Source organism: Odocoileus virginianus, chromosome 17 (genome assembly GCF_023699985.2).
Source record: "Odocoileus virginianus isolate 20LAN1187 ecotype Illinois chromosome 17, Ovbor_1.2, whole genome shotgun sequence".
Taxonomy (NCBI): domain Eukaryota; kingdom Metazoa; phylum Chordata; class Mammalia; order Artiodactyla; family Cervidae; genus Odocoileus; species Odocoileus virginianus.
The window spans coordinates 19,396,592-19,540,770 of record NC_069690.1 but is presented as its reverse complement, the minus strand read 5'-3'; the positions used below and the strand labels follow the sequence as shown (position 1 = coordinate 19,540,770).

Below are 144,179 nucleotides of genomic sequence, written 5' to 3'. Positions count from 1 at the left end.
GGAATAATAATTGTACCTACCCAGTATAGTTCAAAATACATATATATATATATATATATATATATATATATATATATATAAAATTAGTGTTTTCCTTTTCTTTTTATATTTCTTTTTATTTATTTCTTTGACTGTGCTGGGTCTTAGTTGTGGCACATGAGATGTTCAATCTTTGTTGAAGCATGTGGGATTAGTTCCCTGACCAAGGATTGAACCCAGGCCTCCTGCATTGGGAGTCTTAGCTTTTGGAGCACCAGGGAATTCCCCTACTCAGTAGAGTTATCATGAGGGCTAAAGAAAATAAATTGTGTTCAGAACTCTCCCTAGCATAGGCTAAGCACTCAATAGGTGCTTGTCTTATTAATAAATCATTATTAATTGTTATCAATTTATTAAGTTATTGATAAAAATAACTTAATTTCATTATTTTTGTTATCATTATTGTCATCCAATTTTGGGGGGAAATAGAAGAGAATTTCTTTCCCCCAAATGCCAGAGAAAATCTTCTTGCTTCTCATTGGCTCTAATTGGATCGTGTGCCCATGCCTGACCCGGAGCCAGGGGAGTGTCATACGCTGCACACACTGGGGGTTTAGGCCTGATAAACCTGTTCCATCCCTGGAGTGCAGAGTAGAGTCAATGTCACAAGAACCACATAGACTATGATTAGAGGGCAGGCTCGTTCCCAGCAAGAGGAAGAGAGAGGATGGATGCAAAAACAAGAGATGAGCAGCATCATAGTCTTGATGGTACAGTCTGGCCAGTGCTGTGATCAAGGTAAGTATTTGAGCTCACCTGAGGAGTTTCTGGGAAGAACTGAGGGGTTTTTTTTTTGTTTTTTTTTTTTTTTTGGTTTTGGTTTTGGTTTATTTTGGCACAGCTTGTGGAACCTCTGCTCCCCAGTTAGTGATTTGAATCCAGTCCACAGCAGTGAAAGTCCAGAATCCTAACCACTAGACCACCAGGGAACTCCCCAAGAACTGATTTCTTTTTATCTACTACCTAAGTTCCCTAATCCAAAAGGATTGTGGTAAAGTATACATAACAAAATTTACCACTTGAACCATTTAAAAATAGACAATTCAGGGCTTCCCTGGTGGCTCAGTGGTAAAGAATCCGCCTACCAGTGCAGGAGACATGGGTTCTATCCCTGATCCTGGAAGATCCCACATGCCTCGGAGTAACTAAGCCCATGCGCCCCTAGAGCCCGGGAACTGCACCTGCTGAGCCCACAGGTCACAACTACTGAAGCCCGTTCGACTAGAGCGTTTGCGCAACAACAAGAGAAGACACCACAATGAGGAGCCCGTGAACCTCGCCTACAGAGTAGCCCCTGCTCACCACAACTGGAGAAAATCCTGCACAGCAACAAAGACCCAGCAACAAAGACCCAGCACAGCCAAAAATAAATAAAGAAAATTAAAGAAAAAAATTTAAAATGTACAGTTCAGTGGCATTAAGTACTTTCACATCTCCAGAACTTTTTTCATCTTCTGAAACTGAAACTCTGTACCTATTAAACAGTAACCACCCCCCATCCTGCCCCTGCCTCCCTAAGTGCATGCATGCTAAGTTGCTTCAGTCATGTCCAATTCTTCATGACTCTATGGACTGTAGTCCACCAGGCTCCTCTGTCCATGGGATTCTCCAGGCAAGAATACTGGAATGGGTTGCCATGCCCTCCTTCAGGGGATCTTCCCAACCCAGGGATTGAACCTTTGTCTCTTAAGTCTCCTGCATTGACAGGTGGGTTCTTTACCAGTGGGGCCACCTCGGAAGCACCCTCTACTTCCCTAGCCTGTGGTAATCTATAGTCTACTTTCTGTCTCTATGAATTTGATGACCTTAGATACCTCCTATAAGTGGAATCAAATAGTATTTGTCTTTTTGTAACTGGCTTATTTTATTTAGCATTTCTTCAAATTTCATTCATATTGCAGTATGTGTCAGAATTTCATTCCTTTTTTTGGAATTCTCTGGCAGTCCAATGGTTAAGATCCCATGCTTTCATTGCTATGGGCCCAGAGTTCAATCCCTGGTCAGGGAACTAAGATCCCACAAACCTCACAGCTGGCTGAAAAAAATAATTTCATTCCTTTTGAAGGCTAAATAATATTCCATGTATGATGTAGGTATCACATTTCATTTAGGCATTCATATGTCAATGGACATTTGGGTTGTGTCCAGCTTTTGGCTAGTGGGAATAATGCTGCTATGAACATGATATACAAATATATGAGTCCTTGCTTTCAATTTTTTGAGTGTACAGGGGTTGAGCTTTCTAAGAACAAAATAAAAAGCCACTTTATTAACTAATTTTTTTCTCTCTTTTTGATAGGCTCTGTTAAATTCTCATAGGCTCATGCCACCTCTGGCTTGGACAAGTTCCACTCTGTTACCCAACCATATCCCCTTGTTATATGTGAATATAGAGGTTTGCCCATCACTGGAAGCAACAGTTTGTTTTAGAATTGGATAATGCACTGAGCTAGCCTTCCACTCAGATCAGACTCTTGGAATGATAAGAGGAGATTAGGATTGAGAAACTTTGCTTCCTGGGGAGGGAATATGCCAGTTATGAAAAGCCTACAGTTGTAAATTGTCTAATGGTGATTGCCTGTGAAACTTGTCAAGATTTCTGACAGCTCAGCTGAGAACCTAATTACCAGTTACAAAGAGAGACAGGAAAAACGTGTTGTCAGAGAGCTGCTGGTCAGAGAGAATGAGGTACAGTATCCTGGCCCCATCATCAGCCTCCTCCTTGCTTCACTAGAGGACGGCACATTAATACAACTGGCATCACACATGTTTGCTATCTGGAACAAAGGAACCATGTCAAACCACAGCCCTGTGTCAGCTGAGTCTTTGGTAATCACATACATTGAACAGTGGCATTTGACCTGACTGTACAAACACTTCCGGTATTCTCAGTGCCAAGGATAATATCAAACCATACTTAACTTTCCTCCTGGAATTTACAGACTTCAACCAATCCTCCTCCTCTCTTGAACTGAAGAGGAGCAGTGATCCTTTGTTCCAGAGAAGCTTAGAGACAGGTAATAACTTACCTAATCAGCAAGTTAGCATCTTATCTTCCAAGGAAAATAAATTAGTATCAACCATGCTACAGCAGCAACATGAGGAAACTGGCAGTCTTTGCCAAGAATCTCTAAACTGAGGGGAAGCAACATTATCGTATTCGCATGCTAGTTTTTACAAAGTCCTGGTCTTCTGGTCTTGCAAAAACACTCACACACACTTCCCACTTGCCTTTCTTTCTTCAGTTGCATCAGTAGCACCTGATTGTGGATACTAACTTTCTCAATGGAAAAAAAAAATTTTTTTTTCAGATACTTGAAAATCAGGGACCTGGTGTTTATTGCAACAGGAGATGAGAAGAAAGAGAAAGTTAATGTTTACTGGGCATATCTAATCTATGATGTTCCAGATACTATGCTTCTTAAATTAATTTATTTAATTGGCTGCATAGTTGTTGCATGAGGGATCTTCACTGTGTCATGCAAGATCATCTGTTGTAGCACATGGACTGTCTAGTTGTGGCATGTGGGCTCTCTAAATGTGGTGTGTGGACTTAGTTGGTCCACAGCATGTGGAATCTTGGTTCCCTGACCAAGGATCAAACCCATGTCTCCTGCACAGCGAGGTGGATTATTCACCCCTGGACCACCAGGACAGTCGCTAGGTACTGTATGTTAACTCTATCTAATTTAATCTATGAGTAAACTGACAACATAAATACTATTATACACATATAAAAGGCAGGAGAAGAACGGGATGACAGAGGATGAGATGGTTGGATGGCATCACCAACTCAATGGACATGAGTTTGAGCAAGTTCTGGGAGTTGGTGATAAACAAGGAAGCCTGGCGTGCTGCAATCTGTGGGGTTGCAGAGTCAGACATGACTGAGTGAATAAAGTGAACTGATACACATATTCCAATGCCATATCTGGAGCTCAGAGAGGTTAGGTAAATTGCCCAAGATGACCCAGCTAGTAAGTGACAGAGCAGATTTTTTTTTAACGTATTTATTTATTTCCTGGGACAGGGTTTAGAACCCACTTCTTTCTGGCTCCAAAGCCTGTACTCTTTGTAATGCATTATGCTGCTTCAACAGAAGAGGAGAAACTAAAGGAACTCCCAAGAGATAAACCTGATACATGCACTTCTAGTGCATTTGATTTTATTTTGCCTGTATGGATTACAATTGCCTGGTTAAACAGAAGACATTCAGCAAAATATTCCATCAGATTCAAAGATGCTGCAGAGAATAGAGAACTGGGAGGGGAAAGAAGTGGACGAGAAGAAACAAGGACCAGGAAGGGGAAATGTTTGGGAAATGTAATGGGGAGCAGGAGGTTGTTTTCAGAGGCCTCGCACCAAAACCCAAAGAACAGAGCAAAACTGACACTCCTTTTTTTTTTTTTTGCTTTTTTGCTTCATTCACCATTTATTTTCTCTTCTCCTATAAAAGGATTAGCAGGATGGGCTCAGTGGGAGAGGAGGCCCCTGTGGGATCCTGTTACCAGCCATCTGTGTTCTGTTCTTTACTTTTGAACAAGACGGCTCCAAAACTCTGAACCGGAGAGGGAGTTGGAGCTGCATACAGATCAGCAGAGCTTTTGCTAACAGCTCTGACGCCTGCGGGATGACTCAACCCTCTGTGCCTGGCAGAGTCAGCTGTGGTCCCCTGGAGCCTCCTACTCTCGGGAGAAAATCAGAGATGTGGGGAAGTGGCTTGGGGAAAAGATCCAGACCCTTCGTCTGGGGTAGGAATTCAGGCTGGAAGGACAGGTAGGGGCACCCTCATTTAAGAGTACCAACTGATGCGGGGGGAAGGAATAAAGGTGACCATGAAGAAAGCACCATCCTATATACACGTTAGCCACTCTGCAAAAGGAATATACTGTCTGGAGGATGGCAGTCAGCAAAAGCCATATGGCTGTGTCACCAGGAATTTAGCCCCAACACAAATTGCACTCACTTCCTGGGTAAATTTTACTCAGGTATAGGCATCTCCTGCTGTTCCCTCGCTTTTGTAAAAATTTTTAATTGTCTTTTATTTTTATTATTTAAAAATATTTTTATCAGAATATAGTTGCTTTACCATGTTGTGTTATTTTTTGCTGTACAGCGAAGTGAATCAGCTGTCTATATACATACATCCCCTCTATTTTGTATTTCCTCCCCATTTAGGTCACCACAGAGCACTGGATAAAGCTCCCTCACTTTCTGAGGAACTCAAAGACTCTTCCTGTTCTTCCACAACACCATTAATATTTAAGAGCATTCTCATCCTGAACAGTTGCTACTGTCAGACCTCTCCTCTGGTTACTCACTCAGATCTCTGAGATACAGGCAATCAGGAGGAGGTTACTTGTATACCTGGCCAGCAAGTATCTGGATTTACCCTGCACCACATACCCTGTTCCACTAGCACCCCCGAACAACCCCAGGCTTCCTCAAAGAGATTGCCTTTCCGTTGGTGCCTCACCACTCACCAATAAATAGCCCCTGAAGTTTGGCTTCCTGTTGTCATGGTAACTCAAACACAATGATTGAAGCTGCCAATATAGGCATCAGTCCCCGAATTCAGACTCCTTTAAAAACAATAGCATAATGTGGAATCACCACTCCATCCACCTTCTCCACCTCACCGAATACATACTTTAAATTGCTGATTTTATGGAGAGACTCAGTTCTTGGAACAGCTGAGAAACTGGCTGTTTTGCCCCAGACGAAAGGTTTCTAAATTCCAGGGACTTCTGTGGTGGTCCAGTGGTTAAGAATCTGAGGGCTGGGTCCCTGGTCAGGGAGCTAAGATCCATAAGCCTTGAGGCAAGAAGAATGGAATATAAAAAACAGAAACAATATTGTAACAAATTTGATAAAGACTTTTAAAATGGTTCACATTAAAAAAAAAATCTTTAAAAAATTCTAATGCAATTCTCTCTTTAGACACTAGCCTAGAAAGCTGACTATCTACAAAGTATCAACATCTCTATCACTCCATGGAATTTAAAAAATACATCTGTATGCATCCTTTACTTATACTTCATTTTTTTTTTTCTGTGCTGGTAGAAAGAATCCAGGTGTTTGGCATTTCAGGGCTAGAAGTGCTAGTTGGTTTCCCACAGAGGGGGAGGGGACTCCTGATGTCCTCATAAAATACACGTGAAAGTGCTTCATATCCTGTAGAAGAGTGTTCAAATATTCAGTTGTTTCTCTTTCTTTTTTATTTTTTAAATTATGAAAGCATGATAACACATTGACAGGAGCCTTGAAAAATACAAAACAATGTTACATATAGCTTCACTATATATTACAATTATTTTTTAAGTAAATAAATTAAGATTTTTAGTTGGAGTTTTAATGTCTAACTCTCAAAAATTAATACAATGGGTATACAGAAAAGTAGAAGGATATAGCAGACCTGAAAAGCACCATGAGCCACATCAACGTAATTAAGATTGAGACGATTTTCACATAACAGTAGGATACAAATTATATTTAAGTTCCCAGAGACTATAAACTAGGAGACACTGTACATCCAGGGACATAAAACAAGGTAAAACTATTTCCTGATCTAAAGATATTAAAAACATACAGTCTGTCCTCTTATCACTGTAGAATTGTGTTAGAAATCCATATCCAACGATATTTGAAAATAACCCAAATATTCAAGTGCAATGGGACATTTACAAAGAGAGGTCTTTGACTTGGCCATTGAAAACCTCAATAAAACTAGAAGACTGAAAAAACACAGAGGCTGAGTACAGAGAAGAAAATATTTAAGTGAGAAATTAATATCAGAGATACTTTAACACACCCCCGTATTTGTAACAGAGTAAAAATGAAAAGAGAATTTACCAGAATATTTTACATGCAGCTGAAGTTGCTCAATGCAACTAAATACAATGTGGAATCTTCAATAAGTTATGGAAACAAATAACAGATACTAGCATTAAATTTTGTGAAATTCTAATATTCTTTTTAACCACTATTCTCTGCCCACTCTTCCCCTTTAGTTCAAGGTCATATTGCCTAGGACTCTAGTGCCAAATGTCCTGGTTTGAATTCCTTCTCTACCCTTTACTTTGTACTTTTGGAAAGGTTTCTATGTGCCTCATTTTCCCCATCTGTAAAATGGGAAAGATAATAATACCCTGCTTAGGGGGCTTTCATGAGGCTTGCGTGCATGTGTGTTGAGCTGCTTCAGTTGTGTCCAATTCTTCGTGACCTGATAGACTGCAGCCCACCAGGCTCCTCTGTCCATGGGATTCTCCAGGCAAGAATACTGGAGTGGGTTCCCATGCCCTCCTCCAGGAGATCTTCCCAACAGAGGAATCGAACCCACACTGCAGGATTCTTTACCGCTAGTGCCACCTGGGAAGCCTTCATGAGGCTTACATAAATTTAAACATGTAAAGTACTTTGATTAGTCCCCTGTTTTATATATCAAGGATGCCTCTGGATAGAGTATGTAGCTGAGAAACACAGACAAGTTGCCCTATTCTCAAAGAGTTTAAAGGCTGATATCCACATGGTAGAAATAGAAAACCCAGTAATCACAGGTAATGTGACAAGTACTTCTCTGAATGAAGAGAGAGAACAGAGACAGCCAGAAATTCAGCCTTGAAGGATGCCTGGGTTTTCCTAAACAAAAATAGCTTATCTTAGCCTCCAACTAATAAAAATTAAAAAAAAATAATAATAAATTAAAAAAAAAAAGAGAGAGAGAAAAAAATAGCTTATCAATTAGGCACTCTGGGTCACTCCATTTAACTCAACAAGGTTATTTGAAAGATAGAAGTCACAAGAAAACCAGGAAAAGTAACAGTCCAGAAGAGCAAGAGAGCATCTTGGGTATTTTCATCCTGATGCTCAATCATTAGCATGACTTAGCTATTTTCCTGGCCTCCTTTCCAACTGGTTCCTTGGTCTCTGCTTTGTATTATGTTCTCTACCCTGTAGTTTCTATATCCCCACAGCTAGAGCTTGCCTTGATCCCTCATGACCCTGAATTTATCTCATGGCTTTTCTTTCTTTCTCTCTCTTTTATTTTTGGCCATGCCATGGGGCATGAGGGATCCTAGTTCCCCAACTAGGGACTGAACTCAAGCTCTCTGCATTGGAAGAGTGGATTCTCAGCCGCTGGACCACCAGGGAAGTCCCCTCTCATGACTTTTCTTTATATATGATTTTAGATCTTGTTCCTGTTATTAACAGCCACATTCTCTCCGTTTTCTAATTCATTCTTAGAGAGTAAGAGAGAATCTGATTGACCTCATCCTTTTTTGGTGTCAGGTATGTTGTAAGTTGCTGGCTAGGTTCTGGATTGTCCACCATTGCATCAGATGCCAATTCTGGTCCCGTCAGCTAAGGCACAAATACCTCCATGAACTGTGGCCACCTCGGGCTACCTCTTCAACAACAGCTGTAGCTAGTGAAGTTTCCCTTCGAAAGGAAATATGGATGTAGCAGTCATGATGCTCTGTTTAGAACAGAAAGAAGAAATAACATATACAAAGAGCATGGAAAAAGAGAAGTGCTATGTGTCCAGAGTTGACTCAACACATTTATTTACTGAGACATTGCTAAATGTCAGTCACTGTGCCGGGAGTGGATAACAAATGCCATGATAAATGGTATATAGGGTGTTAAGGGAACCCATTGTAGGGTCACCTGAACCAGACAGAAGAGTGTCAACAAAGCCTTCTTAGAGGAAGTAAACTTTACATCTGGACCAGAAAGAGGAACAGGAATAAAAAAGAGCATAGCATATTCCAAGATCTGAAAGTAGCTTAATGAGGCTGCCAGAAATGAGAGGGAATAATAAAGGATAGGCCGAGACTACCTCATTCAGGACCTAACAATTGTAAAGACCATTTCTGAACACAGAACTGAACCCTATGCTAAACCTTTTATATGTATGTATGGCTTGTTTAATTCTCCCACCAACCCTATCAGATGGGAATAATTATAGCTTATTTTTTTTTTTAGATGAGGAAATCAAGACTCAGTGAGATTTAGTAACTTTCTTATGATCACTTAACTAGCAAGTGCCCAAACTGCTAAATTGTACTCACTCTATGGATTATTGTTTTTATCTTAAGAGCTGCGGGAAGCCATCAAAGGGTTTTAGGCAAATTTGTGTTTCAGAAAGGTCGCTCTGGTTGCAGAGTACACAGTGTTTTACAGGGAATAAAGGGGGACATGGGAGACCCGTTGGGTTCCTATTGCAGGTAAAAGGCACTAGTAAAGTGGGCCAGGATGATAAAAGTGCCACGGATGTATTCATTCATTCATTCCTCTGTCCAAAACATATTTAATAAGCTCCTACTTTTAGTATGAGGATATAAAATTAAACAAGGATATAAAGTTAAACAAGGCAAATGAGGGTCTTGCCCTCATGGAGTTCATCTAAGGGATAGAATAGACGGGAATTAGTGGAGTTGAATGTGAGAGTGAGGGAGAAGAGGGAGTCTGGGCTGGTTTACTGGATTGTACTTGGCTCAAACACCCTCACCCTTTCTACCTCACCTCTCCCCCTAAGGTTGTGTATGTTCAGGTGGGGAGCAGGGGGCTAACTGATAAGTAAAGTAGTTAGGAGGCCCAAGGACAATTAGGAAAGAGTTTTGTATATCGTTCTCATCAGCTCAGACTTTACTCTGGAGACTTTAGGGAGCCAGTGAAAATGTGTAATCAGGGAAATGACTTAACCAGATACACATGTTACACGTTAGCAAGATCAAGATTTATCCTTTCTGAAACTAAATTCCTCCAAGGGTGTAGAGCCAGTTTAAGTCTTCTTTTCGTATTCTGCCCTCTAGTGGCAAGACGAAAATCAGCACGTTTCAGCTCTACAGGTTGACGACGAGCCGCCAGCTTTGGTTAGCCCAGAATGTCACAGCTCCCGAGCCTCTGAGCACGTTGTGTTGCTCAGTCTTCAGCAGAGACCACGCATTTATTCCAGAATTCCCCCAGTTCCATCGACACAGCCCTGTCTCCCATTATAGAAAACCCTCTTCTGAAAACTCTTCCCCAGCCTAGTTCCCGGTTGCTCCTCACCTCACTTCTACCCTCTTCCTCTCAACGCCCTTGCAATGCAGACCTGGCACTAGGCGGCCCTAAGGAGGTCATAAAAGCTAGCACTGCTGCCCTCAAGTGGGGACCTAGGGAAGTGCATGTTGCATTTCCCCTGGACCCTCTCCCTCTCTGAAAGTCATTATCTTTATTAACTCGGTATCTTATTGAGCCTTCTTTTCTTTTTGCCTCCGAGTTATAAACAGACAGTACTCTTTTCCACTCTAGGGCTCAGATTTAAGGAAGCAAAGTGGAGGAGGAAAAAGCAGGACCTCCTCCCCATGAATTCAGCATTTTCATCATCACCATCATCAGCAGGGAAAACAGCTTTTCAAAGGTTTGAGAGTAGAGAGTAGGGCAGATAGAGGATAGCCTCCTCAAAGACATCCCCTGCTTTCCTCGAGAATTATCCTTTTCTCAAAACTTAATCCTCGTCCTTTTACCCCAGAGTCTCCAGGCTTCTAAAACGGAGCTCTGATTATAACGAAAGAGTCACATCCAAGTGTATGGATCTTGAAAATAAATACTGGAATCACTTCTCAAAAATTTGGATTGATTTAAACACCCTCTGGCAACGTTCCTTTGGCCTCCTTGCCAATGCTAATGAACCTGGGCTGCGATCTCTTCCACTCCTTGACTCAGCACTTAGTGGCAAAGTGACCCTTTAAATCTCATCTTAGCAAAGACAGCTCCTCTACCTGCTAAGAGGGTGATTTTTTGTGAATTAAACAGTGATGCTGTTTTTTCTAATTTAGCACATACATGCCACCCACAGGCAATTTATTCCAGAATTTCTTTTAAAGCCAGAGGCTTTAAGATTTCGGACCGACAGATCCCTCCCCCATTCAAACCGTCTATTCACCCAGGAATTTGTGATGGAAATAGTCCTGCTGGCTAGAGTGGTGCAGCATACCAGTGCTGCTCAGAGCTGAGTGGCCGTTGCCATGGGGGCGAGAGTGTTTGTATAGAACTGTCTATACAAGGTGGTAGGCTTGAAGGCTGCTTAGGTTTGGAGGATTCTAGAACTGAGCCAGCTCCCTCATTTTACAGATGAGGAAATTGAGGCCCATGGAGTCAGTTCCACGATTCATTCAGGGTTCTAGGGCAAATTAGAAATAGAGTTGTGCTCTTTGCAATACTTTTTTTTAAGTGGGTTTTTTTTTTTTTATGATGTGGACTATTTTTTTAAAGTTTTTACTGCATTTGTGGGCTTCCCTCATAGCTCAGTTGGTAAAGAATCCGCCTGCAATGCAGGAGACCCCAGTTCGATTCCTGGGTCAGGAAGATCGGCTGGAGAAGAGATGACTACCCACTCCAGTATTCTTGGTCTTCCCTGGTGGCTCAGCTGGTAACGAATCTGCCCGCAATGTGGAAGACCTGGGTTCGATCCCTGGGTTGGGAAGATCCCCTGGAGAAGGGAAAGGCTACCCACTCCAGTATTCTGGCCTGGAGAATTCCATGGACCATACAGTCCATGGGGTTGCAAAGAGTTGTCAGGACTTTCACTTTCACTGCTTTTGTTACAATATTGCTTCTGTTTTGTTTTGTTTTTTTTTACTGCAAGGCATGTGGGATCCCAGTTCCCCAACCAGGGATCGAACCTGCGCCCCCCCCCCCATTGGGAGGTGAAGTCTGAACCACTGGACAATCAGGGAAGTCCCAACTCTTTGCAATATTACAACACCCCTTTCATGAGAACCCTCATGCTGGTTGAGTAGGTGCTCCTCCACCCATTTCCACTAATGTCACTGTGCTATTCCAGCACCACCAATTTCAGATACAAGTGCCAGGAAATAAAGGACTGGCAATGATGAATATGTAAATACCCTTGCATACGTTTGCATTAAATTACATATGCACACTTGTGGGTGACTGAGCTAACTAGGTATTTGTAGAGCTCTCTGATTCTTGGAATTCCTCAAATCTCAGTTTCCTCATGAGTGAAATTCAGAAAAGAAATAGTACCTATCTCAAAGGATTAAATGAGATTAGGTATTTAAAGTACTTAAGCACAGTAGCTGGCATAGATTAAGTATTGGAAATTAGATTGCTTCTATTGTGTCTTTCTATAATGGAATATGTCAGGGATTGCCTTTAAGGCACTGGGTTAAGCTTTAATTTTTTTCATTTAATTTTCACAATAACCCTTTGAAGTAGGTTGTTCCATTTTCTATGTAGCACTGATGAAAAAACTAGGCCTAGAGAGGTTGAGTAACTTGCAAAAAGTCACAGGGCTAGGAAGTGGCTGAATAAGAATCAAAGCCAGGTCTGTCTAACATTAATGCCCTCAATCCTAATAATTAGATTATTCTACGGTCTTCCCTGGTGGCTTAGTCGGTAAGGAATCTGCCCGCAACGCAGGAGACCCAGGTTTGATCCCTGGGTTGGGAAGATCCCCGGGAGAAGGAAATGGCAACCCACTCCTGTATCCTTGCCTGGAGAATCCCATGGACAGAGGAGCCTGGCGGACTACAGTCCACAGGGTTTCAGAAGAGTTGGACTCCACTTAGCGAGTAAACCACCACCACCACATCTACACAAAAGCAGAAAATCAACTGGTCCTTTCTAGTGTCTTTGACTTCGTTTCCTAGAACTCTAAATCTAGATACAGTAGATACATAATTACATGTGGAATGGGCTGCCTCATCCATATAAATACATTTTAATTAAACCCACTGAAACCATAAGCAAAGAACTTGTTTTCACTCCCCTTTAATTACAGCTGTTTAAGAGACCCTACTTAGCCATTTTGTATGAGGCAATTTCTCAATGACTGAATGCCATTTTATTCAATATTCTATTGTTTTAACAACTCCTAGTTTGGCCTGGTAAGACCTATGTTAAAAATATCAATCTAATTGAAATCGTGTCCCCAAATGCTTAAGATCCTACTTATGTAGTAGGCTGTCTATTCTTAAAGATCTCTTTGGGTGTAAGAGAGAGAAATTAAACATCTTTCTTTAATAGATATTCTCCTATTCTTATTAAAAATATCAGTTTTGGAATCTTCCAGAGTGCAACTCAAATTTCTCTTGTGGCCACATCACTCCGTTATTATCAGATCAATTCCAATCAGAGCTCAGCTGTCCCTGGCTGTTCCCTTTTCTTTCTCTCCCTTTTATCTCTCAGTGGTTTCACCCACTCCTCTACCTTCAACTATTCCTGCTAGATGGAGAACTACCACATCAATCTTATTCATTCAATAAATATTAACTTCTTGCTATGTTCTACAACTCGAATCTCACTGGTCCAGTCCAGTTGTTTGTGGAACATCTTCAACAGGATAATGTGAGGTATTTGACAGCCCTGTAAAAGTAGCTTTGGGTAAGAAATGCCTTGACTTTCCTGGATTCCAGTCTTGGCATCACTTCTCCCACCCTTCTTATCTTTACATTAGCTGTCCACGCTGACTCTACAAATCTTCTTATCTCAGTTCCACTTGGAGCTATGCTAAAAATAACGAATATATATCAACCCAAGTCAATAAGAACTACATCATCACCTTTTTCACCAAACCACTCTGTGCTCTTATTTCCTTCAGGATTTCATCTGATAGAGGCATTAGTCCTCCAAAAGTTTCTAGAGGCCTCCTGATTGCTCTGACACAATCCACTCCCCTTTAGTAGCTAATTTTTTAAAGATATTTACTTTATTTATCTATTTGGCTGTGCTGGGTCTTAGCCGTGGCACTCGGGATCTTCGTTCTTCATTATGGCATGCTGGATCTTTAGTTGTGGTGTGTGGGATCTAGTTGCCTGACCAGGGATTGAACTTGGGCCCTTGCCTTGGGAGCATGAAGTCTTAGCCACTGGACCACCAGGGAAGTCCCTTTAGTAACTAATGTTAAAACACAAATCCAGTCATATTATTCCCCTGTTTAAAACTAGTCTACAAATTCCCATAGCACTAAGAGTATAATTCAGATTCCTTACTAGGGCCTAGAAGAAACTCTGAATGATCTGTCCTCTACCCACCTATCTCCTTTCACTTCTTGCCACTCTCTCCTACTGTGCTCCAGTCCCACTGGCCTTCTTACAATCCCTGGAACAGGCAAAACTCTCTCTGGGCCTAGGCTTTAGCAAAAAGCTCTCTTCTGTCTGCTCTTGTCATGATCTGTTTCTCAGCCTTTGAGTCTTGGTCCAAGGCTCTTCCCCTTGTCCAAACTGGCCTTCATCCCTAACCATTCCTTTTCATGATATCATTTATTTCTTCATAACATTTATTTCAAATGTTATATATTTTTAGAATACACCTATTTGTTGTCTGCCTCCTCTTCTAGATTGGAGGCTCCATGACGGCAGGGATCAAGTCACTTAGTTCTTCAATGCATATGCTGCATTTAGCATACTGCCTGACACTAGCAAGTGTTCATAAATGGTGGCTGCTGTCTTTATTTATGAAATTAAAAGACACTTGTTCCTTTGAAGAAAAGCTATGATAAAACCTAAAAAGCATATTAAAAACCAGAGACATCACTTGGCCAACAAAGGTCTGTTTTGTCAAGCTATGGTTTTTCCAGTAGTCATTTACAGATGTGAGAGTTGGACAATGAAGAAGGCTGAGTGCCAAAGAATTGTTGCTTTTGAACTGTGGTGTTGGAGATGACTTCTGAGAATCCCTTGGACAGCAAGAGCAAACCACTCAATCCTAAAGGAAATCAACCCTGAATATTCATTCGAAGGACTGATGCTGAAGCTGAAGCTCCAATACTTTGGCCACCTGATGGAAGAGCCAACTCACTGGAAAAGACCTCAATGCTGGGAAAGATTGAGAGCAGGAGGAGAGGGGGTGACAGAGGATGAGATGGTTGGATGGCATCACTGACTCAATGGACATGAATTCGAGCAAACTCTGGGAGATAGTGAAGGGCAGGGAAGCCTGGTGCATTGCAGTCCATGGGGTTGCAAAGAATCAGACACAATTGAGCGACTGAACAACAATCTTTATTCCTAGTGAACTTCCTTTCCCATTCTGTAAAATGGCTATTTCAAAGCTTTCCCACTCTCTTTGAACTATGTCTTCTAACCTCTATCTCCTCAAAAATATAAATAGAAATTGACATCCTACTCTCATTTTCTATAATTTCCTTAAATGCCGTACATTTGAGTGACACTGAACCACTCAACATTCTATCACATTCCAGCCCATTGTTTACACCACTTCTCTGCCAGAAATACCCTCTCAACCCACTCCCATCCCTTGTTATCATCTTTTCCTTAAAACCCAAAGCAAATGGCATATTCCTGCTCCAAATTTTCCTAATAACCTACAATTAACTGCTCCCTTTTAAGCATTCTCAAAATGTTTCACAATATTTTTACATGAAAGTTTCCACTTTTTATCTGTGTTATCTGTGTGGGTCTCCTACCCTGGAAGGTGAATTCTTTAGGGAGGAAGTATTTGTTTTCTTCTTTTTTGAGCATAGCTCTTGATGCATAGTATGCAGCCAGTATATAGTAATCAAATTAATAAATCCAGGGACATCCCTGGCTGTCCAGTGGTTAAGAATCTCTGCTTTCAAAAAAAAAAAAAAAAGAATCTATGCTTTCACTGCAGGGGATCCAAGTTCGATCCCTGATCAGGGAACTAAGATTCCATATGCAGCGTGGCCAAAAAAATAAATGAATAAATAAATCCATAACAGAACATCTCTATAAGAAATTCAAAGCTTCTCCCAGAAACTACTAAGAGACCTGATAGCTGTGTTAATCACACCTCAAACACGTCTTTTCTTCAGAAGCCACCGAAATCCTCAAAGAAGCCTCTCTTTGGATTTTCTTCCTATATGGATAAACAAAAAAAATCCAGAAATAAAATGAAAATTGGGTGAAATCAGAGTTCTTTGGGTTGACCACTAGGGCTTTATGAAATTCGGTACTCATTACTTGGGAAAAATGTGAATTCTTCCTCTTTTTAACTGTCCTTAATAAAGAACAAGGCCTCTCCCCAAATATTCTGACTTAATTTGTCTAGCATATAGACATTAAAATTTTTTAAAAGAACCCTAGATGATCAAGGGCTTCCCAGTGGTTCAGAGGTAAAGAATCTGCTTGCCAATATGGGAGATGCAGGTTCAATCCCTGATCAGGAAGATCCCCTGGAGAAGGGGATGGCTACCCACTGCAGTATTCTTGCCTGGAGAATCCCATGGACAGAGGAACCTGGTGGGCTACAATCCATGGGGTCACAGAGAGTCAAACACAACTTAGCAACTGAACACACACACACACACACACACACACACACACACACACACACACACATTAGGAGTGCGGCCAGGATGGAGAACCAGTTCCTAGAATGGTGTTATGGCTTAATGTTGTGTCCCCCTCAAAATTCACGTGTTGAAGCCCTAACCTTGAACACGATAATATTTGAAAGTGTGATCTTGGGAAATAATTAGGGTAGATAAAGTTGTGAGGGTACAGCCTGCATGGTGGGATTGCTGTCTTTATAAGAAGAGGAAGAGACTGGAGTTTTCCCCTTAACGTACATGTAAGGATACAGTAAGAAGGGTATTATCTGCAAGCCAGGAAGAGAGCCCTCACCAAGAACCTAACCATGCTGACAGCCTGACCGTGGACTTCCCGCCCTCCAGAACTATGAGAAATCAGTATCTGTTGTTTAAGCCACCTAGTATACATACTTATAACAGCCCAAGCTGGCTAAGACAATTGATAATTCACTGGTCTTTCATACAGATATAGTCCTGAGCAACAAATAATCATTATCATACAAAGCACTTTGGAACACTGTCTGGCACACAGAAAATGCTCAATAGGGAGGGGGGATCGGGATGGGGAGCACATGTAAATCCATGGCTGATTCATGTCAATGTATGGCAAAAACCACTACAATATTGTAAAGTAATTATCCTCCAACTAATAAAAATAAATGAAACCCCCCCAAAAAATAAATAAATAAATAAATGAGAAAATGCTCAATAAATGTTTGCTGTTTGTATCAGAATTGTCATCACCAACAAGTAGGTAACTGGGGGTTTTTACATGAATACTTCCTTTAACTTTCAATGGCAACCCACTCCAGTATTCTTGCCTGGAAAATCCCATAGACGGAGGAACCTGGTAGGCTATAGTCCACAGGGTCGCAAAGAGTCGGACATGACTGAGAAACTTCACTTTCACTTTCACTTAACTTTCAATAATGAGTGAAAGGTGGAGTAGTTTTCTGATAAAGAGATTATGATTTAGGAGATTTAAGTGGTTTGAATAAGGTTTCAGAGTCAGGACTAAAATTATATCTTTAATTACACTAGGTTAATGGCTGGAGAAACACCTCTTTTTTAGATTTACCCAAAATAACAATTCCCAAGACTGCTATCACTATTTATACTTCCCGTTTTCTTGGCCATCATCCACTTTTGTTTTCCGGATTAAGTCCTCCAAGAAAGGTTTAAATAATACTCAGTATGAGCTAAAACCCAACACAAGTGGACAAAATTTTTGGACCTAAAAACCTAACAGTTTCACTTTGGAACAATTAACTTTATTTACAATTCAGGGCCTCCAGCTCTTAGGCTATCCTCCGGGCTTGAAGAGATCAGATTGGTAAAGATGGCCTTTTTCTAGAGGTTCATTTCTTATCTAGTAGCCATGCCCTTGTCCCTTGTTGATTTCTACAATTGTTCATTTCCTAAAAACTCAGAGGATAATGCCCGGAAATGAGTCCAGAGAGGTAAAAGGTGAAGAGAAGTGCTGTTGTTGACATTATCCCAATATCCCTAAGAACTCAGGTCAATCCAGGACAATTTTGTGCCCTGATTATTTCACTGAATCCAAAATTGGATATGGTTTTCAACAGTCTGACTTCCTTGAGGTGAGAGAAAAACCCAGAGATGGGCCAGATTCCTACCAGGAAGCCCCATATTTCACTTGGCTGATACTCTTTGCTAAAGAACCAAATCAAAGTCATCTCTTTTGTGACAGCATGATCACAGTTTCCTCTGTGGTCCCCGCTGGAACTACTGATACCTTTTTAGCATTTATCGTATTAGGATTGATTACCTATCACTTCTCTTTATCTTGCTATGAAAAAATAGAAGGATCTTATTTATTTCTTTTATCTGTCTAACAATAGCAATTACACAGTGGCAGATACATTGGAGATAATAAATGATATAGTCAAACAAACTGATGCACAAATGGATAGTAGGCTTTGGGGGTTTCATTTATGCCTGAAGTGATGACACAATTGCAGAAATTGTACTTTTGCATTATTTGGGCCTGTATCTGTGCCTCATGAGAGTTGATTAACTAGATGATAAATTTTATTTTGCTGTATTCATCTTGGTATCTTCCACAGTATTAGTTCTCAATAAATATATGTTGAGGATTGTTCTGCTCAGAAATTGAATAGAATTCATGTGTCTTAAATGGGACAAAGTCCATCAATAAACTTAATAAACATGTATTCGAGTCTTGCTATATGCAAAATATGACAGGAGATAGGATGTATAAAAGGTTGGGCCAGGATTAGTTTTATAAAGGATGCAAATCTGGAATTAGATTTTCTAAAATTGCAGGAAATTCCCTGGTGGTCAAGTGGTTAGGGTTTCATGCTCCCACTGCAGGAAGCCCTGGTTGATCCCCAGTTGGGGAACTAAAATCCTGAGAGCTGTGCTATACAGCCAAAGAATAAATAGATAAATAAAATCAACTGTAAATTTGAGATCATAAAATAACAGGGCACTTTAGATTATAGGAAGACTATCAAAAGCAGAGAGACAAGAATGAATATGGTCTATTTGAGAGGCATTAACTTTGTAGTCATGGGTTCTCACCAAAGAAGATATACAAATGGTTAACAAGTGCAGGAAAAGATACTCAACATTATTAGTCACTAGGGAAATGCCAATTAAAATCACAATGAGATACCACTAGGATGGTGATGATCAAAAAGACTGACAATGCCAAGTGTTGATGATGATGTGGAGAAATTGAAACCTTCCTATATCATTGGTGGAAATATAAAATGAATATAAAATGGTCACTTTGGAAAATAGTTTGAGTTTCTTAAAGTGTTCAACATAAACTTAGTCTATGAGTCAGAAATTTCTTTCTGAAGAACCCCCCATATATATGTCCACTCAGAAATTTGTACATGAATGTCCATAACAGCATTATTCATAGTAGCCTCAAAATGGAAATCACCTAAATGTACATCAGCTGGTGAATGGATACAAAACAAAACATGTTTTATCCATCTGACAGATACTGTTCAGCAATAAGGAGGAATGAAGTGGGACTTCCCTGATGATCCAGTGACTAAGATTCACGTTCCCAATGCCAGGGGCTGGGGTTCCATCACTGGTCAGAGAACGAGATCCCATATGCTGCAAATAAGACCCAGTGCAGCCAAATAGATAAGCAGGAAGGAATGAGTTACTGACATGCTATACAACATGGATGAACTTCAAAAACATCATGCTAAGTGAAAAAAACGCCAGACACAAAAGATTCCACTTAAATGCAATGTAGGATTCCATCTATATGAATTCTGTAAAAGGTAACTGTATAGAGAGAAAGCTGATAAGTAGTTTTCTGGAGCTAGGAGTGGGAGCAGGAATTGACTTCAAATGACCTCAGAGGAACTTTTGGGGGTGAGGGAAATATACCAAAACTAGATTGTGGTGATGGTCATAATTACAAATTTACTAAAAATCTTTGAATTGCATATTTACAATAGGTTAATTTTATGATATTTAAATTACATCTCAATAGAGCTGTGAAGGGGAAAAGGTTTAAATCTAATCCTAGCTAGCTATGAGACTTGGACAAGTTATTTGAGCTCATTGAACCCGCATTTTTTAATCTGTAAAATAGGAATGATAGTACTGTAGCTACCCAGTGAAGATTAAGGTCATTCAGTAAAGCACATAGCACACAGTAATTATTCAGTGAATATCAATGTTTGTTATTATTAGTGTTATCAGAAGATGGTGAGGAGCTCTGCTTGATAGGATGAGCACATGGCCCATAGAGGGAGCATGAGTACTGGGGTGCAGTAAGTCATGTAGGACTAGCTGATAGAGACCATGGTATTGGTACTTATTTTCAAAAGGTGCTCTATGTCTGTGTCTCCACTAGGGCCTTGCAAAATAGGTTCATCAGTACCATCTTTCTAGATTTCCATATATATGCATTAATATATAATATTTGTTTTTCCCTTTCTGGCTTACTTCACCCTGTATAGTAAGCTCTAGCTTCATCCTCCCAATTAGAACTGACTCAAATGCTTTCCTTTTTATGGCTTAGTAATATTCCATTGTATGTATATACCACAGTTTCTTTGTTCAACCGGGGCTCCATAACAACTGAGAGGGGTGGGTAAAAGGGAAGTTCAAGGGGGAAGGGATGTATATATACCTATGATTGATTCATGTTGATGTATGGCAGAAACTAACAGTATTGTAAAGCAATTATTCTTCAACTAAGACTAAATATATATATTTATAAATATATATTTTTTAAAAGGTGCATGGAGATATCGAGACAAGAGATCTCAAGTTGAGAAGGAAAGAGATTAAGTGTGAAGATAAAACAAAGAGGCAGGTAGTAATGATAAATGACAAGATCCCACTGTATAGTATAGGGAACTATATTCAATATCCTGGGATAAACCATAATGGAAAAGAATATAAAAATATAAAAAAAAGAATGTATATATATATATATAACTGAGTCACTTTGCTGTATAGCAGACATTGGCACAACATTGTAAAACAACTACATGTCAATAAAAAATGAATACAACTTTAAAAAGAGACAACTGGTAATCAAAACACAGAAGGAAACTTCAGATAGGCAAATAAAGAGGAAAAAAAGATAGGAAGTGATCACTAACTGATTGAGTAGAGCTATATAGAGAACCTTTACTAAATTAGACTTGCATACAGGTAAAAAATTCAATTTTATTTACTCATGTTGTCACTCATGCATTCATTCAACAAAATGTACAAATCAGAGATAACGAGATTTTACCAAACAGAGTGGTCATGAATTAAACTGGTTATTTCTTGTAAAGCACAGTTCAAAAATGTGCTTTGTATACCATATTAGGAAATGGAAGTAGATTTGCACTTCAAGAGTTGTTTTCAACCCGTTAGATAATGTTAAGACTGAGTGGGTAACTGGCAGCTTAGAACTGTTGTACTCCAAGTTCTTATCAGAAATATATTCTAGAATTCACTGCGACTGCATATTTTTCAAAAGCTTAACTGAGAAAAATCATCTTTGTGGAGAATATGCAATCAGTTCATCTATCCCTTTTTCTTTTTTTAAAGATTTACTCACTTACTTTTATTTCTGGCTGCACTAGGTCTTCCTTGCTGGGTGTGTGGGCTTTCTCTAGTTGTGGAGAGCCAGGCTTTCTCTTCTTTGTGGTGCGTGGGCTTCACCATGCACCAGCTTCAGCATGTGGGATCTCCCAGACCAGGGGTGGAACTCCGTCCCCTGCATTGGCAGGCAGATCCTTAGCCACTAGACCACCAGAGAAACCCATTCATTCCTTTTGAAACGTCTGAGGTCCTTAATCACTTTGAGGTCTTGGAGCTCTTTGTAGTTTAATAAAAGTAGAGCAGCAGTTCTCAAGCCAAACATTTTTTTAAATTAATGAACTTTAATTTATGTGCATATGTGGGTTATATCTACCAATAATTACTGTATTAGAAATTAAAATGAAGAAATAATTATTTAATTTAAAAAATTAACTTGTTGGTACATGTTAATATAAATAATGTATTTTTGTGACAAGTAATTGTATTTTCCAAAACATGTAATAAGAGTGTTAATGCTTTACATTTCTACAATTATCATTAATGTTTTCTTTAGCTAGATTCCCATCTATGTACACATTGACTGTTACAATACATTGTTTTAGGTGTAGTATATGAAGAATATTGGATCATGGAACAAAGAAACAGATTAAAAAGAATATTGGACCTCACACAGCTGTGTAGACGGGAAAAGGAGATGTACTTTAATAGCCTTTTCAGATAACTGTGGTTATTTTTTGATATTACATGGAAACGCAACACGTAATAATTTTTTAAAGCTTAGCTGCAGTGTAGAATTTGAAACTATATCAATGAACTTTTCATTCTCTGTTTTGTTAAAATCCATTGGTCTTTCTTGCTCTTTGAATGGATCTTTTTTGAGTTTTATTTCTACTATTTTGAATTTTTTAATCAATATTTTTAATTGAAGTATAGTTGATTTACAATGTCATATTAATTTCTGCTGTACAGCAAAGTGATCCAGTTATACACACACACACACATATATATATAATATTCTCTTCTTTAAATATTCTTTTCCATTATGGTTTAGCATAGGATTTAAAAAAATTTTTGGCCTTGCCATGCAGCATGCAGTGTCTTAGTTCCCTGACCAGGGATCCAACCCATGCCCCATGCAGTTGAAGTGTAGAGTCCTAACCACTGGACTACCAGGGACTTCCACTATCATAGGATATTGAATATAGTTCTCTGTGCCATACAGTAGACCTTGTTTTTTATTTGAATGGATCTTTTACCTATGCATGATTAGATAGGCATTGGTCATTTGAAAATATTGGTTCATTAAGTTAAGATCTTCCAAATGTTGACATCCTTTATTGTACAATCTTTTTAAAGACACATGTATCATCATCAGAAAAATCTTTCAAGTATTGGGAAGCTGTTGAGCTCATGGTGATAAACACAAGTTGCCCAAAATTCTAATTTTTGTTTGAAAACTCAAATTTTATCAATGGCAGGAAGCCCTATCAGTTGGTTTTCTCTACACACAAGGTCATTTTGCTCATTTTGAGAAAATTTGAGCCCAATACACAAGTCTAAATAGCCATAGTTTGTCTGTTAGTCAGTCTTCTGAGTAAAAATGCTAGTCAATGAGAAAAGCAGCTAACTTGGATTACAACTCAAAGAATCACATAAATGTCTCTCCTCAAAATAACCATAGATCCTTCTTACAAACGCAGCACAAAAAGGCTTCATGCACTCTTTCACACTTTCCATTTTGTCCTACAAAATAAAGAGACATGTACTGAGGGGTCAAGATTTCCTAAAATTGATAATTTTCACTGCTTCATCATTTATTCTTTTTTTTCCCCCATCATTTATTCTTAAGTAAAACTGCAATTTGTTTTTCTTAGTTGGGCATGTGGGATCTAGTTCCCTGACCAGGGACTGAACCTGGGTTTCCTGCATTGGGAGCTCAGAGTCTTAGCTACTGGATCACCAGAGAAGTCCCTAAAACTTCACTTTAAAAGAAAATTGTAAGCAGATGGCAGTAAAGAGTACAGTGAGCACTAGTACGGTTGGTCCTACCCACCTCAATTTGTTCTAAGGCACCTGCAGCTTTTCTCACCACTTAGTGAGAAAGGTCAACACAATGAAAAAGGCAAATAATGTCTTCATTTTGTTCTGCATATAAGCCATTCCCTCCACCTTCAAGGTCCCCAGATGACACTTTGAATTTTGCTACACTAGAGCCTTACTAACCAAAGTTATGTTCTGAAGATCAGCAGCAGTGGAAGCTTGTGAGAAATGCAGAATCTAACACCACATTGTAAATAAACTAAATGTCAATAAAATAAATTTAAAAAAAGAAAAAGAAATGCAGACTCTTAGGCCTAATCTCAGATATGCTGAATCAGTACCTACATTTTAACAAAATAGTTAAGTGTTTTGTATTCATAGCAACTTTGCACATTAGAATCACCTGGTGAGCTTTTAAAATACAGCTATGCCTGGGCTCCTCAAGACCAATTAAAAGTCAGGGTAGCTGAAGTTCCCGGCATTAGTTTTAAACCTCCTTAGGTGACTTTAATGTGCAGTTAAACTTAAGAATTCCTGCTCTAGACTTTTCCCCAGGAAAGTACATTTACTCATGGACATATTTTTTTCTTTTAAGACTTTACCTTTTTTTTTTTTTTTTTAATCCTTATTGAATTTGTTACGATGTGTTTCTGTTTTATGTTTTGGTTTTTTGGTCGCAAGTCATGTGGGGTCTTAGCTCCCTGCCCAGGGATCGAACCAGGCACTCCCTGAATTGGAAGGCAAAGTCTTAACCACTGGGCCACCAGGGGAGTCCCAAGCCTTTACCTTTTAAAAGTAGTTTTAGGCTCACAGAAAAATAAAGAGTAAGTTATAAAGATTTCCCAGACATCCCCACCATAGTGTTGCATTTGTTGCAATCAATGAATCTACACTGACATGTCATAATCCTTCAAAATGACACAATATTTTTGCATACAATTTCAAAGACTTTAAATACCCTAATGTTGTCCCTGAGGGCTTAACAGGTTAAGATTTTGCCTGCAATACAGGAGATGCGGGTTCCATCCCTGGGTGGGGAAGATCCCCTGAAGGAGGGCATGGCCACCCACTCCAGTATTCTTGCCTGGAAAATCCCATGGACAGAGGAGCCTGGTGGGTTACAGTCCATGGGGTCACAAAGAGTTAGACATGACTGAAGCAACAGCCCACATAAATGTTGAACCTTAGATTAAGAACTTTCATACTAGATCCCTTAAATAAAAGAAGCATAACTGAATAAAATCAGAAGAGAGTTGCTTATCTTCTGCACATTGTCATCATCTTTTGCCTTTACTCAACTATGTGTATGTGCTAAGTTGTTTCAATTGTGTCCAACTCTTCCTGACCCTATGGACTATAGCCAGCCGAAACTCCCGTTTCCATGGAATTCTCCAGGCGAGAATACTGGAGTGGGTTGCTACTCCCTCCACTCAATTGAAGCTGCCTCTCTTAGGTCTCCTGCATTGGTAGGTAGGTTCTTTACCACTAGCGCCGCCTGGGACGTCCTTACTGAATTGTATGGAACGGAAAAATTTGCTCACTCATGTCCCCATGGACTATACAGTTCATGGAATGCTTTAGGCCAGGATACTGGAGTGGGTAGCCTTTCCCTTCTCCAGGGGATCTTCTCAACCCAGGGATCAAACTCAGGTCTCCCGAATTGCAGGCAGATTCTTTACCAGCTGAGCCACAAGGGAATCCCAAGAATACTAGAGTGGGTAGCCTATCCCTTCTCTGACCCAAGAATGGAACAGGGGTCTCCTGCATTGCAGGAGGATTCTTTACCAATTGAGCTATCAGGGAAGCCCTACTGAACTGTACATGGCTGTAATGTTCTCAGCTTTTATTATGGGCACTATAAGAAACAGCCCTTCAAAATTCATCTCCATGTTTACTATAAGGAGGATGCTGTTGGAGGTGACATTATTCACAAGATTAGCGATCAGAGAAAACACAGCAGAAATTTATGTCAGGTTTTATCTCTAGGAAGGACGATGATTTTCCTCAATAGCCAGATTGTTTTTGCCTATGAACACTGCAAATATTGTTGCAACTGATCACATTCTCATTTCTTTTTCTGGGTTGCCAGGGAGTTAAAATCAAAAATTTCTGTTCTTATTAGCAAGTGTACACAAAACTTCATGGCATGTACTTTTTGATATTTCCTCACTCTTGGCTCCACTTTACTTTCCTACCCTTATATTCCTTGTGTGCTTTATCTTTCTTATATGAAATATATTTTGTCTTGCTACTTCTTTTCACAAATTTCTAAGCCACCTTAAGATTTGTTGTTTTGTTGTTGCTTTCTTACATTGTTTTTGTTTTTTGACTCGCTGTGAAGCTTCTGGGATCTTCGTTCCCTGGCTAAGAATTGAACCCAGGGTCACAGCAGTGAAAGCACTGAGCCCTAACCAGTGGGCCACCAGGGAAGTCCAAGGTCGTCTTGTTTACAAGATGGCAAACTTTAGATTAATGAATGAATGAGTTCAATTAAAATCAGGCAATCCTGTAAAAGCTCATCCTCAAATCTTCATGAAAGACAGAACTGGCCATTTTCCTTAGATGGGCTTTTAGGTAAGATACTCTAAATATAGTATTTGGTAGTCATGAAGTCAATATTTATTAAGCATCCGTCATCTATCAGGCTCTAAGGTAGGTCATCAGCAGTGAAGGAGTCCACTTTTTTAATAGAAATGTTAAATATGAAGAAATGGAGCAAACAAGTCCTCCAAGTGAGAACTGACAAAGGTTACTGATGTTATAATAATTAGTGGTATTAAAACTAATTTTTATACCTATTATCTTCTCTTAAAATTAAAGGTAAAAACCCCAGAAGCCATCTGAAGTAAATATTCCATAGATCTTCTTTGTGCTCAGTTGTGTCTGACTCTTTGTGATCCTATTGAGTATGGCCTGCCAGGCTCCTCTGTCCATGGATTCTCCTGGCAAGAATACTGGAGTGAGTTGCCATGTCCTCCTCCAAGGGATCGTCCCAACAGAGGAATTACATCTCCTGTATTGGCAGGTGGATTCTTTACCACTAGCACCACCTGTGAAGCCCTAGATCTTCTTTAACCAAGAGTTATTTTGGAAAAATGTTAAAAAATTAAGCTAAATTACAGCATTTCTTCCCAGTTTCTTGGCTGTGCTCTCATTACTTCTCTTGGGAATCTGTTTCTATCATCTTTTAAAATCTCATTTCAAAATCAGAGTTAAGGGGAGGGTTTCCATGGTGGTCCAGTGGTTAAGAATCTACCTGTCAATGCAGGAGACATGGGTTCAATCCCTGGTCTGGGAAGATCCCATGTGCCACAGAACAACTAAGCCCCAGTACCACAACTATTGATCAAGAAAGAGTCTGAGAGTGGCAACTACTGAGCCAGTGCCCAGCAACTTCTGAAGCCTGTGCTCCACAATAAGAGAAGCCACCACAATGAGAAGACTGCACACCACAGCAAAGAGTAGTTCTCGCCACAACTAGAGAAAGCCCACACACAGCAATGAAGACCCAGCCAAAAATAAATAAATCAATCTTTAAAAAATATGTTTTTAAAAAGTTAAGGGGAAAGGAAAAGAGGAGCAGAAGAATTTTTTTTTAAATTATTGATGGCTTTAAAAGTTTTATATTCTTTGACCCAGTAGTTCCACTTCTGAAAATTATCCTAAGAAAATAAATTAGCAGAAGAATAAAAAAGTATGTGTGTGAACATGCATTATCTTGATAACAGTAAAAGTAAGCTTTTAAATAAAGGTGTTAGATGAGCAATAGAAATAGCTACTCCTTAGAAAGGTGTGATGATTAAATGAGATAGTATATGAAAATTATTCAGTATAGTGCAAGGCATAAAGTGAATGCTTAATAAAATGTAGCTGGCATAAACAGTTGGCTAACATTTGACAAGGAACCAAAAACACTCAATGAAGAAAGGCTCATGGTCAGTTGCTTCAGCTGTGTCCAATTCTGTGACCCCATGGACCGCAGCCCACCAGGCTCCTCTGTCCGTGGGATTCTCCAGACAAGAATACTGGAGTGGATTGCCATGCCCTCCTCCAGGGGATCTCGAAGACCTGGGGACTGAACTCATGTCTGCCTGCATCTCCTCCATTGCAGGCAGATTCTTTACCCACTGAGGCACCTGGGAAGCCTGAGGAAAGGCTTAGTCACTTCAATAAACAGTGTTGAGAAAACTGGATACTCACATGCAGAAGAATTAAATTGGACCCCTATCTCCCATCAGTCACAAAAATTAACTTGAAATGGAATAAGGACTCAAATGTAAGACCTGAAACCCTAAAATTCCTAGAAGAAAGCAAAGGTGAAAAGCTCCTCGATGGTGGTTTGGCAATCATTTTTTTGGATATTATATCAAAAGGACAAGCAACAAAAGGAAAAATAAACAAGTGACGCTATATTTATAGAAACTACATCAAACCCGAAACTTGTGCACAGCAGATGAAACAATCAACAAAATGAAGAGGCAGCTTACAGGATGGGAGAAAATATTTGCAAACCATACGTCAGCTAAAGAAAAATATTTTAATATTTATAATACATTAGAGAAGGAAATGGCAACCCACTGCAGTATTCTTGCCTGGAAAATCCCAAGAACAGAGGAGCCTGGTGGGCTACAGTCCATGGGATCGCAAAGAGTCTGACACAACAATTGAGGACACACACACACACACACACACACACACACACTTAAAATACATAAGGAGCACAAAATTCAAACAATTCAATTTAAAAATGGGCAGAACCAGCAATCCCACTTCTGGGTATTTATCCAGAGGAAACAAACTCTCTGTCTTGTATCTGCACCCATGTGTTCACTGCAGCCTTATTTACAACAACCAAGACATGGAAACAACCTAAATATCCATTGATGGAAGAATGAATAAAGAAAGTGTGAAAAGCTGCTTTAGAAAGTGTGAAAAGGCAGGAGTACCTATACTTCCCCATCTCTCAAGGGTCTTTATCACCTCAATCCCCCAACTTTCATATATTCATTATCTTTAGAAGTAGAGTTAATAATACTCGCAGATGGATTTCTTGGGAGATTGACGGTCAGAGAAAGGAAGGAATCAAGAATGACTCAGGCTTTTTGTAATTGAGTGAATGGTAGTGTCATTTATGAGGAAGAGGGGAAAGTTAAGGGAAGACTGCATTGGGAAGAAAATCAAGATTGATAGAGAAGAAAAGAGGATTCGGGATCACATCTCAAGAAGTAAAATTTTTCCTGGTATCTGTTGTGGTTTTAAAATATACCCTCAAAATCTTCGCTACTCCTCTCTTCAAGTGATTGAGCTTAATCCCGTTCTCCTTGAGTGTGGGCTGGATTTAATGACTTGCTTTTAAGGAATAGAATATTGTAGAAGTGATGGTGTTTGACTTCAGAGATAGGTCATAAAAGGCATCACAGTTTTCTCCTTGTTCTTAGATCACTCACTCCAGAGGAAGTAGCTGCTTTGTTGTGAAGTGGTACACCCAACAGCCCCATGGCAAAGTTCACTTGTCTGGGAACTGAGACCCTTTTCTATCAGCTATATGAATGAACCCTCTAGGAAGCAAATCCTGCAGGTTTCAGAGGACCACAGGCCTCACTGACCTCTTGATCTCAACTTTATAAGAAATTCTGAGCCAGCTAAGCAGCTCACTTCCACATTCCTGACTCCGAGAAACTGTGAAATAATAAATCACAGCTAAATTTTGGGATAATTTGTTGTATAACAAGAGATTTTTGAAAAAATACTTCTCCTACATTTTTCTTTATTTTTATAGCACTTTAAGGCATGGGTCCCCAACCTCCAGGATCTAATGCCTGATGATCCGAGGTGGAGCTAAGGAAATAATAATAGAAATAACGTGCACAATAAGTGTAACGCATTTGGATCATCACATAACCACTCCAGGTCCCTAGAAAAATTGTCTTCCATGAAACTGGTCTCTGGTGCCAAAAAGATTGGGGACCATTGTAGGGTATTATTTATAGTTTAGGATATCATTTATACCCACTTTACTTAAGAGAATACTGAGGTTCAGAAACATGAAATGATTTTCCTGGAAGACTGTCAGTAAATTTTGGAACAGACAGTAATTTATGGAACTAGAATTTGAACTCAGCCTAACACAAACCCTCATGTTTTCTGTGTGTGTGCAATATTTATGTGTGTGTTTCCTGTTGTTTTTCCTTCACCCTCAGTTCTTTCCTTCTACATTTTCTTCTTTGTGCATTTGCAACTCTCCCTCTGTGAATAATCCCAAATCTTCATATTTCATTTCTTTCCTGAACTCTAGTCTTATGTTTTAATTTTTCTGAGATCTTAACCTGTTCCAAACTAGAAACACTGGCTCCTCAACCAGCACCTCCAAGTCTGTCCCAAGAAAAAGTTCATCCTTCTGACTTTCCTTTTTCTGATCAATGACAACAGGATTCTAGTATGCTTACTCCAAACTCTGACATCATTGCTTCTTACTTAACTTCTAAAAAATTCTATTAATGGTATATGCCTATTGCTGAAAATGTGGACAAGCAATACATTTTTTAAAATTTAAAATTATGTGTAAACAACAGTATGATAACCGTAAAGAGCAAACTTTTGAAATGTCATGAAATTAAGTATTACATCCGAACAGTGGAATGAAAGTGAAAGTCACTCAGTCGTGTCCGGCTCTTTTCGTATACAGTCCATGCAATTCTCCAGGCCAGAATACTGGAGAGGGTAGCCTTTCCCTTCTCCAGGGTATCTTCCCAACCCAGGGATCAAACCCAGGTCTCCTGCCTTGCAAGCAGATTCTTTACCAGCTCAGCCACCAGGAAAGCCACCAGGGATACAGTGGAAAGTCATGCAACAATTTAAAAAATTTTAAACAGTAGGCAAAATTAAAATTCTGTGTTACAGGTAAAAGTCAGCTTTTTAAACTGTCTGTGACATTTGTAGGGAAATCCTCTTTTCCAGAGATGTAAGCAGAAAAATAAAATATGTATAGTCTCCTCATGTCCACAAACTTGCTTCTCTTTTGTTCTTTAGCTTGGACAATGGGAGTACCATCTACCTGGGTGGCTGCCAAAGTCAGAAACTTGAATTATCTTCAAGTACTGACCATCTCTCACTGCTGCAGTCGACAGACAACTTCTTCCATAGCTCTTTGTTTTCTTCCATACCTCAGCAGATTCACTGTGCCTCTTACCTTGTGGTTTAATTACTAAGTTGTGTCCAACTCTTGCAACTCCATGGACTGAAGCCTACCAGGCTCCTCCATCCATGGGATTTCCCAGGCAAGAATCCTGGAGTGGTTTGCCATTTCCTTCTCCAGGGGATCTTCCTGACCTATGGATCCTGCATAGGTAGATAGATTGGCAGGTAGATTCTTTATCACCAAGCTCCCAGGAAAGCCCTTCTCTTTACCTCTTAACCACAATATCATTGCAGATCTCCAGGATTTAAGAATCTTCCTCTTCCAACCCATCTTCCATGTTACCATCACAGTTATCAACCATGGACCTGAATAATAGCAGGTAATTTTCTGCTGTTTGCTTCTAAGACCTACAGGAGAAAGTTAACTATGTAACAGATTCTGAAAATGCCATGCCTTTACTTATACATGGTATAACTTTAAAAAAAAAAATTCTCTGTCTGGAAAATTCCATTTCATCTTTTAACACAGCTCAAATGTCACTTCCTCTCTGGCTTTGCCAGCATTACTCTATTCAGTGCTTCCAAAAGCACTTTGCATATACCTCTTTAACTACGCATCATGTCATACTACCTAGCTTAACAATGCTTATTTAAGGCTTTTCTACATCTCACTTTTTTAACCTCTTCTTTTTCATTTCTGTTTTGCTTCTTCATTTCTAGTTTTCACATAAAGGAGGCACAGTACTATATAGGAAGCCAGCAACCTGTTTCATATGAATTTTAGTGAATATTTTAATGTACTACTTAAATGAAATTAAAATATGCTTGCTCCTTGGAAGAAAAGCTATGACAAACCTAGACAGTGTATTGAAAAGCAGAAACATCACTTTGCCAGCAAAGATCCATATAGTCAAAGACTATAGTTTTTCTTTGAGATGATATGAGAGTTGGACCATAAAGAAGGCTGAGCGCCGGGCCTGGTGAACCGGGAAGACCCAGAGGGATCGGGTGGAGAGGGAGGTGGGAAGGGGGGATTGGGATGGGGAACACATGTAAATCCATGGCTGATTCATGCCAATGTATGACAAAAACCACTACAATATTGTAAAGTAATTAGCCTCCAACTAATAAAAATAAGTGGGAAAAAAAAAAAGCTTGACACAAGTGAAAATTTTAACAACTGCCCTGCAACTGACAAGCCGGGAGTTATTAATATTCCATCTACCACCAGTGAAGAAAGCTTTATAAAAATAAAAAAGAAGAAAAAGAAGAAGGCTGAGCGCTGAAGAACTGATGTTTTCAAACTGTGGTGCTGGAGAAGACTCTTGAAAGTCCCTTGGACAGCAAGGAGATCAAACCAGTTAATCCTAAAGGAAATCAACCCTGAATACTCATTGGAAGGACTGATGCTGAAACTGAAGCTCCGATACTTTGGCCACCTGATTTGAAGAGCCGACTCACTGGAAGAGACCCTGATACTGGGAAAGATTGAGGGCAGGGGAAGGGGGCAACAGAGGATGAGGTGGTTGGATGGCGTCATCGACTCAATGGATGTAAGTTTGAGCAAACTTCAAGAGATAGTGAAGGACAGGGAAGCCGGGCGTGCTACAGTTCATGGGGTCACAAAGAGTCAGACATGACTGAGCGATTGAACAACAATATTCCACTATATATATATACCACATCTTCTTTATCCATTCTTCTGTTGATGGATGTTTAGGTTGCTTCCATGTCCTGGCTATCATAAATAGTGCTGCAATGAACATTGCGGTGCATTATTTTTTGAATGATGTTTTTCTCTGTATTTGTCTAGTAGTGGAATTGCTGAGTCATGTGGTAGTTCTACTTTTACTTTCTAAAGGAGTGTCCAAGCTCTTCTCCATACTGGTTGTATCAATTTACATTCCCACCAACAGTGCAAGCATGTTCCCTTTTCTCCACACCTTCTCTAGGATTTATCCTTTGTAGAGTTTTTGATGATGGCCATTCTGAACGGAGTAAGGTGATACCTCATTGTAGTTTTGATTTGCACTTCTCTAATAATTAGTGATGTTGAGCACCTTTTCATGTTTTTGTTAGCCATCTGTATGTCTTCTCTGGAGAAGTGTCTATTTAGGTTTTCTGCCTATTTTTTGATTGGATAGTTTGTTTTTTTGATATTGAGCTGTATGAGCTGTTTGTATATTTTCCAGGTGAATCCCTTGTCAGCTGCTTCAATTGCAAATATTTTCTCCCATTCTGAGGGTTGTCCTTTCGTCTTGTTTATGGTTTCCTTTGTTGTGCAAAAGTTTTTAAGTTTAATTAGGTTCCATTTGTGTATATTTGTTTTTATTTTCATTACTTTAGAGGTGGATCAAAAAACAGCTTGCTGTGATTTATTTGTATCTCATCTTTATTTATTTATTTATTTAAAAAAATTTTTTTCTATCTCATCTTTAGTGAACTTGTCCTACCCATGTCCCCTAGAAGAGAGGGTAACATGAAGCAAACTAGACCAATCAGATTTCCTCTCCCAAGAATTTGAATTTTGAAGCCGAGAGACTGAAGCAACTAGTAGGTGGTGGGTACTTGAATGAAAAAGTACCGTTGAGACTAGGCCACAGATCAAAACCATGTGAGGACCAAAATTTAGTGGATGCACTGAAACTCATCTGCAGAGAAAATGGAGACAGTAGACCAAGCAGTACAATGAGAGGTGAAGTGAGGAGCCCAGTTTACCACTCCATTGGTTGTCCTGTTCTGAACTGGTAGGGTCTAATTTTAAGTGATAAAATTTGTCATATACTTCTTTGATATCACGAATCTGTTCACTATCTTCATTACCACTGTTATCACCACAGACTAAAGCCTCCTCTCCTCCTCATCTTCTTTTTTTTTTCAACTAAATTTCTGGCATAGCATCTCTATCTTTTGAACACTTCCTATTTTTATTTATTTTTAAAATTTATTTATGTTTGTCTGCACTAGGTCTTTCTTGCTTTGGTTATGAATTTCTCTAGTTGCACAGAGCACGAGCTTCTCACTGCAGTGGTTTCTCTTATTCCAGAGCATGGGGTCTATGCATACAGGCTTAGCAGCTGTGGCACACGGGCTTAATTGCTCTGCAGTATGTGGGATCTTCCCGGACCAGGGATTGAACCCATGTCCCCTGCATTGGCAGGTGGACTCTTAGCCACTTCTCCACTAGAGAAATCCAAGCCTCATCTATCACCTGGAGTGTCCCAATAGTCTCCTCATCGGGCTTCTTGCTTCAACTCTTGCCCAGCCTATTTGCCATGTTACAAGCTTGAGAGCAAGCTTGAGAAACAAATTAGAATGTGCTACATCTCAGCTTAAAAGCCTTAATGACCTCTAGTACTTTAAAATGAAAACTAAGCTTCCTTAAACGACTTCAAGCAACTATGACTGGTCCCTTGCTTCCCTCTCTAATCACATCATATACCACTCCTCTCCAAACTCATTATTTTCGTATCTATAGCCTATTTGTGTTTGTATGTGCTGTAGTCTACTTCCCTACCTGGAATATACTTCACTAGTTTTAAAGGTTTATTTATGTCTTGTCTTTCAGGTTTCAATTCATGTCACAAGCTCTAAGAGGTACTACTTTAACTGGGGGTGAATTTTGTCCCCCAAAGATTTGGCAATGCTTGAAGACTTTTTTTTTGGTTTTCGCTATTTTATTTTTAAAAAATTTTAGACAGTGCCATGAGGCATACAGGACCTTAATTGCCCAACCAGGAATAGCACCTCACTCCCCGCAGCCCCTGCCCCTCAGTGGAAATGAGGAGTCTACCAGTGGACTGTCAGGAAAGCCCTGAGATATTTCTATCATAACTGGAAGGGTTGTTACTGGCATCTAGTGGACAGAGGCCAGAAATGTTATTAAACATCCTACTGTGCACAGGATGGCCCCCTGCAAACAAGAATTATCCATTCCAAAATGACAACAGTGCACAAGTTGAGAAACCCTACAAATAACACTTTAAATAACACCCTTTTTAGAGTGACTCTCTTTCATTGCCCTGTTTATTTCCTTCACAGTACTCATCCCAATCTGAATTTACCTTTTTGTTTGCTTGTTTGTTTGCTAATTCTCTCCATGTCCCATTAAAACATAAGCTTCAAGTCGAGACCCTCATTTGCCTGTTCAATGCTGAATGAATGAATGAATGAATTTCATGCACCTGTAGCTACTCATTGTATTTCCCCACTATTTAAAGTTTCAGTTTACAAATTAATCTAATTCATTTCCAAAAGCAGCTACTTTCATTCATTACTTCAACCATTATTATTATTATTTTTTAATATTCATTTATTTGGCTGTGTCAGGCTTTATTTGCAGCACTTGAACTCTCTAGTTGTGGCATGAAAGGCTCAGTAGCTGGCACTAAAGCACTCAGGATTAGTTACTCCGTGGCATGTGGGATCTTAGTTCCCCAACCAGGGATCGAACCTGCAACCCCTGCATTGCAAGGCAGATTCATAACCACTGGACCACCAGGGAAATCCCTCAACCATTATTTTTTGAGTACCAGTTCAATGTGCCAAGCAATGAGCTAGGTGAAAGTGAAAGTCACTCTGTCATGTCCAACTCTCTGCGATCTCATGGACTATACAGTCCATGGAATTCTTCAGGCTAGAATACTGGAGTGGGTAGCCATTCCCTTCTCCAGGGGATCGTCCCAACCTAGGGATCGAACCCAGATGTTCTGCACTGGAGGCAGATTCTTTACTAGCTGAGCCACAAGGGAAGCCCAAGAATAGTGGAGTGGTAACCTATCCCTTCTCCAGTAGATCTTCCCGACCCAGGGTCTACTGCTTTGCAGGCAGATTCTTTACCAACTGAGCTATTAGGGAAGCCCATGAGCCATGTATTGGGTATATAAAAGGGAACAAGACATGGCCTTTGGTCTTAAAATGCTTATAAGTCAAGAGTCTGTAGGAGAAGGATACCTGTAAGTAAAAAGGCCATTTATAGTTTGGGATGCTATAGGGAATCAAGGAGAATATATGTTCTCTGCTCACAAGGGGCTTAATCTCTTCTGGGGGAAGGGAAGGTGGATAAAAAATGCATATGAACAACCACATATACCAGGAAAGAACACAAATAAGAAAAGCAAGAAATGTACTCGCAGTGGAAATCAGGGAAAGCTTTGTGGAAGAGGTGTTATTTGATTTGAGACATATAGGAAGAGAGATGGGATAGAATAGAATGGAGGAAATGGAGAAAAGGGGAGAGGGCATTCCAGGCAGAGATGGCAAGAGCCAAGGCACAGAAGTGTGTGTGCCAGGAACAAGTAGACGTGTTTGGCTAAAGCACAGGAGGCCAGCGAGAGCTCAGGCTGCAGGAAGACTGGGTCCAAAGTGGGTCAGTTGAATATGAATACAAATGACCCAAATCTTGCCCATGTTTCCCATAATTTAGGGCAGCATTCCCCCCATGCACACTGGGAAAGGGAAGCCTACAGAAATCTGGTGACTCACAAGTCATCAGTAGACCTTTACTGCTTTGATCGCCGGTTTTCGGGGGAAGTTCCTGCCTTACCATACTTCCATGATGACACTCATGGAGGGACAGAGTTTCTGTATAATAGACACTTCCTGTCTCAGTGTATGAGCAAACAAAGTGTTACTGGATTTTATTGCGGAGGGGGAGATAAAAAGTCTCAAAAAGGAATACTTTTCCTTTTCATTCCAAGGTATGATGGGAAGGAGTGTCCACTTACAAAGGGAGGATAAGGGAAACAGGAGGGGAACCAAAGAATGGAAAGAATAGGTCAGTTTGTTTGAGAAACAAGCTATGCTGAAGTATTTATTTGCAAAATTCCAGTTGCCATAGCAATTGGATGCTGCTCTTTCCTCTGTTCCTCTCTCTATCCTTTGCGTGGCCTTTAAAGAAGTTGTTTCCGAGGCACATGTAGTCCTCGCCATTTATCTTAAAGAAGAGCTTGGAACATTTCTTTCCACCTGCTTTTCCTTTTCCTTTCTTTTGAAGTCCAAATCCAGCCACTCATCCCGGAAGAGCCAGATGGTGCTGGCCATTTCAGGAGCAGGATCTTAGGATCAGGGAAGCATAACAAAGGCAGATCCAAGTGGAAACGCCCAGGTGCTTCTTTCTGTAGCACCTCAGCATATACGTAAGTGATAAGTACAAGCATTAGGTAAGATGCAGAATGGTTTAAAAAAAAAAACCCTGAAACAACTTGCAGGTTACAGACACTGTAGTCCAAATTCTCTAAAACCCAAGGTCAGAATAACCCTCCATAGGGAGGGAACAATAATGATGATGAGTATCATACTGTCTTATCCTACTGGATCCTTACGACAAAATATGAGCCAACCCTACGAGTGCTTACTCTGTGCAGGAAACTCTTTAGATCCTGTGTTGTCTAAGCTCTCACTGCAACCTTTGTTGCAGATAATTATCCTTATTTCCAAATTGAAAAAAGATTTAACAGTTATTGAACACATAGTTGACCCTTGAACAACACTTGTTTGAACTATGTAGGTTCACTTATACATGGATTTTTTTGAGTAAATACTACAGTACTACATGATATGAGTTGCAGTTAACTGAATCCCCAGATGTGGAACTGTGGCTAAGGAGTACCAACTGTAAATTAAACATGGATTTGTCCACTACATGAAGGGTCAGTACTCCTAATGCCCGCGTTGTTCAGTGGTCACCTTACTATGTGCCAAGGCACTGTGCTAAATCTAGACAGCATATTAAAAAGCAGAGACACCACTTTGCCAACAAAGGTTCATATAGTCAAAGCTATGGTTTTCCCAGTGGTCATGTACAGATGTAAGAGTGGACCATAAAGAAGACTGAGCACCAAAGAATTGATGCTTTCCAACTGTGGTGCTGGAGAAGACTCTTGAGAGTCTCTTGGACAGCGAGGAGATCAAACCCGTCACTCCTAAAGGAAATCAACCCTGAATATTCATTGGAAGGACTGATACTGAAACTGAAGCTCCAATACTTTGGCTACCTTATACGAAGAGCTGACTCATGGGAAAAGACTCTGATACTGGGAAAGATTGAGGGTGGGAGATGGGGGAGGATGAGATGGTTGGATGGTATCACAGATTCAATGGACATGAGTTTGAGCAAACTCCGGGAGATAGTGAAGGATAGGGAAGCCTGCCATGTTGCAGTCTATGTGGTTACAGAGAGTCGGACACGATTGAGTGGCTGAACAACTGTGCTAAGCACTTGACATGCATTTTCCTAAGACAAACTTCTGAAGTGGGTCTCTATTTTACTGAGGATAAAGAAGGTTAAATAGCTTGCCCAAGTCTACATGTCAAAGAAGAAAAAGCAATTTTCAGAGCTTGGATTTCTTATTCCAAAAAGCTCATGAGTTCGAACACTCCAAAAATAGAAATGAAAGTTCAGAGGGTTTAAGAGACTTGCCCAGTTTTACACAGCCAGCAAATCACAGACTGGTATCCGAATCCAGGTTTGTCTGATTCCAGAATTAAAATGCTGACATTTTGCAGGAAGAAAAATTACGGAGAAATAATTTAGTTCTCTGATTTGAAGCTAATTCTGAAAGTATAGCAATCTAACTGGGTTATATTTCATTGTACTCTTTGAATATAGTTCCTGTAGGAGTTAGTTTGTAAATCATTAGCCAGACTCTTTGGTATTTGACTACTAAACTGTAAACTTACAGGACAAATAATTTCTATCCTAAAGGTGTTTATTGCCTAATTAAGGGAACCAGACATTTAAAAAGAAAAGGAAAGAAGGGGAGGGAGACAGGTAGATAAGAAATGAGGAAGGAAATCAGGGGATAAAAATAATAAGAACATGAAATGAGATAGATGGAGTATTTACTTTTCAAGAATTTATTTATTTATCTTAGTTGTTGCATGCTGGCTTTCTCTAGTTGCAATGAGTGGGGGTGACTCTCTAGTTGCAGTACTCGGGCTTCTCATTGCAGCATCCTCTCTTGTTGAGGAACATGCGCTCTAGGTGTGTGGGCTTCAGTAGCTGCAGCACATGGGCTCAGTTGTTCTGCCACGTGAGAAATCTTCCTAGACCCATGTCCTCTGTATTGGCAGGTGGACTCTTAACCACTGGACCACCCGGGAAATCCTGGAGCATTTAACTTCATCTTTAACTTCTGTAGTTAGCAAAGAAGGATTTTTACTACCTACATTTTGTAGGTGAGACCAGGATGGATTTTACTAATAATCGGTGAGTATTCAAACTCAGTGCTTTTTAAACTTTAGTGTATGGATGAATCATTCGGAGGGTCTTGCCAAATGCAAATTCTGATTCAGTACATCTAGGGTGGGGACTGAGATTCTGTATTTCCGATGGGATCCCAGAAGATGTTGATGCAGCTAGTTGTGGATCATACTTTGAGTATCAAGGCTCTAGCTTAAGAGATGTGATTTACTTCAACTCAAAAATTTTGAACATAAATATTTTAGAAGGAAAAATGCTAATTCACATTAAATTCTAAGCATTGATATTTACCTTATTGTTTAATGATTGTAATGAAGGTCTGCTTCCTCCAAAATATAATCTCCACTGACCTGACCCAGCATCCAATATTTCTTACTCTGATATAGTTCTCCTTTGGGCTAGAGTACTCACTCTTAAAAGGTAAACATAACTAGCTTGCTTTCTTGATTGCCGTCCTGACTTCCTGACTTACTCTCCTCCTGAATAATTCAATTAAAATGTCAGGACTTCCCTGGTGGTCCAGTGGTTAAGACTGTGCTTCTGATGCAGGGGATATGGCTTCAATCCCTGGTTGGGGAACTAACATCCTACATGCCACACAATCAAAAGAATAAATTTTTTAAAAAGCCATTATGTGGGGGCCAAGCAAGGTAGATGTCCGCAGGAAAGGAGGGTGAAGGGCAGTGTTAACCAGGTGCAGGCTGTTGAAAGAAGAGTGGGGTGAAGAGAATGTTTGCCTGGAAAGCAGGTATTATGATTTGGACAATTAGTCGCTTTGAGGAATATTGGGGGGATTGATTCAATGAGTAAATATCAAAGATATTTGCAATGGGAATTACAAATATGGAAGTGGAGAAAACTAGAATGCCCTCTGTTATATTAGAATTGAACTTATCGGTGTGAACACATGTTTTAAAATATAGAGACATGGTCCAGGGGTTAAGAATCCGCCTGCCAATGCAGGGGGCACGGGTTTGATCCCTGGTCAGGGAAGATTCCACTTGCTGCGGGGCAACTAAGCCTGTGTGCCACAACTACTGTGCCTGAGCTCTAGAGCCCATGCTCTGCAACTAAAGAAGCCACTGCAATGAGAAGCCTGCATGTCGCAAAGAAAGAAAGCCCAACTGAAGCAAGGAAGACCCAGCACAGCCGAAAATAAAATAAATACTTAAAAAAAATAGAGAGACATAAAACAAATATAAATAAATATATGCATACTTAAAAATATGTATAAGAGATATATATGTATATACATAAAGGATACTAATACTGCTAGCTATGTTATTTGTAATTTCATAATTTCACCTGTTTTACAAAATTGCTGTCTCTTATATTACCAAATGTGTGACTGTAAAATAATATATAGTTCCACATGATATAGATGATTGTAATAATACAACTCTAGATATAGGAAGAAGCAACAAGGGGAAATATTTTCCTGCACTGCAAGAGGCTAGTAAGACAGGTGGTCCAGAGAATTTTGGATACTGTTTCACAGCCTAGTCCAATAACAGCACATTTCATAGCTTATCACAAAATTTTTGCCAGAACTGGGAATGAGCATTCCAGTACCATGGGATGAAATGGTCATGAAATGCCCCCTCAAACCATGGTCAAATTTATAACCATGAAGGGGCCCTACCTACTGGAAACTGGCACTTGCTATCTATCTCTACAAAGATTAGATCATGGTTACTGCAGCTGCTGACCTTCAACACCCCATGAGAGGAGTTCAGCCTGGAAATCAGGAATTAGGCACTCTGTGCTCTAGGAAAAACTGGCAGAATAGGCCCGAGAGTTAGATATTTTCAGGAGAAGATTTGATGAGTTCCAGTTCTTGTATCTTCTCATTCCTAGAGAAACACTAACATCGTTAACAGTGACATCAGCTTTGGCTCTTAAGGAGAATATTACAATTAAAAGTCAAAATAGAGTAGATACGGTTCAGACACCCAAGGAAATGACTACGTGACACTATGAGTATAATTTCAGACTAGTCCTTGTACTGCTAAGAACTTGAGTTTTCTGAATTGTGTCAAACTTAGATGTCACTGGACATTCTCAAAACAATGTCTGCTGGCAGCTAGTAACTGTAGCCTTACTTTTTATAAAACTAGGCAATTGGCTACCTGGCTACAAGCCTCCCAGAGTGCCAGGTCCAGACTGGATCTCAGGCCTATTCTTCTGAAAAGAAATGAAATTTATTTTGCCTATTAAAATTCTAGTTGTCACTCCTCTAACTACTTCTAACTGGGTCTGTTCCTTGGTGGCTCAGACAGTAAAGAATCCACCTGCAGTGCAGGAGACCCAGTTTCAATCCTTGAGTCGGTAAAATCCCCTGGAGAAGGGAAAGGATGTCCACGCCTGTATCCTTGTCTGGAGAATCCCATGGACAGAGGAGCCTGGCAGGCTACAGTCCATGGGGTCACAAAGAGTCGGACACAACTGAGAGACTAAACAAAAGCACTTGAGCACAGTAAGGGATATGTGTGGGTGTCTACATATATAGAAAAGGGAGATATATATATATATATAACTAATAAAAAATAAAAAATATAACTAATAAATATAGAAAGAATACTGGAATTAGAAAATCACCATTCAGCAACGTATAGTGATATTTAATTCAGCCAAGAAATATCGTGGATACTAAAGTTAATGGGAGAAAATTTGATGAGGAACAAGAAATTTACATAGTCTCAGAATAGCCCCTTACAAAACACTTAATTACAAAGTGAAAAAGTAATTTTGGAATGGAGTGTCCTGGTAAATATCTCATTAACCAAGTGATGAAAGTTACCATCAGCAACTCAGTGGGGCACACTGACGTTGTGTAGCACCTGATAGGATGCAATGAGAAAAGCACTGCACCACTTTGTCATAATTCTGCCAAAAATGTGTTACCTGAATCTAATCATTAGCAAACATGAGACTAACCCAGACTGAGCGATATTCTACAAAAAAATTGGTATGTAATCTTCTAAAGTGTAAAGTATTGAAAGTCAAGGAAAGATTGAGGAAATACTATTCTAGATTGAAGGTCACAACTGAACAACACATGATCTTGGATCCTGTATCTACAAAGAGCATTACTGGGACAATGGCTGAAAATGGAATAAATTCTGAGTATTAGGTGGTGATCATGTGTCAGTTTTGATGGTTGTATTGTGGTCATGTAGGAAAATACTCACGTTTTTAAGAACTATACTTTGAAGTATTTCTGAATAATGGGGCATCATGTGGGCAAACTTTTACCCAAATGGATTAGGACTGGAGGAGGAGTTATCTGTATTATTCTTGCCCTCCCCAAAAGTAAACCTATAATGTTGAAGAAGTTTCATTAAAAGCTCCATTATCAATGACATCTATCGTGTATGAGCTGTGCTAAGTCACTTAAGTCATGTCCAGTTCTTTGCAACCCCATGGACTGTAGCTTGCAAGGATCCTCTGCCCAGGATATTAATATTAGCTTATGAGCAAGATGACATCAAATAACAGCTATTTAGAAGTGTGGCAGGCCTACCCACTTTGTTGCCTACCCAACTGCAGTTCCCTTTTTTCCATTCTTTCTTGCTAACAGAACCCCAGTTTTATTAAGATATAGATATATAGGTCCTTCATATCTCTAGGATGTGAATTTTTATTGAGCTAAGGGAATCATAACTTTAGGCTTGGACATGTAATGAAATTCTAGCTAGTGATACATGAAAACAGATCTTCTGGGTGCTTTGGGGGAAAGGGGTATGTTTGGGGGAAGATTTTTTGTAGGAGTGTCATATTATTAACAAGGAAAAACCATTAAGTTTCTAGAAACATCCTGTTAAGCTTGATGTGTGAACTAAATAAGTGATCAGTTCACTATCTTCTTCTATGAGCTCAAATTTCACCCAAATTTGTGGAAATAGGATACATGTTAGTCTGTTTAGGCAGAGGGATATTTCTCTTAGGGGAACGAAATCTGCCTTAGAAAATCAGTGGGCTAAAAATTTCTCTTGGCAGACTTTCTCAAATAGGCTGCTTTTGATTACAGGAAACAGAAAACTCCAGCTCAAATTATTTAAATAATGAAAATGTATTATCTCACATAATAGGCAAGAGATAGGGTAGTTACTAGGCTGGTTAATTTAGCAGCAAATAACATTATCAAGGATGGAGGATTTCTGGGGTTTTCTTCCCCTAACTGTCTGCTCTTCAGTGTGTTGGTTTTTTCCTCAGGCTCATCTCCTCATGGTTGGTTGTAAGATGGCTGCCATGCTTCCAGGGTACCACATGTAGACATAATCACATCAAGTAGTCTATTGAATGCCACATTTTTGCACTTTCTCTTGGTGATTTCCCTACTTACTATGTCCCCCAAGCATATTGCTGAAGTGCAGTCTACTGTTCCTAGGTGCAAGAGGGCTGTTATGAAGAAGAGATGGACAAAATAAACATTAGATACAGGCATGAGTTATAAGGCTGTTGGCCATGAGTTCAATATTAAGAATCAATAATATATAATAAATACAGTGTCTTTAAACAGAGACACACATAAACTATTATGTATTGATCCATTGATGAAAATATTAAGACTAGAGGTTTGAAGGAAACTAACCCTCTGTTTCCATTAGGAGCAATGGTTTGATAGTCATTAATTTGGTGTTTGTGGCCACTTTATAGAATATACCAACAACTACCAAAGGATAACTACCAAAAGGAATGAGAATTGACACATATGACTCTCATAGGGTTGTTACAGCAGGGCTTAACTGAAAACTATGGCAGGAAACTGTTCAGAATTGTTCCCAGCACATTTGGGGTGGGGGTGAGACTATGGATGCATTATTTTCAGTTTGGTTGTGACACTTGTCTAAGTACCACACAGTCTAAAGCAGGAAGACTTGAAGATGTAGAAACTTCACAATAAAACTCTAGGCTAAGTTAACGGATTTCCCTTGAGAAAGTTTCGAATAGACCACCTTCTTGCAGATAACAGTTTACTTTCACAAAAATAGATGACCTAGCTCATGATTGTAATCAGTCTTCTGGAATTGAATGACAATTGCAAATGAGTGAATATAGTTCTCTTTTCACTTTCGTAAACAGGTGGGTAGCTCCTACTCTTTTTCCTCAGGATGTGCATTTGTGACATCATAAAAAGGACAAGTATTTTACGGATTACATACAATGAAATCTCAAAGAGGTTCAAGAAGGAGATCCATTAATTCTCATTTTGAAGATGCTGAAACAAAGTCCAGACATAAGCAGCTAAGTGATAGACGCGATTGAGACCTCTGCTGCTGCCACCTGCGCCTTATCTCATTGCCCTGTGCTCTGTTCTCACTGGAATGAGGAAAAGTGGAGCCTAGACATGCCTTTCCATAGGAGATCGCACCAGTCTTGCAATTACTCCTAAGGCTTCAAGCTTTTTTCTACCTTGTGGCATTTGCATATGCCACTTTCCCTTCCTAGAATACCCCACTCTTCCCCTGACTCTTGCTCATCTTTTGACTGAAATGTCACTTACTCTGAGAGATCAGGTCTGACGACTCTCTTCACCTACCCTGAAACATCTCCTCCCCCAACTCCCTTCCTTTTTTTCTTTTCTTTAAAGATTGATTTATTTGGCTGTGGTGTCCGACTCTTTGCAACCCTATGAACTATAGCCTGCCAGGCTCCTCTGTCCATGGGATTCTCTAGGCAAGAACACTGAAGTGGGTTGCCATGCCCTCCTCCAGGGGATCTTCCCAACCCAGGGATCAAACCTGCATCTATTATGTCTCCTGCATTAGCAGGGAGATTCTTTATTATTAGCACCAGCTGGGAAGCTCTAGTCTCTCTCAATTTGGAGACTGATGTTTGGAACAGATATATGTACCAGAACTGATTCAGTTTGTAGGGTTTAGCCTTGGAAGTTCTTACTGAAATAAAGTTTGATTTCATATTATTTTGGAGTCACTCCAGGCATTCACCATTCAATGTGAATAATTCAATATTATTCTGGAGTAACTCCAAGGCATTCACTATTCAGAGGAAAAGACATTTGTTTTGTTTTGCTAAAACTGAACCCAAGCTATATGAAAGACATTTCTGTATTTATAGATAATTTTGTGCCTTTTAGGTGTTTAAGAATGGATATTGCTTTTGGACAGTTATATTTTTCTATTTATGTTGATATCCAACAGACTTTTTACTATGTATTTTAATTTTAATTAATCTCTTTTTATGATTGTAAAGCAAGCATATTCTCTGTAGGCATTTTGGAAAATGCAAAAAAGCATGGAGGAGAAACAAATATAAAGAAATTTTTAAAAAATCTGACTTCTACCACCTAGAGATAACCATAGTTTTTTTTTAAAATTGAAGTATATTTGATTTCTGAAGTATATTTGATTTACAAAGTTGTTGGTTTTAGAGATAACCATTATTAACAATTTGATATAATTCTTCTTGGCCCTATTTCTATGTGTATGTGTATATAGGCATACATCTATATTGTATATATTACACATGACACATACATACATATATGCATAACATGCATATTTTCAAACATGTATATTTCATATATATGTACACACATATATGTATAATTTATGTGTATATATATACATATATTATATACAAATAATACACACAAATATATGATAGTTATTAAGTGGGTAGGTCAGATATCTTGATTTCCTTTTATACAGTTTTTCTCTTATAATCCTTTCAATAGTTTTATGAGAAGATACTATTATTCTTACTTTATAGATGAGTAAATTGAGGCTAAGAGTATTAAATTGTTTGACTAAGGTCAATAGTCAGTGAATGGTGAATTTGAGATACAAATCTAGATCCAATTCTAAAGTTTATCACCTCAACCATTAGTCTGTATGACTGCCTGTACTTTTCCATGTCTTAAATCAAATTGGAATTGCTATAGAAATAATTTTGATTGTTTTTTGACCTTTTATTATATTTTCTATATAACATTTCATTATCTTCTACTAACCTAATTTTAATGGCTCTATGATACTCCATAAGATTATTGAAATAACAGCTGAATGAATGAAAATATCATTTATTACACACTACTTTGGTAAAGAATGGATTGGGTAGATACTCTGATGTTTGATTCTTTCTGTCATCTTATTTTCTTAATTTGTTTCATATTCTGCAATGATTTTTTTGTTTCTCTTGTCTCTCACTATATGAACTATGTATGCTTTGCTTTCGAAATTCTGTGTCATACTTTGGAAGTCACACATCCTGTTTTTATTCTCAAAATGCTTACCTCTAGATTAAAGAAAAATACCTTATTTTCAATATTACAATGCAATAATATCTCTTTATTTCTCTTGTTAAAGATGGTGTGTTTAGCACAATTTTTTAGCACATTTTTATTTCCCTTCCTTTTTTTACCTTCCACTCCTCCAGGCTTAGTTTTTGTGCATTCAATTTGTCCTTTTGGACCTTGATTATCTCTCTTGGAAAAAGAAATTTCTTTCCTACATTATGTACTTTCTGTTATGAGTTATTTTAGACATTTAAATAAAGTTCTTTTATGCATAAGTTTGTATGCTCTGACTCTTTCTTCCTCCTTATTCTTTTTTTTGGCCACACCACATGGAATGTGAGATCTTAGTTCCTTGATCCAGGATCGAAGCCACAACCCCTGCATTGGAAACACGGAGTCTTAACCACTGGACTTCCAGGGAAGTCCCTCTTCTTCCTTATTCTTGACTTCTCATTCAGTAGTACATGTTTGAGAAGTTTTTTCTTTCAGAGCAGGTAACTGGGTAGTGTAATTTTTGAGCACTTTGTATCTTAGTACTTATTCCCAGATGACTCAGTGGTAAAGAATCCTCCTGTAAGTGCAGGAGACATCAGAGACACGGGTTTGATCCCTGAGTCGGGAAGATCCCCTGGAGGAGGAAATGGCAATCCACTCTAAGTATTCTTTCTGGGAAAATCCCAGGGACAGAGGAGCCTGGCAGGCTACAGTCCACGGGATAGGAAAGAGTTGGACATGACTGAGTGCGTGCCTGCACGCGCACACACACTTATTTAAGAGGCCTTCACAACTTTATAACAACTTTGCTGAGTGTAGAATTCTTAAATTATAAACATTTACCCTCAGAATTCTGTAGGATGTGCTTTATTGATTTGTGTCTTAGAGTGCACAATTCTGAGGCCAGTTTGAATTTAGTACCTTTGGAGATAACGTGCTCCCTCCCCAAACCCCTCCTCCTTTCCCAGCCTGAATCCTTGAAGGCTTTTTTCTTTACCCCAGAAATATTTTAAAATGTCACCTTGCTGGTCTAGGTGTTGATTTTGTTTCATTCATTTTGCCAGCAGGTTTAAGTCTTAGGAAAATTATTTAATTATTGCTTCTATTCCTATTCTGTTTCCTCCTTCTGAGATTCCTAAATGTATTCAGTCAATTTACTCAGTAACTATTCTATGCTAGACACTAATTCGGGTACTGGGGACATATCATCAGGGAACAGAAATGTTTACATTTTTGTTGTTTGGATCTTCTGACTCTGCTGTGTATACAAACCACCTTTGTTCTGATTTTTCAAGGAGACCTCATCCTTTGAGCTGAAGCATATTTTCGTAGTCCTATGGGTTTTTTCCACTCGCTCATCTTAACATGGAGAGGTCTATATGCATCCAGCTTTCGTTAATATTTAAGCAGGAATTGCTGAGGGTTCTGTCAGAGACTGAAGCCGATCTGAGTATATGCCCTGCCTTGCTCTCCATCTACTTTCATCTAGCCTTCAACCTTGAGTAAGGGGTTGTTCACGGAATTCTATTGGGGTGATAATATATTTTACAGAAGTGGAATATTGGACTGACCATTCCTCCTAATTAAGCCCTTCTACACTCTAACTAGAAGACAGTCCTCCAAGTTTCTGGCATACGGAAGGTTTTTTCCCTCTATTTTTATTCCTTTGATCTTTTCTATGTGAATTTAGAATGAGGCAATTTAGAAGTCTGTCCTCACAAAGCTATTTTTATTTAAAAACCACAAAGTAATATTTTTTTCCTCTGTGTTAAGAGGGTTAGAAAAAATGTTCAAGACTGATAATTATATGTAGTTTTGATTTTTTTTCATAAAGGGTCTTAAACCCCTTGGGAAACTACATGGTCTAGAGAGGTCGGGGGAATGGAGTCTGACTGTGGTATGTAATTTCACTGTGGCTTTGAATAAACTATCTGAACTCCAGGTTCTCTAATCTCAGATCTTCTGACATCATAGCATGACAGGGAAAGCACCAGAAAAAAATAAATGTGGAAGCTCTTTGAACTCTTCAAAGATAGAAACCATGGAAATCTGAGGACTTTTTGTTGTTTGAATGCTATTATAGCTTTGAGCACTTTCAAGCTAGCCTGAAGAGTATCTGCTGGGGGCATAACAAATGAGGTCTGGTTGCTGGGAAGCCCAGGTATGCAAAGCAGTTCTGAAGTATGGCCAGGAAGTCGCATTGCTTTGCACGCTGTCATGTCGTGTAAGGTCCAAGAGAGTGTTAAATGTGGACCCATTTTTCTGTTCGGTCAAATAACTATGCCTGGTTAATATGAAATTAGTTTGTTTCTCCTCTTCACGGAAATGAAGGCTTCTGGGTGGGTGAATCATGCCTTAATAAACAACTTTTGTACTTCTGGCCAGCACGGGCAGCAGATGTTGTCTATCTTTGTGAGATGACTTGGAAGTACAAAAAGAAACATCTGTATGGTTGTTTCCGAAGCTTAAAGAAAATATCTTACTGCCTCCGGGCCAAACTTTTCAGGTTCTACCCCTTCCTACTATGAATCCTTTCTGTATTTGATGACTCAATTTCTTTATGAAACTCCTGTAAGATTCAGTATTAAATTTCCCTAATCGTGGGAAAAAATATCGTCTATATTAAGGTCCATGACACTGCAGCTGTTTTGGCACTATGGAGATAAATGGCTATGTCATTAGTCTCAGACAAGTGACCTTTTTTTTTTTCATATGGACATGAAATGGAGGAATTAGAATTTTTCCCTCCTAAGCAACATTGTGAGAATGCATCATACTTGTAACACATAGATTGAGACAGAATAAGGTGCCTTAATTTAGTCAACAACTGATCAATCACCTGCTGTGTGCCAGACACCACACTAGGGAGTAGATATACCTTAGTGAACAAGACACAGTTCCTGCCCTCACGTTGCCTCAAATCTAGTAGAGAAGACCAGTCAAATTATATTAATTGGGATAAAGTGCTATGAAGAGACTATGTAGGATACAATAAATGCAAATAAGAGTAGGAGAGGAGATGAGCAATTGCATACCAAAAAATTGGACAACCTATAAGAAATGGACAAGTTTCTAGAAACATACAGGCCACCAAAACTGAATCATGTAGAAATAAATATTTGAACAGACCAATCACTAGAAGTGAAATAGAATCTGTAATTTTAAAGCTCCCTGCAAAACCAAAAGGCTATGACCAGATGGTTTCAGTGGGGAATTCTATCAAACATACAAAGAAGAATTTAACACTGATCCTTCTCAAACTCTTCCAAAAGACGCTGAGGAAGGGGCACTACTAAAGACGCCACACAAAAACTACTAGAATGGATAAACGAATTCAGCCAGGTAGCAGGATACAAGATTAACACACAGAAATTGGCTGCATTTCTTCTTTTAAATTTATTTTTTAATTGAAGGATAATTGCTTTACAGAATTTTGTTGTTTTCTGTCAAACCTCAACATGAATCAGCCATAGGTATATATATATCCCCTCCCTTTTGAACCTCCCTCCCACCTCCCTCCCCATCCCACCCCTCTAGGTTGATACAGAGCACCTGTTTGAGTATCCTGAGCCACACAGAAAATTCCCTTTGGCTCTCTGTTTTACATATAGTAAGTTTCCATGTTATTCTCTCCGCACATCTCACCCTCTCCTCCCTTCTCCCCAAGTCCATTAAGTCTATTCTCTATGTCTGTTTCTCCATTGCTGTCCTGTAAATAAATTTTTCAGTACCATTTTTCTAGATTCTGTATATATGCGCTAGGATACTATATTTATCTTCCTCTTTCTGACTTACTTCACTCTGTATAATAGGTTCTAGGTTCATCCACCTCATTAGAACTGACTCAAATGCATTCCTTTTTATGGCTGAGTGATATTCCATTGTGTATATGTACCACAACTTCTTTATCCATTCATCTGTCGATGGACATCTAGGTTGCTTCCATGTTTTAGGTATTGTATATAGTGCTGTAATGAACAGTGGGATACATGTGTGTCTTTCTATTTTTGTTTCCTCAGGGTATATGTCTAGGAGTGGGATTGCTGGGTCATATGATGGTTTTATTCCTAATTTTTTAAGGAATCTCCATATCATCTTCCATAGTGGCTGCATTAATGTACATTCCCACCAACAATGCAAGAGCATTCCCTTTTCTCCACACTCTCTCCAGCATTTATTGTTTGTGACTTTTTGATGATGGCCATTCTGACTGGTGTGAGGTGATATCTCACTGTAGTTTCGATTTGCATGTTTCTAATAATGAGTGATGTTAAGCATCTGTTCATGTATTTGTTAGGCATCTGTATGTCTTTGGAGAAATGTCTGTTTAGGTCTTTTTCCCACTTTTTGATTGAGTTGTTTGTTTTTCTGGTATTGAGTTGTAAGAGCTGCTTGTATATTTTGGAAATTAATCATGTGTCAGCTGTTTCATTTGCTATTATTTTCTCCCATTCTGAGGGTTGTCTTTTCACCTTGCTTATAGTTTCCTTTGCTGTGCAAATGCTTTTAAGTTTAATCAGGTCCCACTTGTTTACTTTTGTTTTTATTTCCATTACTGTTAGAGGTGGGTCATAGAGGATCTTGCTTTGATTTACGTCATTGAGTGTTCTGCCTATGTTTTCCTCTAAGAGTTTTATAGTTTCTGGTCTTATATTTAGTCTTTAATCCATTTTGAGTTTATCTTTGTGTATGCTGTTAGGAAGGCTGCATTTCTTTATACTCACAATGAAATATCAGAAAGGGAAAGTACAAAAATAATCTCTTTTAAAATTGCATCCAAAAAAAAAAAAAAAAAACCAAACTTACCAATAAACCTGACCAAGAAGATGAAATACTTATATGCTCAGAACTATAAAACACTGATAGAGAAAATTGAAGATGATTCAAAGAAGTGGAAAGATATCCTATGCTCTTGGATTGGAAGAATTAATATTGTTAAAATGGCCATACTACCCAAAGCAATCTACAGATTTAATGCAATCCCTATCAAATTACCCATGACATTTTTCACAGAACTAGAACAAATAATCCTAAAATTTATATAGAACCATCGGTTAAGTTGCTCAGTCATGTCCGACTCTTTGCGACCCCATGAACTGTAAAGACCCATAATTGCCAAAGTGACCCTGAGGGAAAAGAATGAAGCTGGAGGCATAACCCACCCAGACTTCAGGCAATACTACAAAGCTACAGAAACCAAAACAGGGTGGTATTGTGCTTGCTTTGGCAGCACATATACGAAAACTGGAATAACACAGAGAAGATTGGCATGGTCCCTGTGCAAGGATAACAAAAAACCAAAACAAAACAGTGTGGTATTGGCATAAAAACAGACATATGGATCAATGGAACAGAATAGAGAGCCCAGAAATAAACCCACATACCTACAGTCAATTAATCTTCAACAAAGAAGGCAAGAATATACATAGAAAAATGACAGTCTCTTCAGCAAGTAATGTTGGGAAAGCTGGATAGTCACATGTAAAACAATGAAATTGAACACTCCCTCACACCATATGTAAAAATAAACTCAAAATTGCTTAAAGACTTAAATATAAGACATGGTATCATGAAACTCCTAGAAGAGAACATAGACAACATATTCAGACATATACCAATATTTTCTTAGGTCAGTCTCCTAAAGCAATAGAAACAAAAGCAAAAATAAACAAATGGTACTTAATTAAACTCATAAACTTTTGCGCAGAAAAGGAAACAATAAGCAAAATGAAAAGACAACCTATGGACTGAGAGAAAATATTTGCAAATTATGTGACCAACAAGGTTTAATTTCCAAAATACACAAACAGTTCATACAACTAAAAAAAAGAGATAGACATTTCTGTAAAGAAGACACACAGATTGTCAATAGGCACATGGAAAGATGTTCAACATTGCTAATTATTAGAGAAATGTAAATCAAAACTTCAAAAAGGTACCACCTCACATCAGTCAAAATGGCCATCATTAAGTAGTCTACAAATAAATGCTGGAGATATGATCCTGCAGTCCTACTCTTGGGCATATATCTGGAGAAAACTCTAATTCGAAAAGGTACATGCAGCCCAATGTTCACAGCTGCACTCAGTCGAGACAAGGAAGCAACCTAAATGACCACAGACAGATGAATGGATAAAGATGTAGGATGATCCCCTGGAGAAGGGCATGGCAACCCACTCCAGTATTCTTGCCTGGAGAATCCCCATGGACAGAGGAGCCTGGCAGGTTACAGTCCATGGGGTCGCAAAGAGCCGGACACAACTGAAGTGACTTAGCATGCATGCACATGTGATAAATTTGAAATGCCTGTGATATTTCTAAGATAGAACAGTAGGCAGCTGAGAGTCTGGAGCAAAGAGGAGAGGATTAGGGACATATTTTAGAACTAACACTGTAGGGATAAGATTTTAGACTTGGAGATGGGTCAGATCTCCTAGGAAGAAAGAGTAAAGGGAGAAGAAAGGAGAGCTAGAGATTGAGCCTGGAGAATAGCCAGGTGTAGAGCTATGTCACTAAAAGAAATGTTGACGGCAATTCAGAGGGGCATATAGTTTGGCGAGGCTTCCCCAGTGGCTCAGCAGTAAAGGATCAGCCTGCCATGCAGGAGCCATAGGAGATGCAGGTTCGATCGCTGGGTCGGGAAGATGCCCTGGAGGACGACATGGCAACCCACTCCAATATCTTGCCCGGAGAATCCCATGGACAGAGGAGCCTGGCAGACTACAGTCCATAGGGTCACAAAGAGTCGGACATGACTGAAGCGACTTAGCACTCACATGTGTGTGGTTTGGAAAGGAAACTGATGATTTATATTCGGAACTTGCTAAGTTCGAGGTGCACACTGAAGTCTCGTAATTTCTAGTGTCATACCTGGGCAAAATGTGTAGGTCCCCTTCAAAATGTGAATGCCATATTTATATTTTACTTTGTGATTTGGTCTTATGATATCTCTGTGAATTTTCAGCATAAAATATTACTAATCATGTTCACGATGGAGTTTGGAGCAGTAGAAACAATTCTGCTAAGATCCATGACACTGCAGCTGTTTCTGAATTATAGAGATAAATAATTTTCTATGTCACCAGTCCTAAACAATAAGTGGCTATTTCATTTTGAGTAACGGACAGGAGATGAAGAAAGAAGAATTGTCCAACATTGAGCCAATGTGCTTTACGGGAAGTACACAAGCTGAGAATGCAATGAAAATTGACCATTTACCATGTGCTAGGTTCTGTGCTGGGTTTGGGGGATAACTCAGAGAACAAGACATAAAAGTCTTAGATCTTACAAATAAGTAAGGGAGATGGGAAAAAATTAACCTGCAAATAAAATAACCACAATGTGTGGCAAGTGCTGTGAAAGAAACAAACAGATACAGGAAATACGTGGGAGAGGTGGTATGGCACTTTGAGTCTAGAAAGAGTCTTTAGAGAAATTTTCCTTGGGTAGGTGACATTTATTTAAGTCGATTTCTGAAGGGTGAGGAGTCAGTCATATCAAGATGTGGTGACATGGTTTGCTATTGATAAATCACCAAATTGTTTTTTTGCAGAATTTGTCCCTGAAAAGTTAAAGCAGGCCTAAGAGCTCATACTAGAATACAGGCAGTACGGGCACACTGAGGGTGGGGGAAGCTGTTGGAAATGGTCTGCCCCCACGAGTAGTATTTTATCATTGACATTGTTTAAAATTGCGTGCACAGGGTGATAACAAAAAGTAGACTGACATTTAGTCAATTTTACTATTATTTAAAAATTTTTTTACAGACAAAAGCCCCGTCATGGGCTGAATGATGGCCCTCAAAAAGCTGTGTCTAACAACAACAACAACAACAAAAAGCTGTGTCTATATTCTAATTACTAGAATCTGTGACTATTACCTTACATAGTAAAAGAGTAAATATTCCCTTATATAAAAAGATGTGATTAAGGATTTTGAGAACATGTATCAGATTATCCTTTCATAAGCTGAATGCAAATATTAGATCGAAAAATTAAGCTACCTAGTTCTTAAAATAAATAGATACATGTTTTAATAGAGTTATCACTGTAGAATTCAATGCCATTTTGGGAGAAATGCTTTTTTTTTCATTTGGCTGCACTGGGTCTTAGCTGCATGTGGGATCTAGCTCCCCGATCAGGGACTGAACCTATATCCCCTGCGTTGGGAGCACAGAGTCTTAATCATTGGACCACCAGAAAGTCCCCAAGGAGAAATGTTTCTTACATACAAGTTTGCTTATAGTCAAGTTACTTAACCCAAGTTAACTTGCCTGGCCATGTAGGTATTTTTCTTCATTTGTTTGTTTTTAATATTTATTTATTTATTTAGCTGTGCCATGTCTTTGTTGCGGCATGTGGGATCTTTAATTGGGGCACGTGAATTCATAGTTGTGGCATTGTGGGATCTAGTTCCCTGGCCAGGGATTGAACACAGACCCCCTGCATTAGGAGCATGGAGTCTTAGCCACTGGGCCACCAGGGAAGCCCCCATGTAGGTGTTTTATATTGTCATTCCTAATGGAGAAGGAGGCCTCCTGATAGCTCAGGTGGGCCCTCTCAAAGCAGGACTACAGTCCTGGGCCTGGTCACAAGTTTAGGTTTAGATATTAATACTAATCAGCATTAGGAAGACTGAATCACACTTACCAAACTCACAAGGCCAGCAGGTGACAAAATTCAAGTGTTTAAAAATATTTACTAATTTAATAAATGATGAGGAACTTCTGTGTGTTATTCAGTGTACTCTCTCTGCTTACAAACAAATGACATATAAGGTGAGGTTACATTTGGAATTATAGCTAGGTGATGACATCAGAGCAAGCAGAGGAAGTTTAATGAATGGTTTTATACCTGCGGTAGACCGGCTCTGAGATGACCTTCAATGATCTCTTTAATGAAAGTACAGTATTCATGCCCTCCTGTGATCCCCTCCCCTTGTGTATAGGTGTGTACTCACTTCTACTGAATAGAATACAGCAGAAGGGATGTCATATCTGAGATAAGGTTACAAAAAAGACTATGGCTTCATCTTGAGAGCTCCCTCTTGTTCTACTGCTCACTCTGAGGAGAGACAATTGCTATGTTGTGGGTTGCCCTATAGAGAGGCCTCTGGTTAACGACCAGTGAGAAACTGAGGTCTTCGGCCAAAATCTCACGAGGAGCTGAATCCTACCATCAACCACATGAGTGACCTCGGAAGCAGATGCTCCCAGCATCTGGGAGCTGGGACCTTGAGCCAGAGGCGCCCAACTAAGTAGCACCCAAATTCCTGACCCTCAGAAGCTGTGAGATAATGTTTGCTGTTTTAAGGCACTAAGGTTTGGGGTAAATTGTTACCCAGCGATAAATAACACAACACCAAACATATAACTTTTGAAGTACTAATTAAAAAATACTAAAAGACAATAAGGAGGGAAATAAAACTGAGTAACAACTACAATAGTAGTTTTCATGGATACACTATTTATTTTAATAGCTTCTTAGGCAGTCTAATCACACTGACTAGATTCCCTATTAGTGGTTAATTTCATCCAGTTTATGTTGAGTGTTACTAGTTTTATTCTCAGGGAGGGACATTTTATCCAACTTCTGGGTGCTTCTAACTATGGACCCCAAAAAACTAAGTATACACACTGATAACTAAATATTTATTGATTCATTCACAAATAAATTTATTTTGTCTACTGGAGACTAGAAAAGAATCCAAAATGGCATACTAATTCCCTGATCTTTTTTATTTTTATTTATTTTTTCCTTTTATTTTTATTAGTTGGAGCCTAATTACTTTACAATATTGTAGTAGTTTTTGCCATACATTGACATGAATCAGTCATGGATTTACATGTGTTCCCCATCCTGAACCCCTCACCCACTTCCCTTCCCTCCCTGATCTTTTTTAAAATTAATGTTCACAGGACAGACAGATGTTTAATTCATTTTTTAAAAAAAATACTCTTTTTTAACAAAAGGAATAAATGTTCAATGTGCAACTTTTTTTAAAAAAATAGAGAAGCAAAGAAGAAAAAAGTGAAAGTTAACTTTGAACCTGCTACTCAGAAAGGACTGTTACTGAATGCACTATTGATTTTAGTTGACAACAGTTGCCTATTCTATTTTTTTAAACATCACAATAAGACTTTTTATTTGTCACCATTAAATATCTGAATTTTGAACAGATTCTTGAATCTGATATGAGCCACGAGGCTCATATCTATCATCTCATTCAACTTTAGCATTCAGTTTATCCCCAAACTACTACCTTTACTATGAAGCTCCATTAGTTCACCCAATTCAAATTTTTGCTTCTTAGGATTTTTACTTTTCTAACAAGTAATCATAGACAGGATAAAATGATTGGCAAGGCCTTTTCTATATCTTTCTCAATGCTATCTGGAATCAATTTATTGACAACTTTTTTTCAAGTTATTTGTCTGCACTTCTCAGATCATGATTCCAACCATCTTCTGGATTTGGTGGACTTGTTGGTGCTTCCTTAACACAAGAGGTCTTCCAAATCTGACTATTGTGGTTTTTAGTAAAACCAACACAGAATAGATTAAGCAAATAACCATTGGTAGTCTTGACATCAACATGAGATTCAATCATGGCCTGCCACTTTTGGAACATTTTGGAACACAGTTTATCACAGCTACGATCCATACCATGGAAGCTGATTGGCAGTTTTTGCCCTAAACGTTCTCAGCACTTAGTTTGGATTTTCTAAATGAAACTCCATTATTCTGCAGATTAGCAAAGCTCACTTTTACAACATGACCCTGAGGCCATCAGATGCAATTTTGACTCCTTGAGTTTTCCTGACTAGTGTTTATTCAGCATTTCATATACTGAACATAGCTGCTACTTTCACACTGTACCAATCTTTCCTAGAGAATGGATTAACCACTTTCTTCTTGGTAACCTTTTTGCCACTTTTTAGAAGGCACTTGTTTTTGCCCCCTGCCATGGTGCTCTCCAAGAGCCAAAGGCCTATTTGTTTATTCTTTTAAAAATTGGGAAAACATTCTATTCTTGGTTAACTTGATAATTGATTTTTCTAAAACTGTTTCCTTAATGAAATATCATATCTGAAAGTTTAACTTTATATATGTAATATTTAATAAATTTAATAGTATTTAAATTAGTATCACTAATATTAATATTTAGTACCACTTACTAACATTATAAACACTTTACTCAACACATTTATTTACATTATCTAATTTGACTTTCATTATAACTTGCAAGGTAGGCATTAATATTACTTTCATTTTCAGAAAAGTAAACTAAGGCTTAGAGAGGAAAAATAATTTGCTCACACAGGATCACAAAGCTAAGCAGTTTCAGAATAGATTCCATTCTAGTTCTGTCTGACTACAAAATTTACACTCATACCATTCTGCTATAGTTTCTCCCTCAAACTTCTCCCCATAATATTTTTCATTAAAAAAAAAGTAATTTGAAAAAACTTACATATTTAGAAAAGTCGTCATATCCCAGTTATTAAAAGACTAACCTAATTTACCCATATCTCTGTTCAATTCCTTTGAAAGTTTTTTGAACTTAGTGTCTCAAGGCAAAAATATTGAGATCTAAAGGAAATATACATGAATAAAATTCTTTCTCTGCTGAAGTAAAACAGTGGATGTTACCAATGATTTGCCTTGTTTGAAATTGGAACTATCATCAGAGAACCAATTTCCATTTATATAAAACTACATAATTCTGTTTCTGATTATAATTTCTGTAAAGTTATAATCAATTGTTACAGTTGAAAAACTAGATTTTTATCAGCTACATTTCTTGCTGCTGTATAGTCCATTATAATGAAATAAAGGGGTAATCTGGAAAGAAAGAGCAGTGATAATGATTATGGAATGTTAAGAGTGGGAAGAAATTTGGAGGCCACTTTGCCCATTCTCCAAATTTTGAGAATTTAGAGGTCCAGAGATTCAAATATCTCTGTATCTCTTAAGTGGTCATAGTAGATAAAGGGTAAGAATAAAGGTATATGAAAAATGACTTTCATCTGACAATTAAGACAGTGTTGCAAACATATTTACCCAAGTTCCAAACCTCTATCAATAAGAGAAATTAATTTAAAAAAATTCCAAATAACAAAAAGCATAAGACCTGGTACATAAACAGTACCTAATATATATTTGCGAATGAACAAATGAATAAAAAGGTTTTATTGCTTTCAAGTTCCCTCAGTCCTTGAATTCATACTTTATATGCAATTATAATGTATACATATAATTTATTATCTTGCTTTTTGCCCTTGAGTTATAGCATTTTTCCATGTTGTTATAAAACATGACTATAACCTTTTAAAGTACCTATTGAAGTTACAACACCACTGAGTCAGATTCCCAAATGATTGTTAAAAATCACCATTAACAGGGGTGAATCCAGGTTTTGGGGAGGGCCCTTATGAAGGAAAAAATACAGAATGATATTACTTTAAAAAATTTTTACATGGAGAAGGAAATGGCAACCCACTCCAGTATTCTTGCCTGGAAAAGTCCATGGACAGAGGAGCCTGGCGGGCTGAAGTCCATGGGATTACATGACTGAGCATGTGTGCATGAGGGCTGAGGGAGATGGGTTGGTAGCAATAAAGTGGTAGAACTAAAAAAAAAAAAAAAAAATTTTTACAAAGTACAATACCTCGCTCTTTCAAGAGATCATTTCTAGGACCGCTCCAGGGACTTGGAGGCCCTGCTTCTGTTGATAACCAGATACTACCTTCATGGGGGTTATGATATAGCTTGAATGTTTTTCAGAGGTTACTACAATTTTAGAAATGTATACCACACTTGATAGTGTTAAAAATTCTTTCTATCCAGCTGACCTGGAATCTGCTTCAGGCTCCATCATAAACTTGGTGGCTTTTAAATTATAAGCAAGTCTCTTTTAACTTCTTCAGGTCTTACATGCCTCATCTGTAGAATGGGCTTAATATCTACTTCAAGGAATTGCACATGAAAACAAAGATAAAATAGTTCAGTTCCTGACACATCATAAATGCTCCATAGGTGTTATGAAAATGGTGATAGTTAAAACATTAGCCTACCTTATATAGGAACCGCCTGTTTCTCCATTACAACTTCCTACATTGACTGTAGGTAAAATATGGTGTAAAATGAATTTTAAAGATTGTGTAGATTCAATTTTGTATTATTTTAATTACTTTTTTGGCCTCAGCATGAAGCATGTGGGATCTCAGTTCCCTGACCAGGAATCAAATAAGGGAAGTCCCTTATTTTAATTTTTAAAAATAATGTTATTATGAAAAGTAATAACTATATAACAGCACATTTGGAAAATAGAAGAAAAAAATAGCACCCATAATTTCTCCAGACTTATACTACATTTCCTTAATGTGTTTTTTTTCCCTTAATGCAGATTTTATTTAAAATATAAAAATATGCTTGAAGTAAGGAGATCAGTCCTGGGTGTTCATTGGAAGGACTGATGTTGAAGCTGAAACTCCAATACTTTGGCCACCTGATGTGAAGAGCTGACTCATTGGAAAAGACCCTGATGCTGGGAAAGATTGAGGGCAGGAGGAGAAGGGGATGACAAAAGATGAGATGGTTGGATGGCATCACTGACTCAATGGACATGAGGCTAGGTGAACTCCGGGAGTTGGTGATGGACGGGGAGGCCTGGCGTGCTCTGGTTCATGGGGTTGCAAAGAGTCAGACACAACTGAGCAACTGAATTGAACTGAAGTAAACCCAATTATTCTCTTTTCAAGGAAGTTTGGTATTATGGCATTATTTTTTTCAAATACATGGCAAATCTTAAAATATGTTTTACATAAAAATATTTTAGAAAAATCAGGAAGAAAAGTTACACATTCTACTGTTGTTCCATACTTATGAGCCGTGCAATGCGGCTAAAGTAAACAAATAAATAAAGATTCATGTTTTTATAAGGTTATAAGCTTACTGTACATAGAATTTAGTACTCTGCATTTTTTTCTTACATTATATCACAAGTCTTTCTCCATACTATTGCACACTACTACAGCAACTTTCATAGTTACTAGAGCATATGAGAGCAAGGCTTAGTTTCCTAAACTTCATATAACTGTGTGAAGACACCAAGGCAGGCCAAAGATGTGAAAAGCCAGAAGCTCAGAAAGAGTGTTCTTGGTTTGCCTGCAACTATAATGCAGAAAATATATTAAGAGAAATTATGACTCAAGGATTTTTGATTTTCAACCAAATGTCCAAATAAGCAAAAGAATATAAAGCCCTATCAACATAGTCCTAAATTCCATAAACACTTTTATTTCTTTAAGAGATGGGAAAGTGGTACAATACTATTCAACAGCAAGGACTTATTTGTCACGACATGTTATTAGGATTTTAGCTTTCACAATTGGGTAAACGTATACCCCTTTCATCCAAAGGGGTCTTTCTTTAAAATTTAGTAAGGCAACACAAATCCTCACTATAAAGAATGAGTCAACATCTGGACATGGTTGTCTGAATTCAGTGACATTTGCTCTTGGAAAAAGAGTTTTATCTTTTAATTATTCTTTTGGCTGATATTCATTAATTGCAAAGTACAACTTTTTTCTTTTGAGCTTCTTTGCTCCTTTAACATGGTCCTGCTGTAGAAATTCAAGCCACATGTAAAAAATTGTTAAGATATACACTAAGGAGGCAATCCACAAGTTCATTGCTGAATGAATGGGAAAACAAAATGTGGCATATGCATATACAATGGAATGTTATTCAGTGTTAAAAAGGAAGGAAATTCTGATATATACCACAACATGGATGAACCTTGAAGACATGAAGTGAAATAAGCCAGACACAAAAGGACAAATATTGTATGATTCCACTTATATGAAGTATCATAGAGATAGAAAATAAAATAATTGTTATCAGGGCACAGGGGGAAGGAATGGGGAGTTATTGTTTAATGTGTATAGAGTTTCAATTTCTGATGATGAAAGGTTCTGGAAATGGACAGTGGTGATGGATGCATAAAATGTGAGTGTCCTTACCGACACTGGGCTGCATGCTGCAAAATGAGTAAAATGGTAAATCTTGTGTATTTTATGGTAAATTTTAAAAAATGCCCCCAATATAACACAGACTGAGAAAAAATGTATAATGTAACATTCATGGGCTTCCCTGGTCGCTCAGACAGTAAAGAATTTGCCTGTAATGCAGGAGACCCTAGGTCAGGAAGATACCCTGGAGAAGGGAATGGCTACCCATTCCCGTATTCTTGTCTGGAGAATTCCATGGACAGAGGAGCCTGGTGGGCTAGAGACTATGGGGTATGGACTGCAAACAGTCCAACATGACTAAGCCATTCACACTGATGCATACATATTCAGTAAGAAATAATTATACAGCAAATATATCTGTAACCACTATCTAGGTCAAGAAATAAAGACTATCAGAGTGCACCCTCTTGCCCCCATCACAACCCTTTCCTCCTTCCTGAGTAACCACTCTCTTGACTAAACGTTTACTTTTAAAAATCAGGCTGTAATGTGATAATGCCGGTTAAGCTAAACCAATGTTACACAAAGCAATAGAGTATTTCTTTACATTCCAATATTTTCCATATATGCAAAACATTTTTTAAAACTTAACTTCTAAAGTGCTCTTTCCCTCTTTCTCTCTTGAAACTTTGCATTCTAAAATCTTTCTTGAATTCACCGTTGACCTCACCTGCAGAGTTAAAAAAAAAAAACCACCACCAAACAACTGCTTCTGTGTAGATTTTTAGATTTTCATTCCTCCCGCTCTCCCTTGCCTCCAACTACAAAGAAACAATGATTTAAACCCTTTGTGCCCTTTTAGAAAATTACACAGATACCCCATTGTGGAATCCTATAATCCCTTCGTGGAAAGGAAGAGATTAGCATATGAATACAAAGCAAAATGAATCCAGAATACAAAATGATTTACTGGATTGTGAAGCTCTTGTATTCTTAAAAATGTATTTATTTCTTCTTTCTGATTTGCCTCTTTAGTGGTCTCAGGGTTAAGGGAATTGAGCTTCCCCTCTGGTTACCCGGAAAAGGATTTAGGGGAAAAAAAAAAAGCCAATAGATTCTAGGAGCTGCAAAACCAACAGATGGCTCCCAGAGCCAGTGGAATCGCCAGTTGAATCTGCTGCCCTCGACATGAGCTAGCTTGCTGGCGAGGAGTGTAGAAAGTGCTGTTCGCAGACTGCGCGGTGAAGGAGAGAAAGCGACACAAGAGAGAGCCATAGTGCTGACGTTGAAGGCCCGGCCCTGTGAGGTTGCATAGGGTAAGTGGCGTTGGCCGCGGCTGTGGCGAAGGGGAAGGAAAGAGGATTTGGGCTAGGGGCGGGGCCAGAGGCGCAGCGTGGCTCCTGATTGCTGGGGTGCGGCTGCCAATCTCGCAGAATCGCTCTGTTAACCAGTGTGCTGGCGAGACGCGCTCAGATATACTGAGTGAGCCCTGAGAAGCAGTCTCAGATCCTGACGGTGCAGCAGCCCGCAGCCTCAGCCAGAGAGTCCCAGCCGCTTTCAATGGAGGAGAAGCCCGGCCAGCCACAGTCTCAGCACCATCACAGCCACCACCATCCGCACCATCACCCCCAGCAGCAGCAGCAGCAGCAGCCGCCGCACCACCATCACCATTATTATTTCTACAACCACAGCCACAACCACCATCACCACCACCATCACCAGCAGCCTCACCAATACCTGCAGCATGGAGCCGAGGGCAGCCCCAAGGCCCAGCCAAAGCCGCTGAAACATGAGCAGAAACACGCCCTCCAGCAGCACCAGGAAACGCCGAAGAAGAAAACAGGTCCGGGAGGGAGGACGAGTGGGGGAAGGGGGATGGGGTGGGGGGGTGCGGGAGATGGGGGTGGGGCTGGATCGAAAAAGCGCGGAAGGGGTCGGGGTGTGTGTGCTTTCGTGCCGGTGTCCTGCGGGTGTGGGGAAGCCCGCTTTCATTCTCCGAAAGCTCGGGCTGGGCCTCACGGTTTGCAGCGCCCTCTTCTCCTCAGCATGGGAGAGGCCCAACCAGGCCAGTGTGACCTTCCCGGCCCCCGCCCGGGCTGGAGGGAAACCCGGAGGGTCGGCCTTGGAAGTCTAGCCTTTATCTTCCTCTCTCGTTTACCTTCCTGCGGCCCAGGAGGGACCCTAATTTGGGGGCCCTGAGTTGGGGGTGAACCCAGCCCCCCAAAATGCTTCGGGGTGTAACTCAGGAAGGCCTAGCGAATTCCGACTCGGGTGGCGTCGCGAGACCCTTTTGCAGAAGGCGAGGAGAGGGTAGTGGGGCAGAGTTGAGGAAGTGTCCTCCCTCACCCGCCACCCCAAGCCCACCTGTGGCCTTGGGGTTCCCCGTCTGGGGGGGCGGTTGGGACCCCTCGTCTCTCTGGTCATTTCCACCCCTAGACGCTCCTTTCGGGCACCGGACCTCTCAGTTTGTCCCTGCGGCTCATTCCGAGGCCGGCGCCCCGGGCCCGCTCCCCCCAGAGCCGGCGCGGCTGGAATGTTCTCTCCTCCTCGCGGGGCCGCTTCCTGTCCGCCATGTTGGAAGCCGATTCCTGTCACCGACTCTGGCCCACTGAAGAGCGGAGGGGGAAGGGTTTCGAGGGGCGCCCGGCGCGGCTGAGCCGGGTGCCTCGGGATCCCCCCCGCGTCACCTCGCCCCCAGCACTGTGGGGGCGCCGGCGCCCCGGGCCCTCGGCCGCCCCTCCCCCCCCCGTCGCCGGCAGGGTTGTGTAACCCGGTGGCGGCCGCGCGGCCCCGGGCGGGTCCCTGGGGTGAGGGGCGGGGGCGGTTGGGGTGGGGGAGGGAAGCGGCCACGAGGGGAGCGGCCTGCGCCGGGCCCCGCGCGCCGGCGGCCGCGTTTCCCGCTCCCGGGTGCGGCGGGAGGCGCGGGCGGTCGGGGCGGGGAGCCGGCCTCAAAGCTGACGCGAAGGAGAAGGAGGCCGCGGGCGGCGGCCGCGGGCGCTCCTCCGGGCAGGAGGGCTGGGGGGGGGGGCGGGGGGGGGGATACATTTTGGGTAGAGGCGGTGCCTGAAGGCCGGGTGGGGTACCCAGCGGGAACCAGGCTCCCCGGTCACGAGTTTCTCTGCCACAGGAACCTCGTCTCCTGCCAGGTTCGCTCACGACTCCGCCTCTCAGGCTTTCACTTGGGTCGTTTTCTTCTAGCAGCTCATTTTTACAAAAAAAGCTTGTTTTATCTTCCTCCAACACCCCCCCCCCCCCCCAACATTTACCTTCTGGGCTTGGGCAGTGGTTTTGAGGAATGAGATTAGAAGAGTGTTTGAATGGAAGAGAGGACGAGGTTTTTTTGACCCCTTTTTCTTGCCCTTAGGGGTGAACCGAGGTGCCTCATCCACGAGGTTTGTGCACTACCATCTTGCCTGGGATGAGACTTATTTCATGTTAATAAGGAAAGATGTTTTCCCATTTTAAAACCGATATGAATCCCCAAACTCTTCTCTTTAACACATGTTAAATTGAGGGCAAAAGTCATTTTAGAAAACATTTGAGAAGAAATGAACTTAAAAGTTTATAACCATACAGATTTTAGTTGTTCTCTTTATAAGTTGAAATTGTAAGAAAATATTAAACCCAGGGTGTCAGATTTTATATAAGCTCTTACTGAGAGCTGGAGAAAAACTATTTCTATTACAGAGTTAATAGTACTTGAAGACTGAAATCAAGGTATCAGATTTTCCATTTTGGAGGGTGATAAGGACTGATGATGTGCAGTAGAAAAGAACATTAAATTTGTTGAGTGCTTAATCCTAAGGGTTTGGAACAGTTTAAAAGCTGTTAGAAACTGTACATCCTATATTTTTTTAAAACGTTAAATCTTTTTCAGCTTCAGGTGGAAAAAAACATCTTAACTATGCTTACTTGGACTCTAAGGCAGTATTACAGTTCAGATTGGAAAATTCAGTTTTGTCTGTCAGGTATTAGTGTACTCCCCGCAGGACTTCTCTCTACTTACGGAAGTATCCCCTGAGCTTTATCCTGAAAGGGGATATATAGTGGAAACTGGGTTTAACAGTTCTGAGAGAATGTAAACTGGGGGGAGCAACTTTTCTTGTGTGTCCTGGCCATATTACTGTTGCTTCAACATGCATAGGTCTAATTTATTAAGAAAACTTGTGAGGATTTTTGAAATGTGTCTGTAGCTTGTTGAGGGGGGCTTTTATGACCCATTACCCACAAACCTATAAAGAGGAACAGTTTTTCTTTATCCAGAAGAGGGCGCTAGAGAGGGAGAAATGCAAATATATTGGGTAATTTCAGATACTAATCTAGATTTTTTCAGGACTCGAGTTTTGCTGAGTCCTTTTGAAGTAGGGTTAGATGCTTTAGCATGGCAACCCTAAATAATAAAAGCACTAGGAGGCCTTTGATTTTTCTCAGTAATTCTATAATGTTTACATTTTTTAATACCTAAATTTTAAAAAGTCAGACATTTTGCATACCAACAAGGTTACCATGGGAATTTTTTTTGTTTTGGTGGAAAATTTTTAATACAGTTAAATGAGAAATACTTTTTGTTATTAAAACTTGGAGGTAAACGTATAGTGGCTTCTGGGTGGTTTTTAAATCGGTGATTTCTGATATCAGCAACTAAATAGTAAAAATTATTCCATTTAATTTTAAAGTTTTGGCTTTGGTCCAACTTGATTTGCACTTTGGATTATTTATTTATTTACTTTTGTGTTTAAGACTGCTTATCTTAGAGATGTGAAAAGCTATGACTAATTGGCCCAAGAGTACAAGCCTTTGTTTTAGCCTGTTAGTACATTAATGGTGTGTGTAGTTCTGGTTAGTCTAGAGTGGTACACCAGTAAACTTATATCTGTTAAAAATGTTGAGAGTTTGTTGAAATTTCTGATTCTGGGGAAAAACAAACCTTTTAGAAAACATCCTAAGCAGCTATCTCTCCTGTTTCATAGTTAGAATTTTTTCACCAGAAGTTTGATTTGATTGGTTATCATGTATTTTTCCGCCAGACGAAAAGTAAAATATAACTCTAGTGGAAGTTAAGAACTTTTTACAAATATATTCTCTCACGGAACAGGTTCTCTGCCACTCTTGCTCAACAACGGTTATGCCTTAAGTATGTTTTCCTGAGTTATTTTCTGAAAGTTAATATAATTTGCTCATTTCACTGATGTAGAGTAAGTGACTTAAAATTATAGTAAACCCTGTTGTGAATCTTTTCAGTGTGTTCTGTTTCACATCAATTTTTTTTAAACAATGGTTCTCAAACTTAAAAAAAAATCTTACTGTTCTTTATCCTCTGAAAATATATGAAGAGCTAGTCATATGGGTTATGTTTATTGCTGTTTACCATATTGGATATTAAAACAAAATTTGAAAACAAAAATATACAAGCTCATGTGCCTTTTAGCATTTACGGGCTACAGGCCCAAGAGGATGAATGAAAATGACAAATTATTTAGTATTTTTATTGGAATACTAATACCAAATACTATTGGATTCCCCCCATCCCCCTGAAAAGCTGCTTTAAATGTATGAGTGTGTGTGTGTGTGTGTGTGTGTGTCTGTCTGTCTGTCTGTGAGTCTTATCCTTAACTTTATCTTGTATCTCTTTCTAATGACTTGACCTCACGATGCTGTAGGGAATGTTTCATAGTAAGGTACTTTACTAGTGTCACTATTTTACTAGTAAGGAAATGAGAAAAGTTGTTGACCCAATTGAATTAGGTGTAATAATAAAATGATTATGGTGATTGAAGTTCTTAAATTAAACTTGAATACCTTAACACTTTTTAAAATTAGATACCTTTCATTTGTTAGTATTTTCTTACTGAATCACTTGGTTAGGCAGTATAGTACAATGAAATGAGGAAAAATGTAGTAAGAGTCGGCACATAGGTGTTCTGGTTTCATACAATAACAGTATGATAGAATGTATGGGATGTGTCAAGTTTAACATCATTTTCAAAAAAGTTCACAGCTGTTAGATTTTTTGTTTGACAGAGTGCAGTTAGGAACTTCTTATGGTGACCACCAGACATTTATGGTTTCATAGACGTGCAGTCTTTATTTTTCCTGTAATACTTAGATTTACTGTATCCATTTAATTTGATTTTGCCCAAAGGGTAGCTCTGTTCTTAATGGTAAAGGAAATTTTATAACAGCCTTGTGAGAATGACGAGAAGGTTGATGCTGTTAGAGAAAAGATATTATGCTTAAGAAGTTACGTTATTTCTGACCTTGAACTCTGGTTTGATCCTAGGTCAGTTCTGTCTCTTACTTAGTAAACTTCCTAATCTGTAAATGGGGCTAACAAGTGTTTTCTCATAGAGTTATTAAATAGTAAGATAAAGCTGAAGCTCATAGCGTAGAGTCTAGCACATTGTAAATATTAAATAGTCCTTAAGTGTTAGGTACTACTGTAATTTACGTATTCTAATTTTTTTTTTTTTTTAACTTTTTTCCCCCTAGGCTACGGTGAACTAAATGGTAATGCTGGAGAAAGAGAAATATCTTTAAAGAACCTGGGTTCTGAGGAAGCTGCCAACCCTATTTCCAGGGTCCTCAATGGCAACCAACAAGTTGTAGACACTAATCTGAAGCAGACTGTAAAGTCCAGCACCTTTGGGAAAGCAGGAATTAAAACCAGGAATTTTATTCAGAAAAACAGTATGGACAAAAAGAATGGGAAGTCTTACGAAAATAAATCTGGAGAGAACCAATCTATAGACAAGACTGATACTGTAGCAATTCCAAATGGTGTTGTAACAAATAATTCTGGCTATATTACTAATGGTTATATGGGCAAAGGAGCAGATAATGATGGTAGTGGATCTGAGAGCGGATATACCACTCCTAAAAAAAGGAAAGCTAGGCGCAATAGTGCCAAGGGTTGTGAAAACCTTAATTTAGTGCAGGACAAAATAATGCAACAAGAGACCAATGTCCCAACCTTAAAACAGGGACTTGAAACTTTCAAGCCTGACTACAGTGAACAAAAGGGAAATCGAGTAGATGGTTCAAAGCCTATTTGGAAGTATGAAACTGGGCCTGGAGGAACAAGTCGAGGAAAACCTGCTGTGGGTGATATGCTACGGAAAAGCTCTGATATTAAGCCTGGTGTGAGCAGCAAAAAGTTTGATGATCGGCCCAAAGGAAAGCATACTTCTGCTGTTGCCTCCAAAGAGGACTCGTGGACCCTGTTTAAACCACCCCCAGTTTTTCCAGTGGACAATAGCAGTGCTAAAATCGTTCCTAAAATAAGTTATGCAAGCAAAGTTAAGGAAAACCTCAACAAAACTGTACAGAACTCTTCTGTGTCACCATCTTCATCTTCATCCTCCTCATCATCTACTGGGGAAACTCAGACCCAGTCTTCAAGTCGATCGTCCCAGGTCCCTATGTCAGCGCTGAAATCTGTTACTTCGGCCAGCTTTTCTAATGGGCCAGTTTTAGCAGGGACTGATGCAAGTGTGTATTCTCCAGGGGGTCAGCCACTGCTAACTACTGCTGCTAATACTCTAACACCCATCTCTTCTGGGACTGATTCAGTTCTCCAAGACATGAGTCTGACTTCAGCAGCTGTTGAACAAATTAAGTCCAGCCTTTTTATCTACCCTTCAAATATGCAAACTGTGCTGTTGAGCACAGCACAAGTGGATCTGCCCTCTCAGACAGATCAGCAAAACCTGGGGGATATCTTCCAAAATCAGTGGGGTTTATCATTTATCAATGAACCCAGTGCTGGCCCTGAAACTGTTACTGGGAAGTCATCAGATCATAAAGTGATGGAGGTGACATTTCAAGGGGAATATCCTGCCACTTTGGTTTCACAGGGTGCTGAAATAATCCCCTCAGGAACTGAGCATCCTGTGTTTCCCAAGGCATATGAGCTGGAAAAACGGACTAGTCCTCAAGTTCTGGGTAGCATTCTAAAATCTGGGACTACTAGTGAGAGTGGAGCCTTATCCTTGGAACCCAGTCATATAGGTGACCTGCAAAAAGCAGACACCAGTAGTCAAGGTGCTTTAGTGTTTCTCTCAAAGGACTATGAGATAGAAAATCAAAATCCTCTGGCGTCTCCTACGAACACTTTGTTAGGCTCCGCCAAAGAACAGAGATACCAGAGAGGCCTAGAAAGGAATGATAGCTGGGGTTCTTTTGACCTGAGGGCTGCTATTGTATATCACACTAAAGGTAACTTGTTTGTTTCCTATATGAAATTTCTTACTGGTTGTTTATTAATACATTTATTGGCTTTTATATTAAGGGTGAATTTTAGAAGCTGCTGTGAGATTCTTTAGGGATTGCAGAGCTTAGTTGAGAATAACATTATGGATAAGCAGCTGGTATCAAACAATTCAGGGTCTTTGGAAATAGTATGGCTGAAGTTTAGAAGGAATATTCACTTCTGCAACTTAACATTTCTTTTTATATAAACAAGTTATAATCGAGCTCTTGCCTTTTGTTCAGGGAATAAAGAAGGGTGGGGGTGCTAAAGGGATGATGTTTTATTTTCTCTTAAACACTCACAAGAATTCTTTTAATGTTTTTCTTTGAATAGATGTCTCTCCTTTGCTTTTTATATCATATGCTTATTAGCTCAATTAATAGTTCTCATTTGCCTAAAATGAATAGGAACAGTGTTTTGGAGAAGTCCAAAAATTAAGAGTGTCAGCTAATTTCTGTTCTTATAAGAAGGAGTAATGGGTGCTAAAGGTAACTAGAAAATAAACTACACTTACAGGTACAGTTAGCATTATAGGGACCAGGTTTTTGGAAGTCTCTGTTTCTCATAGCCCCAAAGCCCATGTTAAAAAGGAACCAGATAGCTTTCAAGCTCCATGTTAATAACTTTTTAAGGATATGGTTTATTTGTGCCTTAAAGGAAAATTTGTTTTACGGTATAAGTAATTTAAATCCTTAGAACAATGTTTTCTTGTTTGTTTTTGCAGTGTTCATATAGCAGTTTTTTGAAAATTTATTTTTGAATTGAAGTGTAGTTGAATTAGTGTATTACTGCTCTGCAGCAAAATATCTTTTTTATATTTTCTTTTATGGTATATCACAGGATATTGAGTGTAGTTCCCTGTGCTATACAGTAGGACCTTGTTTATTAGTCCATATATATGCCATATCCCAAACTCCAAACAGTGTTTTTGTTCTGTGAGTGATGTTTACAAATGATATTACAAGCACCTCTTTGCTTTGGAGAACAGTGGTTTTCAGTTTTCCTTCTGTCTCCCGCACCTCCCCTGAAAGAAATCCTTACCCCCTGCATGCATGTGCACACCTAATATATACTGCACAGCCCCATTTTGAACAGCAACTCATTTAGGCAATGATTTGCAACTGTAAGGAAGTGGTAGCACATCTGATGGTGGTGATGAAGCAATTCATATTTTCCTTAGAAGAATCACTGCCTTATAGATGAATAACAAAGCTATTTATGTGACTTCTAAGCAAATTATCTAGTCTCCATACCTCTCTATCTGCAGATTGTAAAACATTTAGTAAACAGATATCCATTTAAATTTTTCTTCCTTTAAAAAATGGGAATAAATAGAATTGCCTATGGGACTTTAGGAGAGGAAATCCTGGCAGATAAAATTATCTGTCTTCATTTTTCTCTAGCACTGCTCTTTGGAAGTAAATATATGTTAACTAAGCTGGATATTTTTAGGAAAGTTTAGGGGGGAAAAATAGTTTTTTAAGACATTGGTTAATTATAAGTTAAATTCTGCCAGGGTGTTTGTAATATTTTCTGTGCCATCTGGCCTCCAGAGACCACTATACTTGGAAAGTCTTTGCCAAAGTATTTTACAGCCATGGTGGTTTTGTGAACCTGAGAGGATGTATGGTTATGTTCTCCCACAACCTGGAAGAATCCTGGGGCAGGTTGTTCCATTAGGAACTTGGTTGGTGATATATATGTCTGATTTTTATTATGGAAAAAAGGCAGACCTTTTTAAATGAGAGTATTAATTCTTGTTTATTCTTAGGTATTACGTGTATGTATTTGTCCTCCAGATGGGCTCAACAGATATGAAATCAGTGATACTTAGAGAAACTAAATACCTCTACATGGATGCAGTTATATTTAGTTTTGGTGATGTTACTGAAAGATTTGCTTTAGTAAAGCGCATCAGTTTGAGTTTTATAGTTGGACATTATTGAGAAGAAATTGGTATTGTTTTTTTCCTACCTAGAACAAACAATGTTCAGTTCAGTGAGGTCACAAAGTGGCAGATTCTTTGAATTTCTGCCAAATGTAGATTGATCCATCAGGTCACTAATTTTCTTTTATTTGAATTTTGTTTTGTGTCACAACCTTTGAAAGATAGGAAGATCTTTTTAAATTAAGGCAAGTTTTCTAAAACTCTAAAAGAGGTAATTGGTGGGGCTTATTGGAATATCCTTTGAAAGATCCTTTGTCCTTTAAAAAAGAATCCTTTAGTATGGTCTTTTCAAGTGTTCAAAAGTAATCTGTTAAGTGAAGTTGACTGAAGTTCATCTTTGTTTAGTCGCTAAGTGGTGTCTGACTCTTTTGTAACCCCATGAGCTATAGCCCAACAGGTTCCTGTGCATGGAATTTCCTAGAGATGAATACTGGAGTCGGTTGCCATTTCCTACTCCAGGGGATCTTCCTGACCCAAGGATCAAACCTGTGTCTCCTGCATTGGCAGGCGGATTCTTTACCATTGTGTGTCCTCATTCACTTTAATCATGGCTGACTCTTTGTGATCCCATGGACTGTAGCCCACCAGGCTCCTCTGTCCATGGTATTCTCTAGGCAAGAACACTGGGGTGGGTTGCCATTCTCTTCTCCAGGGAATCTTGCTGACCCAGGGATCGAACCCATGTCTCTTAACATGTCCTGCATTGGCAGGCAGTTTCTTTACCACTGCTGCCAACTGGGAAGCCTCTTGATGATTGAGCCACCAGGGAAGTGCTGGGTGAAGTCAGGAGTCAGCATTTTATTCATTGATACTTTTGAGTATGTTATAGAGAGATGGCTTTTAATGACCATACCCGAGACATATAACCATTGCCACCTTCAAAGGAGTTACTCAGAAATGTTGATTTGTTGTCAGAGGCTTAAAATTTTAGATTTCTAACTTTCTGAGGTGATGTCATTGATTTTGAAATGGTCTAAACTTATTTGAAGCCAAGTCTTCAGAAGTAACATTGATTTGTGTTTGGTTATAGTGTTAAACTGGTTAATTTACCTTGCCTGGCTAATATTGCACTAAATGATATCAGGCATTCAAAATGCTGACATTTTGGAGTATTCATTAAATACTTTGATATGGTAAGTTTTATCCAGCACATAAAACTGTAGGGGGGATAATTTTTAATTTTTGATGGTCGGGGTAAGTCAAAGTGAAAGTTATCTAGTATAAAATATCCCTGAGGCAATTCTAGGCTATTGCATGAAAATAGCTATTGCTATTTTTCTGGTGACTGAAAAAATTTCTCTATTACCTCCACAGGTGGCAGGTTATTGGCATAAGTGGTTTGATCCAGATCTGAGTTGAACCCTGAATTTTAAAAAAAGGTTTTAACTCACTGAGTGACGCTAATTGCAGACTAGGATTGGAACTCTAGGTCTGTAGGGAAGTTTCCTCAGCTTAATTTTTTTTTTTCTGTCACAGTTTTCCATACTACTGAAGAGTTGTACAATAAATTGTTTTCCTTTCCCTTGTATTGTACCTTCATAGGCAGAGTACTTTGCTTAGTTATGAAAGACTTGCTTTTTCAGGGTGAGTCTTTTCCTTTAAAGAACTTCAGTACAGGAGAAAATAATACACAGGTTTTAAGGCACGGATTTTAAATGTTTTAAGAAGGGTACAAATAAGAGATTTTATTGGGGGGAGAGAGAATTTCTTTTTGGGGGGGCGGGGAGAGAGAATTTCTAATGGAGTAAAGGTAGGAAGAGTAAGTGCAGGGTATGTTCTCCTGGAGACAGTGGCATTTAAGCTGGATTTTGATGGATGAGGGAAGACTTTTTACTTAATGAAAATGCAGAGAACGAAACATAAAGAACAGAAAAGTTGGAAAATAAGAGTGATGTGAATCTTGAAAGGTATCCACTTTGGATGTGGTGAGAGGATACACACACACACGCATGCGCGCGCGCACACACACGTAAATTACTGTCAAATCATGGAGGCCTTTAATTCCCATCGGAGGGCAGGGGGAGCCTCTGAGTATTGGAGATAGATTGGTAGTATGTAACTTAAACTGACGAAAGACAGGGGTATTAATGCTGCTATTCCTGACTCCTATGTGCTTGGGCAAATCATTTATCATTTTTAAGCCTGGGTTTCATAATATTATAAAATACCAGCCTTTGTTTTGTCTTACCAGATTGGACTCAACTGCAGTGAAAACTGAGTTGCTCTTAAACAGTTGACTTGTAGGTCTGTATTCAGGTAGATTAATGTGGCACCAATTTGTAGGGTAGATTAGAAGGCATTTTTCTGGTGACTAGAAGTAAAAGATCAGTCAGATTATTGGGACAGTCCAGGCAGAGAAATAACAAAGATTTTCCTCTTGTATTTTCAGTCTTCTGACTGTATTGCTTATCCAGAAATAAAACAGACATTTCAAAAAGTTTTTAGATTGGGTAAGGGCAAGAGAGAACTGATAAATAATTTCTACATCTACAGGATATGGGAAATAGGATATTGAGGAGACAAGTTATGGTTAATTAAACTGATGGAAACTATTCATACAGTTTAGACATTTGTTCATGAAAAGATCCGAATATTAAATTTTCTCTTGTTAACGCCATGCTTGATAAGCATTTTCAGTGTTTTTTATTGCATTTGCCCATAATTGTGTCATCAAAGCTATCTTCCTAACAATCTTATAAACAAGTACCTGCAGATTTGACTTGGGTTTCAAATTGAACATCCTAGATTTGGTAAGAGTCCTTTTTTTCTCTCTGTAATATGAGACATATAGGAATATATATGACAAATAATTCTTAACATTGTGTAAGATCCTTTTTACCAGTGACTTTCCATTTTAACAGCCATACTGGGTACTTGATTTCTCATTAATTCTGCTTTATGAGTACACTAGTTACTTTGCTGCTAATCTGGAAGGTAACTTTGAAGGAATTTAATAGAAGCTAAAATTTAACTCCTAGGTTTTGTTAGCCTAAATCCTGAGGGAAAGGGAAGTAATTACCCATGCTAGAGTAGCAGAAATTGTCTGTTACTGTCATAGCAGCAGTTTCATTCTTTTTTTTTTTTTTAGCAGTTTCATTCTAAGCAACTTAAATTTTGTATTTTACCATTAAAAGTAATAGAATTAAGTGCTCCAGGTTTCTATTGTGTATATTTAGAGGTGGTCCTGACAACTGCGCTGTCTGTTGGTGTAGCTCCAAGTTGGGAATATAGGATTGAAATTGATCTACTGAAGAGTTAATTTACCATTTACTGAAAAGGTGGTGATTTACAAATACCTTAATCAGCTTACTTGAAAATGTACTGTATTTCTTTATGGGTAGTCTAAATGAAAAAAGGATAGGGAGAAATTTCTGACAACCAAAAGAATAGGCAGGTAGGTACAATGAGTGGTTGAGAAGGTACAATAACAAAACACAGTGTTGGGATAGCCAGAAATCATCAAAAGGATGAGTAAATCTGAACTAGGAAGAGAAGCAGAATTTAAATTTATGTCACCACCCCTGCAGGATTTTATAGAATTTGATCTAAAATATCTTGATAAGGGGTTGGAAGGCATGATTACTGATAAATTGATCTAGGGGTTCACAGTTGTGGGAGTCAGCTTGTTTTGCCTTATGTGTAATTTGATTCTTTTTGGAGGGTGCCATTATGTACTTAAAATGTTAAGTGTATTTAAATATGTTCTGTTAACTGGGGCAGTAGTATCTTTCAATTTTAAAGAGAAAAAGTTAAGCTTCTATTTAGTTTTAACCCTCTTAGATTCGGTCTTTGAAGAATTTTAGAATTAAAATATGAATCTATATGAAATTGCTTTTTGTAGGTCAAAAGAGATTGAATAATAGTTTCAAGTGGGTCTACCTGAAACATTTTCTATATTATTACTTCCTTGACTGATTTATGAGTATTGTGCCAAGTACTGTGTGAAGCATTGGTGATAAGTAGATGAAAGCAGTGTTCATGTTATTAAGAAACTCAGTGTAATGGGAAAGATATATATCACTAATGTGACTGCTCTGTAGAAAAATGCATTTGAAATACAGAGAAAACACTAAGGTTGAGTGGGTGGGGTCAGGGGACAAAGGTAGTTAGAATTCAAAGAAGAAGTGAATGTTGGCTTATTGTAGTAGAGTCAGAATATTTTAGGTGAAAACGGCTTATGTTTGAATTTTGCCAGTCACTCAGTTTCAGGAAAGGTGAATGGTGTGTGGTAAAAACCTTTAATTTATCGAGTTGTTAATGTACCTATTCTAGAAATAAATTTTATATCAGACACACAGAACTCATCTCCATGTTGGCAAATGGGAATCCATTGAAATGTTTTGAGCAATGTGATCAATTTCAGATTTATATTTTTAAAGAAAGAGAATTATAACCATGGTGGAGAAGATAGAAACTGAGACTCAATTAATGGTCTCTAGCTAAAAGACAACTTCAGAAATCTGCATAAGACACCACTGCTTGAACCAGGGCAGTGGCACTGTCCAAGAGAAGGGTGAATGGGTAACTGCTGCCTGCAGCGCAGGAGGCATGGGTTGGATCCCTGGGTGGGAAGATCCCCTGGAGAAGGAAATGGCAACCCACTCCAGTGTTCTTGCCTGGGAAGACCCTGGTGGGCTGCAGTCCTTGGGGTTGCAGAGTCAACACGACTTAGTGACCAAGCACGCACGCGTGTGCGTGTGTCGTGGGATGTGGCGTTTGACAGCTTCAGGTGAGAGCTGCAGTTGTGAATGCTCCCTCCTTACATTCTCTAACTCTGTCTGCTTTTCTTTTGTATGTTCGATGCGACATTCCTGGTCTTCTTGGTATTATCATTCTCTTTTTCTCAAATAATGTTGTTCCTTCAGTCCCCTTTTACAGGCTTTGAGACTCCTCTGGGTAATCTAATCCTGTTTCTGTGAATTAGTTTAGACTTCAGCTGCTTTTATGCTGAGTTCAGACCACATGTATTCAATTCAGTGTCACTCCAGTGCTGTGTGTATAAAACTAAATTCATTTTTTCCCCCAAAACTGCCCTTTCTTGGCTTCCCCTTTAGTGAATTAACATACAACCCTTGTCATTAGGTTTATATGGATCTTCTCTAACATCTTCATTCTTTTCCATCTCTAATACAACTGCCCTAATTTCTTCACTTTTGCAGTAACATTTTTTTGGGCTTTTTCTATTTTCATTTCATCCATTCCTAGCATGTACTATAATAACTTCATTTCTTCAGTGACTTCCCTTCACCTATGTGATTAAATAATAATCTTTCTTTCATGAATGCTTTGTGCTCTTTCCCACAAATACCAAAATGGCATTTTTGTCTGAATCTTTCCTTCGTGGCAACTTTTAGCTCTGTTCCCTGAATGGTGGTGGTCTTTGTCTGAATCTTTTCATCTTACTGACTTACTAAATTACTTGTGACTGCTGAAGCCTGAGTCAGTGAACTTGTTTTATAAAAGATCAGATAGTAAATATCTTAGTCTGTGCGAGCCAGAGTTTCTGTTGTCATTTAGTTCTGCTTTGTACAAAAGAGTACTGGGTGAGGCTCTATTCCAGTAAGGTTTTATTTGCAAAAACAGGTGGTATGTAGAACCCAGTTGGCTGACTGCTATAAGTTAGCACACATTTAATGCCATCAAGCTTTGTTTCTGTTGATGCTTCTACCTACTGAGCTCACAGAGAGAGTATTTCTTTCTGTTTTTGCATCTGTATCCCTATCCACTAAGTAATGGTTTTTAATCAACTTGGAGTTAAGAACTTGTATTTAATTGGATGTTTACTCCAGGAAGCCTTCTGATAAGGACTATGTCGAAGTTGTCTGCTTTAGGAAATTGAGTGTTAAATTTTCTTCATTTGAGCGGCATTACTTGAGGAAATTTAATTTGATGTAAATATTCAGTTGTATTTGAATTTTTAAAATTTTGATTCAGTAAAATCTCAAATTTGTATGGTAATGGTCTAAATGACAGGATTTTGGCAAAATTGACTACTAAGTTTGGCCCTGTGGCCATTTCTCAATAACTGTTTGCATAATTGGATGCTGTGATGCCTGTTTTATTTATTTATTTATTTATTTATTTGTGATGCCTGTTTTAAAACAACTGGGATGTTAAAGACTTGGGTGTTTGTGTGTGTGTGTTTGTAGAAGAGGGCAGTATTAAAAGTAAAAAGATTAATTACTATGTTGTAATTCTGTATAGTTCTGTAGCCTTCTTTATACTGTTCAGCTTCTCTTGTGATAGTTAAAATAAGGTTATACAGAGAAACTAATTTTATATTTAACATCTGAATCCTAACTTGTAACCTGAAAAGGGCAAAATGTCATTCACTTCTTTCCCATGTGCTCTGTATCACTAGCTTCCAGTTAGTCTTTTTAGAGTGGTTTAAACATGGCATATAATCATACAAACAGTATTTGATTTATTTCCTCTTTTACATCTTAACTTGGAGTTTCATAGAAACATTAAAATTCTAATCAAGGAAATCAAGTTGCTACCAGTTACAGAAGGTAATATTAAATAGCAGGAAGGGGAATTGCATTCATTTCTTAGTACAACACTTCAGATAATGCTGATTTCCTGACTGGAAGCTAGGCTGGCCCATGACTAATTTTTTAGCTAGGTCAGACCATCCCTTTTCCCTCCTCATGATGAGAATCACTACTTCAGAGCCCATATTTGAGGGCAATAAGATTTTCTTGCAAGAAATAATTTAAAATGTACAGTATTAGAGTAAAATGTAAAGCTGAATGTCCTAGTTGAAGTTAAGGAAATGTCTTCAGTCCATTAAAGAAATGAAATGTTTGCAAATAGCTATTGTTGTTTTTATTCAAAACATGTATATTTACTCTGCTTTTAAAGTAGTGTGGCTGCTGCTGTGACTCTTGAATGTAGTACCCTCCCCATCCCCTCAAAAAAGAGTAGGGCAGGGGTAGGTTGAAGATTTCTTTGGTGGAGAAGAGAAAGGAAAATGTTATAGCTAGGTGGGCTATATGACACTGAAAAGTTTTATTGTTCCTTTCTTCTCTCAACATACAACTAAATATAGATTTCTTTGCATTAAGCAAACTTTGAATAATGAGCATCAAGGAACCTGTAAATACAGAATACCTCAAGAATTTTTGTTGCAAATGTGGTATTGTACTTTAGAAGGGAAAATGTGGTTGGGTTGATGTTCTTGTAGTGATGTTAACCAGGAAAAGGCTTATCTTTGGACTTGTTAAAATAAGCTCTTCTGAGATCTAGAAATTTGTAGATAACAGCTTTAATGACTCTTGCAGCTCCTCCTAATTATTTGAAACTAATAGGGTTAGAAATTGTATTGATGTGATAGTTGAGTGCCATGACTAGAAATGCTTTCCTGATATATCTTCGCCGCCACCCCCCCCCCATTAATTGGTCGCAGTTCTCTTTCCTTAAACCTCCTAGGAGATGGGAATTTTCCTGCCAATCTTTTTCCCTGCACCCATCCGTACACATCAAACACAAAAAGTAGTAATTTTAGATCTGTACACATTGTTTTAGCCCCAGGGAGCCATTATGTTGTACATTAACTATAATTCATGTTTAAAAAGTCCATGTTCAGCTATATCTGATCTTAACGAGCTCCAATTTCATTTTTCTTTAACTATGGTTGATTGCTGATAAGTTATAGAATACAAAAAAATTATAGAATACGGAACATCCAGTTATACAGAATAAAAATCACTTTTTTGTCTTTTCAGAATGGTAGTTATCTGGCCGTGGAAGAGCATTTATTCTCAGTGTTAGTTCTAGGTCATTCCTATTACTCAGTACAGTCCTTTGGTTCTTATGCTGTAATAGTCATCTACTGTCTTACTCCTCAAGACTTAAATATCCCTTCTGTGAAGCTTTCTCTATGCTTTCAGGTACTTTTCCTTGTCCTCTCTATAATGTCACTATAGTTTCTTCATGTGCATACTTATTCTAAGATACTAAAGTAGGCATGTTATATATAAATAATCACATTTGAGTTGAGCAGATAAAGGTCGAATGCTATTAATAAATAGGCATGCATTGGCATTTTGACCTTTGGGCTTAAATATGAGTAGGTTGGGTTCAGAGGAGAGAACTACTTACCTATAGCAAAGAGTTAAGTAAAATTTTAATAAGGCATTTTAAGGTCTAGTTTGATTAAATTTGTTGATGCTTCCTTCAAAAGAGCTAGGCACTTTGTTGAAAGATGTTGGGTTGTTTTTAATAACAGTTTTTTTTTTTTAATCATTTACCTATAGCATGCATCTGCAAATCTTTGCTGTTTGTGCATATACAATTGTTCTCTTGGTGGTTTGATTTCAGGTAATAATTGACTTTCTGTAATCAACATCTCAGAGCATCTTAGTGACACTCTCAACAATTAAAGGAAAATATGAGTGTTTTGTCTGGGTTTCCTAGAACTGTGTTATTTCAACCCTTCCTCCAGCCCAGCAATAGTCAGTCTATATTTCTTAGGTTTAAAGTGAAAAGCGCAGCTTTAAACTTTGCTCTGTGAAATTTAGTATTTAAAAATAATTCTTTTTTTTCCTTCTTTGCAGAAATGGAATCTGTTTGGAATTTGCAGAAGCAAGGTAAGACTGGTTAGGTTACCTGAAATGTTAGTACTAATCACTACTTACAGTACATTATTTTTGGGTGGGAATAAAATGAATAGTGGCCCACCAAATAAGTAGATTTTGTATTTTAAAGTTATTTAATAATAACTACAATCAAAGGACAGTAGCTGCCATACCGGGACTGCTAAAGACAAGGTAATACTGTAAGTGAAAAGAATGTATGTGAGTGTAGTGTTTACCTGCTGTGTAAAGAATGTGAATATTTTTCCTCCCTGAATATGAAGGTAAGACAGACCAAAAATATTTTTTAATATAGAAAACCAACATAAATAAGTGTTTCCACTTATGGCCAATCTTTATCTGTGTTGGAGTTCTCAAAAAACTGAAATTGGTTGTCCTAATTACGGAGTACCTTCTGAAATATAATAAAATATATTTGTTGTGGGATACCTGAAATAGAAGTGAGTTTTAGTTTAGAGAGTTGGTCGCTAACACTGATAGGTTAATATTGATAGGTTTTGGCTTTCAGAGCTCTGTAACTGAATTGGATCCCACTTCCCATCTACTTTGCTGGTTAAAATTAGTGAATTTCGGACGAATGTGAAAGTCCTCGATTTTCAGAACTTGAGAGACATTAGAAATTCTGTTTTCTTATTACAAATTAGGAAACAGGCACAGAGAGGTTATTATGTAAGCTATGTAAACTAGAGTGTAAAGTGTCCAGACTAAAAAGTAAGTTTCCCTGATTTTCCAACATTGCTCGCTCTTATACTAGTCCAGATATTTTTTGTCTAACACAGCTGTGGCCTGAAAATAACTAACAATCTCTTAAATTATTTTGTGTTGCTCTCTGTGTACCTTTTTATTCAAACACAAATTTAAACACGTCTATAAAATGTACTCTGCAAAAGTAAACCTACCTGTTTTTCACTTTAAAATGGTTATTAACTATTAAGAATGAACATTATCTTCACAGCAAGTTGCTAGTGGATGTCCCTTGGAGTTCTAGAAAGGATATTGTTTCTGGACAAAATTGATTCTTGGCCTGAGATGAGCTTGAGTTTTTTGATATTATTTTCAGGCCTTCATACTTTTTTGTTAGATAGCAAGTTTTATTGGTTTCCTATTTTTTTACTAAAGCATGTGTATGATTAAAAGTTCTGAGGATAGATAGATGTAGTATGTAATGCAATCTTTGCTCTCCAGAAGAGGGGGGCATACAGATAAATGACGGGAATTTAAAATGACGCTGGAATGTTTGGCCAAACACATTCTGACTGTTTTATAGTCGAGCCCAGGATATCCAGAGGTTTTTGCTGTTGTTGAGAATAAAGTCTGGAGGTACTGTGGGAAATTAAAAGGAAGAAATAAGTTATAATTAAAACTGAAATGATAGTTCTGCCAGACTTAAGTTAACCTAAAGTTTTTGGTGTTAGGTGTTAACTTGAACATTTCTTTACTAGACAATCCACACTGCTTAAAATAAATTTTTACTTCATTTTGCCAGGAACAAAAGAAAATAAATCTGAGTTTTAAAGTATTGGATTATTGACAACTTAAATTTTGTCTCCTTTTTTCAAATGTGCTGCTTTTATAGTCAGTAGAAGCACATTGTCCTGGTTAACTGAACTCAACCCTCTAGTATGAGGTCTCCCTCACTGGCAGGAGGACCTTTTGCCTGGGAATCCATTGAAATGGGTTGAGGAAAAGTGGGTCACACGTGTGTTAATACAAAGAGGAAATGGTCTTTAAATTGTGTTTTCATAAAAGAGGGCAGTGTACATGATGGTTATTGGGATTTATTTTTTTAACATGGGCATCTGGGAATTTCAGACTTTGTTTTTATTTATATGTTTATGTTTTAACCTTCCCTCCAGATCCCAAAAGGATAATCACTTACAATGAAGCCATGGATAGTCCAGATCAATGAAGGACCAGACTGCCTATTTGTAACCTTTCTGCAGCATTAGAGCCACCGTTCATGGGGGACACAAGGCTTTTATGCTCCTAGATCTTCAACGCAGCAGAGGAACCATAAGTAGAATCACAGGATAATATATACAAATATATATATATATATACATTATATATATATAGTTATTTAAAAAAGGCAACTGAAAGTAATTAGACTTCTTAAGGAAACAAATTTATTTCAAGAGACTACACATGGTTATTTAATCTCCGGTACTGAATAGTTTTGTTTTGTTTTGTTTTTAGTTTTTGTTTTTAAGTGTGAATGCAAGTGATTAATGAATATGGACTTATTAACAAGCGTGGTTCTAAAGTTCCTGCTGTCATCACCTTGGGCAACAAATGACCCACTGGAAAGGCAAATCCACTTTTAAAGATCCCTGTATCTTGTTCTGTGACTAAAGTGATACACTAATCACGGGGAATCAAGAATGATTCAGCATTTTCCCCCACTCCTCCCTTGATCTTTTGGTTTTACTTTGAGCCCTGCGAGAATGCTGGATAAAATGCCTTGAAGTTTGCAGGGGTCTTTTTTTTTTTTTTTTTTTTAAGCGAATATGATTTGCATGTCTTGCCAGGAGTAAGCAGCCTCTGTGGTGTGTTGGGAAATATTTTCTTTGTTTCCTTTTTTTTTTTTGTGGGGTGGGGGGATAGGGGAGGGCATTGAAGTTCTACAGTTCTGAAATAGTGGTGGTACATAGTTCACTTGGCTTTGGTTACCTATTGGACTTTAACAAGTAAAAACTTCATGAGTGTCATTTAAACAAAAGTTACAGAACAAACAATTGGCTTTAGGTATTTAATCTGGAAAAATACTCCTGTGCCCATGTTTTAATGTAATTGTGTAAGTGGGAGCAAAAATATATTCTGCTTTTCAACCGTAGGTGCTCCAGACTTGCTCTCTGTCACTAACACTAAATGTGCTATTTTTCTTGTTTTTCATCAAACATCTGAAGAGAAACTTCTGTACCTTTCTGTAAATTCTCTTTAATTTCTCAGAAATCTAAAAGGGGAAGAAGAAAGTCCATGAAAACTAAAACTTCATGTTTTTAGCCAGTGAGGAGGTAATAAACCCTGCCTGTAGAAGGTGTGTTTTCATGCAAACTATACTTCTGAGCTTATTAGCTTCTAATTATATCTTAATAAATATATTTTATTACTAGAGCAAATGGGTTTTTTTAAGGAAAATAATGTGAAATTCTGGAAATTTTCTTTCGGGCAGAGAAGAGCATCAGCCCTGTCTTACCACATTACCATCCTGTTGCACTGCAGCTTGTATATAGCATGCTGAAATAAATTTTTTTGTGTGTGCAGAAACTAAGGGTCCAATTTAAGGTTGGGTGATGTTAGTGGCATAAAAACAAGTTCTCTGGCCTGACATAGCATTGCGTCTCACATACACACACACACACACACAAACACAGAAATTAGTATATCCATGTATGTCAAATACAGGTTAAAATAGCAGGGTATTTATACAGAGAGATGTAGTCTTCTAATAAAAGTAGACTGGATCCCCAGGGTTATTTGGGGAGGAAGTAGCTACTTTTGCTCAGCCCTTTTGTTTAAGAAATGTCCAGTTTTGAGCGTCTGTAGTATGGATGAGTTTTCTTGTTTTGTTTGATTATTTGAGGCTTTTAACAAGTAGTTTGTGAAAGAAGCTGTTGGACTCAGCATAGAGTAGAGAAAATACCTTTATAGTCTGGATTTCTGCCCTGCTTAGATTTTAAAAGTATAAGCATGGATTGCCAATTCCACTTGATGTAAACAAAACTTTTATACATAATATATATATATATATAAGATAACTTATTGTATCAGTCCAGGTTCAGAAACTTGTGGTAGGCCAGTTCCAGATAGTTTCATTTCACCTGTAAACTGTATCACTTTTACGGATATTGTAATTTTCAAATGTATAATATGTTTACAGATGTGCCCTGCATTTAGTCTGCCTTGTTCTATTTTGATTTTTGTTGAGTCTCCTGCCTGCTTGCCAAAAGCTAGGATGCTTCAGGCCCATGTACAATTGAAAGCAGAGGCATCCTTGAGCTTTAAAGCATTGAACAAACTGGAAAATGCATCATACCACATACTGAAGTGAAAGAAGTCTGTGTTTTGTGTTTTTTTTTTTTTTTTTAAATAAAAATTTTCAAAAGGTTAAAAAAAAAAAGATAACAAGGTTTGATTAAAGGAAAAAAAAAAAGGCTCCAGTTTGTTTTATAGGTTTTAAAGTTCTGCTGTGTGTTCAATTGCCTTGTGTAACCACTTGTCGCCTTAGGGCCAGATTCTCTCCCTCTCTTCTCGTCCTCATCCCCACCCCCACCCCCACCTTATTTTAAGCATCCATTTTGCTTGCCTGGTATTTGAAAGCTCTTCTGTCTCACAACTCACAAGAAACTTTCTGGGTTTGTGATATACAGAGGTTGAATGAATATATATTTTAAAAGGAATTAGAAAAACAGCCCCCATCTGAATTTTTAATTTGGAAGCAATGCTTAACTTTAAAATATCTGTTGTTGCTTTTCTATTTCCCTTCCCTATCCCTCAGGCCTCCCTGTTTAGAGAAGCCAAAAAGAGAATGTATCCCTTCTCTGTTTGTCCAAAGGTTTTTGAGTCTCACTTCTAAATGAAACAATGCAACATTTCACTTTGATTTCCCCCACTGAAATTTCCTTGATTATATGGTTAGAGGTATAGAGTTAGGGATGTCTCTTTACCTTCTGGAACCCTAGTGCCCATTATATTAACTGTCAGTATTTTGGGGGCATTGGGTTAATGGACTTACTTGCCTAGGTACAAGCAGGACTTTGGGACATATCTCCTTTGTGCTGTTTGGTAACACTTAACTCTACTTGTCGCAATCTTTCTTCTTAGGTCCTCACACAATTCCTTACAGAGCACTTATTAAAAAAAAAAAATCTTAAAGAGTTGATCTGTTTCCTGATTATTTTGTGTAAGCTTCTAAACTTCAGCTGTGATTAATTTAGCACATTTAAATAATGTTGATGTGTTTGGTATAAAGAATTTTTCTTCAACTCAGAGTATTAGTACTGTAGCATAAACCAAATACAGTCTAGAGGGGATTTTTAACATCCCTCCATTATAAAGACTGAAAAGGTGTGTGTCTGTGTGTGTGTTGAGTGCTTGTGTGTGTATGAGAGAAGGAAATATTAAAAATTAGTAAGTGAATGTGTGTAAGACATGTTAGTATTCAGAGAATGAACTTGTATTTATTTTGTGCCATTTGTTTTCATTACACAGAATAAAGTCAGGTGGTTTTAATCCTTAAAAGGGTAGTATTTGAAAAATGGCACTAAGAATGAAATCATGACCTATTTTTTTAATAGCTATGAAGATACTAATTATGGGTGAAGATTTCTTTTTTAAATCTGTCTTGATTGTAGGTGTCTGCGTCACATACCACTCTCGTAGATGTCTTGAATAATTCCCCTTCCCCTCAAAAGACAGGGTGTATTTATCTTTCTCTTCATTCACCCCGCTTTAATGAACTAAAGTTAATTCCATAGCCTTTCCTCTGACTTTAGTAATGAGCTTTCACATACAGTGTATTTACAGCATCTATAGTTAGCACTTCCTCTACTTTCTAGGAGAGGGGATAGACAATAACTAGAAATTTGTTAATGCCAGTTTGTTTTTTCTTGAAATAAATGGCTGGAGAGGTTTAGAATTTTGCTGTTTTCCTTAATTTGCTTTCCTAATCACAGAATCTTGCAAAAACTTTATAAAGGAAAAAAAAAGTGCTGCATTGTTTTTTCAAATAACAGTTTCTAGGGGAAATAATGGCAAACCTCAATTATGAGTGTTGTCCACAATACAAAATGTGTTTCTTCACAAAACATTACATAGCAGCAGTAGTTTTGTGCTTGGTGGTTAGGCTTGTTGCTAACCCAACTGGAGGCATCTAATGGTTTATTTTTTGCTGTAACCTTTTTTAAATACAAAAAAGCCATTTAGTGTGAAATTTGTCATGTACCAAATGGCCACAGTCAAGGAAATTTGGAAGAGAACGTTGTTTGATTTTAAACTCCTCTAAGGAGGAAGTCATCGTTTCAAGACTTTGTTCCTCAAGTTCTAGAAATAGATTAAAAATCCACAGTTTCCAAGGATTATGAGTATAGTTATATTACTGGGCCATATCCTCAAATAACACATGATCCCTCTTGTATACCTATGCTAACTGTATACAACAGACCTATAGTGGGACAAATACATATGATCAGGTTCATTAATGCTGCACCAGTTGTAAATACTGATCAGGCAGTGTCTTTCAGTGGTCCTACCCATAATTTTACTGTTGAATTTTTAAAAGAAATTAGAATTTGCTCATCTTCCCCCCCACCCAAAGTGTTACTTGTTTAAGGGGAGGGGCCAGAGGATAAGACTAGGAGAAAAGCTGCTTTATGTTTGCCGAGACGCATTAGGTTATTAGCTCTTAATAAGGATGTTATTTTCATTAACTGACAGAGCACCAGGATTCTTTTATAGTGAGAAAGTTGGGCTTCTGCTTTTAATTATCTTAAAGTGTTTTTTAAAAATACGTCAATCTGTTCAGATGTGTGAGAACAAGGACCACCACCGGTTGGTTTAAAGAAGGATGAGTCAGTCATTGGCTTCATTCAAAAGCGAAGTTTCACATCAAAGTTTACTGGGTTTTAATAAATTTCACATCATTCTGCTACTCAAGAAGGAGCTTACAAATAGAAGTTTTAAATTGCACAACAAAAACACCCAGTGAAGTATAAATGGTATGTTGCTTTTGCATTACTGGGAGAGTCAAATAGCAATTCCGGGCTAGAAATGTTATGAAACAGCCATCCTCACAAATGGGATTGCTGATTCGTACTTCCCTATGAAGTTTTATGTCCAGAGTTCTAAAGCCATTTTATAGTACTGCAGTATCCCTTTTCAACAGCCTTATTAAAATAGCTGCAAACATTTATTTTCCAGTCCAGTTTCACTTTGATTGCATATTGAAATTTTATTCTAAAGACCAACAAGCCAACTTGAGGTAAATTATAGCTTTCCATATATCCTCTCCTCAGGTGCTAAACTAGGCTCCAAAAATGGATACTGCTTTAGTAATGTCTGCTTTATCCTTAAATATTACTTCTGCTAGGTGTAAAGATTTGGTGTTAACAAAAGTGGTTTTAATATGTAAATATGAATGAATGCCTTTAGTTTGCCCCTGTTTATTAATCTGTTTCATTTATCCTCCATGGACGAGGATCCTTTCATGATATTGAATACATTTCATTAGGTATTGTTGCATTTTAGGATGAAAATACAACTATTTTCTGTCTTGGAATAATCCTGCTGCTGCTATGAGAAACTGAAAAATCAAGAATGTGATGCACTTTTTACGTGACTATATACCATACCTTTATAGGTTGCTTTGATACCTTTCCTGTAGCACAGCCACTAGCAAAAGTGATTGGATTTAAAAATTCCCTTTGGGAGGAGATCAGTACAAAAAGTTTTTCATGGTATTGGCCTGTGAAGGATATTAACTTAGGAAAATACAAATTCTGTTAATATTACACATTTTGGCCTTAAAATGTCTTCTACTACTGAAAATCTTTTAATTTTGCTTCTGTTATTCCCTCTGCCTCAAAAAGAGAAGTTGGGAAGAATGGCTTAAAGGAAATAGTAGTATTGGTTTGTTGCTGATCTTTTAGAAGGAAAGCAATTTGTCTACTATGTATACTGGGGAGTTAGTTTTGTTTGTATACAAAGGAGAAGTAATATTACCCCAAGCCAATCCGATTTAGTTTAATCAAATCAATCAAAACCAACTATTCTGCTTCTCTAGTGTATTTTTACTTAGCAAAGATAAATTTATGCTACTTGACATGAGGAAAAGTCATTTCTCAAGCACATACTTGAAGGAGATTGAACCCAATTATGATGGAGGAAAATCACCAAATGGGGTGGAGGAATATGAGAAAGATATGTGGTCCAAAGCTATCTGATTATATTTTGATGTTGCCAATATTGCAAAGCCAAAATTTTAATTTGCTTATTTAATATATTTGTTGGCCAGAGATCTATTTTTATATTAATGTGCCTTGCATGTATATTTAAAAATAAAATAAAATTGGAAAGGCCATGTTACAATGCCTGAGAGAGTTGATGGTTCTTAACCACCTCACTAATTTTTATGCAGTATGAGATGTTCATTCTATTGCCCAACTGGTGCTCTCTGTTTGAAGTTATAGATCTTGTCACAAACTGGAACTGTTTTATAAACTGGGAAGTGATTTAAGTTACTTTTTCAGTTGTTTCTTTTTCTTTTTTTGTTTTGTTTTTAGTCCGTTAGTGGCTGTTCTGTAGTGGGAAATAGTAAAAAGATCGTTCCCTTCCCTCCCCGCTCAGCACCTTCAAGTAATGTAATGACACCACTTCTTGTGTGCTTTGAAAAAGTTTCAGCTTGCTGTTTCCTTTAGTGTTATAAAGTGTTATAAAAAGCATTGTTTGCAAAATCTAGGGAGATAAGAGCCCACTTTAATTTGGAATTCTGTGTGAGCTATGATCCAAGTTATTGGCTCTTTCCAACTTCAAAATTTTTTATTGTTAAAGCACCTTGCTTAGAAATTTTTAAATATTTATGTCTGCAACAATTGTCTCAAAATAATGAACTGTGCAATTGTCATTAAAAAAAGAAAAGATCTGAACTCTCCCTACTGTGGCTTGTTAGTTTCTCTGTATTTTCTGCCAGTGTAAATGTGAAAAGCTTTGCTTGCATTACGTTTTAGAAATGCATTTTGCACACTCGAATTTTGCCGAAGCTCCATGAAAAGGTTAGATCTAAGTAGATGAATAAAGCTATGCACATGTTTTGAAAATTTAATTTGTGTGTCATTACCAAAAGTGACCTATCCTTATTACTTTGCTGCTCTTAGCTTTACCATCTGTAGAAACATGGCTCAAAGTTAGAGTTCTGGACTAGTTCATCATTGGAACTAGAAGAGAAAAATTGGCACCTATTTTAATAACATAGTTTTAAAATGAGAGCTTGACTCGTGTCTGCTAAAGGGCTTTTTTTTTTTTTTTTTTTTTTGAAACAGGGCAGTTTTATCAGCTTTACAAACTGTTAAATACTCCAATGAAATTTTGGTTTATTTAATCAAATAGAAATGAAAAGTGGTTGAAACTGAAATGAAGGAAAGACCTTTGCCACATGGAGTTTTGTGACAATTTTATGTTTTAAACCTGGTTTAAAGGTAGGATGAGCTTTTTACCTTAGCTTTAGCATAAATTTGGTTTACTGAATGATTGACTTGAGATTTAGAATCATTCAGTTGTTTAAAGATCAAAGCACAAGTTAAAGATAATGTGTATCTCTTTAAAACTGCCCTAGCTGATTAGAACAAGTTTAGAAATTGAACTGATTTGATTTCATTGCTGCAGTCTGCATGTACTAAATAGCTTTACTTCACATGTTTGTGTACTTAAAGGATTGTGTAGATGTACTGGCCAGGTTTTGTCAAATCATCTTTTAAAAGATTGTTTTGTATTTTCTTCGGACCTTTGTAGAAGAGGCTAATATGTTTAAGTAGAGATAATACTAATGGTATTTTTCCCCTTGCTCCTAGATATAAAAGAAATATTTCTGTTTTATGTTTTTCCTATGTATGAAAGAGGATTACCTTCTCTGTCATCAAAGTGTGCTCTTAATGTATGTTGTTGACTGAAAACAGCAAACCCGCCCTTCTGTGTCTTCCCTGGAAGTGACAGTTAAAAATGAAGTCTACTAGTCAGAATGCAAAAGGTGGCCCATAATGCATGGCCTTAAAAGGCATGAATGCAGGAGTATACCATCATCTTTGATGGTTATGGCTACTCCTCAGCATCTGTCAGTAGTTCATATGTTCAGTCTTAGAATGTATTGGAGGAGCGAAGTAATTTCTGTGGCTTGCGTGCATTAGCACTTAGGAGCTGTTACCTCTTAATCTGGAAGAAAGGACAATTAGTGGGCTACGATTATGTGGGAGGATTTTTTTCCTTCTGTCTCCCAATTTAAAAAATGTTCTTTCAGTGTTTGTTTTGCCCAGTCAAAAAGATAGACCTTTTCTAGATATAAGAACAGTGGCCAGAGATTTCCTCTTTTGCTAAATGCTTAGGTATTTGCCATAGCTGTTTTTGATGTCATGGATTCTGAGGAAGTGTCAGTTACATGATCTTCCTTTATTGATGTCTTACTTCATGTTCAGTGTTTTAAAAATATAAATTACAAGCACTCTACATCCATACCCAGATTGACTTATTTTATCAGAAAAAAAAAAAAACTTGAGAAATTTGTAGATCAAATTAAGAGACAATAAGTGTACATTGTTGAATAAAAAATTTTAAAGTTTCCAAGGTGTTTGTGTTATCATCTTTTGTGTGCTTTGATTAAAAAAAAATCTACTGAGCACTAGGGTAAGATTGTGACATTGGTAATATTTTTCAGATGGGTCAAATGTTCAAATAATTAAGGCTTAAATATAGCATGGTCATAAGTCATAGATTTTCTTTTCCTAATCAGGTTATTAAGGTGCTTAGAATTGGCATATGTATGGAAAAATCACCTGTGTGAGAACAGCTTTGCTGTATTTTGTCATGACACAGAACCTTATTTCTTACAGTTGAAATAAGCTGAAATTGAGCTAAACAATATGACAATTTGAGAAGCAATTCTTAAGTTTGTTTAGCAATGATCTGTCACAGGTGAAAAAAAAAGCAGTGCTAACATCAGTGTTGGAATGGGGCTAAGAAGAAAAAAGATGCAAAAACAATTACCAAAAGTGTGTCTGTCACTATATAGACTGACAGATTTGGGTTATATGCTTTAATGTTCTTTGAAATAGAGGATCATTGTCCTTGGTATGGTAAGTGACTGACTTGGAAGGACACCAGAGGGAACTTGGGTTTTATGGAAGCTTGTCTTTAAAGACTCTTGGCCATGTAAATGTGATTTCTATAAAGCATTCAGTCTACAAAGTTGTTGGGTTGTTTTTTTTTTAATGACATTTATTGTGGATTTCAGCAGCTAACATTTGGAAGCAATATCAGCAGAACATATATTCTAGATTGTTTAGGAAGGTCTCATGCTTGAGGAATTCTTACTTGGAGCTTTTAATCCACTACTGTTGGATACGGCGAATGGATTGAATCTGGGAAGTCTGGGCATGAGAACCCCACTCTCTCCAGTGTTTGTAGTCTCCTCCATGATGGTCACATTCCAAGATATACTGATAGCCACGGTACCCAGGATACTGGTAGCAAACCCAGCTGGAAAACCCAGAGGATATCAGATTATTAAAACTAGCTAGAAACCTGGTAAACAACCCCCAAACCTGAGCCTCTGGTTTCCCTAACACAATGGTACGGAATGCTTTTAGGCTTAAAAATTAATAGCAATCCTATGGGGAAGGAGGTGGGAGGGGGGATCGGGATAGGGAACACATATAAATCCATGGCTGATTCATGTCAATGTATGGCAAAAACCACTATAATATTGTAAAGTAATCAGCCTGTAATACAAATAAAGGAAAAATAAAAAATAGCAATCCTAAATATACCAGGCAGCATGTATGAACAGGTGCAAACAACCAGCTGAAAGTTGTGGAAAAGAGGTATGAGAGTAGTCAATGTAAGTCCTTCCATAGTGGAATGTTTCCAGGAGAAAAAGCTGAGGTTAAGTGATAGTGGCACCAAAATCTTGAGATTCGGAGTTTTAATAGCTAGAATGTGACAGTCATACCAGTGGGACATCAATGTGTGAATTCAGATAAGACATGACCATTGATAAATTAATATTCATAAGGTTCACAACTGCACGAGTTTTTAAAATGTGCTCCAACCCTGTTTTTTGCACTTACGCTCCACATTGTATCTTCATGGAGCCAACTTCATTGTTCAACCAACCCATGGCTTGCAAGGAAGGGTAATCGTCACTGATTTCCCATTGGCGTCCAATGAAATTTTCTTTCTCAAAAATGGTAATCTTAGACTCCTTATGATTCTGTAATACAGAAGTTTTTTTCAGTTTAGCACCAGTGTTAAGGCTCGTCATCAATTCTTTACCACATTTGTCACACTCAAAATGCCCCTGGTTTACAAAGGAAGTACATGTAAAAATATTTCATGCAATACAGAGATTTTAAAAATTACCTGTAATCCTGTTTAATCCAGTTTAATACTATGACATTAAAAATGTACAAATAACTGGTATAGTTTGGAACCACAAGAGACCAGTGAAAGAAAATATGACAGCAGGAAAAAATATTTGAGACAGCCAGCCAAGGATTAATACTAATGTGGAAAAGTTTTCTACAAGTTGAGAGGAAAAGTAAGTCTGTGTGTGTGTGTGTTGGGAGTGGGGTGGGTACATGCACACAGCGTTGGGAAAAACGTAAATGTCTAGTAGGGGACATGACTACACAAGCATTGAGAAGGCAGAGACTAACCTTTATGAAGTTCAGAAACGGGCAAAATTAGCCCTAGTGATAGTGGAAAGGAGCAATTGGAAAGGGACACCAGGTAATTTTATGAGGCAATGGAATTGTTCTATATCTGATTTGGGTGTTATGTGGGTATGGATATTTTTCAAAACTCATAAGAAAATACAGTTAGAATTTGTGCATTTTACTATGTGTAAAGTATACATTTGGCGGGGGGAGGGGGGGGGAGTTAAAATGAAAACACATCCAGATAGGGAAATACTTTTTAGTTCTAGAGCTGTTGAGCATCTCCAGTGCTTGAATTTTGGTAGGACTTGAAGATAAGATTGTTAACTAAAATCATGAGAAAAATCACATGATACAGATGAGTATTTGAAAAGGTTTTAGCCCAGCCTTATTCCCAATATAGGCATCATTTTTCAACACACCCCTGAGGATCACCCTGCATGTGCTTGACTTCACGGAGGAGAAGCATCCCATTCTGATGCATAATTGAGTAATGCTTAGTGTTAGAAACAAGAAAGTTATGAATCAAAGATAAGAGGTACTGGAAGTCTTGCCTATTTCTTCAGTCATCCCATGTACTAAAGGGTTACTTCACCTTTCCCTTGTTTCTAGGTAAAATAGTATATGGATTGAAATTTAACTGTTCAAGGATTTACTACAAGTGCTCTAATTATCCTACTGCACTTTTGAAGATCTGAGTATCCACTTCCTGCCACCTCTTAAGAAGGCCTTTTGTTGTTTAGTCACTAAGTTGTATCCGGCTCTTTGTGACCCCATGGACTGTAGCCTGCCAGGCTCCTCTGTCCATGGGGTTTCCCAGGCAAGAACCCTGGAATGGGCTGCTGTTTCCTTCTGCAGAGGATCTTCCCGACCCAAGGCCTGCATTGATAGGCGAATTCTTTACTGTCTGAGCTCCCAGGGAAGCCCAGGAAGGCCCGCCCTTTTGGCTTAATGAAAATATCTAGGACAGAAAAAAATAAAATGGCAGACTTGTGTTTTTCTCTTCATACTTTTATCTTCTTCCTACCACATTTCAGCATAACCAACCGATGGGAAATAAGTCAGTCCATATGCACCCTCTCTTATCCATCCCCCACATGCACAGAAATGAAAATCTCAAGGACTCACAGCTGAACAGATGGGGCGGAAGGACATGAGGCGCTCAATGTGATAGGCATTACTCCCACTCCAGGCATCCCAGCGAGGGTACTCTCCTCTCTCCAGGACAAACTGTTGCCCGCAGAAGCTGGTATGCTCGTAACCAACCCAGCTGCCAAAGACAAGTAATGGTGTTTGTTCATGGTGTTCAGAGCTTACATGGCCTCAGGGGGAAAGCATCTTTGTTTTAGATGTTAACAGTGGGTAAAATAGCCAGTTCCAACAGAGCCATACAAAGTCATACATTTATCGCAAGAGGTGGGGGATGAGCTGGCAGCTGCACTGTGCAGGTTTGTAAATATATTTGTTTTGGGATTATCTACTTAAGAGGTCCACTTCACTGGCTTGAGTAATGAGTACTGCCAAAGTCATTCTGATATTATATTTCCTTTCTCCTCAAGGTACTGTATTCTCTACTTAGAGCTCCAGGTTCAGGATCTAGTGACTAGGGCATTCAGTTTAGTTCAGTCGCTCAGTCGTGTCCCTTTGCGACCCCAGACTATGACATTGGCTCCAGCCAAACCTATTGGCTTCTTTCTAAGGAAGCAGAGATGAATAAACAGCAGATAGATGACTAAGTCTCTTGTTTCCTTATCACTTCGTGTGTTCTTTCTCCTGCAGACCTCTATATGCCTGATTTATGTATTTTTGCCTTATTTATTAAAACAGCTCAGATTGACCTTTATCAACCAGGTCTTAGTTACTGATGACCCTTTAAAGTATTTCACTTTGGGGGTTGCAGAGCTTTAAGTTGGGGGTACCCCCATCTACATATACAGTCAGTTCTGCCTAGACCTAGCCTTTGTGTTTTCAGGCTCAGTGAAATGTTTTCAGATGATCAAGGACTCAACTAACCTGCCAAGAGCAGGAAGACAAAACAAGAGAGGGTCTTCCTTGCCAAGGAAACTAATCACCATCAATAAACTCCTGAAAGACGAGCTAGAAACTAATATGACTCTCTGGAGTTGAGTTCCTTTGTATATAGAAAAATTAGCTCATAGTGTCTGCTCTGGGACATGTAGAAGGGGAGTTAGCTGTGAAGAGGCTGCAGCTTGATAGTTTCCTCTCTATTTTCTATAGGCAAGAAAAACTCAAGGGTCCTGTGGCTTGTTTTGATAGAACCCCAAGCAGAAGCCTATGGGCTCCAGAAGCATAAAACTGGTTACCTTCACTGCTCCACCCCATGATATGTATTTCTTTAATCTCCCCCAGATCCAATTCCAAGCCATGAAGAATCTCATATTCCTTCTAGCTTTGAGTTGCTGAATTGCACATGTAGTAAACATTTTTTTGAGATTACTTAAGTATGGATGCTTCTCTCCCAGAAATTATTAGAGTATGGGGGAATATCTTTCTTCTCTGATCTCCATCTTTATGGTCGCATGTCTGAAGGGATCAGAAATAGGAGGCCTGAGATTCTGCTGAGGTTGATACTCACGCGCCGCATTCCACCTTGAGAGACCGGACATTGTCAAAATTGCGCTCAGAGACATTTGGGCAGGAGCTAGTGAATTCCATTCTCTTGCCCTGGAAGTTCTCCTGGTCATAGATGGTTATCTGAAATGGGATTAAATGGGAGAATAGAGTTAGAACGGGTCCATCAGGAAGAACCGAGGTCCAGGCCAACATCTTAACCTGTGTCTGACCCAAAGTTTTTCATCACTAACTGCAGCCCAGGAGGCCTGATGAGGTCTCTTCCAGCGTAGACAGGGTAAGAAGGGGTTTGAAGTAATATCACTGGTTGGCAGTGTTCACATGCCCATAGGGATGAGGTGTGGGGCCAGGTTTCTGATAGGAATCGTCTGCTGGGGATGATAGCTGGCCCTGTGGACATACCAAGGATTTGTGAACTCATTCCAACATGCTTGCTGCCTAAGTGTGGCCCAAAAGCCAAGATTCTGGAAGCTCCAAGGGCTCCCTGTGAATTAACTTTTAGCTTCTTCAGCCATACCTGCTATAGAAACCTAATGTGTAAAGGGAGAGTTGTGGTAAACCCCTTTCATACCCTGAACTAGAAATTGACTTTTGAACCTGGCTAGAGGACTGCTCCCAAAACTGTGAACCGGACTTAGAGTTAATCCACTGAGAAGGTTAAGGGTGCCGAGGGAAACAGTGGCTGAGGATCAGCCACTTCAGGTAGTGGTTACAGTCAGCCTCAGGTTGGGTCAGGAGACCATGATCCAATCATTGATTTGGGATCTGATGGCAAGTTTCTCCTCATTTCTAGGCCCTCAGTTTCTCCACATCATAATCCACTTGGGCTGCTCTATTTTAAGATAACTTTAGCAGTACGGAGGAGAGTTAACCTAGAAAATTAGATAACATCTCCCACCCAACAAGGGTTTCCAGGATCATCCTTCTGTCCAAATGGGAGCATCCTGAGAGAGCCTTCCTGAGACAGCATCTAGACTTTGGTTGGACCCTTACTTTACAAACTGATGTTTTACTGGCTGATCACTGTCCCATGGAAAAGCATAGCTCTGGGTCCTACTCTGAGGTTGTATCACACCCCCTGCCCTGATGGATTCCTCAATTTTCCATGTGATGGAGATGAGCTTACCTTCCATGGCCCCACAGACCCCGGCATGGGGTTAGTTTGAGCCATCTTGGTGGTTGGAAGGGATTCTGGAAGAGAGAACACACACCAGTGTCATGGCCTCTGGGGTGAGGGATGAGGGGCACGGGTGAAAGTAAAAGAGGCTTGAAGTCCAATAAACAGACTTTGGGTGGGGTCCAGGCTCTGCCTCTCACTAGCTGAGCCTCAGTCGTTTTTGCATCAGTAAAACTTCAATGCACGGAGTTATTATAAGGATGAGAAGCAATGAAACAGATAAAGCACTGCACAGATACTAGGACCACTTAATAAACGTGGCTCTCATTCTCTTGCCTGCCTCCAGGCACCTGCGATAGCCTTGCCTCATTTTCACATACCCCAATATAAACCCCTTGGCAACCATCTGGTCTAGACCTCTCGTATCACCAATGCATGGTCTCACTTTTATCTGGCTCTGCCTAGCCCTCAAACTGACCAGCTGTCCACAGCCATGCTCCCATTTCCCCCCCTGCCTCTCTGTCTTCTAGACCTATCCAGCCTCGATCTTGCTTCCCGAGACTTTGCTGCTTTCCCCAGCCTATGGCAACTTGCTTTCTTTCCTCCTTCCCAGCACTCATCACAGCACTGATCCGTGTTCCTATTGAATATGTCCTGGGTGAATATCTCAGTAGCAGGGACTGGGTCTTCAGAGTGGTTGATGGAGGACTACACTGAACCCATGTTGGGATGGTGAGGGTTGGAGGAGTGGGACAGGTGGCATTGAAAGACTTATTGAAGGAAAGTGAGGAAGAAAAGAGGATGATAATAATAGCTAACGCTTAACCATGGCTCAGGGCTTCCCTGGTGGCTCAGATGGTAAAGAATCTGTCTGCCATGCAGGAGACTTGGGTTTGATCCCTGTGTCGCGAAGATGCCCTGGAGAAGGGAATGGCTCCCCACTCCAGTATTCTTGCTCAGAAAGTTCCATGGCCAGAGGAGCCTGGCTGGCTACAGTCCTTGGGGTCCCAAAGAGCTGGACACAACTGAGTGACTAACACACACACACCCATGGCTCACTCTGCCAGATCCTGTTCTTTATGCTCTACCTGCCGGAACACGTTTAATCTTCACAATGAACCTAAGAGGTAAGCCTTAGCATTATCCCCATTTTACAGATGAGGATACTGAGGCTCGTAGAAGAGAGGTAGACAGAAAAGATGATAGGGAGAGTAAAGGAAGGGAGGACAGTGGGGAGGGGACAAGGAGAGAGGGAAGAAAGACAGACACATATGCATCGATTTTCTTAATTCAAAACAACCATTCATGGCTTTCCCCTCTGACGGGTATTGGCCCAGGGATGAATGCATGTAAACTCTGTGATGTATCATCTTTCCCTTCTGAACCTCTGAACAAGCATTTCCTACCTCTGCCCCCTCCCCAACTTCCCTCTGTGCCCCAGAAGCCTGTCATTTCTGGGACCCCCAAGTCCCCTCCCAGCCATGGTGCCTAGGGCAATGGTTATGGTCATGTAAGCGACTCCTTTGGGGTGGCCAGAGAAGTCTGCTTCCCCCCAGAGTTCCCCAGTCTTCTCCAGCCATCCTGAGAGGCTCTGACCACAAGGCAGGAAGATGGGGCTCCAGTCCTGGGCAGGGGGAGGAGAGGAAAGACCAGAGCACCCCTCGGGGCCTTACTCACCCAGCTCCTGCTGCACAGTCTGGGTCTCCATCTGGTGCCGCTTCCTCGGTGGCTCCCGCTCTTTATAGCCCCGCGGCCGGCAGCCTCTGGCCCCGTCAGCACTCTGCTTTCCCTTGGCTTTTGTTCCCCCTGATCCGGGAGCTTTGGAGGCTCAGCCTGCTGGGCGGGCATCCCCCAGGGCTTTGTTTAAACCTGGGATACAGAAATCCAGGGAGGCCCCACTGCTGTGGGCCAGGCTGGCAGTGCAGGCCCTGCTGCTGTGGACTTGCTCTCAGAGCAGATGGGATGCGAGGACAGGTCTGCGTGAGTTCTTGTCCCCCGCTCTTCTCCAGGTTCCTCTCGCCACCCCAGGACCTTCCTAAGACCTCATGTCATATCAACACATCAAAATGCACCTCCCTTCTCATACGGAGTATACATTTGTTGTCGATGTTTAAAAATTAAGGATTATGACAATTCTGAACTCTATTTTTTAAAAAGTGGTTCACCAAAAAAGAAAAAGAAAAGAAAGAAAATAGCTCACTGTGTGCTTGGACATCTTCATTATATCATATTTATATATATTGGGTTGGACAAAAATTTTGAGTTTTTCCATAAGATAGTACAGAAAAGCCCAAATGAAGCTTTTGCCCAACCCAATATAACTATGTAAGAGTTTAATTCAATTATATTGTCAACTAGTAGACATGAATCTCCCTATAGCTGTGCTATTTTAATATTTATTCATTTTAATTTTGCAGTTTTCTTTTTAATATTTGGAGCCAAAAAAGTATTTTTTTGATGTTTGTTTTAATATTGATATACTGCTTTTAGCCCATAGCAGTCTCTCAAACCCAAGATACACTAACAGGTAAAATGATTGCTCCCTGGAAGTTCAGGGCTCCTGGTGAGAGTAGTGTGGGGTAATTGGGGGGCCTGCTCAGGAGGAGAGGAGGGTGTCTTATAGAAGGGGAGGGTGTCTTGTAGAAGGGGAGGATGTCTTGTTCAGGCCTCGTAGCTGCTGTGAGGAGCAGGAAGATGCCGTGGGTGACGAGGGCTCTAAGCCTGGCGGTTGTGAGTTCCAATCCTAAACCCCCTGGGTGGGTGACCAGGCAAGTCATTCAGCCTTCTCGCAACACTGCCCCCCTCCCTCCAAAAAAAAGAGACTATCTGCTTGACACGTTGTAGGTTTATTATTACATATCACCCTACTCTCTTTTTGGTGACGGATACTGTAAAAAATCTCATAGCAGCTTGGAAAGAGGAAGGAACTCTTCCTAGTAAAGTTCTCTTAATCCCTCTGTGAACCTCTCCAGCCTGTGACTTGGGTTTGTCTGAGCCCTCTTTTCTCAGAACCAAAAATCCATTTGCAGATTTAACGGAACATTCCCAGTGGACAAGTCTTATGCTAACACAATGTGCCACCCTAGGATGTTTCTGCTGCGTGATTAACTGGTGGCATCTGGATCAATGGCTGGCAAGGGACGGAGTGGCCTTGAGCATCATAGCAGGTGCTGCTGGCTGCTGGCTGCTGGCTGTGCAAGCGCTTAAGGCGCCAGCTGTTCATGGCTGCAGGTTCTTCCTCAACTTCCCTTTGCTTCCTCCTCAGAGTTGAGGATCTTAGGGAAACACTTATTTGTTCATTCATTCATTCATTCTTTCTTTCTTTCCTTAACCTCTGGGCTGGCTTAGGTACCCCCATCAAGTGCTCTCATGGCACCCTGTACTTATTGATTATTGCATGGGTTTCAATAATCAATTATTCAATAACTCAACAGGGGCTTGAATTGTGTGGGATTATTGCACGTTTGGAAACTGCTGTGGAAACCAGAAATACTGGGCTCCAAGGACAGAAACAAGGCACAACTTGGGGCTTGGATATCGGATAAAACTTTCCATAGTATACTTTTCTGAATTTTTCAAGTTTTGGACAATGTGGACGTATTTTCTATAGAAACAAGGCTATTTTTGAAAACAAAGAAACTGATTGCTTAATTATCTGCTTCTTCCTCTAGACGCCATCCTTTATGAGGGTAATAGCTCTGTCTTGTTCACTGTTGCATCTTCAGCTTTGGACAAAAGTCTTAGCTCAATAAATATGTTCTGAATAAATGAATGAATGAATGACATCCAGTGACGGGGTTACGTGACTCTGGGGGCAGAGATGAAACCGACATACAGTCCTTACCAGCTCTAGCCACAACTGACATGCTTGTGCCGTGTTTGTGTTTCATATACTCTCAGCATCTCCATTTGGGAGCTTTACACCCTATTGAAGTGTTAGAACCATGAAGACTGATGGAATAAATTTTTTTTTTAGCCAATTTTTAATTTTTGAAGAAAAAATGGAGCATTTACGTTTGATTGAAAAGTCCAAATACATGAACAAAGATATTGTGAGGGGGACAATGAGGGTCACTGTGCAAACAATTTACAAATATCCATCCAATTTTCCTAGTTATAAGCATCCCCAGCCTGTCCTCCATCCATTTTCCTCAATTATCTTAAGTTCAAGGAAGCCAGAAAAGGATCACCCACCTCCAGGGCTATCACCATGCTTTGCAAATAGCACCTGAATATGGTTTTTAACCAAGTTCTATAGGATGCCCCCTCTGACATTGTCTGAAGCTGCTGCTTCCCTAGCCCCCTTATGGTTATGGCCTCCAAGCTCCAATTACCTCCACCATCTCTTTCCAGGAAAGTCAGGGCAGAGCCACTCCAAGAGTGGGAATGAAGGGAGCAAACCAGCTTGTGTCCCCTTCTCCCAAACTGAGCTTTGGTCTCTCCTCTTCATCTTTAATAACAATAACTACAATGTATGGAGCATTTACTGTGGACCAGACACTGCCTCCATTATCCTCACAACAACCCCATGAAGTAGGTCATTATGATACCCATTTTACTGATGAGTTAATTGAGGTCCTGAGGAACCAAGTTCTGGGCCAGGGAACTCAACAGGGGCTTGAATGTATGTCTATCTGCTCCAAAAGCCGTAATCTTTCCTCTGGGCAACCATGCCTCTCTGGCATTAAGTCAGATTATAATACCTACCTGACCTCTTGCTGTCAGATGAGGGAAATGAAGGCATTTAGGGCAGTAATGGGACCCAGTGCCATCAATAAATGGTAACTATATTATTGATTGTTCCAAATCAGAATCTTGTGCCAGATTCTCACAGAGATTAGTGGGAGCAAGCAGCAAAGATTTTAGAGATATTTATCAGGTAAAAAATATTTCCTTTGGGGAATTCCTCGACAGTCAATGGGACTGGTTGGGACTCTGTGATTTCACTGCTGGGGCCTGGGTCCCTGGCTGGGGAGCTACGATCCTGCAAACTTCGAGTCATGGCCAAAAACCAAAAGTTTTTTCTTTGAATTTGGAACAGACCACATTTGTTCATTTTTTTCCCCCAATATTTTTCTCTATTCCATCTTAACAGCACCTGGTGGCTCAGACAGTAAAGAATCCCCCTGTAATGCAGGAGACCTGGGTTCGATCCCTGTGTTGGGAAGATCCCCTGGAGAAGGGAGTGGCAACCCACTCTAGTATTCTTGCCTGAGAATTCCATGGACAGAGGAGCCTGGTGGACTACAGTTAATGAGGTCGTAAAGAGACGGACACGACTGAGTGACTAACATTTTCACTTTTCTCTCTTATTTTCTGTACACCATTGATCTATGGAGGACATGAATTGTGAAGTCTGTTCTAAGTCCACACACTCATTGCATGAACAGGTGGGGTAACTGTCTCCCCAGTGGGATGGGCTTTAAGATTTGGAGGTGATAAGAGACATTAAGGGACTTCCCAGTTGGCACGGTGGTAAAGAGTCTGCCTGCCAATGTAGGAGACGCAAGAGACGTGGGTTCAATCCCTGGGTTGGGAAGATGCCCTGGAGGAGGAAATGGCAACCCTCTCCAGTATTCTTGCCCAGAGATCCCACGGACAGAGGAGCCTGGCGGGCTACAGTGCAAAGGGTCTCAAAGAGTCGGACACGACTTAGCGACTGAACACACACACACACACACCCCCAGACATTAAGGAGAACGAGACCACCCCCAAATGTAACGTGGTCGATTTGAACCTTGAATTTCTCGACACTAGGGCTACGTGCCAGGCATGAGAGAGGCTCAGTAGAACTTTATGAATGGCTTGGATCCCCTGGCCTTGCCTCTGGACCCAGGGAGCCTCACAGGATGAGGCCCAGGGCGGGAGGGGTGAGGTCATGGGGCCAGGGTGGCCCCTGGACTCAGCACTTTCTGGCAAGAGCATAATGGGGCTGACCAGGCGGCTGAGCAGCACTTCTGTTGTTTGGGAGTAAGCAGGCTGAGTACAAAGCAAAGGGCCCAGTCAGCGTTCAGCCAGCACCTACCTCCCCCATGAGGGGTGCTCCTGGGGGATCTTTTTTGCCCTAGACCTTGCTACACCTTTCAACAAGTAGGAGAGGCAGGATCTGGCTGGGCCTGAGAAGGCTTGAGTACTGGGAGAGAATTTGGGAGGCATCTCAAGCCTCCAGATCTTTCTGAGCTCTCTCTGCATTCATCCATCCCTCTGCTTCCAGGCAAAAATGGATGCCTGCCTGCCTGCAAGGGACAGCTGCTGTCCTAAGGGGTCAGGCTCCCAGTCTGCTTCTTCTGTGTTTAACGAGCTGGAGGACATCTCAATTCCACTCAGTCTTACTGAATTTCTCTGTTGTTTTTGTGCAGTTGCTAAGTCGTTTCCAAGTCTTTGCAACCTCATGACTGCAGCACACCAGGACTCTCTGTCTTCCACTTTCTCCCTGAGTTTGCTCAAATTCATGTCCATTGAGTTAGTGATGTTACTAACCATCTAATCCTCTGTTGCCCCCTTGTCCTTTTGCCTTCAATCTTTCCCAGCATCAGGGTCTTTTCCAATGTGTCGGCTCTTCGCATCAGGTGGCCAAAGTATTGGAGTTTCAGCTTCAGCATCAATCCTTCCAATGAATATTCAGGATTGATTTCCTTTAGGATTGACTGGTTTGATCTCTTTGCAGCCCAAGGGACTCTCAAGAGTCTTCTCCAGCACAATTCGAAAGTATCAGCTCTTTAGTGCTCAGCCTTCTTTATGGTCCAGCTCTCCCGTCTGTACACGACTATTGGAAAAACCACAGCTTTCTTAGTACTGCAGCTTAAAGTCATTTCCTCTCAACTGGAACCCTGTGAAGCTATTAGAAAAATAGGTACCAATAACAATAGAAAAACAGGTATCCTATTGCATGGCACTCAGCCCACTCTCTCAAATACAACCAAGTAGTTCAATTCTCTCTCTCTCGATTTATTTTTCCACGCCCCATGGTATATGGGTTCTTAGTTCTCCGACCAGGGATTGAACCCGTGGCCCCTGCAGTGGAAGCACGGTGTTTCAACCACTAGACCACTAGGGAAGTCTGTCTCATTTAGAGCAGCCAGGTTTAGCAAATAAAGATATAGGACACCCAGGTAAATTTGAATTCCAGATAAATGATTACTATTTTGAAATAAAAATAGGTCCCAAACATTTTGTATGTTGTTTTTGTTGTCTATCTTTTGGTCTCACCACACAACATGTGGAATCTTAGTTCCCTGACCAGGGATCGAACTCATACCCCCTGTGTTGGCAGTGCAGAGTCTTAACCACTGGGCCACAAGGGAAGCCCCCCAAACATCTTTTATGCTAAAAAATTACCTATTGTTTATCTGAAATGGGCTTCCCTGGTGGCTCAGCTGGTAAAGAATCCGCCTGCAATGCAGGAGACCTGGATTCGATCCCTGAGTTGGGAAGATCTCCTGGAGAAGGGATACCCACTTCAGTATTCTGGCCTGGAGAATTTCATGGACTGTTCCATGGGGTCACAAAGAGTCAGACACAGCTGAGTGGCTTCCACTTTCACTACACTTATCTGAAATTTGAACTGAACGGGATGTCCTGCATTTTATCTGCCAACACCAGTCTCCTTCCAACTCTATCTGGAGCAACCTATGATGTCCCTCAGCCAATCTGCTTCTCTTTTTTCCTTTGGAGAAGACAGTGTGAAAACAAAGTCACAATTCTTATGATCATTTTCCTGGCATACCCTGCCCAACCAACCACCCTACAACATCTTTTGATAAAATGGAGAATGGGAGGGAATCTGGATGTTTTAAAGTGTTTTCCCAAATGTTATCCTATTTAATCCTCCCAAGTAACCCTGCGAGATATGTCTGTGTGTTAGTTGCTCAGTCGTGTCTGACTCTTTGTGACCCCATGGACTGTAGCCCGCCAGGCTCCTCTGTCCATGGACTTCTCCTGGCAAGAATACTGGAGTGGGTTGCCATTTCCTCCTCCAGGGGATCTTCCCAACCCAGGGATGAAACCCATGTCTACTGTGTCTCCTGTATTGGCAGGCAAATTCATTACCATCTGAGTCACCAGGGAAGCCTTAAAGATCTGCTTTAATTAACCCCATTTTACAGTAGAAACCTCAGACTCAGAAAGAGTATGCTACTTACCCAAGGTCACAATGCTGGGAAGTGGCAGGACCAGATTCCAAACTCAATTCTCTTTGGTTCCAAAATCTATATTCTTTAGCATGCTGTTTACAGGAATCCCTCGCCCTTCATTTGTTTAAACAGGCATGACTCATGGTGAGTAGACATAAAAGCAAATTTATTTTCATTTCCTCTGCCTCGTTATATTTTTCCATTGAGGCTAATTTCTTTCCCTTGCCCTGGATGTAAACCTGGGCAGTCCCATGACTTTTTGTGGCCATTTTTAGGTAATTAAAAAGTTGGATGGTACTTTGAAGCATAAAAGACAGCCTCAATTTAAAATGAGAATGTTCAATCATCATCAAAATGTCAATCTCCATTCAAAGGTAAGTCTCCTCCCTGCTACCTCAGATAGGACCTGGGTTGGACAGAAAGCCTACATCCAGGTTAAGGGCACTCTTTTTCCTCTTTCCTGCTTACTCACTGACTTCTGATCCTTCAAAGATTGGAGGGTATAGGAAAGAAAGGAGAGCAGGACATTCCTTACTCGATGGTTCTGTGATAAGATGGCTTCACACTCTATGCCCAGCAACACTTTACAGCTGCCTGGCTCGTGGGCACTTCCTGATTCTTGGGAGGGTTCCACCTACAGTAACCTTGACCCAGGTCTATGCCTCTCCGCTCTGGCTATTGTTCCTTTTACCGCCCCAAGGCCCCTGGTGGTCCACCGCTAGTTCCACTCTGCAGAGGACCCCTCCATCCTTGGAATTCTGCTGGACTAAATCTGCTCCAGCCCCATTCCAGTTCCTTCTGAGGCATGACCCACCTCAGAAACCCAGACCCACATGGGAAACACTCACACGTGCTTTGCCTCAGCAAATTCTGGAATGCAGGCTGATTGTTACTTAGGCTTCTTGCTTTACTTCATTCCTCAGCAATTGCCCAGCCCAACTTCTGACCTTTAGATTTCTCACTACAGGGACACATAACCAGTTTTCTAAGTGGAGCCCTTGGAGCCTTCACCTGAAGTTCTTTCCCTCCTGCCCTGAAGGATGGTGGGGTTCCCAGAACAATGTCCCAGAAAAACTCTCCGCAGTCGGTCTCGAATCTCTCCAACTGGATAACCTCAGCATCAGAAGGGAAGGTTAAGAACCATCAAATCGGTTCTCAAACACCTCCGTTGATATTTTATGCAACATTGTGTTCTGCTGCATAACTCACTTTGGTTTCTAACATCTACCGCTTTAATGCCTATGTTCACATCCTGTGACAAGCTATGTTCCTTCACTGCTCTCCACACTGCTCACCCATCTGGGCTCCCTTTACTCCCAGCAGGAGACCTTACATCCTGTTTCATCAGACGTGGATTTCCTCAACTTCCTGCCCCTGGAACCTACCATACCTGCAACACTATTTCCACATCCACCTCTTCACCTCCTGTCCCAGATGTTTACCACTTCCTGTCCTGGGTAACATATCCTTCTGTCCTCTTAGGAACTTTGTTTAATTCATTAGCCCTCTCTTGAGGACTTCCTTGGTGATTCAGTAGCTAAGACTCCATGTGCCCAATGCTGGGGGCCTAGGTTCCATCCCTGGTCAGGGAACTAGATCTTGCATGCCGCAGCTAAGACCTGGTGCTGCCAAAATACATAAATAAGTAAATATTAAAAACATTTTTAATATTAAAATAAATATTTAAAATACTCTCTCATCTGGTATTTAAAAAAGATAATTTCTACATTTTATTACAAAAGTATATGTGGCTTAAGTCATATATTTAAAAAATGTGCACAATAAATAGTTTTCATAAACTCAGCAATCCCTGCTTCTCATAGGTTACCATTTTCAACTCTTTTAGCTTTTCCTTTGGTATTCATTGATTTTAGACATTACATGCTGATTTCTTATTTGGCAGATGGAATTTTAGCTCTCTTGCCCTTCTGTAGATCTATTACAAATTTTGCTTAAATCCATAATCATTGTATTAGCTTCTATGACCTTATAAATATTATTTACTACTGGTCGAAGTAATACGTGATAATGTCTTCTTTCCTGAACCATGTTTTGTTTTCCCTGGAGTTAAACATTTCCTAGTTTTGTCATGTGTTCAATTTTTCTGCATCTTCTTGAAAAGTGAGAGTGAAAATGTGTCACTGACTCTCTGCAACCCCATAGACTGTAGCCCGCCAGGCTCCTCTGTCCACGGAATTCTCCAGGCAGGAATACTGGAGTGGGTTGCCATTCCCTTCTCCAAGGCATCTTCCCAACCCAGGGATCGATCCCCGGTCTTCTGCATCACAGGCAGATTCTTTACCATCTGAGCCACCAGGAAAAACCTCTTAATACAATATTCATGAATTTCATTAATATGTTATTATTTATTATAAATATATTTACTTATAGTATTTATTAATCATTACTTTATATTTTATTATATTATTGTTAATATTTTGGATTATTTTATTAATCTACTAATATAATTATATTAGTAAAATTATTTAATAATTGTATTTCTATTGTATTAAGAGCCTTTCATGAATATTCATGAAATGCCTCTTAACACAATATTCTACGTAGTCAACCCATCAGAGCATCTATCGGCTCCATTTTCCCCCTTGGAGACTTCCATCTGGATGCCTCTGTTCTCTTGCTCCAGACTGAAGAAGTTTCCGTCTATGCTGCTGCATAGGTATTATCCAGAGACCTCTCTTGGCTGACATCCTAGAAACTCCCTTGGCAGTGCTCCAGGGTTGAATCTGTGTCCTCATTCATAATTTACCTTTTTGTGTTAGTAAAACACATTCTGTAATAGTGTTCTAAAAAATGGCAAATGGACATCATTTTTTTAAGGTTAAAATATCTAAAAATGTATTTTGGTGTGGTCACATTTGATTGATGGTTTGGCTGGGTATAGAGTTGCTAGTACCCTACAAACTGGGAAGGCAGCTCCCCATTGCCTTCTGTGTGCAATGTTGCTGTTGAGACATATAATATCACTTTGATTCTTGATCCTTTGTATAACAGTTTTTTTCTTTCTAAAAGCTTTTTTTAAAAGAAAAATTCCCAGTGATCTGAATTTCCTGAGGCTGTACTTTTGTAAAAATCTTACTTTATTTCTCTGGGCATTCAGTAGCCTCTTTCAAAAGTATGTCCTTCAATTCTCTGAAATGTTCTTGTATTATTTCTTTGATCATTTTCTCACCTCTGTTTAATATGTTTCTTTCTCTGCAACTTTTATTCTTTGAATGTTGGACCTCCTGAACTGATACTCTAGTTTTTTATATTCCTATCTTACTTTTACACCTGCCTTTCTGTTCCAACCTTTGAGAGATTTTCTTCATTTAAAAAAATATATTTATTTTTGACTGTGCTGGGTCTTTATGGTTGTGTGTAGGCTTTCTAGTTGCAGCGAGCAGGGGGTAGGCTCTAGTTGTGGTGCGCTTCTCTTGTTGTGGAGCGGGGGCTCTAGGTGCACAGGCTTCAGTCGTTGCGGCATTGTGGGCTCAACAGTTGCAATGAGTGGGCTCCAGAGTGTGAACTCAAGAGCTGTGGCACGGGCTTTGTTGCCACTCGGCAGGTGGCTCTTCCTAGACCAGGGATCAAATGGTGTCCCCTGCATTTGCAAGGCCAATTCTAAACCACTGAACCACCAGGGAAGCCTGAGATTTCCTTGGTTTTAGCCTTTAATCCTGTGTTAGTGTCCTATTGCTACTATAGCGAATTACTACCACAAACACAGTGACTTCCATTTCTGGAGGCAGGACTGCATTCCTTCTGGAGGCTCTTGGGGAGGATCTGTTTCTTTGCCTTTTCCAGCTTCTAGAGGCTGGCTGCCTGCATTTCTTGGCCAATGGTCCCTTCCTTCAACTTCAAAGCCAATAGCATAGCATCTTTGAATCTGTCGCTGACTCTGGTCTTCCTGACTGCCTCCCTCAGAAGGACCTTGTGACTATTAAGCCAGATAGCCCACCATAATCTCCCCCATCTCAAATTCCTTAATCATATCGGCAAAGGCCCTTTGCCAGGTACGATCATCTTCACAGGCTGTGAAGATTAGGATGTAGACATCTTTGAAGGGCTGTTATTCTATCTGCCACAAACTTTTTGCCAAATTTGTTATTTTAACTATCACATTTTTAATGTCCAAGAATCCAGTTTTGTTTTCTCTGATTGTTTCATTTTTAAAGCATCTTGTTCTTATTTCAGAGACACAGCATTTTCTTTTATCTCTCTGAGGATGTGTTTGCTTCTTTGAAGTTTTCTTCCTCTCCCTACACAATCTCCACTCTCTTCAGATTCGTTTGGTTCTGTTTATTATTATTTTATGTTGGAGATATTTCCCAAATGTTTCATGATCTGTGGATTCCATCCTTATGAAAGAAAAGGCAGACTGGGTAAAACTGATTGGAAATTCTGGATGGCTGGGTAGAGACTGTCAACAGTAGGTTTCATTATATGGCAAAAGGTGGTCAGTCAGCCTTTTTTTTTGTTGGCGATTATTAAAAACCAGTGACGTTTTGCTTGGGTTGGTTTCCCCTTCTGGATGTCACACTGCACTCTTTGGGTCATTGTGCACAGCCTGAACACAGGGACTGGTGAGTTATACTCCACCTCCTTAAAGGACCCTTGTTCACTCTTTGTTTTATTTATTTATTTTAAAATATTTGTTTATTTGGCCGAAACAAGTCTTAGCTGTGGCACGTGGGATCCTTAGCTGCGGCATGTGAACTCTAAGTTGCAGCATGTGAGCTCTAGTTCCCTGACCAGGGATTGAACCCAGGCCCCCTGCATTGGGAGCACAGAGTCTTAGCCACTGGACCACCAGGGAAGTTGTTGATTTTTGTTTTAAAGATCTGCTTGGAAGTTACATGTGTCTCTAGTTTCAACAGGGAGGGAGTTTGTGTTTCTGTTTTTTCGTTTTTGTGTCATGTTCCTGTAATTTTTAATCTCTCTCCAACTGACTTTTTCCTCAGCCTGTAAACATGCATAAGCCTCCCTCATCTCAAAAACAAAACCCGAATCTATCCCCTCCCCCAGCCTCTGCTTCCCCTTCTGGACGTCACTCACTCTCTCTGCCTTCATAACCACAGGCCTTAAAAAAATTAGTAACTATTTCAACTTCCTCACCTCCCTCTCACGCTTCAAAAACAGCAGTCTTATTTCTGTCCTTGCCTTCCTTCCAAGACTGCTTTGGCCCAGAAGCCCAGTGATTTCCATATTGCCACACCCAACTGACCCTTTTTTTCTCTCTATGATATTTGGCCCATTGAACATGTCCTTCTTCACAAACACTCTCTTCCCTGACCTCCATCCAAGTGACCTCTCTGCTGATCCTCCTCAATCTTCCTCATCTATTTCTTTTCCTCTTCCTGCTCCTTCCATGTCAGTTTTCCTGAGTCTGTTCTTGGCCTCCTTTCCCTTCTCATTCTAGACTCTCCTTAGATAATCTCATCTACTCCCAAGACCTCAACAACCACTTACTCTATGCCGATAACTCTGAAAGCTAACTTTCAAATTCAGACATCTCTCTTTGTATTCATTTCCTAGGGCTACAAATAACTGCAAACTTGGCTTAAAGCAACAGAAGTTAATTTTCTGACAGTTTGTCTTTGGCTGTGCGTGTTAGTCATGGTGTCAGCATGGTCAGTTCCCTCTGGAGTTTCTGAGGCAGAAACTGTCGCCATGCCACTCTCATAGCTCCTGGAGTTGCTGGCAATCCTTAGCCTTCCTCAGCTTGTAGGTTGATCACTCCAGTCTCTGCCATTATCTTCATATGCTGCTCTCTCCAGGTGGCTCTCTGTGTCTTCACATTTCTGGTTTCTGATAAGGACACCGATCACTGGTGTCCGATCATAGGGTCCACTGTAATCCAGTAAAGAATCTGCCTGCAATTCAGGAGACCCGGGTTCAATTCCTGGGTTGGGAAGATCCCCTGGAGAAGGGAATGGCAGCCCAGTCCAGTATTCTTGCCTGGAGAATTCCATAGACAGAGGAGTCTGGCAGGCTACCGTCCATGGGGTCGCAAAGAGTCATACATGTGAATGACTTTCACTTCACTAATCCAGTATGATCTTATCTAAGTTTGCCTAATTTCATCTGCAATGACCCTACTCTCATATAAGGTCATGTTCTGAGGTTCCAGATGGACATGAAATTTTGGGGAGACACTATTCACCATTCAAGTCCAGTTTTGCATATTCAGCTTCCTCCTGGACGTGTCTAGTTAGATAGCTTCAAACAGACTCCTCAGACCCAACATAGCCAAGCTGCTCAGATGATTTCCACTGTCACTCCTATTCCTCAACTTGATCTTCCTCTGATTTTTGCTGCCTCAGAGATGATGTCACCATTAAGCTAGAAATCAGGATCAATCTTGACTCCTCTCTGTTTCTAACCATCCCACCTAAACTTTGGCTGAATATTGCTAAATCTACCTCCTTAATAGTTTTAGATGTCTCCACTTCTCCATCCCCATTGTATCAGTTATTATTAGTTTGGCTGTAAGTAATAGAAAACCTAATGTAAACTGGCTTAGATAATAAGAAAATTATTTAGTTCGTTTCACAGACAATAATGCAGTAAGGTAAGCTTCAGGCTTGATTGACCCAATGATGTTGCAATAACCTGGTTTTTTTCCATCTTTGTTTTACTGACTTCAGTGTTGGCTGCGTTGTAAGCCTGGTTGCTTTCATGAATTGGGTGTTTTCCAGTAGCATTTGGGGCTGTGTGTTTCATTGTTCACGTCCATCAGGAGAGAGAGTGGCTTCCTGTGACTTTCTAAAGTGAGCAAGAACTTTCCCAGCCGCCTTCAACCTCTGAAGCTCATGCCTTACAGCCAGAACTAACAAGGTTAACATTTGGACATATTTACTTCAGATCTTTTTAAAAAAATAAACTTTACAGATAAAATCAAAGATTCCTTTGTACTCCCCCCAGTCTTATTCCCTTCAATTCTTTCTCAGACCCAACCACTATTCTGGAATTAGTATGGATGTTCTCATCTATGTTTGTACATTTCTAGTACATACTTATAAGGATATATGTGTATAATTTTTATGTTCTGCAAAAATAAGTATATATAAAAATATTTGTGTATCATTTTCTATGTTCGACAAAGCTAAATACATAATGTACATATAAATTATATACATATAAATGTAAGTAACACATATAAATTCTGCAAATCCCTTTCTTTCTTCAACATTGTATTTTTGGAATCTGTCCATGCTGATACATTCACTCCCTTTATGGACTGTATAATATTCCATAGTGTGAATTTGTTGTTCAGTTGCTCAGTTGTGTCCCACTCTTTGTGACCCCATGGACTGCAGCAAGCCAGGCTTCCGTGTCCTTCACGGTCTCCTGGAGTTTGCTCAAAATCTTGTCCACTGAGTCGATGATGATATCCAACCGTCTTATACTCTGTTCTCCCTTTCTCCTCATGGCCTCATTCTTTCCCAGCATCTGGGTCTTAACTGCAATTGACAGTCTTACTTTGTGTCTTTTTTTAAAAATCGTGATTTTCTGTGCTTTTCTCCCTTCACTTCTGCTTTATGACTTTTTCAATGACCTTTTTTTTCCTCCACTGGCTTGAAAAGTGTACAGTCTGTTTCTTTTATTTTAGCAATTACACAGTCTTAAATGTGTCCAGTTTCTCTATGCTTCTGAACAAGGTAAAGATCTTAATTCTGAACTCTCTATTCCCATATTGTATGTTACTGTTTGGTCCTTTATTTTATTCACTTTTTTTTTTTTTTTGATTAGCAAGAACTTTTTTTTTTCTTTTTTTTCTTTTTTATTAGTTGGAGGCTAATTACTTTACATCATTGCAGTGGTTTTTGTCATACATTGAAATGAATTAGCCATGGATTTACATGTATTCCCCATCTCTGTCTTTTATTCACTTTTAAAAAACACTTACTTAGATTTACCAGTTAATATTTTGTCATTCCTTCTTGCATTTCAGTCCTTTCTTCTGGATTTGTCTTCCTTGTTACCATAGTAATTCTTCAATAGTTCTTTCAGCAAATTTATTAAAGTAATAGGCTCTCTTAATCTTTGTAAGTCTGAAAACAAATTATTTCACCCTTACTTTATATGTAAATATAAATTTTTGATTGACAGTTATTTCCCCTGAGCAGTTTGATAATATTGTGTCATTGTCTTCTGGAAACTTGAGCAATGATGGGAAATCCACTGTCCATCTGATTAGTGTTCCTATGTAGGTAATCTGTTATCTTTAATAGCCTTTAAGATATTCTGTTTATCTTTAATGCGCTGCAATGCCATTGGAGGTGCTGGATATGGACTTTAAAAAAAATGACATTTTGTGCTTATTCAGTTGGCAAACTCACCTCTCCTTCAGCTCAGGGAACTTCCCCATTGTTACCTGTTAGGGTACTTCCTTTCTTTTCCACTACTGTTATCTTCCTCTCTCTGAACTGCTGTCTGGCGCTTCTCATCCTATAGTAGTATAGTGTGTTAGTTGCTAAGTTGTGTCTGACTCTTTTGCAACCCTGTGGACTATAGTCCCCCAGATTCCTCTGTCCATGGGATTCTCCAGGGAAGATACTGGAGAGGGTAGCCATTCCCTTCTCCGGGGATCATCCAGATCCAGGGATTGAACCTGGGTCTCCTGCGTCACAGGCAGACTCTTGACCGTCTGAGCCACCAGGAAAGCCCTCTCATCCTATACACCATGGATACTTCCTCTTTCTTATTTTCTGTCTCCTCATCTCTCTGTACCACATCCTGAACAACTTCCTCATCTTTGTCTTCCATTCATTAATTCACTGTATAGCAAGATCTAGTTAATTGTTCAACTCTCTACTAAATTCTGTCTAAAAAACTTAAATGTCTACATGTTTTTTATTTCTAGAGTCTCTGTTTGGTTATTTTTGTTTGTTTGTTTTGTTTTTAGAGAAGACGTGGTTTTGAAAAATACTGTTTATTTGGCTGCGCCAGGTCTTATTTACATCACATGAGATCTCTGATCATCATTGCAGCATGCGGCATCATTAGTTGCAGTGTGCGAACTCTTAGTAGTGGCATGTGGGACCTAGTTCCCTGTTTCCCTGACTTGAACCTGGGCCCCCTGCATTGGAAGTGAAGAGTCTTAGCCAGTGGATCATCAGAGAATTCCCTCTATTTGGTCTTTTTCAAACTCACCTTTCCCCTCACAATATCTCACTTATAATATGGATTTGACTTCTCTCTTCGTGTATTTGAACATTTTAGACTTCTTTATTTTAAATAGCTTTCATGTTTCATGAATGGAAACATTTTTTCAGATTATGCTTTTACCTGTAAATCCAGGGGCATAAATTTTCTCATTTATTGCATCTGCCATCTCTGCATCACGACATTTTCTTCAGTGTTTATTTGTTTCTTCAGGAGTCAGCATTTTGCTCATTCTCAAGGTTTTGGAGGGATTCCTGTAGGGGTTATTTTGTCTTTCTCTGTGCTATTACTCTATGGGCTTCATCACCTCTGTTTCCTAATTTCTTGGAATGGAATTCTCAAACAGGCAATCTAGCATGGGTCCAGGTGCTAGCTTTGTGATTGGCTCAGTGTAAGAGTCTGATTTTTTCACCTAGAGACTCCAGGCAGATACTAAGCCCTCTTGCTGTGTTCCATGGCACAATGGTGTAGTTTTTCTAGAAACCGTTTTATCCACAAGAAAGACTTTTTCTTCTTGGCTTTGAGCAGGAAACCTGCCTCCAGCTCAAGGAGCCTAGGCCACATCTCCCATCCTTAGAGGAGCATTAAAGTTCCTGATTCTGATACCCTATAAGACTCTGGGCTCTTGTGATGAGTGAGATCTGAATATATTCTGTGACTGGTCATGAGGGACCTATCAAGAGATTCTTAGGTAAACTTTTTATTGAAATCTAATATACCTATGGGGCCTCCCAGGTGGCTCAGTGGTAAAGAATCTGCCTGCCAATGCAGGAGATGCAAGAGATGCAGGTTCAGTCCCTGGGTCAGGAAGATCCTCTGGAGTAGGAAATGGTAGCCTGTTCTTGCCTGGGAAATTCCATGGACAGAGGAGCTACTGAGCACGCATGCAACAAACTTATAGAAGAGTGCACAAAATCTGATGAGTTTTTATAAAGTGCACACAATTGTTTGATTGCCACACACATCAAGATATAGAACTAGCTGCCACTTTGCAGAAGCCTCCTCATACCCTCTCCAAGAACAGCCATACTTCTGCTCTGAAAGGTAACTACTCTTCCAAGCCTGTACAGCGTTAAATTCATTTTGACCGCTTTGTACTTCTTAAACTTTATTTGTTGTGCCAAATGGCTTGCAGGATCTTGGTTTCCTGACCATGGATCGAACTTGTGTCCCCTGCCATGGAAGCAGTGGACCGCCAGGGAATTCCCCCCATTTTGTACACTATATACATGGAGCTGTAAGGCACATCTTCTTAAGTGTCTGGCTTCTTTGGCTTCTTTCTCTCAACATCAAACAATTTCATATTTGTGAGATTCTCTCATGTCAGTATGTTTATTCCTAGTTTGCTCCTTTTCATTGCTGTGTGGTAGTATTCTATGAAAATACCAGTTTTAAAATCCATTCTACTGTTGATAGATATCTGAGGAGCTCCCACTTTGGGACAATAAATAATACTGCTATGAACCAGGTTTCCCTGTTGGCTTAGCAGTAAAGAATCTGCCTGCCAGTGCAGGAGACACGGATTCAATCCCTGGGTTGGGAAGATCCCCTAGAGAAGGAACTGGCAATCCACTCCAGTATTCTTGTCTGGTAAATCCCATGGACAGAGGAGCCTAACAGACTACAGTCCATGGGGTCTCAAAAGAGTCGGACACAACTTAGCAAATGAACAGCAACAACATTGCTATGAACATACTTATATAGGTTTTTGGTTAATATCTATAAGCATTTGTTTGGAGCATATACCTAGGGGTGAATTGCTGGGTCATACACACACTCAGTTTTAGCAGACATTGTCAAACAAGTTTCCAATGTTGTACTAATTTACACTCCTACTAGAGTGTGGAGTAGTTTGCATGTCTGTGGAAATAGAATAGATCTTTTCCCTCAATTGCACAGAACTGAGAATTATTAATAGTTCTTTTAGCTCCTTTTCATGGAGAATAAATCAAGATTGATATCAGAACCCCTGGTTTATCTCTTTTATATTCCATGGTATATGTGCATGCTCAGTCACTCAGTGGTGCCCGACTCTTTGCGACTCTGTGGATTGTAGCCCATCAGGCTCCTCTGTCCTTGGGATTCTCCGGGCAAGAATACTGGAATGGGTTGCCATGCCCTCCTCCAGGGAATCTTCCTGACCCAGGAATTGAACCCGTGTCTCTTGCATCTCCTGCATTGCAGACGGATTCTTTACTACTGAGCCACCTGGGAAATCCATAGCCCATGATATGTAACTACAAAGTATATCAAAAGTACTAAGTTTTTCAAGTTCTACCATGTGCCAGGCGCTCTCCTAAGAGGCATTTCCTCCCCATTACAACCCTATGAGGTGGTAATTATTATTGTTTCATGTTCCAGGCGAGGGAGCTGCAACTCAGGAAGATAAAGAACTGTCCCAGGACTTCAGAGCCTGAAGAAGCAGAGTTGCAGCAGCCTAACTCCAAAGCCTGGCCTCCTTACATTGCATGGCAAATACATGCCTGCATCCTCCTGCCAGAGTGCGGGCTCAACTTTTTTCAGAAACCTCTTTTATACCTTCCTAAAGATCTAAAATTCGCTTCCCAGGTGGTGCTAGTGGTAAAGAACCTGCCTGCCAATGCAGGAGACACAGGAGACGTGGGTTAGATCCCTGGGTCGGGAAGATCCTCTGGAGGAGGGCACGGCAACCCACTCCAGTATTCTTGCCAGGAGAATCCCATGGACACAGGAGCTTGGTGGGCTACAGTCCATGGGATTGCACAGAGTCAGACATGACTGAAGCAACTTAGCCCGCATGGACATGCAAAAATCTAAAATACAGAGCCGTGTGTTGTCAGATATGACTACCTGGAATCAGTTCAGTTCAGTCGCTCAGTTGTGTCCGACTCTTTTGTGACCCCATGGACTACATGACTACCTGGAACAGGTGACATTCACCCAACTGCAGCTTGAAATCCATGCCTTTATATTGGTGGGTGAAAACAAGTAAGCGACCACCTTGAAGAATTCTGCTCTCAGAAGTCTTGCTTCTGTCGCGCGCACGATGAGTTATGCTGGCTCAGTGCTGGCACACAGTGGCACCTTAGGAACATTCACTGAACAGAATTGTAGAAAAATTCACATTTGTGATACTGACCAGGAGCCCCCTTAGCTGCAGTTCCTGGCTTCTAATATCTGACCACCAGGGGGCACACCGCTGTCCTTGGTGCACCTTCTTTCTCCCGAAGCTATTTCCCTGGGGAAGAAGGAGTCTGCAGGAAAACTCTGAATTTTGAAAAAAGATACAAGAGAATTGGATTTTTCCAGGTGTGATCCAAGTACCACCAAATCATAATCATCTACCGTGTATGGCTAAAATGCAGGCTCCGTCTTGTTCACATGAGACCTATGGAATCAGACTTTCCAGGGGTAGAATCTAAGAATTGTACCTTAAGCAAGATCATGAGATAATTTTTTTTTCATGCACATGGCTCTGTATTCAGACTGTTGCTGCTAAGTCGCTTCAGTCGTGTCCAACTCTGTGTGACCCCATAGATGGCAGCCCACCAGGCTCCCCCGTCCCTGGGATTCTCCAAGCAAGAATACTGCAGTGGGTTGCCTTTTCCTTCTCCAGTATTCAGACTACCCGTGTTCAAATATTGACTTTTTCACATGTTAACTGGTGACTTTGAGCAGGTCAATTAACCTGAGACTCGATATTATCATAAAAGAAGATCTTAAAAACAGACTTAACTCTTTTTTTTTTTTCAGACTTAACTCTTAAGAGATGCTGTGAGTAATAAATGAGACAGTCCATGTGGAGAGCTCAGCATGGTGCTGGGCAGTATGTTAGCACTTATAAAGCTCAAGATATCATTATTATTGACTGATCTTAGGAAGGGGTGCGATGAAGGGGCAAGAGCACAGTGGATGAGACCCTAAGAAGTCCAGGACATTCCAGTGTGGGCTCTGCTACTCTCACCAGCTGTGTGTCCTTGGGCAGGTCACTTGACTTCCCTGGGACTCAGTTTCTGCACAAATAAAATGAGAGAGTGGGACTAATTGGTCTGGGAGATCCCTTCCAGTGCTGATGTTTCATGAACTCTTCACACGGTTTGAGGATTATGATAAACACACAACACGTACACACACACACACATCACCTCTACAGCCCCTATGTGGTTCCTATTAACCCTTGCGTGATTGTATCACATCAGATTACATTGCTAATTCTCTTCTCTGCTTTTTGTGAGAAGAGCAGGGCCCATGTCTTCTTCATTCCAGGGACTCAGAGCCTGGCACATTGCCTGCCACATAACTACTGTGCAACAAATATCATGTATACTGAGAAAGTAGAAATACACAGTGTGACACGAATGTGAAGAATTAGGATAACTGTTGTTCTTGTTGGTCTTAAGAAAACACCTGTTGGGATAGAGAAGAGGGTGAGGCCAAGAATAGCTGAAGGAGTCTGGAGGCTAAGGTGGGATTCGGGTGTGACTATTGGGTAGACAGAGAATTGGGTGCAGGGATTGGAAAAAAGGAAAAACAGGAGGGATGCTGGGAGTTACAGTGCGTTATCTACCAGCCTCCTTCTGAAGGTGACTTTCTTTTTGTTATTGTTGTCCATCTGGTTTTTGTGAGGAGCAGGAATAGGGTCAGTGTCTAGCGTGATAACCTTCAAGTCATAGACCTTCAAATATTTCACTAAGAATCATGGCACAGAAGGGCTGGAAGGAAGAGAGAAGTCAGAGGTGATCCTCTCATTTTTACAACAAAGTAGAAAACTATGTACCAGGAAGAAAGAACCCTTTGCTCAAGACGACACGTCACAGGTTGTAGTGGAGACGGGCACGCAGGTCTGCCAGCTTCCATCCCAGGGCTCTGCCCTGGACCTGGCTTCCTCCGACACTTTTAATGAACAATGAATGGACACAAGTGAGAATGTTTTGGAATGTGTGCACATGTCTTTACCGGTCTTCGCGTCTGTCCAACTGTGTGTCTAGCTGCCTCCTGCATCACTCCACCTGGGTGGCCCCCAGGCATTTAAAATGCAGATAGCCCAAACTGAGTTCATGACCTTCTTCCCAAGTCTTCTTCCCTTTTCTGTTTTCTTTCTCAGCAAAAGATGCCACTGTTTATTATTCTGTTACTCAGATAAGAAACCTGGCTACCACTTTTTTTTTCAGCTGCACTGTGCAACTTGTCGGATCTCATTTCCGCAACCAGGAATTGAACCCAGGCCCTCAGCAGTGAAAGGCTGGAATTCTAACCACTAGGTAGTTAGAATTCCTGTAGGTACACTCTTGACTCTTGCTTCTCCCTCACCCATCATCACCAAGGCCTGGCAGTCCCACCTCCTACTCTCTTCATTTCATCCCCCTGAAGCTGCTGGGGGCTTTTTCAGGGACCCTGCAGAGTCCTAACCAGCGCCACTTCTCTCCACTCAATCTCCAGATCCCAGCAGTCTGAAGCACCTGTTGCTGTCTGGTTGTAAAATATGAACCTGTGAAACTATTTATTGAGGTTCTGTGCTAGGTGATAAGTGAATGATGATGAACAAGACAGGGATGGTCCATGAGATAAGCAGAACAAGGATGATATGGACAAGTAAATGGGTAATTACAGTGGATCATGGTAAGTGTTATGATGGGGGAAGTATGGAGTATAGAAGTATAAGAGCTTTGCGGAGAGACAGCTACCGAGCTTGGTTTGTTGAATGAGTAAATGAGAATAAATGACTAGTTCTAATCCTGTGAGATTTCACTATCTGCTCATCCTCCTCAACCCCCATGTCTTATGGGCTGTAGATGCACTGCCTTTTGTGAAGATGTCTGGTTTAAACAAGATAGAATTTTCTTTGTTCTCCGACTTCAAGTCCAGACTTAGTGGGCTAGGGCTGGTATGCTTTTAAAATAAGGTTGCAAATTCTTTGACACTGCTCCCATTGAGAAGTATAGGTTTGTGACCCTTCTCCTCAACCCAAGGTGAGCTTGTGACTGCTTTAACCAATAGCAGAAGCAGAAATGATGTCAGGTGATTTCCAAGGCTCAGTTGTAAAAGGCCATGGAGTGTCTGTCTGGATCCTTGGAAGCCTTGCTCTTGGAGCCCTGAGCTGCCATGTAAGAAGTCCAACTCTCCCGAGGTTATCATGCCGGTCACACAGGGGTGCTCTAAAAGACTGTACCACAGGAACCTTTCCCTAAAAGCTGCCCCTGCCAAGATGCTAGACATGTGAGTGATGCTGACTTGGACATTCCAAGCCAACTCGTGCACCAACTGAACACCCCCAGGTGACCTCAGTCAGTAGTACAAAACCACCTAGCTGAGCTCTACCTGGAAGTTTCACTTGCACTTAATGTACATCCATTGACCAGAACATAGTCATATGGCCACCCTCTCTGAAAAGAAGACTGGGAAATGAGGTCTTTATTCTGGGTAGATATTGCCTAGCTATTAATAAAAAATTCTATCACTATAGAAGAAAAGGAATCTCATATTAGGAGAAGATTAGTAACCTCTGTCACTCTGTGTGTGTGTGTGTGTGTGTGTGTGTGTGTGTGTACACCCAGGGAGCAGCTGGACCTGGAATATGCAGCTTTGGTTGAGGTTGACCCTTCACTTCCCAGGACCAGACTGCTCACACTTGCTTCATCTGACACCACTTTCTGATACCCACATTCCAGATGGATGAAGAGGTTCTGAATTAGGGCAGTGATTTCCCAGCATTCTGCAGAAGAGAGAGAAGACAGGCTGGTGGTGGGTCCAGCCTGGAATCCCAGCATTGCTTCTGAGTCAGGCCTGGGGACCTCAGTGTCAGGTGTGCCAAGGACCTATAGTCTGGTCTTTCAGTCCTTGGGAGTAACCTCTCTCCTAGCCAAATTCCTGCTTCTGCAGGTGAAACCAGTTCTCATCAACATTCCATTACATCCTTGACTGGGAATGTGCCTGACTTGCTCGTATACAATATTTCTTGATGCTGGTGAGTGAGCAGCCTGAATGATACTGGTCAGCTAACTCCTGAGGCTTTACGGTGCCTCCGGACAGTGTGGCCCAGTGGTTGCTGCACAACCTCTGGAGTCAGAAAACTGAGAGCCAGACTCCTCACCTACATGTTGTAAGATCTAGGGGCACAGCTCTCAGTTTCCTCTTGTGTAAAATGGAGATAATAACAACTGTCTCATAGGATTTTTATGAGAATTAAATGAAATAATACAAATATGGCACTTATCATAGTGCACCTCAACATATATTAAGCCACTGTTATTATTCCTGCTACTGCTAGTTCTAAGCCCTGCAAGGCTATATCTCTGCCTCTAAGGAAAAGAGAATTGGAAGAAGAATAGTAAGTTTGTATAAGATTGTTGATGTAATTTTTTTTGAGATCTTGCACATTTTCGCCCTTACTGCTGATATTTTTGACAGCTCATCCCCACCACTGCCCTCTTTTCAAGGAGCTGGGTTATCTTGTGCTCATTGCCTCAGAGGATGATGCCTCGGATATAAAGTTGCTTTTTGGCCTTGCTGGCTCAGACAGTAAAGAATCTGCCTGAAACACAGGGACGGAGGTTAGATCCCTGGGTGGGGAAGATCCCCTGGAGAAGGAGATGGCAACCCACTCTAGGATTGCCTGGAAAATTCCATAGACAAAGGAGCCTGGCGGGTCGCAGTCCGTGGGGGTCACCAAGAGTCAGACATGACTGAGTGACTAACACTCCAGAAACCTAGTCTTCACCAGAATAGAGAGGCCTCTGAGTAGAGACTGAATATTTGAGGGCAACATCATAAGCGAAAGCCAGATGAGGTGTTTGAGGGGAGTGGGGCTCCCTTCAGAAACTGGAGAGGCTTCCTCCAGGCTGAGAGGCAAAGAGACGGAGGGGAAGGGATGACTCTGTAGGTGGTTATGAGTCCTAGTAAGAGGGATCCTGTGGTGTACTGGGTCTGAGAAAAGAGAATGGCAGAGGTGGGGCAGATGGGAACTTGGCTCCCAAGAACCCTGGACCATCAAGCCTGGCATGGACATTAACAAATAAAGCCAGCAGACAATAAATAAAGGACATCTCCACAGTAACCCACTGCTGGACCACGAGTGGTCCAGTTCCACCAATCACCTGGCACAGAGGCAGATGACATGGAGGGCTGGATGTCTGCACACTTGCCTTGGGACACTTTGACACAGTCCTGATGCAGAGGGAGAGGGGATCCTCAAATGGCCTGGGGTTAAACTAAAACGTATAGCCAGTAAAAAAATCTGCCTGCAATGCAGGAGGCTTGGGTTCGATCCCTGGTTTGGGAAGATCCCCTGGAAAAGGAAGTGGCAACCCACTCCAGTATTCTTGCCTGGGAAGTCCCATGGACAGAGGAGCCTGGCGGGCTGCAGTCCATGGGATCGCAAGAGTCAGACATGACTTAGTGACTAAACCACCACCACCACAATACAGATATAAACTTCACACCTGTTTCCTATACTCTGCAGTAGAGGACAGAGTTATTCCTGCTATGCTGTGTCAAGTACTATAATTTTAAAATATATTTAAAAATACTTATTTATTTATTTGGCTGTTCCAGGTCTTAGTTGTGGCATGTGAAGTCTTTTAGCTGCAGCATCTGGGATCTAGTTCCTTGGCCAGGGATCAAACCCACATGGCAGCATGGAGTCAGTCAGTGGAAAACAAGGGAAGTCCCTCAAGTACTTTATAGTTATAAAGGGAATCTGTGGAGTTGGAGTCACCTAGACCTGGGTTGAATTCCAGATGAGTGATCCTAGCTAAGTTACTTAACCTCTCTGGTCTTCTGTCCGCCTTGCTACAATGTAGGGATACTAATATCAACCCCATAGGGTTGCAGAGAGGATATGAAAGAGTCAAGGAATGTAAAGTTCCAGCGTCTGGCCCTGGGAAGCCATACATTATTTGCTTTGCTTCTATTACATAAATGAGGATCAGAGAGGTGGCGTGTGTGTGCCCCACGCCACACTGGAAGTGATAGAGCCTGATTTCAGAATCAGATGCTGGAGACATCAGGACTGCCAGACACACTGGGAAGTCTTTCTGAAGAAGAGGGCTTTCTCCCGGGGAGACACTTCTAAACGTCATCCCCAAACTTCCCCAGGCCCCTCTACCAAGCAGGGAGAAAGGATTTTCATTAGTAAGAACTTCCGCTTTGGGGATGGAACAGCCCCAGCTCCTGACTCATTCCTGGTCTTGGCGGCCAAGCTCTTCTGGGGGCCAGGTGGTTTCCAAGCCAGGCCTCACCGATGCCTCGGCGTGGGAAACTTGTCAGGGTGTCTGTACCTGGAAATTGCTCGGAGGGAATTTCCCAAACCTGGCAGGCCCTGGCCACAGCTTGGTCCAGAACAGTGGAGGGTGGGGGTATACTTGTAGTTTCTGTTGGGATGAGTGTGTAGGGTTCTAAACATGAAGAATGCCCATTGTGTGTCTCAGCTTTTTTTTTTTTTTATCTTCATTTTATTTATTTGTCTGAACTGGGTCTTTGTCACAGTGCTTGGGCTTCTTTTGTTTCCGTTCATGGGCTCTAGAGTGTGTGGGCTCAGTACTTGTGCTGCTTGGGTTTAGTTGCCCTGTGTTATGTGGGATCTTTGTTCCCCCACCAGGGATTGAACCCATGTCCTCTGCACTGGAAATCAGACTCTTTAACTACTGGACCACCAGGGAAGTCCTGTCTCAGTTTTGGCTCCACTCTTTTCTGAGTTTCCCTCCTTCAGGGCCCCCCCCAGCTTGGGGATGAAGAACCCCTGTTCTTCATGTTTCCAGTTCTGCAGCATCCCAGAGCAGGCAGCAGATTTATTTCAGCCTCCAGTTCTCAGCGACAACTACTCCCTGTCAGGGAGGAAAGTGGTGGGCCTGACTCTGGGGGTCTCCAGAATCCAGAGCCAACATAAAAAGTATTTAGAATAGGCTGAAAGATTACCTTGCTGATGGGAAGGAGGAGAAGGAAGGCTCCAGAGCAGTCCTTGTCTATGGCTCAGGTTCAATGACATTTTTTCAAAACTGGGATCAGAGAGACGTCTAGGTATTTCTCCCATACCCTATGGGTATCGTGTTTGTCTCTTGCTTGGGAGGCTGCGTCATAGAAAGAGCACAAGCTTTGGAGGCAGCAGACCTAGACTTAAATCCTGGCTCTGCTACTCAGTTTTCTCATCTGTGAAGTGGGGATAATCATGTCCATCTCAACTAGCTGTTGGGAAAACTTCAAATAGCGCACATGTGAATAGCCTGGCATGAGGTAGGTGGTTTCTGCAAAGAAAGCGAATTCAGAGAAATTTTCTGTTGGCCAAGGGGCTCTGGTGTTGCCCACCTGGGGTCATGTGTAACAAGGAATTGGGAAGAAAATGAAAGAGCAAGAAACCATCTTCTTAACCAAGAAACTTTGGAGTAAGAGTGGCAAAGAGATGCCAACATGGGTGTGCTGGTAAATATTTAAAAACTGGTTCCCTGGAAAGATGTGTACAAACACATAGGTTATTAAAATGTTTTATTTGTATAAAGAATGTGTAGCACACAATTTAGAAATAATAACAAATATACCACACTCTTATCAATTCCATTTAGCCAATTCATTCCCACAAAATGCTTTCATTGATTTTTGACAGCCGCTTGTATCAGTAATCAACCTTAAGTTATACATGATAAATAGGTGTTTTTGTTTTTAATTTTCTTGGTTGCAATGCATGGCATGTGGGATCTTAGTTCCCCAACCAGGAGTCTAACCCACTCCCCTTGCATTGGAAGTGTTGAGTTTCAACCACTGAACCGCCAGGGAAGTCCCAAATAGGTGTAGTTTTGACATGAATGTTGGTTGATATTTTTGTTTAAGACATAAGATGGAAGTGCGACAATCATGATTTTTTTTTTGTCTGAACTTGACTTGTTGGTTAACAACTGAGTAACTTCCTTGCTGAATTGCATAGTAGTTTTCAAATACTGGAAGGCTAGTTCCTCAAATTTTTGTGCTATTCACAATACAATGGCTATAGATGTGATGCACTAAGTTTACTCTACATTATTAATATTTCTCCACCAGTACCTTAAGTCTAGGGAATTTCCTGGTGGTCCAGTGGTTAGAACTCAGTGATTTCACTGTTGCTGATCTGGGGTTTGATCCCTAGTTCAGGACTAAGATCTGCAAGCCAGATGGCACAGCCAAAAGGGAAAAAAAAAAAGCCCCCAAAATAACAACTCAAGCCTAGACAATCAGCTACACAATGAAAAAGCCCTGTTTTGTGGTGTTTGCCAATTTCCATGTTGTAACCACTCCTACTGTGGCCCCAACGTGACAAAACTGAACACAGTGTTGGGAAGAGATGCAGTAATACACCAATATATAATATTTCCACCATACAGGGGTAATAGGTATAAATAACCTCAATAGCATAGATAATAGTAAAATGGTAAAATAATAGTTATAGTAAAAACTTGGAAGGACTGATGCTGAAGCTGAAGCTCCAATACTCTGACCATTTGAGAAGAGCCGACTCCTTGGAAAAGGCCCTGATACAGGGAAACATTGAAGGTAGGAGGAGAAGGAGGTAACAGAGGATGAGACGGTTGGATGGCATCACCAACTCAATGGACATGAGTTTGAGCAAACTCTGGGAGATAGTGAAGCACAGGGAAGCCTGGCGTCCTGAAGTCCATGGGGTCAGAAAGAGTTGGACACAACTGAGCGACTAAACAGCAATAGTAAAATAGCAAAAGTAGTAATTAGGAAGTTGAATTTTGTTTTCAATTTTATGTACTTAATTGTAAGTTTATATAATTTAATTTAAAAACTGATTTTATTGAAGTATAATTGATTTGCAGTGTTATGCCATGTAGATTTCTTAATATTTATTTATTTATTTTTATTTATTTGGCTGTGCCAGGTCTTAGTTGCCACACAAGGGATTTTTAGTTGAGGCATGTGAATTTTTAGCTGTGGCTCTTGGGACCTATTTCCCTGATCAGGGATCAAACCCAGGCCCCTTGCATTGGGAGCAGGAAGTCTTAGCCATGGGCCACCAGGGAGCTCCCCTAATTTAATTTTTTTATGATGAGTGTGCTCAACAACTGACTCTAGAAATTTGACTGTTGACTCTTGTAAGCAGGTATAAATCATCTCCGGCACAGAAAATCAGATGGGTCTTATAAGTGGGATAAGCCGGGGGAGTGTGTCTGAGGGAAGTTGGACAGCGCCTCCTACCTTAAGATTCCCTGGTAGCTCAGCTGGTAAAGAATCTGCCTGCATTACAGGAGACCCCAGTTCAATTCCTGGGTCAGGAAGATCTGTTGGAGAAGAGATAGGTTACCCAACCCACACCAGTATTCTTGGGCTTCCCGTGGCTCAGCTGGTAAAGAATCCACCTTCAATGTGGGAGACCTGGGTTTGATCCCTGAGTTGGAAAGAGCCCCTGGAGAAGGGAGAGGCTACCCACTCCAGTGTTCTGGCCTGGAGAATTACATGGACTGTATAGTCCATGGGGTTGTGAAGAGTCGGATACGACCTAGTGACTTTCACTTTCACTTTTTTTCCTACCCTAAGCCAAAAACCACTAACCAGGTCCTGTCAGCCACTGTCTATGGTATGTAGTGTATCTAGATCACCGAATGTTTCAAAAGAAGCCAGATTTTGTGGATTTTTATGTGATTCTCTTGACTTTAAAAAGATTGGCAACAAATCAAGACATTTTTGAAAACACAGTGCTAGCCAGTCAAAACACATTTATGTGCAGAATTCAGCCCACGGGTTTCCATTTGTGACCTCAGCATTCACTTGTGCCTTTCCGACTGACCTGCTGGGGACCCAGTGCGCCGGGCTGGGGTGAGAGTGAGGTGAGGGAGGCAGTAGCCTCAGGCACAAAATTGAAGGGAATGCCAAAAACTCACTAATCAAGATAAAAAATATTTTACTGGAATATTTTCAAAAATTTAAATGAATGCAAAAAAAAAAATTAATGTTGAACACAATAATGTTCTCTATACAGACAGGATCAGTGACAGTATTGTGCCAGGCTACACTGGGGCCTGAGGCAAAAGGAAAAATTTGTACTACTGATCTAGAACTAGAGGAGCTTAAGAACATTTCCAAGCACTGCCACTCTCTGGCCCTGTGTCCTTGTCCTAGGGTTTGGGGGAAGGGCAGGTATCCTCTAAGACATGGCCTGGAAGTCTTCCCAGGCCTCGGTTCTTCTTATAAGCTTCTATGATCGTGGCTCCAAGGAAAGCCCAGAGAAGTCTGTCCAGCAGCCTCCCCCAACCCCGGAAGGTTTGAGTTCAGAGGAGGCACTGGACCCACCAGAGGTGAGACTGAGAACATGGGGGCTCACTGCTCCTGACTGCAGGGTCCTTGCTATGTGCCCTTGGCCAGTTGATTGGAGATTCACAGTTTTTCTGTGATGTGGGGTTCTGCGCTGCTCCCTGACTTCCAGCCAGTCATAGCATCTTGATTACCTCTCTTGCAGTTTTTCATTTTGGATCTTAGAATCTTCAGGTCAGCTCTATCATCCCCTGCTCCAAGCAGGAAAACTGTTTGCTTAGCCTAGACCAGTGGTTCTCAGTTTTGTTTCCCAGAGGCTATTTGGCAATGAAGATTTCAAATATAGGTATTTATTTATTTGTCTGTGTCAGGTCTTAGTTGCAGGATTCAAACTCTTGGTTGCGGCGTGCAGGATCTAGTTCCCTGACCAGGGATTGAACCCGGGCCCACACATTGGGAGTATGGAATTTTAGCTACTGAACCACCAGGGAAATCCCAGTGGGAACACTTGATTGCCACGACTGGAGATGGCTGCTGCTGCTGCTGCTGCTAAGTCGCATCAGTCGCGTCCGACTCCGTGCGACCCCATAGAAGGCAGCCCACCAGGCTCCCCCATCCCCGGGATTCTCAAGGCAAGAACAGTGCAGTGGGTTGCCATTTCCTTCTCCAATGCATGGAAATGAAAAGTGAAAGTGAAGTCGGTCAGTCGTGTCCGACTCCTCGCAACCCCTGGACTGCAGCCCGCCAGGCTCCTCTGTCCATGGGATTCTCCAGGCAAGAGTACCGGAGTGGGTTGCCATTGCCTTCTCCGACTGGAGATGGAGTCAGGTGCTATTGGCATCTAGTGAACAGAGGCCAGAGATGCTGCTAAACCTCCTCCAATGCAGAGGCCAGTCCCCTATAAAGGAGAATTGTCAGGTTCAAAACGTCAATGTGCTGAGGTTGAAGCTGGGGTTGAGAAACCCAGGCTGGGCACAGATAGATCTCTGCCCCATTTTCAAAGATCTCCTGAGAGATTGTGTTCTCATCCATTGTCTAAAAGCCATGGTAACCAGAAACATCAACACTTGTTCACTCATGTTGAAAACTTGACTTCTTGAAAGTTAAGGAGAAGGACTTCCCTGATGACCCAGAGGCTAAGACTCCACGTTCCCAATGCAGGGGGCCGGAGTTTGAACTAGATCACACACATGCTACAACTAGGAGTTTACATGTCAAACCTAGAAGATCTAGAGTGCCGCAACTAAGACCTGGCGCAATCAAATAAATAAATAAAAATAAATAAATATTTTTTTATTTTTTTAAATTTTTTTTCCATTTATTTTTATTAGTTGGAGGCTAATTACTTTACATCATTGCAGTGGTTTTTGTCATACATTGAAATGAATTAGCCATGGATTTACATGTATTCCCCATCCCGGTCCCCCCTCCCACCTCCCTCTCCACCCGATCCCTCTGGGTCTTCCCAGTGTACCAGGCCCGAGCACTTGTCTCATGCATCCAACCTGGGCTGGTGATCTGTTTCACCCTAGATAATATACATGTTTCAATGTTGTTCTCTTGAAACATCCCACCCTCGCCTTCTCCCAGAGTCCACAAGTCTGTTCTATACATCTGAGTCTCTTTTTCTGTTTTGCATATAGGGTTATCATTACCATCTTTCTAAATTCCATATATATGTGTTAGTATACTGTAATGGTCTTTATCTTTCTGGCTTACTTCGCTCTGTATAATGGGCTCCAGTTTTATCCATCTCATTAGAACTGATTCAAATGAATTCTTTTTAATGGCTGAGTAATATTCCATGGTGTATATGTACCACAGCTTCCTCATCCATTCTTCTGCTGATGGGCATCTAGGTTGCTTCCATGTCCTGGCTATTATAAACAGTGCTGCGATGAACATTGGGGTGCACGTGTCTCTTTCAGATCTGGTTTCCTCGGTGTGTATGCCCAGAAGTGGGATTGCTGGGTCATATGGCAGTTCTATTTCCAGCTTTTTAAGAAATCTCCACACTGTTTTCCATAGTGGCTGTACTAATTTGCATTCCCACCAACAGTATAAGAGGGTTCCCTTTTCTCCACACCCTCTCCAGCATTTATTGCTTGTAGACTTTTGGATAGCAGCCATCCTGACTGGCGTGTAATGGTACCTCATTGTGGTTTTGATTTGCATTTCTCTGATAATGAGTGATGTTGAGCATCTTTTCATGTGTTTTTGTGCCATCTGTATGTCTTCCTTGGAGAAATGTCTGTTTAGTTCTTTGGCCCATTTTTTGATTGGGTCATTTATTTTTCTGGAGTTGAGCTGGAGGAGTTGCTTGTATATTTTTGAGATTAATCCTTTGTCTGTTGCTTCGTTTACTATTATTTTCTCCCAATCTGAGGGCTGTCTTTTCACCTTGCTTATAGTTTCCTTTGTTGTGCAAAAGCTTTTAAGTTTCATTAGGTCCCATTTGTTTATTTTTGCTTTTGTTTCTAAAATTCTGGGAGGTGGGTCATAGAGGATCCTGCTGTGATTTATGTCGGAGAGTGTTTTGCCTATGTTCTCCTCTAGGAGTTTTATAGTTTCTGGTCTTACATTTAGATCTTTAATCCATTTTGAGTTTATTTTTGTGTATGGTATTAGAAAGTGTTCTAGTTTCATTCTTTTACAGGTGGTTGACCAGTTTTCCCAGCACCACTTGTTAAAGAGGTTGTCTTTTTTCTATTGTATATCCTTGCCTCCTTCGTCGAAGATAAGGTGACCATAGGTTCGTGGATTTATCTCTGGGCTTTCTATTCTGTTCCATTGATCTATATTTCTGTCTTTGTGCTAGTGCCATACTGTCTTGATGACTGTGGCTTTGTAGTATAGTCTGAAGTCAGGCAGGTTGATTCCTCCAGTTCCATTCTTCTTTCTCAAGGTTACTTTGGCTATTCGAGATTTTTTGTATTTCCATACAAATTGTGAAATTATTTGTTCTAGTTCTGTGAAAAATACCGTTGGTAGTTTGATAGGGATTGCATTGAATCTATAGATTGCTTTGGGTAGTATAGCCATTTTGACAATATTGATTCTTCCAATCCATGAACACGGTATATTTCTCCATCTGTTTGTGTCCTCTTTGATTTCTTTCATCAGTGTTTTATAGTTTTCTATGTATAGGTCTTTTGTTTCTTTAGGTAGATATACTCCTAAGTATTTTATTCTTTTTGTTGCAATGGTGAATGGTATTGTTTCCTTAATCTCTCTTTCTGTTTTCTCATTGTTAGTGTATAGGAATGCAAGAGATTTCTGTGTGTTAATTTTATATCCTGCAACTTTACTGTATTCGTTGATTAGCTCTAGTAATTTTCTGGTAGAGTCTTTAGGGTTTTCTATGTAGAGGATCATGTCATCTGCAAACAGAGAGAGTTTCACTTCTTCTTTTCCTATCTGGATTCCTTTTACTTCTTTTTCTGCCCTGATTGCTGTGGCCAACACTTCCAAAACTATGTTGAATAGTAGTGGTGAGAGTGGGCACCCTTGTCTTGTTCCTGATTTCAGGGGAAATGCTTTCAATTTTTCACCATTGAGGGTGATGCTTGCTGTGGGTTTGTCATATATAGCTTTTATTATGTTGAGGTATGTTCCTTCTATTCCTGCTTTCTGGAGAGTTTTAATCATAAATGGATGTTGAATTTTGTCAAAGGCTTTTTCTGCATCTATTGAGATAATCATATGGTTTTTATCTTTCAATTTGTTAATGTGGTGTATTACATTGATTGATTTGCGGATATTAAAGAATCCTTGCATTCCTGGGATAAAGCCCACTTGGTCATGGTGTATGATTTTTTTAATATGTTGTTGGATTCTGTTTGATAGAATTTTGTTAAGGATTTTTGCATCTATGTTCATCAGTGATATTGGCCTGTAGTTTTCTTTTTTTGTGGCATCTTTGTCTGGTTTTGGAATTAGGGTGATGGTGGCCTCATAGAATGAGTTTGGAAGTTTACCTTCTTCTGCAATTTTCTGGAAGAGTTTGAGTAAGATAGGTGTTAGCTCTTCTCTAAATTTTTGGTAGAATTCAGCTGTGAAGCCATCTGGTCCTGGGCTTTTGTTTGCTGGAAAATTTCTGATTACAGTTTTGATTTCCTTGCTTGTGATGGGTTTGTTAAGATCTTCTATTTCTTCCTGGTTCAGTTTTGGAAAGTTATACTTCTCTAAGAACTTGTCCATTTCTTCCAAGTTGTCCATTTTATTGGCATAGAGCTGCTGGTAGTAGTCTCTTATGATCCTTTGTATTTCAGTGTTGTCTGTTGTGATCTCTCCATTTTCGTTTCTAATTTTGTTAATTTGGTTCTTCTCCCTTTGTTTCTTAATGAGTCTTGCTAATGGTTTGTCAATTTTGTTTATTTTTTCAAAAAAACAGCTTTTAGCTTTGTTGATTTTTGCTATGGTCTCTTTAGTTTCTTTTGCATTTATTTCTGCCCTAATTTTTAAGATTTCTTTCCTTCTACTAACCCTGGGGTTCTTCATTTCTTCCTTCTCTAGTTGCTTTAGGTGTAGAGTTAGGTTATTTATTTGACTTTTTTCTTGTTTCTTGAGGTAGGCCTGTAATGCTATGAATCTTCCCCTTAGCACTGCTTTTATAGTGTCCCATAGGTTTTGGGTTGTTGTGTTTTCATTTTCATTCATTTCTATGCATATTTTGATTTCTTTTTTGATTTCTTCTATGATTTGTTGGTTATTCAGAAGTGTGTTGTTTAGCCTCTATATGTTTGAATTTTTAATAATTTTTTTCCTGTAATTGAGATCTAATCTTACTGCACTGTGGTCAGAAAAGATGACTGGAATGATTTCAGTTTTTTTTTAATTTACCAAGACTAGATTTATGGCCCAGGATGTGATCTATTCTGGAGAAGGTTCCGTGTGCACTTGAGAAGAAGGTGAAGTTGATTGTTTTGGGGTGAAACGTCCTATAGATGTCAATAAGGTCTAGCTGGTCCATTGTGTCCTTTAAAGTTTGTGTTTCCTTGTTCATTTTCTGTTTAGTTGATCTATCCATAGTTGTGAGTGGGGTATTAAAGTCTCCTACTATTATTGTGTTACTATTAATTTCCTCTTTCATACTCGTTAGCGTTTGCCTTACATATTGCGGTGCTCCTATGTTGGGTGCATATATATTTATAATTGTTATATCTTCTTCTTGGATTGATCCTTTGATCATTATGTAGTGTCCATCTTTGTCTCTTTTCACAGCCTTTATTTGAAAGTCTATTTTATCTGATATGAGTATTGCGACTCCTGCTTTCTCTTTGGTCTCCGTTTGCGTGGAATATTTTCTTCCAGCCCTTCACTTTTAGTCTGTATGTGTCCCTTGTTTTGAGGTGGGTCTCTTGTAGACAGCATATATAGGGGTCTTGCTTTTGTATCCATTCAGCCAGCCTTTGCCTTTTGGTTGGGGCATTCAACCCATTTACATTTAAGGTAATTATTGATAGGTATGGTCCCATTGCCATTTATTTTGTTGTTTGGGGTTCACGTTTATACCACCTTTCTGTGTTTCCTGTCTAGAGAAGATCCTTTAGTATTTGTTGAAGAGCTGGTTTGGTGGTGCTGAATTCTCTCAGCTTTTGTTTGTCTGTAAAGCTTTTGAGTTCTCCTTCATATCTGAATGAGATCCTTGCTGGGTAGAGTAATCTAGGTTGTAGGTTATTCTCTTATATTGCTTTAAGTATGTCCTGCCATTCCCTTCTGGCCTGAAGGGTTTCTATTGCTAGATCAGCTGTTATCCTTATGGGAATCCCTTTGTGTGTTATTTATTGTTTCTCCCTTGCTGCTTTTAATATTTGTTCTTTGTGTTTGATCTTTGTTAATTTGATTAATATGTGTCTTGGGGTGTTTCACCTTGGGTTTATCCTGTTTGGGACTCTCTGGGTTTCTTGGACTTGGGTGGCTATTTCCTTCCCCATTTTAGGGAAGTTTTCATCTATTATCTCCTCGAGTAACTTCTCATGGCCTTTCTTTTTGTCTTCTTCTGGGACTCCTATGATTCGAATGTTGGGGCGTTTCACATTGTCCCAGAGGTCCCTGAGGTTGTCCTCATTTCTTTTGATTCTTTTTTCTTTTTTCCTCTCTGCTTCATTTATTTCCACCATTTTATCTTCTAACTCACTTATCCTATCTTCTGTCTCTGTTATTCTACTCATGGTTCCCTCCAGAGTGTTTTTGATCTCATTTATTTCATTATTAATTTTTAATTGACTTTTTAAAATTTCTTCTAGGTCCTTGTTAAACATTTCTTGCATCTTCTCAATCTTTGTCTCCAGGCTATTTATTTGTAACTCCATTTTGTTTTCAAGATTTTGGATCATTTTTATTATCATTATTCTAAATTCTTTTTCAGGTAGATTCCCTATTTCCTCCTCTTTGTTTGACTTGGTGGGCTTTTTTCAAGTTCCTTTAGCTGTTGGGTATTTCTCTGCCTTTCCACCTTGTTTAGATTGCTGTGTCTGGAGTGGGCTTTCTGTATTCTTGTGGTTTGAGGTTCCTTTTTATTGTGGAGGTTTCACCCAGTGGGTGGGGTTGGGCAATTGGTTTGTCAAGGTTTCCTGGTTAGGGAAGCTTGTGTCAGCGTTCTGGTGCGTGGAATTGGATTTCTTCTCTCTGGAGTGCAATGGAGTGTCCAGTAATGAGTTTTGAGATGGGTCTCTGTGTTAGGTGTGACTTTGGAGAGCCTGTATGTTGACACTCAGGTCTATGTTCCTGCGTTGCTAAAGAATTTGCGTGGTATGTCTTGTACTGGAGCTTATTGGCTCTTGGGTGGTGGTTGGTTTTGGTGTAGGTATGGAGGCTTTTGGATGGTCTCTTATTCCTTAATGTTCTGTGTAGTCAGGAGTTTTCTGGTTTTCTCAGGTTTTGGGCTTAAGTCTCCTGCCTCTGGATTTCAGTTTTATTCTTCCAATAGTCTCAAGACTTCTCCAACTATACAGCACTGATAATAAAACTTCTAGGTTAATGGTGAAAAGATTCTCCACTGTGAGAGACAACCAGAGAGATTCATAGAGTTACATGGAGAATAGGAGAGGGAGGAAGGAGATAGAGGTGAGCAGGAGGAGAAAAAGGGGACTCAAGAGGAGAGAGACAGATCTACGCAGTTATCTGTCCCCAAAGTGTTCTCCGTAGCCCAGACACCCACAAAGATTCACAGAGTTGGATTGGGAAGAGAAGGGGAATGGAGGAAATAGAGGTGTTCTGAGGTAGAAAACAGAGAGTCAAAAGTGGGAGAGTAATCACCACACGCCTGAATAGAAATAGGAACTGAATATTGGATTCTTAAATGTCCAAAATTTATATCACATACTGAAAAACAAAGATTAAAAATCTAGTGTAGAGGTTAGACTCTTTGAAATACAATATTTAAAAACAAAAACACAAAAAAAATTTAGAAATGGATATGAAGTTCGGTTTAAAAATAGGGTTTCTCTCTCTTTTTTTTGGCAAAGTTATAGTGAAATGAAAATGAAAATTAAGGAATAATAGAGGAGTATTAGAGGACTTTAAAAGGAAATAGGAGAGAAAAACAAGAAAAAGAAAAAAAAAGAAAAAAATTTTTTTTCCCTAATTAAAAAAGATCGTAAAAATATATGAAAATGAAAGTTGAGGAGTAATGGAGGAGTAATAGGGAATTTTAAAAGAAAATAAAAGAGAAAAAATAAAAATAAATATTTTTTTAAAGAAAGAAAGTTAAGGGGGATAGGAAGGTCCTAGGGACAGCTCCAGGATCCTGTTTAGGAGACAAGGAGAGGGAAGGCAATGAAGTCAGTGGTGAAGGCTGAAGTCCTATCTAGCCCCTGAGTTTGCACAATAAGCCAAGCTGCTGGTCTATTTAGATTGTGCATTTGGGAGCCTGAAAGATGGAGTTGACGGTCGTAATGGGCGTCAATGTTGTTATGTTTAGTCGCTAAGTCATGTTGACTCTTGTAACTTCGTGGACTGTAACCCGCCAGGCTCCTCTGTCCATGGGATTTCCCAGGAATGAATACTGGATTGGGTTGCAGTTTCTTTCTCCAGGGAAACCTTCCTGACCCAGGGACTGACCCTGCGTCTCCTGCATTGGCAGGCAGTTTCTTCACCACTGAGCCACCAGGGAAGCCAAGGGATGCCAATGCCCACCCCCCACACTATTCTTGGAAATATTTTCAGTACATCCCAGGATGAGAAGCTACAGACATATAAAGTCAGATAAGAGTTTTACAATGTGAGGCCTTAAAGAGGGTTGGCCTGGCAAGAATAGGGGCTGTCAGACCTGTCTCTTCCAAATCCTGCCATGGGGACTAAAGTTATACGTGACCCTGGAACCTGAGGAAAAACCATCTAAGTTGTTAATAGTCTGCTGTGGCCTCTTGGGAAAAACATGCCTGGTGCTATGTAAGTCTGAAGAAAAAGTGCCCAAGGACAGCTGGAAGGTTCAAAATCTCATCAGTCAGGAGCGTTTCTGCGGAAGCTTAATTGTAGCATTTAAGCACGCAGACTGTCTTGGTTAATTCGGGGTTGTATTGGGGAGAAACTTGGAGACTTGCTGCGTCCATCCTTTCCTCCTCGGTGTCCTTTTCTCTGCCAGTTTGTTCTTGTCCTTGTCAGACAGCAAGTGGCTCGCCTGGGCGTCAGGCACAGATGGAACTGGAGCTCTTGCTGCGGGCCAGAAATAGTTATGCAAATATCTGGCTGCTGGGGCTTTATATTCTCCCCCCTCCCTTCCTTATCCTTCCCCTTACTTCAATTCCTTCCTTAAAGCTTGTGATTTCACGGACACAGACTGGAGCTTCTGGGGTCTTCTCACTTCCTAGAGGCACAGCTTCTGGTGGGAGAGAGAATTATCCCCCAGTGCCTGGAGGCTGCAGCCCAGGACCCCAATCTGAGATCACACAGGCCCTTGGCCATCTACCTCACCCACCTGGTGCTGGGAGCCTTTACAGGGTTGGTCCTCCTGCCGGGGTAATCCCCTCTGTCTGGGGTGGATGTTCCATGCTTGTTTCACGGCCGCTCCTACCCCACCCCCTTGTACTAAAAAAGATGATCCTCCTGAACTGAGGGTGAGAGTGGGCTGCTTCCTCCTGAACCTGGTGGAGCTGCAGTTCTTCCCCTGCCAGCAGGGTCTTTCCCTGCCAGCACCTCCTTGCAGCCTGCATCAGGTGCTCCTACTTCTGGGCTGGCCTGCTCATCCTCCCCTGCTCCCTTCTAACAAGACAGCCCTGGATTCCAGGAGCCCTCTTGCATGGAGGTGCAGACCCCAGCACGGCGTGCCTCGGGCTCACTCCCTGATGGTGAGAAGCAACCAGCTCAACGAAGCAGCGGAGACCTGAGGTCTGACTGGGCAAGAAACCCTGCACTGGCCACCACTCTCCTGCCTGATCCTTGAGGTTGGGGAATGTGGTGTGGGAGTGGGGAACCCTGCTTCCTCCCAAAAGCATTACCTTAACAGATGTAAGATAGCAAAATGATTAAGAGCAAAGTTTCTGGGTCCGGACTGCCTGAGTTCAAATCCCAGCTCTGCCAGGTACCAGCTGGATAACTTTGGGCAAGTTGCTTAACTTCTCTGTGCCTCAGTTCTTTCACCTGAAAAAAAAAAGAAATACTGTGAAGATGAGTTTATAAATGTAAAGTACTTGCCAATAGTAGCTGATTGCAATAAACATTAACCACTGTATTTTTTTTCTTTTAATATTTATTTATTTATTTAGCTGCACTGGGTTTTAGTTGCAGCTTGCAGGATCTTTGATTTTCACTGTGGCATGTGAGATCTCGTTCCCTGACCAGGCATTGAACCCGGGCCCCCTGTTTTGGGAGTTCGGAGTGTTAGCCACTGGACCAGCAGGGAAGTCCCTAGCCATTGTGTTAACCTTAGCTCTCTGGAGAGTTGCTTTTGCCTTGCTGTCTGATGCACCCAGAACTGTGAAATCAATTACTAATTCCTCCCTCACTTGCTCCTATGGCTATTGTTAGCCAAGCCCCCACACAGATCCTCCTTTCCAGTCTCTCCTACGCTGTCCCCCTCCTTCCAGCCCCCCATCACCTCCCTGGCTCAGACCTGCCTTCACTGCCGTTGCTGAACCTGCCCAGCACCTTCCTGCCTGAACAGTCCCCTCCCTCCCTTCCAACCAGCACTTGCCTCCTGGTCAGCACTCCAGCTGAATTAACCACTTGAAGCTCCTCAACCTGGCATCCAGCATCTTCTATGAGTCAGCCCCAACCCCCTTCGCTATCCACTCTTTCCCATTCCAGCCGCGCTAGGGGCCGTGCCTGGATTTTCTTCCCACCCTTTGCTCCAGTCCCTCCTGGGGAGCTCTGCCCTGGTCAGCTTCAGGACCAAACTAACTAGGTTCCAGCCCTGCTTTGCCACTCACTGGCTGTGTGATCTAGGACACGCAGCTAGGGGTTTGGGGACTCAGTTTCCATCTGTATAAAAGGAGACTAACAGGGACTTCCCCAGTGGTCCAGAGGTTAAGGCTTCACCTTCCAATGCAGGGGGTGTGGGTTGGATCCCTGGTCAGGGAGCTAAGATCCTACATGCCTCTTGGCCAAAAAACAAAGCATAGAACAGAAACAATAGTGTAACAAATTCAATAAAGACTTTAAAAAGAGGTCCACATTAAAAAAAAAAAAAAAAAAATCTTGAAAGAGAGACTAATAATACCCACTTCACAGGGTTGTTGTGAGGATTAAACAGGATAATGTAAATAAAGTGCCAGGTGCACAATGTTCCTTAGCAAGCAGTGCCCTTACCATAGAAATTTTACTATTACAGGCTCAGATCCTAGCCTCTGTCTAGGCCTTCCTTGACTCCTCCTCTGCTCTGTTCCTCCTCTGAGCCTCCATGACGATTCCACTTGCCAATTAGTTACACACTGCTGTGACTCCCCTTGACCGTGGCCTTCAGTGGTTATTTCCATCCATCGTATCTCTGATGTCTTTGCATCTCAGTCGCAGGAGGGGGAGAGGTGCTGTGCTTTGTGGAAAGAGGACACACAGTCCTGCTCTTAACAGTGCTTTGCATGGAATAGCAGCTCCATCCATCTATCCTGATTTATCCTCATATCGTTAGGCCAGAATTAGGAGTGGCCAATCAGGGCTTCATCTGAAAACCACAGGAGATGGTATTTCTCTGTCTCCTTCCACAACTTGGGGCAATTTTTAACAATCATTTAACAGCTAAGAAAGTTCTTCCTAAAGTCTCATTAGAGTCCTGCTTGTTGCAGTGGAAGCTATTCTCCTTGGGCCTAGGCAGTTGGTGTCTAGGTCTGAGTAGCAGTGAGCTAGCGCTTTTTGTTGTTGTTCAGTTGCTCAGTCGTGTCTGACTCTTTGTGACCCCATGGACTGCAGCACGCCAGACTTCCCTGTCCTTCACTATCTTCTGGAGTTTGCTCAAACTCATGTCCGTTGAGTTGATGATGCCATCCAACCATCTCATCCTCTGTTGACCCCTTCTCCTCCTGCCTTCAATCCTTCCCAGCATCAGGGTCTTTTCCAATGAGTCGGTTCTTTGCATCAGGTAGCAAAATATTGGAGCTTCAGCTTCAGCATCAGTCCTTCCAGTGAATATTCAGGGTTGATTTCCTTTTGGATTTACCGATTTGATCTCCTTGCTGACCAAGGGATTCTCAAGAGTATTCTCCAGCACCAAAATTCAAAAGCATCAATTTTTCGGCACTCAGCTTTCTTCATGGTCCAATTCTCATATCCACACATGACTGCTGAAAAACCGTAGCTTTGACTAGATGGATCTTTGTCGGCAAAGTGAGGTCTCTGATTTTTGGACCGCCATGAACAATGTGAAAAGGCAAAAAGTGCCTTTGGGTTATGTTAATAAGCTTGGACACTATTCTTTAGGCCATGGGTTAGCAAACTGTAATCCTTGGGCCAAATCTGGCGCACATCTGTTTTTTTTTTTGGCCGCGCTGGATCTTCATTGCTGCACTCGGGTTTTCTCTAGTTGTGGCAAGCAGGGGCTGCTCTCTAGTTGTGGTGCATGGGCTTCACATTGCAGTGGCTTCTCTTGTTGCAGAGCATGGGCTCTAGGGCACGTAGACTTCAGTAGCTGCGGCCCACAGGCTCTAAAGTTTGGGCTCAATAGCTGTGATACAAGGACTTAGTTGCCCACGGCATGTGGAATTTTCCCAGACCAGGGATCGAACCAATGTCCCCTGCATTAGCAGAAGGATTCGTAACCACTGGACCACCAGGGAAGTCCCCACCATCTGTTTTTATAAATAAACTGTTTTTGGGACACAGCCATGATCATTGGTTTCTATATTGTCTACGGCTGCTTCTGTGCTGCAGTCATAGAAATGACTAGTTGAGACATGTGAAAAGCCTAAAATATTTACTATCAGACACTTTACAAAAAAGTTTGCTGATTCCTGTACTAGGCCATCTGAAGCCTTTGAAGAATTCCAAGCCAGGGAGTGACATGATCGAGTTGGTATTTTAGGAACATCACTGGAAGATGTGTCAGAAGGGATGAGGAGGGAGCAGGTGACTGTGAGGAGATTGTTGCAACTGTTTGGTCAAGAACTGATGAGGCCTGAACTGAGGCAGTGCGGTGGGGATGGATAAACAATGCAGGCTGGAGAGATATTTAAGGAGAAGAACCAATAGGAATGAGGTCTGAGAAGGAGGGGATGGAGTGAGAGGGACGAGGCAGGGAGAGTGGATTTCTGGCTTTACTGGCCGAGGGTTAGAGTCATCTGCCAAAAGGAAGAAGTCAGCGAGGAAGGCTTGCACACTTGGCTTTGGAGACAGTTTACCTGGGGTATTTGCAAGAGATGGGGAAAGTACCAAGCCCTCTAGTGTGATGTCTGCCATGGAGATTTGCAAGTTATCCATGGCTTGGGAGGTATTTGGGGGTCCTGGGAATGAACAAGATCTCCTAAGGAGAGGGTGTAAGATTGAAAGAACAGAACACAAGGAAGAAATCCTAGGAAGCACCAACACTGAAAGGCAAACAGAAGTGTGCCCAGCAAAGAGATTCAGAAGAAGAGATTCTAGAGGCCAAGTTGAGAAGAAAAGGCAGGTCAAATAGGCAGTAGTGAGTAAGCATGAGAGGCAGTCCCTAGATTAGCAATTGGTAGGTCATGGTTTGGGTGACTAACTTGTCCCATTTTGCCTGGAACTTTCTGTTTTGACACTGAAAAATCTCATATCTCCAGGGAACCCTCAGTGTTGGCATTAACAATTTGTTGCTCTACTACTGACATCACCAAGAATGATGTCAAGAAAAGTTTAGCTTGCAAAGTACCCCACCAGGACTTCCTTAGTGGTTCAGTGGTTAAGACTCCACACTCCCAATGCAGGTGGTCTGGGTTCGATCCCTGGTCAGGGAACTAGATCCCACATGTTGAAACTAAAAGGTCCCACATGCTACAGTGAAGATCTAAGGTCCAACATGCTGCAGATAACACCTGGTGCAGCCAAATGAATAAAGTATAAAAATATTTTTAAAAAGTAACTAACTTCCGGAGACATTATTTTCCCATTGAGCTGATAAACCTATATCCTAGTTGGATCCTCTTTGAGTCACTGCTAGCATAATAACAACATGAAGCCCTCTCTTGGTACAGCACTTCACCATTACACAACGTTATTCCATCCTTACAACAACCCTGTGAGGTAGGAGTTCATAGCCCTAATTTTATTGGGATGGAAGCTGAGAAGTTAAGCTCTCATGCAAAATAGGCTCAATTTCAAGCCTCATAATTCCAGAAGCCCATGTCCTGGCTGCCTCCACGGCTCTGCTTGTAGATGTCTATAATCTAGGACACTGGGCTGGAGGCTGGTGGGACTGTGGATCCCCTGCTTGTTGCAGAGTTAGGCAAAGGCCATGAAATTCTTGGGAGCATGGAATGAACCCTATAACTATATGCAGATCAATACAGAAGGAGTAAGGCTACAGGTTCAAACAAAAGTAGACATATAAACTGAGGCCATCAAAGTTGTGTAACAGGGCCCATATTCTATTCAATAGCTGGGTTCCTTTTTTTTTTTTTTTTTTTTACTGCGCTTGAATGGCTTGTCAGGGTTTGAACCCAGGCCCCAGCAGTGAAAGCTCCAAGTCCCAACCATTGTACTGCCCAGGGAACTCCCAATAGCTAGGCTCTTTTAAATATTGTTTTATTGTAGTAAAATATGCATAATAGGGCTTTTCTGATAGCTTAGTTGGTAAAGCATCCACCTGCAATGCGGGAGACCTGGGTTCAATCCCTGGGTTGGGATGATCCTCTGGAGAAGGGATAGGCTACCCACTCCAGTATTCTTCTGCTCCCCTTGTGGCTCAGCTGGTAAAGAATCCGCCTGCAATGCAGAAGCCCTGGGTTCGATCCCTGGGTTGGGAAGATCCCCTGGAGAAGGGAAAGGCTACCCACTCCAGTATTCTGGCCTGGAGAATTCCATGGACTAGTCCATGGGGTCACAAAGAGTTGGACTTGACTTTCACTCACTCATGCATAACATAACATTTACCATTTTTACCATAAGTGTATAATTCAGCATCATTACTTTCACAATGTTGTACAACCATCACCGCTATTCATTTCCATTACTTATTCATCATCCCCAACAGAAACTCTGTACCCATTAAACAATGACGCGCCATTTCCTCCTCCCCTAGACTCTGGTAACCTCTATTCTACTTTATGCCTCTATGAATTTGCATATGCTAGGTACCTCATGTAAGTGGACTCATAGAGCATTTGTATTTCTGTATACGGCTTCTTTCATTTAGCATAATGTCCTTAAGGCTCAATCATGTTGCAGCCTGTGTCAGAATTTTTCCTTCTTTCTTATGGCTGAGGGATAGTCCGTTGTATAAATGCCACATTTTGTTTATACATACATCTGTTGAGGGTTGGGCTCTTTTCATATTCTTATACTTCTAATTAAGTTAATAAAATATTTCTAATGTTTTTAAGTGTCATTTGAGAGACAAGGATACTATATGCCTCCTAAAAAAAGAAGACCATGCCACCTATGAAGTATTTGTCCCCTCAAAATAAAACTCAAATCTGCTCAAGCCTCTATATACAGGAAATACAGAGGCCTGAGTATCATATTAAACTACCCTATGGGGATGCCATCAACAAAATCCAGACAGGAAAATCTGTAGGATAAATGACCTAGTTTCTTCTACAGATAAGTTGCAAGGGGAAAAAAATATAGAGATAGAAGAGATAAAAAAGATATAAAAGATACTTAACAGTCTTGTCCTGTGAATATTCTTGCTCTTCTAATTTTGTAATAATTAGGGCAGACTAAACATTTGCTACACTGAGACCACGTCTGTGTCTCCAGACCTAGTTCTTTTCTTAGTTCTGGTTTTATAAATGCTGGTAGTAAATCAAGACTGACTTACATAATGCATCTTATGTGGGAAATGTCTGTGACTCCAGGTATCTGACCAAACGTGAGAAATTACAGCATAACTAGTATAATAATAATGGGCTTTCCAGGTGGCTTAGTAGTAAAGAATCCTCCTGCCGATGTAGAAGACGCAGGAGATGTGGGTTCAATCCTTGGGTTGGAAGATCCCCTGGAGGAGGAAAGGGCAATCCATTTCAGTATTCTTGCCGAAATCATCCCATGGACAGAAAAGTCTGGTTGTAAAGGTCAGACACGACTGATTGGCTGAGCACACACGCAGCGTAACACCTGAAGATAACCATTGCTGATTTGATGACTAACTGTTGCCATTAAATGAATTGGGCTTGCCTGGTGCCTCAGACAGTAAAGAATCTGCCTGCAACATGGGAGATCTGGGTTCAATCCCTGGATTGGGAAGATATCCTGGAGGAGGGCATGGCAACCCACTCCAGTATTCTTGCCTGGAGAATCCCATGCTAAGAGGAGCCTGGCAGGCTACAGCCCATGGGGTAGCAAAGAGTCAGACACGACTGAGAGCCACTAACAATTTCTTCACTTTCATTAAGTGAATTATATATATATTTTTAAAGTCAATTAACTGCAACATGTGAATCTTGATTGAATCAAACAAGTAGTTTTTTTTTTTAAAATGTTATGGAGATAATTGTAAATTTGAACATTGATTACCTGATTATATTAGTGAATTATTGTTAAAAAATTTTAAGTGTGACAATAGTATGTGGTTTTGTTTTTAAAAAAAAGTCCTTATCAAAAAAAAAAAAGTCCTTATCTTTTAGACACATACACTAAAATGTTTTCAGATGAAGTGATAATGATACCTGGAATTTGTTTTAAGGTTATGGGAGAGAGTAGAGTTGAAATAAGATTTCCATGAGTTCATAACTATTGAAACTTTGTGATGGATAATCAGGGGTTTGTTGTCTTATCTTGTTTGCTTTTGTCTGTGTTTGAACTTTCTCAAAATAAAACTTTTTTTCCCCTTTTCTCTACACAGGCTCTTCATTGCAGTGCATGGGCTTCCTTAGTTGTTGGGTACAGGCTTAGTTGTCCCTGGGAATGTGGGATCTTAGTTCCCCAACAGGGACTGAACCCCCATCCCCTGCATTGGAAGGTGGATTCTTAACCACTGGAGCACCAGGGAAGTCCTCAAAAATAAAACTTTTCAATATCATTTCAGAGATACACTCCTTTATTTTGGGCTGACCTTCGGCAGGTGCTCTCTTCCAAGAATTTAGCTTCAAGTTCCCTAAAGAGCATTCTCCACTCACATTCCAAGTGTCTATGCAAGAGAATAAAGGATCTTATGCTAATAAATACATTTTAAGGAACAGTATTCAATATGCGTTCTTGTTATCTGAACGTTACTTGTTAACAGGCAGCTATGTGATTCTGTGGGCTTGAAATAAATAGCTTGCCTAGGGATTTTCCTGGTGGTCCAGGGATTAAGACTTTACCTTCTAGTGCTGAGGGTGCAGGTTCGATCCCTGGTCGGGGATCTAAGACCCCACATGTCTCACAGCCAAAAAACCAAAACATAAAACAGAAGCAATATTATAACAAATTCAGTAAAGACTTTTAAAAAAAATGGTCCACATTAAGTATATATATATGTATATATATATTTTTAAAATGGCTTCCCTACCCGCAGTCCTCTCTGGAGGGTCATGTTGTGGTAGCTTACTATGTGACAGTATCATCTACATGCTGTACATTGCTATTTCTCCTAAGCCTCACAGTACCTCTGACTTACACATTATTACCAGCCTCCATTTTATAGATGTGGAGAGTCAGAGAGATTAACAAGGGCAGACATCTGTTAACCATTTACGATCTGTCAAGTACTGGGCTAATTGCTTTAAATGAATTTGCTTGTTTTATCCTTACACGCTTATGAGGCAGGCACTATAATTATCCCCATTTTATAGATGAGGCAATTGAGGCTTGGAGAGGCCAAGGAGCTTGCCAACAGCTGCTAGACCAAGTGTTCCATTCTGCCCTGGACACAGACAGCCAGTCGCGTGATTCAGAGCAAGCATTCCGGGCTCCGCTATTTATTAGCTGGGTGGCCTTGGGTAAATTATTTCATCTTCCTCAGCCTGGTTTCTAATGTGCAAAATGGGGATAAGAACATCACCTCCCTGGTGGGATGGTGGGGTAGGGTGTGTGTGGGGTGATGGGAGGGAGGCTTAAGAGGAAGGGAATATAAGTATGCATACAGCTGATTCACGTGGTTGTACGGCAGAAACTATCACAACACTGTAAAGCAATTATACTCCAATGAAAAAAATAATTAAAAAAATTTTAAAAAATATAAAAAAGAACATCACCTCTAT

The 144,179-nt window shown here is 40.3% G+C and overlaps 2 protein-coding genes, 2 non-coding genes and 1 pseudogene across 4 annotated transcripts; 3 read left to right on the top strand and 2 right to left on the bottom strand.

Moving 5' to 3' along the window:
• Positions 1-51,252: 51,252 nt before the first annotated feature.
• LOC139039263 (U6 spliceosomal RNA) lies at positions 51,253-51,359 on the top strand. Its single transcript, XR_011492586.1, has one exon. It is a non-coding gene; the product is annotated as a U6 spliceosomal RNA (small nuclear RNA).
• Positions 51,360-56,192: 4,833 nt separating this feature from the next.
• LOC110149390 (small ribosomal subunit protein eS1-like) lies at positions 56,193-57,123 on the bottom strand (annotated as a pseudogene).
• A 5,352-nt stretch (positions 57,124-62,475) lies between these two features.
• On the top strand, positions 62,476-90,133 carry NUFIP2 (nuclear FMR1 interacting protein 2). The gene is made up of 4 exons (XM_020911776.2): positions 62,476-62,854; positions 67,501-69,225; positions 79,766-79,798; positions 81,661-90,133. The coding sequence occupies exons 1-4, from the start codon at positions 62,572-62,574 to the stop codon at positions 81,711-81,713; spliced, it is 2,094 nt and encodes a 697-aa protein (XP_020767435.1). The 5' UTR covers positions 62,476-62,571; the 3' UTR covers positions 81,714-90,133.
• Positions 90,134-90,826: 693 nt separating this feature from the next.
• CRYBA1 (crystallin beta A1) lies at positions 90,827-97,640 on the bottom strand. Its single transcript, XM_020911777.2, has 6 exons — positions 97,610-97,640; positions 95,942-96,006; positions 94,820-94,938; positions 93,352-93,493; positions 91,636-91,778; positions 90,827-91,045 (listed from the first exon to the last, which is right to left on the bottom strand). Exons 1-6 carry the CDS (start codon positions 97,638-97,640, stop codon positions 90,898-90,900), a joined length of 648 nt encoding a protein of 215 aa, XP_020767436.1. The 3' UTR covers positions 90,827-90,897.
• Positions 97,641-141,671: 44,031 nt separating this feature from the next.
• Positions 141,672-141,803, top strand: LOC139039274 (small nucleolar RNA SNORA72). Its single transcript, XR_011492595.1, has one exon. It is a non-coding gene; the product is annotated as a small nucleolar RNA SNORA72 (small nucleolar RNA).
• The last annotated feature ends 2,376 nt before the right edge of the window (positions 141,804-144,179 follow it).

Bases quoted from the DNA above. Each gene is read 5' to 3' on its own strand.
- CRYBA1 (XM_020911777.2), bottom strand. From the start codon at position 97,640: ATGGAGACCCAGACTGTGCAGCAGGAGCTGG. The intron at 96,007-97,609 runs GTGAGTAAGGCC...TCTCTCTTCCAG, and splicing joins GACTGTGCAGCAGGAGCTGG to AATCCCTTCCAACCACCAAG. The intron at 91,779-93,351 runs GTGAGTCCTTGA...TCTGTATTACAG, and splicing joins TCCGCCCCATCTGTTCAGCT to AATCATAAGGAGTCTAAGAT.
- NUFIP2 (XM_020911776.2), top strand. From the start codon at position 62,572: ATGGAGGAGAAGCCCGGCCAGCCACAGTCTCAGCACCATCACAGCCAC. The intron at 69,226-79,765 runs GTAACTTGTTTG...CCTTCTTTGCAG, and splicing joins TATTGTATATCACACTAAAG to AAATGGAATCTGTTTGGAAT. The intron at 79,799-81,660 runs GTAAGACTGGTT...CCTTCCCTCCAG, and splicing joins TTGGAATTTGCAGAAGCAAG to ATCCCAAAAGGATAATCACT.